Source organism: Schistocerca piceifrons, chromosome 4, assembly GCF_021461385.2.
Source record: "Schistocerca piceifrons isolate TAMUIC-IGC-003096 chromosome 4, iqSchPice1.1, whole genome shotgun sequence".
Classification (NCBI taxonomy): domain Eukaryota; kingdom Metazoa; phylum Arthropoda; class Insecta; order Orthoptera; family Acrididae; genus Schistocerca; species Schistocerca piceifrons.
The window spans coordinates 771788852-771933030 of record NC_060141.1 but is presented as its reverse complement, the minus strand read 5'-3'; the positions used below and the strand labels follow the sequence as shown (position 1 = coordinate 771933030).

General features: G+C 41.9%; 1 pseudogene; it reads right to left on the bottom strand.

Moving 5' to 3' along the window:
- Positions 1 to 48775: 48775 nt before the first annotated feature.
- On the bottom strand, positions 48776 to 48893 carry LOC124796990 (annotated as a pseudogene).
- Positions 48894 to 144179: the final 95286 nt, after the last annotated feature.

Below are 144179 nucleotides of genomic sequence, written 5' to 3'. Positions count from 1 at the left end.
ATTCTGAAGTACGAGTATGATGCATTAAATTTAATTATTCTCTCGAAACATTTAGGCCATTCTATACTTATCTGGCAGTCGTACATATACAGTTGAATCTGTGTGAATACTGCAATACTCGACAAAAAATGTTCCACCTGTATCTTGAAAGCCAAGTGGAAAGTGCCCTATGTTTGCTTGATTTGAACGCAGTATATATTTTAATTGCAATTCCTGTTACTAAGTATTGCGTGCCTAAGTCATCGATCGAATATTTATGTATGTCATAGGAGCATATTGCGTCTGGCGGTATATTGATCACTACAAGTAGCAAATAACACTTTCGATCAAATTAATGCTTGCAAATAGTACAGAGAAATAAGTCAGTTGTCTCTCAGCTTTTTCTGTTAATATTGATAAATACACTGTTCTCTGCACGCACATTTTCGTGTGTGAAAGGAAGTTTTGTCCTCGGCTACTGTAGACAGAATTACTGCAACAGATTTTCTACAAAATCTCTTGCATGTGCCGCAAAATAGCTTGCTTGGAGCAATGTATGGATGTGTGCAGCATTCTGTAGCACTTCACACCGATTCAGATCTTTCGAATAATTTGGAGCGGTATTTCGAAGAATTATCTAATTCCGTATCTAAGTCGGGAGGGAGTTGTAGCTTGGAGGAGATTTCAGACATTCACCTCTCGTCAGCACAGTTTAATCCATCTTCATATTCCATTTTGAAATTGTAGTATTTACTTTGTGTGAGCTACGTTCTTTTTTTTTAAGTAGGAAAACTTCCCAGGAAAGGGAAGGTTTCTCCAAATGTGAAAAAATGTTCCAAGGCAGAAAATGGTCATGTATCTGGGAACAAATACTCTATTCAGATTTGAATTTGTTGCAATCTAGAAAATATTGTCGGTGCTGTATGTATTAGTCTATGTATTACACTATTATTCTACCACACACTAATAATCTATAAGTGAGATCCAACTAAGTGGAAACGTTATCAAAAACCAGTTAGAAGATAAAAATATTTAGTAATAAAAGATGGTAGTAACTAACAATAATTTCCATTTGCAAGACGAGAAATTGTTAAGATATTAAAGCTAATTAGTTCATTTTCAAGTATCACATTTGCAATATGCTAAAGCCCTTCTTCTGTTTCAAGATACGTGATGGTCCACAACCAACGAAGTATGACTTAACTTTCTGTATGTTATATCAATAATTCTAATGACATATGATATATTATGCACCATAAAATTTTATATGTAAGGACTGAACAATATATTATGCTCGTGTAATTTTTAAACGGTCTTCGAAGTAATTTTCGTATTGTTTGTCTTTCAGTTACACAGGGTACCTAGCCATTCGTCAGTTGCACACTTTATTGCAAATGTCAGCTGTTCCAGGTAAAATAACATTTAAAAATTGTTTATTCGGGCATGGAAGTGTTTATAACAGGTCTACTTACATTATTAGTCAGATATCAGATACAGCAGCCACTTTACAACTATCCTCTTGGCACTGTTCTTCTAGAGATACGAATGTGGGACTAAGCAAGAATCTTTTGCCAATGGGGAGGTCCTGGCACTTTATAATTTCGAGGCTTCATTTCTTGAGGATTCTCATTAGCTACGTTAATACAGTGATTTACACTGCGTATGGTATCCTGATGCTTTTGATTGTTACTGATTCTTCCTACTTTTGTGGACAGTTTCCAAGCCCAAAGGCAGCCACGTACCTCCAAGTCCTGTCGAATCCTCTGCCCGTTTTGCACGACGCGGCTGAGTCCTCACAACATACGATGTTCCTCGATGCGTTACGTGTATTCACATCACGACGTATTAAGGTATGTAACGCACCCGAATCCGCCTATGGAGACCTGTTGAAAGGACAGGATATTAGACGAATGGACTGGCATGCCCATTCCCCCAAAATATATGCCATCCACCACATGTGCGATGCGTTGAGGAAACGTATTGGTCCACGTTCACGTGCACCAATGGTCATCTAATAGTTGACGACCGTACTAGTGGAGGAATTGTGTGTCCTGTAACAATATCTCCTTACCAAACCGATGACCAGAATGGGAGCATGTTGCAGATCATACATTGTCATCAGTGGTGATCACACTCCTTATTGAGAACCATTTTACACCTTTAGTAATGTCCATGGTAATTGTGGTGACCTCAGTGGAATTATCGTGTTTGAATAAAAGTGTCATTTTCGTTCGACTCATTGCCTGTACTATACAGTACCTCTTTCTATGTAGTGCCCATGTTTGATCAAGATACTCTATGTTAATTGGTATTTACTTGATATTTGGCCCAGCAGTGTACCCTCAAAATTTAGTTTTCTCTCTTGCTGACGTGAAAGTAAGTGGTGTGTCTTACAGTAAGTATGTAATTGGAGCTACATCAATCTTTCTGGATCCTAAAGCCGGGAAGAAATCACAGCAGGCAACATGTGGAAGAATTACTGTCAGCATTTTGCCTTTGCTAATAAGGAGGAGCAGTAAGGCAGTCATTTTGAGATACTAGCTGTTACCTACAGAAGTGCTCGCAAATAAGTAGCTATGTTTTGATTAATGATGGTGAATAAGTACGCTAGTGTATGTGCAAAAACATCAGCTGCCTCACGTGTCTACTTATTCGGATAAGCATACCTTGTGACGAGAATGAAGTCTTTCGCGACGGCACTTACATGTAAAATATTCTCGGTTTTCTTGCCACATCAATTCGGGTTAAAATAACAAGCTTTCGACGATAGCCTCCATCGTCATCGTCAGGAGCACCTGACTGCCATCACAGCTGCTGTGGTAGCCTTCTATAGCTCGTGGACGGCTTCTGACATGTAGGCTTGTGATTGGTCGGCAATTACGTACTGCTGTCGCAGACGGTGTCAATGTGTGCGCTGGTGGCGCCACCGCTTCCGTTTTAACGTAAACGTTTTTGTTTTTCATTGGGCAGCCATCCCTGTGCCAGTTGAGGGTGAAGAGGGAGATTTCAGAGAACAAGGCTGCAGGTATGACAAGGGCAGCCAGCCGGCGCTTTGACATGGCAGTGGCTGTCACAGAGGATGGAGCCTGAGACACAGAGAGTCAATGGACACAATGAAGTGGAGAGCCAGCACCGAGGGCTCGGCTGTATTGTTCCTGTGATCAAAGGAGAAATGCACAACTTCATCACAAGAGGTGCATAGGGATGGAAGGGAGGTAATTGTTCCTGGGTGAGGGGAGGCACTGTCCATGTTTCAGCAGATGACTTCAATTGTCTCCTGTTCCCGTTAATATTGAAATTTGCTTGTTGATGAAAACAGTTCTCGGAAACACTGCTGGTGGCCAGAGACTGGTTGGCTGAGAAGGCTGTGGTGTTTCTCACGGGTCATGTAGTCAGTCTGGTCAGTGTGGTTTCCAGTGTACTGATTGGAGAGCACACAATGATGTAAGAAATCATTGCTGTGGATGCCTAACGTTGAACTTGGGTTGGAGTAACACTTTTTTCCGGTTTATGAACGAGGCTGTGCAGAATGCAAAGAGTTTCACAACTGGTGGATGAATGTTTTCTGAGCTTCCGGTTGGTGGTTTCAGTTTGTTGGCGAGAACTCGACGTGGAGTTTCCTACATACTCGTTTGGTACCTGCGATGAGCGCAGACAAGATTTGGTCTTTCTCGAACACAGAGTGTGGATGATAGGTCCATCGCCCGACGCTACACCGAGGTGCACTACACATCACACATCAACTTTTCGACTTTTATGGAGAGCAATGCGCAGCAGCACCAGTAGGAATCTTGAACACAAATTCCAGTAGTTTACTGCTCATCTATGGTAGCACCAGTTCGATCCAAGGACGTTATAGAAACTAGCTTCTGAGTTCAGTACACAATCATTGTCAGTCATATTGATCATAGGTGGTGTTATCCCTTTCAAGTCACAATTAAAGGTTATTCACAATCCTTCGTTCAACATTGCCAACCGCCGATCAATTCATTCTACTTTATGAATATTAGATAATGAATAACCAAGATGTAACGCTGACTCACATTCCATATTTTAATCTGTCTTATGAATAAATCTGTATGACATTTAATTCCTACTTTTATTCTGGTTTACAAAGTCCCTTGATCACCTTTAATAATTTTATTTAGTTGTGTTTGTGTTTATAGGAGTGGTCTCGTGGTCAAAAATACAACAATTCGTCTTCAGTGAAATCACATGGGGTCACCTTTTATAGTCACTTGGCTTCATATGCCTTAAGCACAGCTTTCATACTAGTGTCACTGAAGTGGTGGCTGTGTCTTAGAGCTACTGAGAGGTAGAGTCGGCTCTAATTCACATTTCATTATTCGGCGTGAATTAATTTATTCAGATTTTAAATGACTTCATGTTACAGGTTTTACATAAAATATGGGACAGATAGGCAGAAACGGTCGAGTGACAGCCGTAAACCCTGTATATGTAAAAATTCTGTTGGAACGAGCAGACGATCCATCAGCACTGCCACTATGGTCTATAAACAATGTTGCATGTTGGAACATGTCCCGAAATGACCATGGTGTGTCACGCACTGTGTGAAATCCCCAACACAGCAAGCCGGTCGGTGTGGCTGTGCGGTTCTAGGCGCTTCAGTTTGGAACTGTGTGACCGCTACGGCTGCCTCGGGCATGGATGTGTGTGATGTCCTTAGGTTAGTTAGGTTTAAGTAGTTCTAAGTTCTAGGGGACTGATGACCACAGATGTTAAGTCCCATAGTGCCCAGAGCCTTTTGAACCAACCCAACACAGCAAAATTTCGCGACACACCTTCTCGCTGTGGAGAGCAGTGTTGTCCAAAGCTCAGTATAACTATTCACAAATTGAGAAAGAGGCATTAAATATTCTGTATGGCGCCACCAAATTCCACCACTATTTGTATGGCACAAAATTCTGCTTAGTAACGGACCACAAGCCTTTGCAGTCCTTGTTTTAGCCGACAAAATAGGTTCCAGTACGAACTGCCCAAAAGTGTGCAAAGATGGGCTTTGTTGTTGTCTCAATACCAGTACAGGATTGTGTATCGTCCGACAGCACAACATGGTAATGTGTACGTGCTTTCACGTCTTCCGATTGGCCCTGATACAGACTTTGACGCATCTGATGCATCTTGTTGTCACATCGATACTCAGGTTTCTGAATTACTTCACTCTTTCCGCTGAACTATTAGAAAATTGCACAGGCCACGGAAGCTGATTCAGATTTGAACATTTTTGCTCACATACATTCACACATCATGGTCTCATTCCTTGAATAGCATGAAGTACTCTGTAGTGCGCCGATACTTTGCACGTCGGCATAGCCTCGCTGTACAGAAAGGTGTGATTCTTGTTGAAAATGACAGTGGACAGTCACGTGAGTTGATCCCCAAAGCTTTGCAAAAAGAAGTGTTACAGTTACTTAACAAAGGACACTGGGGGATTGTTCGTACGAAAACGTTAGTGCGTCGACACTGTACTTGGCTGGGGTGGAGCCCAAATAGAATAGACGACGTCACAGTGTCACGATGTGCGGAAAATCTGTCCGCTCCACCACAAAAATCCTCCGCTTGGCCTAAGTCGCAATCACCATTGCGCCATGTGCACACAGATTTTGCGGGACGTTTTTGAAATTCTCGCTGGTTGACTGTGGTTGACTCGTACAGGAAGTTTCCCTTTGCTATGCCGATGAACCCGACAACGTCACGTAGCTATTTTTTGCCTCGAAGTTTACCTAAGGTAACGGTGTTAGGCAAAGGACCTCAGTTCACGTCAGATGAATGTGAAACATTCTGTGAACGAAGTGGCTAACTAGTACACCTTTCCATCCACAGTGAAACGGCGAAGCAGAATGTTTTGTAGGGACCTTCAAGCAGCAGATGGCTAAACGTCGCTCCGCACACACCATGGATGAAGCATTGCAACAGTTTCTCGTTTCATATTGTTTGCACCCATCAGATAGATCATCGCCGGCGGAACTGTTTCACGTCGGCCGCCATCCGACCATCAGACACTACTCCACCTGCTCCACCCTCCTGCCTCGCCCGCCGTGGTCACACTCACTACACGACGACGGTCCGTCGTCTTGGGTAGGGGGGAGGGGGGGGGAATGTTCTGGTCTAACGACAAGTGCTGGCACGAAAATGAAGAACGGAATAGCAGAGAAGGCTGTGAGACGACGTCAGTCTACTCGTATAGCTCGTTGACTGGGACCGCACCACGACGGGAGCGGCCTCTACAAGAAGTGCAGCTTCTGCCAGTCTCGGCAGACCAGGTAGAATAACAGCACCAACAGACCAGGACAGCTAGAAGACGGACACTAGGAGAGCACTACGCCAGCAGTAATTTGTGATCGATATCCATTGCTTGCATGAACATTGTACACAGTGAAGGACACTGACTGAGTTGCATGTCGCAAGTTAAGTATCGTCAGTTTTCTTTATAGTAATAAAAACTATTAATGTGATTTGCTTCAACTGTTGTACAGCATTCCGAGAACGCAGTATCCCTTAGTCGTCCTATACGAGACGAGTTGGCAGGACCCCACACATTTAATCCAAAACTGAAATCAACTGAACACAGCATATACTTCATTAGGTTGGCAACATGTACTTAAACAAACCAAACAGGATGAGACAAAGTGAACACAGGCGTTACCACATTAAATCACAGTTTCCGGTAAAATATCTACATCTAAGAACAGAAGACTAACAGAGCTCAACAGCAATTACAACAAAAAATATGAAAACTGTGAAGAAAGAAATTCATAACATGGCAACGTGCGACTTCCAAAATGTGACCAGATGTGAGGAAACGCAGATGCCAACCAACAACGCGAAGAACTATATAAACCACTTATTTACGTAAAAAAACAAGTCATGAACTGTTTTATAATCTACAAATATAGCATGTGAAGGTAAAAGTGTATCATTCTAGATTCCACTGACCGTACTTTAAGTAAAAGGAAAACAGCGTCTGGAATAAACGAAATACATTGCAACACGTTAAGGCGGTTTTTGTTTACAAAACGACCATTTCTGTGCTTGCTGCTGATGATGGCCACTCGCAGAAACTTGTAATCTATTTTAATTTAGTATCAATAGTAGTGATCCTATAAGGATTCCTTAACAGAAAATTAAAGTCACATCTGTTGATTTCATGCTCATTAACAACAACCTATAGAAGTTTCACTATCTGGGGAGTACTGCCTCCAATCACAGATCTGATACATAGCTTGTAATTTTTGTTCACTGAAATCTGTCAACACGAAACTCAACAGACTCTTATCTCAATAAATGATTAATGGGATTTTCGGCAAGACAATGGACAATATTATGAAACACCACGACTCTACAGTTTTAGAATGATTTTCATACGCTTTGCTCGGGAACGACGACAACTTTCAAGGTCAAACGTCTCTCTGGTAGCACATTAATAAAGTGGAAATAATGTGGAACTTAAGTTGTTCTTCTTCGTTTTCAAAAACCCAAATTTGCAGAATTAGAGCTCAGGTATGTATCATGTTCTTTGGCTTCCTGAAAGCCTTTGGACTTCATACGAGTAAAGGAAAGACAGTGCTAAATATTCGTGAGGTAGCAACTGAAAAATACAATTTGCTGTAGAAGAGGAAAGTCTTCCCCAATGTAAAGTTTACGTAAAATTTAAAACAGCGCTAGATATATACACTACTGGCCATTAAAATAGCTACACCACGAGGATGATGTGCTACAGACGCGAAATTTAACCGACAGGAAGAAGATCCTGTGATATGCAAATGATTATCTTTTCAGAGCATTAACACAAGGTTGGCGCCGATGGCGACAACTACAACGTGCTGACATGAGGAAAGTTTCCAACCGATTTCTCATACACAAACAGCAGTTGACCGGCGTTTCCAGGTGAAACGTTGTTGTGATGCCTCGAGTAAGGAGGAGAAATATGTACCATCACGTTTCTGACTTTGATAAATTTCGGATTGTAGCCTATCGCGATTGCGGTTTATCGTATCGCGACATTGCTGTTCGCGTTGGTCGAGATCCAATGACTGTTAGCAGAATATGAAATGGTGGGTTTAGGAGGGTAACACGGAACGCTGTGCTGGATCCCAACGGCCTCGTATCACTAGCAGTCGAGATGACAGTCATCTTATCCACATGGCTGTAACGGATCGTGCAGCCACGTCTCGATCCCTGAGTCAACAGATGGGTACGTTTGCAAGACAACAACTTTCTTCACGAACAGTTCGACGACGTTTGCAGCAGTATGGATTATCAGCTCGGAGACCATGGCTGCGGTTACCCTTTATGCTGCATCACAGACAGGATCGCCTGCGATGGTGTACTCTACAACGAACCTCGGTGCACGAATGGCAAAACGTCATTTTTTCAGATGAATCCAGGTTATGTTAGCAGCATCATGATAGTCACATCCGTGTTTGGCGACATCGCAGTGATCGGTCACCTCTTCTTCGCACTGATGTCACTTTGAACTGTGGACGTTACATTTCAAATGTGTTACGACCCGTGGCTCTACCCTTCATTCGATCCCTGCAAAACCCTACATTTCAGCAGGATAATGCACGATCGCCTTTCTGGATACAGAAAATGTTCGATTGCTGCCCTGGCCGGCACATTCTTCAGATGTCTCACCAACTGAAAACGTCTGGTCAATGGTGGCCGAGCAACTGGCTCGTCACAGTATGCCAGTCACTACTCTTGATGAACTGTGGTATCGTGTTGAAGCTGCGTGGGCAGCTTACCTATCCACGCCATCCAAGCTCTGTTTGACTCAATGCCCAGGCGTATGAAGGCTGTTATTACGGCCAGAGGTGGTTGGTTCAAAAATGGTTCCAATGGCTCTCAGCACTATGGGACTCAACATCTTAGGTCATAAGTCCCCTAGAACTTAGAACTAATTAAACCTAACTAACCTAAGGACATCACACACACCCATGCCCGAGGCAGGATTCGAACCTGCGTCCGTAGCAGTCCCGCGGTTCCGGACTGCAGCGCCAGAACCGCACGGCCACCGCGGCCGGCCAGAGGTGGTTGTTCTGGATACTGATTTCTCAGGATCTATGTACCCAAATTGGGTGAAAATGTAATCACATGTTAGTTCTAGTATAATATATTTGTCCAATGAATATCCGTTTATCATCTGCATTTCTTCTTGGTGTAGCGATTTTAATGGCCAGTAGTGTATATTTTGAAACTTGGCAGGTCAGTTTATATTCTGCAATACTGCAGACACCTACAGGCAATGACTGTACAGTGAGTTATTTGCTCCTGGGAAAAGTTTTTGCAGTCAAAAGCCTTCAAGGTGTTGCAGCAACCATTTGTGAAATATTTTCCGTTCCGAAGTGGGACGGTAAATAAGGTCAATAGCATTTTAAGGCTGTTTGGAGATGATACGGCTTGCTAGGAGTTCATATTTTTATTAATTTGAGGTCTCCCAGCCGACGAAGCCATATGACTTTACTCTTGCTGAATACAAGTAGATGACTGTCACTGATCACTAGTTTTGTAAAATGCAAACAAGTTTTCTGTTGCTAGATGCGAAATCTGCAGTCAGTCACATTTATATTAAGACAGAATACAGTGGTGCAAATTATAAGTACTGTTTATTTGTGTTTAATACAATTAGATGGTGTTCCACTGGATCGAAAACACCACCAATTCCGAAGTCATAAATAGTAAATTCCAGAGCGTTATTAATAGGTTTTTTTGCCCAAGAACTAAATATGAAACAAGGGTTGCCTTGCTTTCAGCTAACCAGTTTCAACTGCTTGTCAAGGTCCTCCAAATATGAACTTTCAACTAATTTCTGAATCGTCACCCAAAAGTCACACTTAGATTGTTGTACACAGTAGAGTTTTTGTGGTCATGAATAAGAAAGCAAATATTCTTGTGCAAAATATTCATTAGTTTTTGCACATGTATTATACACTGATGACAGTTCTTTCTTCATGCTTGTTTCGTGTAATTTTAATAGTATTCAGCTTAGTTATTAACTCAGAATTTAAATCTACATCTGAATCATCTAATGCGTTCTCCACCAGTAATTCAATATACTAGGAAGAGGAAGGCATATTCCAAAATACTTGCACATACCTAATTTTCTTCCTGTAATCTATCTCTTGAATGGCTTCAGTAGTTAGCTCTGCACTTTCTTTCATTTCTTCAAACTGTATTTCCTTATTGTTCTTGGATGCACATCACCAACTCTCCTACTCATCATTATTGCAGAATTTCCATACAGTACTTTAAGTTTACAGCTCTTGCAAATGTATTTACTCTGCCAGTTTAAAACTACCCCAGCGGATATCCAGATGCTAGGTCCACAATTTCCAGACCGCCAAATTTAGATACTCATCCTTTCTAAGCAGATCAAAATGAGACTGGAGCATTATATACAGATTATTCATGTATCTTTTAACATAGTAAATACCCTCAAATATATGATTTGATACAAGTACACCAATGTAGTTCTAGTTTTCATTTTCGCACACATAACAGATTAACTGTTCCTAAATTCGTAATTTCTTTAATAGGGAATGGTTTAAGTCTGTGTGATACATTTATTCTTTTCCTTAAGACCTGGATAGTTGTGTTACTCATTTTAACTGATCTTAATTAGCCAATATCTACATTTGTTGGTGTTGTGTAGAATGGTGACACAGAGTGAGTAAGAAATAGTTCTACAGTTTTAATATAACACCTCTGCATATTACTGACATTGCTTTTGTCTTTGTTAAAAGTTCTCATATTTGCAGTAAATAAATAAATCCATAGAGACACCGAACATATTTATGTTTTCTTGATGATTGTCTCCAAGGTTTACCCTTACAGCAGTCAACTTTCAGGTATTCTTACTGACTAGCAGACAAATTGCAGAACCCTATTAAACACAACGGCAATTTTCGAGGCAGTTGACTCCTCAGAACATCCATTGCACAGATTATCTCTTGGTAGTGGTCGGTGCATATCAGCACCGGTACATTCTCATTGTATGCTCCAAGAATCAAACGTTTCGAGAACGCCGAGAGCGAATGTGAATGCAGTGGATCGGAAGAATCTCTGATCACAGAGAGATAATCCTGTATGTATAATTAGAAAAACGATGAATCAGGGCTATAGTGGAGATTGTGATTATGTTTTTTTTTCATATAGGGAAACGAGAACATCTGTCAGTAAGTGTACAATTTTCAGAACCAAATCCACATTGTATTTTTCCTTTCGTTCTCTCACCTCTTAAGCCTAAGTCTCCTAACCATTCCTATTTATTGCGATGGCTTCTGCAAACGTTCATGCATCAGTAATCAAGAAGAAGCCTACATATTACTCTCATAAGGTCATTTTGCATTGGCTGTGGGACAGCATGCTTGAAGTCAATGAAAGATAATTCTATGGAACGATGTAAAGAGCAAAATATACGTACTGAAAATACAGCTAGATAAAAAACCAAATTTTCTAAACTGCAGAAGTAACACGTTTGTTAAGTCTAAGAGACGTACATGATACAGGATACCCATCCATTTTTCATCAACTTTTGTCTGAACAATAAGGCATTAGCACCCGTTCCCATCAGAGCAAAATTCTTTCTCTTCAGTTTCGTTATACCGTCACTTTTTCGAGGTCCTTCACGGTAGCTGGAACCCGACACTGGAATAACGTATTGCTGCACATTAGAGACTTAAACAACATCTCCACATCAGCAGACAGTTAGTTAGCTACCTGTTTCAGTAACAATTTGGATTACTATTGTCCTTGTGCGCACTTATTACCCTTGTACATCATTCGTTCTAACTAGATCTTCTGCATTTCTTAGTTTCTCAACTGATGGAGTCTCTTTAAATTTCCTTTTCCCAGAACTCGCTATATGTCAGAACATCTGTCTAGTACACCTATACATTCTTTTAATATCTGCCATTATTATTATCTTTATTATTGTCATTCTTATTGATATTATTACAATTATCATTATTGAAAGTATCAGTACTAGTGGCAGCAATCCCAGTACAATAAAACTCTCAGCATTAACTTCATTGGTTTATAGTCGATATGATTTACTCACATTGCCACTTCAGACCACAAAATAATTTTAATAATACTTATAATACTGAAATTGTTATTTCTTAGGTGACTATGATGTAGAAAGTTACTGTATCTACATCTACATCCATACTCCGCAAAACACTTGATGGTGTGTGGCGGAGGGTACTTTGAGTACCTCTATGAGTTCTCTCTTCTATTCCAGTCTCGTATTGTAAGTGGAAAGAAAGATTGTCGGTACGCCTCTGAGTGGGCTCTGATTTCTCTTACTTTATCCTCAAGGTCTCTTCGCGAGATATACATAAGACGGAGCAATATACTGCTTGACTTGTCGGTGAAGGTATGTTCTCGAAACTTCAACAAAAGCCCGTACCGAGCTACTGAGCGTCTCTCTTTCAGAGTCTTCCACTGGAGTTTATCTATCATCACCGTAACCCTTTCGCCATCACTAATTGATCCTGTAACGAAGCGCGCTGCTCTCCATTGGATCTTCTCTATCTCTTCTCCCAACCCTATCTGGTACGGATCCGACACTGGTGAGCAGTATTCAAGCAGTGGGTGAACAAGTGTACTGTAACCTACTTCCTTTGTTTTCGGATTGCATTTCCTTAGGATTCTTCCAATGAACCTCAGTCTGGAATCTGCTTTATCGACGATCAACTTTATATGATCATTCCATTTTAAATCGCTCCTAATGCTTACTCCCACATAATTTGTGGAATTAACTGCTTCCAGTTGCTGATCTGCTATGTTGTAGCTAAATGATAAAGGATATTTCTTTCTATGTATTCGCAGCACATTACACTTGTGTGCATTGAGATTCATTGCCATTCCCTGCACCATGCGTCAATTCGTTCGAGATCCTCCTGCATTTCAGTACAATTTTCCATTGTTACAACCTCTCGATATACTACAGCCTCATCCTCAAAAAGCCTCAGTGAACTTCCGACGTTATCGACAAGGTCATTTATGTATATTGTGAATAGCAACGGTCCTATGACACTCCCCTGCGGCACACCTGAAATCACTCTTACTTCGGAAGACTTCTCTTCAGTGAGAATGACATGCTGCGTACTGTTATCTAGGAACTTTTCAATCCAATCACACAAGTGGTCTGATAGTCCATATGCTCTTACTTTGCTCATTAAACGACTGTGGGGAACTGTATCAAACGCCTGTATTTGTGAAACCCTCGACAGATATAGGAAATAGCCTGAAATACATAACCAGAATAGATTAAATAAATAAATAAAAAGTGATTAGTAAATATAAGTAAGATATCACTGAATCTCTCTTGAGTTTGTGTAGCTATAAGTATACTACTATCCACTACAAGTAAACCACCAGTGAGACAGACGTAACATACAAAGTTCAGTTCATGATTCTGGAATACTACCAATTTTTGAAGAAATGCCATTAGAAGTGCAGAATTTTATTAGACTGCGTGATCTTCCCACTTTTAATAAAACTGTAATGGGATGTATTCTTTTACTCTTTTTATCCAGCTCACTGTCTTGTTCAGAGGACACACAATCCATGCATACAAAATTCCACTTGTGGATAAATAGCTATCGAGTTTTCCCCAGATCTTTATAGTGCCAGAAACATATATTACTGCACACTATACAATAAAACACCAGAATATCAGATCCAGTAATTTCAAACCACCCTCAAGTCATGGGAAATAAAATAAAACCTATTTCCATTCTTTGCGATAACTTTTACCGTACAAAATAGAAACCGTTCTTTAAAATTAGGGAGAGCGTAATAAATCGGACATTTTTGTCGTTTTTCGTCCGATCGTTTCGTTGCTTTATATTCACCTGATTCGTCAAAAATCACCCATAAGAATTTTTCTGTATACCCCCTTAATTTTCAACAACTATTTTTAAAGTTGCGGTTGAATGTCCATAGCTGCGAATGGGAGATATGAGCTTCTGCATCTAGTTACCCATGATCCAGCTGAAGCAGAGAAAAATATAGACAGACCGAAGTATACAGAAATGTGTTACGTGTTGCGCTACAGTTGTAGTTAGTATGTTATACCTGTAATACAGGTTCCTTAAAGGCGGAGCACACCTGTCAGATTTATTAGCACGTCTCTTTGAAAAATTTGAACTAATTCATAGTTTCTCACTCAGGATCTTTGTCTGAGAATGTAGTCGTGAAAGTGCCTATAGTGGTTTTCATTCTGCGTATTTCATCAAAGAGTAGTTGTGAAAATAAAGCTGCTCCTGTGCGCGACAGACGCCGAATAAATTCGGCGTCATTTCCAGGAAGTTAAATAAAATCATACGGAGGAAGAAAGACGATTTTTGTTAAAAAAAAGAAAGGCGGAATTTCACTTACGTTAATTGGCTTCCTTACACGGACTGACGTTGTTGTTAATCAAAGCCGACATTCGCTCAAAGAGAAACACATATAAGCAACTAACTTTCCACACAAGCAATGAATAAAACTCTGTTGCTCAGTTCTCTGCACTATAACAACACACGTAGCAGCGAGTCAGTCGATTAACACGTCCTCCATTATCTAATTACTCGGATATCGACCGCTGGATGACAATGCAGAACTCTCTCTTATTTTATTGCCACAAAGTGAATGTCGTGACATCATTTTTACCACAACACTCGTATCTACAGAAAAAATTATTTCTCTTGCAGGCCATCAGCCTTTATTTTTAAAACTATTCCCCTAAAATCAGTAACAAATCTAAAGCAGACAATCTCACGAAACATTAGGCCTTGAATGTTGTGAAATAGTTACGCCATAGTTCAGAATAAAATGATAATTTCTCGGATATATAAAAGGACTTATTGGCCTTAAATGTGTTCAGGGATACTTACAAGTGATAAAGTGATCTTAAATTTATTACACATCACTATCTCGGAGAGTTCTTTTTTCAAAGAGATTAAAATAGTTCGTTATTAAGCTTCTGTAGAAGTGTGAGGCAAATGGTGTTTACTTGTTGTTGTCTCCTATGTATCATGTTCATCAAATAATGTGTTGTTTGATTAAGAGGAATGGTCAACAGATATCAGTAACATACTAACAGACCAGATACGAGATCTTAATCAGCCGTATTTGTCTATCTGATGCACGTAATTGTCGCCATATAAACCTATGGTTATATTATTGTTTTGAGTGTTTCTCATAGAAGAAAGTAAACTCTTATTAACGCAATGTGTTTGGAAACATCTTCTGCTGAGATCGTGGACATTTAATGTTGCATATATAACATCATATCATTTCCTCCCGCATATCATATTTAGCTGAAGCCACTCACTCATAATCAGATCCCCCAGAACTACCATACACAGAGCAATTCAAAGAGAATGCTGAGTGTTTCCAAAATTTGTACAAAAAGGATTTCGCAATGAACAGGGAAAGTGACGAGCAAAGCAGACAAACACCAGAAAGGTAATCCGAGAAAATAATAATTCCAAAGCCTAGAATAGCTTTAACGGAGAGTAGAGTTACCACAGTTACTGCTCCTGATGAACCTAAGCACAGCCAGTGGTTTGTGAATCAAATCTACGTACACATCCTGCCTTTGATCGTTCCACCCTTCAGACAGTTTAGTACATTTTCCTAAAGCATTAATGAGCAACATAACAAGAATGACACGAAGAATGCTGGCCACTCTAAAACTTTAAATAAAAAGCCTGACAAAGTGTTCGAAAATCTAAGCAAGGAAAACAGGGTACAGTTTCTGAAGATCAGTGACACAATTGAGACGTAGAATAAAGAACATGACAAACAGTTTTTGAATCTGGGTCTTCAACTCCAAAGCAACTCGATGGAGAAAATTAAGAAAACAGGGAACACGTCTGTTTACCACAATATTAAATGAAGTCAAAGAAATGAGAAAAGACCTAAAGACAAGGGCGCAGACGCCAGAACGAATGTCGAAACTATTAGTACACAACAAGGTGACGTGGCAGTACAAGCTAAAACGGACTACAAATGTCAAGCTAGCTTGAATAAACAAATGCTCGTCGAGAGGTCACTTTATAAGAAGGCGCTACAATTCCATAGAATAATATTTCGAAACTAGGTGAGTAAGTCTGAGTATTTAGAGCGAAAACAGAAGGAGTATTGTGATTCTATGTCTAAATGAGCAATAACAGTTAATATCTGGGAACATGATGTAGTAAAATAATCGCGAGAAGCCAGGAAATCTCAAGAGGACCTTAACCAAGGCTACCAAGAAGCACTGGTGTAGCTAGACAGAGGTCAGAAGTATATAAGTAACGTTAATGAAGAGCTACGATCGTTCCCCAATCTATATCAGTCTAGGGGAACTTGGTCCTTCCCGCACATCAAACGATATCCACCCAAAGACCAGAAACAGTCAATTTCGAGGTTTGCTACCCCCATCATGGTCAGATACACCAAAAATTCATTTTATGTACAGATGTTAGCATGGAGAATCCATGGATCACATGTATTTCATTGTGGGGCAGTGTAAAAGATGTAATGAGTTCAGAGAGGGTTTTCTGGAAGACAATTTGCTAACGACGAAAAAGGTGCAAGTGGAATTAAGTATGCCAAATACGTAACCCCCAGTACTACATTCCAGTGCTTTCCTTTTGCGGTGACGGTCCATCTAACTTGATTCTTAAACGTGTCATACATGCCACTAGAACCGATACAAGCTCGATGCTGCGAATTACTGCATTCTGCATTATGTGCAGCGAGAAATTTCTATGGCTGGAAGTGGGATGCATGCTGTGAAGACGTCTCGGGAGTTGTTGCTAAATTAGGAGTACGATCGAGTTATGGAGGAGTAAGAACCCAGCCGTATTAAGAAACAGGAAATTTCGTCAAAAATGCTGACTGATTTTAACGTAAATTAACTTCAAGGTGACGAGAAGAGAAAATATACAAATGCAACTACTGAGGAAGGTGAAAGTTAATACAGAAGTTTATAAAACGAAGATGTACAGGCATGTAAAAATATGGAAAAGTAGGGAGCACCTACAGGAAAATCTAAGAGCCGTTTGAAGACGAGAGAAGCAGGTATATGAATATCAAGAGCTCAGGTGATAAGCCAGCACTAAACAAAAAAGGGAAAGCTGGAAATTGAAGGAACATGTAGGAAAGAGGTGAACTCTAAGGTGAGTAGTTAGGGGAGGGAAGCGAGTGGTGTAACTTGGACAGGCTGCGGGAAAATGTCGATATCCTTAGGATTTAGGAAGAGAAACAGAGATAAGTGACATTGTCCTACAATGGGCGCTCATGGGGAAGGTGAACATTTCACCAGCTGTATGGGGGATATATGACGGATTGATTGAAGTCGATCAACTACCAGAATAATAGGAGCATGAAGGAAGAGATCATATTGTCTGGCAGTGGTTGGGAGTTGGGAATAGGCAGTCCTTTCTACTCAAACCTTGACTGAGCACACCTTCCGCTGCTCACTGGTGCCCCACTTGAGAATCTTCCCACAGTTCGCATAGGCCACTTAGGTACCACTTGCAAAGTATGCAGTGCCAGGAGTTCTGGCCTAAAACTCAGGCCGATCCTCGTACACAAGCCATGGGAACCCTTCCATGAGAACTGACAGTTACAAATGTGACATAAAAATATTTTAACGTCCCATGAATCCGTAATAAATTACTCCCATAATTCTCCCTTCCATAGAAGTGCTAACTACAAAGCTTACAAGTATGTTACACACTCCCTTGGGAAGACGAGTTGCCCTTATAAAGAACTTAAAAACTATACTTAAATGAACATCAATGGATCTTTAAAATAAATATAGAGGTGCAAGAGACACAATGTGGTCCGAATTGACAGTTGGTATAGTGGGTTTCACGGGGCATAAAACAGCCAATTTGTCTTGCCCACACAGACCAGGCTTGAATTCCAGTGTGTTGGTGGAATGGTGGGTGAGTCAAAATGGTGAAGTCACTAAGATAAAGATGGAGGGTGGTCGCAGCCGCAATGGCTCATTATTTCATGCCTTAGGAATCAGTAGCAGGGTTCTACAACACTTAGTATTGTGGGCGTTAGATGGTCCCATGAAGATACGTCACACAATGAAAAGGGGTCATAATTTAAATGGTGCTTTCCTTCCATTAGTGACTAATATCTTAATCTCAAAAAAGATACATCGGTCTAGATATTTTTAGTGAATAAAGCTGTTTAGAAAGAGAGCAATACCAATATTCATGTTACAGAGTAATTGGGTTCCTAGTCATGTTTCATATCGTTGAAATGAACTAATTTTGAAAAGTGAAGTTATGTTGCTTATTTTCAAGACATCTGCTAAATTAGTGTTCTACACTACAAAATGTGAGAGCAGTAATTTTATAGACTTTATAGGTGCGCAATATTAACCAAGAGAAACATTAAAATGGGCCTCTATAATTTCTCATAGATCCTCTCATAAATAATTCAAATAACCAATGTACAAAAGATGGAGTTACTGATCACAACGCACAAGTACTAAAGTGACTGTAATAGTAGGGGTCAAAAGAATGTGCTGAGGATTAGACATGAGCCAACTTGCAGGGATATAAAACCTGCCTTCCTGTGCAACTACATCGCTTAATGAAGTACAGCAAAATTCTAAATTCACTGTAAAGATTCTTAACATATTGCTGCAGGCAGTCTAATTCAAACTGTACTCCACGACAGTGCCTGTAGGAATTGTGCTTCAAACAAAATAGCTGTCAATGAGACATTTTTGATTAAAAAGGGGCAGTCGTTAGCAGACCAAAATAAAACTACTAATACCAGTTCAGAAGTGACTGAATATCTCCAGCAGTTCAGCAATACAGTTCACAATTACATTTCGGTATTTTGCAAGAAAACGCATCCCACATGTTAATGAAAACATATAAATTATATGATATCAGTTAAATAGAATTTGCAAACAGCACCTTATTATGGATTGCGGCGATGTCCTTGACAGTTTGACCCTTTTCCAACGTCGTGCTCCGTCCAGGTTTGCATTTCATTGAACGAATTTTTATTTCTACCATAGGCAGCTTTTTGTCCCTAACAAATGTAAACGAAGAAGCAGAACTGATCTTCACTAGTGCTGTATGTAATTATGTATTGCATACACAGAATACAATCACAGAAATCTTCCTCCATTATATTCACAACGTTAAATGATGTTACACCCTTTCATTCTCTTATGATATCAGGTATTTAATCAGTTGTCATCTGTTACGAAACTATCTTTCTTTTCTCTATCATTCCTAAATCTCAGTCACAAGGTATGAATGACCCGACACTAGAAATTTCAAAATGATGTTTTCAGCAACATTTTTCACCACCACGTATATTAAAGCCATTAAAAACATCCCATTTTTATTTTGGAGGTGTAGTCACCACACCACAAAGTCAGAGTCAGTGACAAATATTTGTCTTCTGCTCAAAGCAGGATCGTCGATATTTCGTAGACTTCTTTTTTTTTGTCTGCTCTATGATGAATGGACCAAAAGGAAAATTACCCTAACTTATCGAATGTCGATTCCAAATACTGCATGCAGCTACTAAACTTCAATCTCTTCAAAACTATGAGAGTTATTTTTGCATTTACAAGCATCTTTCACAAAAGTAGTATACAAACCGATTAGGTCGTAATCACTATTATACACTCCTGGAAATGGAAAAAAGAACACATTGACACCGGTGTGTCAGACCCACCATACTTGCTCCGGACACTGCGAGAGGGCTGTACAAGCAATGATCACACGCACGGCACAGTGGACACACCAGGAACCGCGGTGTTGGCCGTCGAATGGCGCTAGCTGCGCAGCATTTGTGCACCGCCGCCATCAGTGTCAGCCAGTTTGCCGTGGCATACGGAGCTCCATCGCAGTCTTTAACACTGGTAGCATGCCGCGACAGCGTGGACGTGAACCGTATGTGCAGTTGACGGACTTTGAGCGAGGGCGTATAGTGGGCATGCGGGAGGCCGGGTGGACGTACCGCCGAATTGCTCAACACGTGGGGCGTGAGGTCTCCACAGTACATCGATGTTATCGCCAGTGGTCGGCGGAAGGTGCACGTGCCCGTCGACCTGGGACCGGACCGCAGCGACGCACGGATGCACGCCAAGACCGTAGGATCCTACGCAGTGCCGTAGGGGACCGCACCGCCACTTCCCAGCAAAATAGGGACACTGTTGCTCCTGGGGTATCGGCGAGGACCATTCGCAACCGTCTCCATGTAGCTGGGCTACGGTCCCTCACACCGTTAGGCCGTCTTCCGCTCACGCCCCAACATCGTGCAGTCCGCCTCGAGTGGTGTCGCGACAGGCGTGAATGGAGGGACGAATGGAGACGTGTCGTCTTCAGCGATGAGAGTCGCTTCTGCCTTGGTGCCAATGATGGTCGTATGCGTGTTTGGCGCCGTGCAGGTGAGCGCCACAATCGGGACTGCATACGACCGAGGCACACAGGGCCAACACCCGGCATCATGGTGTGGGAAGCGATCTCCTACACTGGCCGTACACCACTGGTGATCGTCGAGGGGACACTGAATAGTGCACGGTACATCCAAACCGTTATCGAACCCATCGTTCTACCATTCCTAGACCGGCAAGGGAACTTGCTGTTCCAACAGGATAATGCACGTCCGCATGTATCCCGTGCCACCCAACGTGCTCTAGAAGGTGTAAGTCAACTACCCTGGCCAGCAAGATCTCCGGATCTGTCCCCCATTGACCATGTTTGGGACTGGATGAAGCGTCGTCTCACGCGGTCTGCACGTCCAGCACGAACGCTGGTCCAACTGAGGCGCCAGGTGGAAATGGCATGGCAAGCCGTTCCACAGGACTACATCCAGCATCTCTACGATCGTCTCCATGGGAGAATAGCAGCCTGCATTGCTGCGAAAGGTGGATATACACTGTACTAGTGCCGACATTGTGCATGCTCTGTTGCCTGTGTCCATGTGCCTGTGGTTCTGTCAGTGTGATCATGTGATGTATCTGACCCCAGGAATGTGTCAATAAAGTTTCCCCTTCCTGGGACAATGAATTCACGGTGTTCTTATTTCAATTTCCAGGAGTGTATTATAAAAGTAAGAGTATAATGCGCGTGTCACTAAATCTCAGAAACGAGTATTGCTCCGTTGAAGGGAGGTTATATGGTGTGAGCCTTCTTTCGCCGATCCAAGAAGAATGTTCCCATTGGCACCTGAACGGTGCACCTTTGCAGGTATAAGGGCTGGAAAGTTTAGCTCTCTAAAAATTTGTAGAAGATTTGAGAGTATACGAGAACATTCCGAATATTCGAGATTATTCGAGATCATTCCACAACATTCCAGAAAGATCCTAAATGTTCCACAATGATCCGGCATGTCCTGGAATGTTCGAGAATAGTCTGGAACATTCTGGAAGAGTCCAGAATGTTTGGGAAGAGCCCGGAGCGTGCAAGATCATTGTGGAATATTCTTGTACACTGTCGAATATTGTGGAATGTAATGGAACATTATGGACCATTCGATTGTCAAAAGTGAGAAAAGAGTACTTGGTGTATATTTTAGCAAGAAGTTGTCTTGCTGTTTTTTTAGAAAATACCCGAACATGAAGAAGGAGGAGATGTTGCCAGTCCTGAAGCAAAACGGCGATAACAAAGAGAACAGCGGAAAAACGAAACGGACGAACAACGCGATGCATGTTTAAGTTCCCAACGAACCAAACTGAGCACCATGAGAAGCAGAGAAACAGAAATAAAACGAAATGAACGCATTGAAGAATCAAGAATTGTGACAGTCTTACAACGAAAGACTGTGAACTGATGCTAGCCGTGAAAATATTGCCCTACGAGAATCTCTGAGGAAAACAAGTAAACAGCACAGCCTAACAAATCAAGTATTCCGCTCTGACCCGAAGAAAGAATATAACGAACACAAATATGTCATAATGATGTCATTGCATTTCTTGTCTGCTGTTTGGTGGATCCTATTCTGTGTACCACTGGTATTTCCCACTCTTCCTGTTCCAGCAGCGAATGTTCAGTGAGAGGAAACCTTGTTGATAAGCCTCAATGTGCGCAATCTCTATACTTTTTCTCTTCATGAACTTTTTCTAAGATATGTATAGCAGGGAGCAAATAGTCATTGAGTCATGTGATAAGAAACTGAAATAAACCTGAAATATACATCTCTATGTTGCAGTTACATAAAAATGTTTGAAATCGAATGAAAAATTTCGCACTAACGAGACTGAAAAGCAAATAATACCTATTTAAGAAATGAATTTTATTACCAAGTTTTTAATCAACCTAAAAAGTATAAAATAATTTTTCCTACCACCATACAGATTCCTAGCCCCTTACAGATAGTCCTGAAAACATGTCACTGACAATTTTTAATACCCACTATTATTGAAAAAGAAGAATGTGGAGGTGGATGCACTGCATAACTGATGCATTAATAGTTCAAGTCTCTAGTATTGTGTATTGAATGTGCCCATATTTTTCTTATTTACTCATAGAAGTACTTTCATAGCTGTTAAAACTTCATAGTCGCTATTTTTCAGGGCTACCTGGGTAGATGAACGGTACATAGCCAAAGTATTAGAAGAAGAAGCGGAATTTATACATCTGCACACCCAAAATTTAATGGAGCAGCCAATGCAAGGCGAAAACATGAAGATTCATATCACTATGTAGACAGGAATCTGCAACACGGTAAGAGTAATTATTTTATACTTTTTAATCCAGTTTGGAAACGTGGTATATTAAAAATTCATTTTTATTTAAATAATCATCTTTATTCACTTCGAAAACGCGTTGAAACTTCCTTTCGGAGCATTGCTTTCAACAATAAGACTCCCGCTGCCAGAGGGAGCATGCTATTTGCTAAGGGCAGCGGGCAGCCAGGTGACTAAACGCTAACAAACACTCGCTCTGCCTTCCTGATTTTATCCACTGGGGTGCTCTTCAGTTAAATAACAAGCCGCAGTGCAAGCAGAGAAGTCATTACGCGTTCGCATCTACATCTACAGTCTGAAAAGCATGTGGCAGAAGATACTTTTTATTGTAACGTCTCTAATCCAAATGTGACATTATTCACAAACTACTTTTACACAGTCCTGTTGGAGTAGCTAGATACGCTGCATGGCGTATGCACTCGTGACAAGGACAACATGTTGTCACACTGCATCAATTGAAGCACATCTTGACTGGTGTGGCCCAGTAATTGTATCAAAAGTCACAGCGAACACGTTATCAAGTCTTTCAACAGAAATAACACGGAGGTAAAAAAGAAGGGAATTGTCACTAGGTCAAAAACTTGAAGTTAACGTCCGCCATCTGACACAGCCTGAACCTGAACCATGGCCTGCAGATATCACTCAATGTGAGCTGTTTTAAGGTAAACAATGTGTCCCAGTGTAATATCGGCCTTTCTTCTGACAATGACATTCACGAATGGTAAAGTACCAACTTTTTTCAATTTCGTTGTAACCTGAATATTTGGATCGAGGAAGTGATGTCACTCTGTAATGCCATTGACCATTTTCGGCCGTTGGGGATATCTATCGACTTTTGTGGTCGTATCCTAAATAACGTCTGGTGCTTTGATTGTGTGGAGGCGTAGTTGTTTCATCAAAAATACTGGCGGTGCATCTTTCACGGGTGTACTAATCGATCCAATCGTAATCTAAAGCTTAAAGGAATCACACATCATAAGTACACTTCACGGGTTTGCCGCCGGATCGTATTGTGTAAACCCCACAATATTTCATCGACGCAACTGCTCGACATCTTCAGGTGGCGGTAGCTGCTGTTGTCACTGCTGTAAGGCACGACTGATGATAATCGCGTGGGGGCATCGAGGTTTATCGGGCCAGGAGCAGGCAATACGCGTGCGCGGGAAGACTCTCGCGGGGCTACTAGTGTACCATGATTGATTGATTGATTGATTGATTTTAACAGGAGAGCTAAAACAGCTTAGGTCTAACCCGCCACTGCCCGCATTATTGTGCGGTATCGCTCCCTGTATATCTAGTAAAGCCAACCAGTGCCCTTAAATAGTGCAAGGAGTCCCTCTACCAGTTTTTTGTTACACACAATTTCTTCAGGTCTAGTTGTCCCGAAGATTCTGTATCTTTTGCTCTCCAATGCCGTGCATTCAAAGATTACGTGTGATGCAGTTTCTTCACCCTCATCACAGATCCTCCATTTAGGGTCCTCTTCCATTATATCCATAGTGTGTAGGTGTTTTTTGAAGTTCCCATGGCCGGTCATCAGTCCAGTCATGAGTTTGATCTCTTTCCTGTTCAATCCCAGGATTACAGAGCTTCTTTAAAACATGGCTTGGGATCATTACCTTACCATGTTTTTGTTTATGGACCTTGGTCCAATATCCTACGTGCTGTTTCCTAAGCCAGCTCCGTAGTTCTAGTTTGACCATAGCCTTGGTGATTGTCAAGACAGGTTCCGTTCCAATAAATGGAGTTGTTGGCCCAATCCTAGCCAATCTATCGGCTTGTGCATTGCCACAGATCCCTCCTGAGTGGCCAGGGACCCACACCAGGTTTACCCTATTGCTTCCCCTTAGCTCCACCAGAGCCCTGTGGCATTTTGCAACCAGCTTAGATCTTGTTGCAGGAGCTACCAATGATTTCAGGGCTGCCTGGCTGTCTGAATAGATGTAGATGCTACGGTCATTGTACCACCTACTCATATTCTCCTCCGCACATGCCCTGATTGCAGTAATTTCGGCTTGGAATACAGAGGCCAGTTTCCCTAGAAAGATGCTGCTCTCCACTCTTGGCTGAACCCCGTACAACCCCGCCCCAACGCCTTGATCTGTTTTCGACCCATCGGTGAACCAAACGATGTCCCGCGTACGGTAGTGTGACTTACCGGAAGCCGCACAAAAATCTTCTGCTCGTGCGCTGTGGGCAATGGCTGTGCTGCCGGACGCTCCTGTGTTTAAAAGTCGAATTAAACAGCAGTGTGTAGCATCAAATCTTGTTTTCCCTGTAATGGCAGCCTGTGCTGGATTCAAGGCGGCGCTTAATTGAAAACCTGCATCCTCGTTCATAAGACTGTCCGTCGTACGGATATGTGCAACCTTTTTAACAACGCAGTTCCAGAAATATGACGCTTGCACAGTTCTGCACGTTTCCTAAGCCAAAGTCGCCTTTCACCGAGCGCAATAATTTCCTCAATTTTGCTGGTAGCTGGATTATTTCTGTTCTTGAAGACATGCTGTCAAAACAGGGCAAGAGTGCTGTTGCAGTTGGTATCTCTGCATCTTGCATTGATATCACTGCTTTGAATTTGGTTAGAACGGTTTGCATAGCGTATATGGCTATCGGAGTAGACATTCTGTTGGAATACGGTTCCTAGGTGATGTAGCTCACAGTGTACACCGTCGGTATCTATGGACCAAAGAGCGTAAGACGGTAACGCGTTGTACAGTGTGATGATAACTTGTGGCCTGCAAATATAGGTCCGTGCGAGTTGTTTTAAGATAAATACTATGTCTAAGTTTAATATCGGCTTTTCTTATGTCCAGGAATGGTAAAATTCCATCTCTTTCTACATCCATTGTGAACTAAATGTTCGGATGGAGGGAGCTGAGATGCCGGTGAAACACAGGTAATGTCCCTATTCTGTGAGGAAACAACACAAATGCATCGTCTGTATACCACCAAAAGCAGGAAGGTATCAGATTTGCCAACTCCAGTGCTTTTTCCCCAAGGTCTACCATAAAATAGTTGCCCACCATGGGAGACATAGGACTTCCTATAGGAACACCTCCCAATTGTTCAAAATACTCTGAGTCCATCGGAGGAAACCGTCATCCACTTCTATGATCCATGTTGCACCGGATTGGAAGCAGAAACGTATGAGCCAAATGTGGCAGATATAGGCACGGAACTCTGCCCGTATTTAAATCTCAGTTTATAAGCGTTTATAAAAAAAATTTTTGTGTATGGTCCCCATAAAATACTCCGAACGCCAATTTGAGCTTCCAGCTGTCACCGGCGTGGACTAGACAGCACCTTCACAAGGGTCTTGAAGTAACATGCTGGTCCTTCAGTGATGTTGCAGGAAACCGGAGGGGGAGAAGATTAGAGATACACCACAGGCTCGGATTACGGAAGGCTGGAGAAGGAAAGCGACAATTCCCTTTCGTAGCAACCACCCCATAATTTGCCTTAAGCGTTCTGAAGAAATCACGGAAAACATAAATCAGGATGGTCGGACGCGGGTTTGAACGATCGCCCTTCCGAATGCGATTCCAGAATGCTAACCACTGTGTTAATCCACTTGGTGAAGACGAAGAAGGAAGAAGAAAATGTGTCCTTACTTGCTGGTAACATGCCTGTTTTAATAGCGAGTTCTCCAAGCTGGGAAAGAGTGAATTCAGCTCCATCACTGTTAACACATCTTGAGAAGGTCCGCTTCCAGCATCTAAAGTTTATTTAAAAAACAGAACAAAACGTCTGTTTCAGCCAAAATATCAGCTATTGCAGCAGATACTGCACGATGTTGAGGTGGTGACGTATCAGACATTCAACGAAAGAAGTCGATTTCCACCACTTAAAAAAGCAAACCCAAATTTAATATTCAAACTTAACATATAATAGGATAAAATCAGAAAATATTTCTGCTTTGGTAACCGTATACAAGTAGATGTATTTTATTTTATCCAGACATACTGAACAATCCCGAAGCAGTTGATCTGAGATAATGAAAACATTGTTACAGCTTTCGAACAGGACAGACTGAATTTAAAGCACATTAACCAAGCTCGCGTAGAAAATGGCATGTCATTCAACGAATTCGTAGTCATATGCGGAGATTTCTGGAATCACTCGCAGTATAGTCTGGTTATTGATAAAATGAAGGAACTGAATGAGGGTCGATATAGACGAAACTTCAGTGAGATTTTGTATAAAAGGCAGTGCGCCAAAACGTAATCGTGTCAGAACGTTGCAGGCTATGGACAAATTCTAAAGCATGTAGTGAGCTCATATCGAGGGAAACAGCATAAGTCGAACATTTATTTACACGTTGACAGAAAAATTTAGACCAACACAAAAGTAACAAAATAGTGGCATCAAGGCAGCAGCTGCAAAAGTTGTATCTCAGATGAAAGATACACTCCTGGAAATTGAAATAAGAACACCGTGAATTCATTGTCCCAGGAAGGGGAAACTTTATTGACACATTCCTGGGGTCAGATACATCACATGATCACACTGACAGAACCACAGGCACATAGACACAGGCAACAGAGCATGCACAATGTCGGCACTAGTACAGTGTATATCCACCTTTCGCAGCAATGCAGGCTGCTATTCTCCCATGGAGACGATCGTAGAGATGCTGGATGTAGTCCTGTGGAACGGCTTGCCATGCCATTTCCACCTGGCGCCTCAGTTGGACCAGCGTTCGTGCTGGACGTGCAGACCGCGTGAGACGACGCTTCATCCAGTCCCAAACATGCTCAATGGGGGACAGATCCGGAGATCTTGCTGGCCAGGGTAGTTGACTTACACCTTCTAGAGCACGTTGGGTGGCACGGCATACATGCGGACGTGCATTGTCCTGTTCGAACAGCAAGTTCCCTTGCCGATCTAGGAATGGTAGAACGATGGGTTCGATGACGGTTTGGATGTACCGTGCACTATTCAGTGTCCCCTCGACGATCACCAGTGGTGTACGGCCAGTGTAGGAGATCGCTCCCCACACCATGATGCCGGGTGTTGGCCCTGTGTGCCTCGGTCGTATGCAGTCCTGATTGTGGCGCTCACCTGCACGGCGCCAAACACGCATACGACCATCATTGGCACCAAGGCAGAAGCGACTCTCATCGCTGAAGACGACACGTCTCCATTCGTCCCTCCATTCACGCCTGTCGCGACACCACTGGAGGCGGGCTGCACGATGTTGGGGCGTGAGCGGAAGACGGCCTAACGGTGTGCGGGACCGTAGCCCAGCTTCATGGAGACGGTTGCGAATGGTCCTCGCCGATACCCCAGGAGCAACAGTGTCCCTAATTTGCTGGGAAGTGGCGGTGCGGTCCCCTACGGCACTGCGTAGGATCCTACGGTCTTGGCGTGCATCCGTGCGTCGCTGCGGTCCGGTCCCAGGTCGACGGGCACGTGCACCTTCCGCCGACCACTGGCGACAACATCGATGTACTGTGGAGACCTCACGCCCCACGTGTTGAGCAATTCGGCGGTACGTCCACCCGGCCTCCCGCATGCCCACTATATGCCATCACTCAAAGTCCGTCAACTGCACATACGGTTCACGTCCACGCTGTCGCGGCATGCTACCAGTGTTAAAGACTGCGATGGAGCTCCGTATGCCACGGCAAACTGGCTGACACTGACGGCGGCGGTGCACAAATGCTGTGCAGCTAGCGCCATTCGACGGCCAACACCGCGGTTCCTGGTGTGTCCGCTGTGCCGTGCGTGTGATCATTGCTTGTACAGCCCTCTCGCAGTGTCCGGAGCAAGTATGGTGGGTCTGACACACCGGTGTCAATGTGATCTTTTTTCCATTTCCAGGAGTGTAGAATCCAGCGAAGTGAACAAGCAAACAACGCAAGTGTGGCGGAATTGGAAAGTATTATCAAGGCAGCAGCTACGAAATGTTTATCTCAGCTCAACGACAGAATCCGGCCAAGTGTGCAAGCAGTCTTCTGATTCTCAACACATACACACACCTGCGTGCTTGCATTACTAACATTATGTGTTCTTGTCTGCTTTTAAGTACGCTCAATAACGATTCACAGGTGGAAACACATATTAACTCCTCTCCGGACGACAGTCTGGACCTCTCCTTAAGCCAAATGACAGCTGCCCAAGAAGGGCGGATATCTGTGGAACAAATCCTACAGCACGTAGAGCAGTGTTGGAATAGGAGACATCAACTAATAGTGACTTTAAGTGTAGCAGTTCCTAGCAACACATTGATTCCGATTGCTAGTTTTGTTACATTTGGGGCCACGTAACGTCAGAAAACCTGATCCAGGGTAGATTTGATTCCCAGGGAAAGAGATGACAGATGGATCGACTCATTTGATATAGTACTTACATAATAGTCACCAATTAACAAGCAGGGGTAACTGTATAGATAGGAAGTGGTAAACTGCACCACGCAGAAAATGACGTTGTAGTAAGCGGGTCGTTGCCACAACACTCAAGGAAGTCTCCATGTTATGCATGACGTGACCAGATACAAGGTTTTAGAGGAACAAATGGGGCGTAACGGAGTACAAAAGAGGTTTGAATTTGAGGACAGAACGTCATTCGATCCGCGACTTGGTCATTGACGAGCAACCACACGAAGTCGCTGGAACATCGCCAGACAGCGAGACGACTGGACAGTACCAGCAGCCTCCAGTGCTACGTCTGCCGCCGCACTGGGTTCTTCTCAGGATTTGGTGCCACAGCCTCGCTAACCTACCTGCTCTCTGTTGCCGCTGCCACTGTCGCTGAGGCCCAGGGTGGGACTCGGCTCCACAGTGCCAGCCCCTGTCTGCCGATTGTCCGAGCAGCGGAGGTCGAGGTCCTCTCAAAGCCGCCACTGCCACCGCGAAGGCCATAGTAGTACGGCAGCTGCCTGGCGTTTCGCTTCGCCAGGAACCGCCACTGTCACAGCTGGCCATGGCCTCGCCTCCACTGCCGAGCCGGAGTCCCGACGCAGCATCGCTGGGTGCCGTCCTAGGAGCCGACGCCAGTCGCACCGTCCGAACCTGAAGAGGGGAGTGTACTTGCCTCATGTAGAATTGAAGACATAATAAAGTTATATTGCTAAATTGTCTATAGTGTTTCCACTTACTGCCCACCACCTACAAAATCACCACACAAGCTCTACCACCTAGACAGATGCCGCAACAGAGTGATCCATACAACGTATTGTAACATACTGCATATGCCATTTGTAGTGTACAGAGATGCCACTCAAGAAGAGTGTGTGGCATTTGGTACCAGAAGTACCGTCCGCAACATTGCTGCACGCAGACCAATCACGCTTCCTGCAAGGATCATGTCCCCTTGGGCGGCAGGGCCACCAGGAAGAGAGACAGGCACTTAAGTCACCGTGCATGAGAAGTAGTAATCTGCAAGTCCGAGTCCTGTTAGAGAGTTCCTGCAGAACGTTAGTTGTGTCTTCAAGTCGTCGCTGAGACAGAAACAATGGAACTGATACAAATAAGGTCTTTGGAAAAGTTATTGATTGGTTTTCTGTGAATGGGCTTGCTCTGAACTTTGAAAAAACACAGTGCATCCAATTTTCTGCTGCAAAAAGTATAATTCCTTCAGTAAACATGTAAGTAGGCTGTTTATGTTTTCTCTATGTAAGTAGGCTGTTTATGTTTTCTTATTGGCAACGTTACGTAGCGCTCAATATGAAAATCACTGGCTGTGCTGTGTGCAGTCTGTGGTTAGTTTGCATTGTTGTCTGCCATTGTAGTGTTGGGCAGCGGCAGCTGGATGTGAACAGCGCGTAGCCTTGCGCAGTTGGAGGTGAGCCGCCAGCAGTGGTGGATGTGGGGAGAGAGATGGCGGAGTTTTGTAATTTGTCATGAACTGCTATATATATTATGACTATTAAGGTAAATACATTGTTTGTTCTCTATTAAAATCTTTCATTTGCTAACTATGCCTATCAGTAGTTAGTGCCTTCAGTAGTTTGAATCTTTTATTTAGCTGGCAGTAGTGGCGCTCGCTGTATTGCAGTAGCTTGAGTAGCGAAGATTTTTGAGGTAAGTGATTTGTGAAAGGTATAGTTTAATGTTAGTCAGGGCCATTCTTTTGTAGGGATTATTGAAAGTCAGATTGCGTTGCGCTAACAAAATATTGTGTGTCAGTTTAAGGACAGTCGTGTATAAATTGTTCAAAGGGGACATTTCATATGCCGACCCTGCCAGGATACCTCACTGGAATCTTCTGATTTTTTCTTGTAGTTTGTGTAATTAGTGTAGATTGTGTTTATTGCTAGCACGTAATTGTAGAGATAATCTCCATTGTAGTTGCAGTCTTTCATTGTTGTACAGTAAAACAGGTGTGGCATGCATGTAGATTTGCACCAAGTATTTCGCAGCTGTGCTTGCAATTAACTAGATATTATTTTCAATGCTATGTTAATGTGTTTTGTTATTTTGCTCTTCAAATTGTGCTTCTCTGTGTTGTCGTGTGAAATATTGTGACAATAATGGCGTGTGAAAAACGTAATACTAGGCTCCAAAGTAAACTGAGAAATGACAGTGAAGACGAAAGCAGTGTGTTAGCGCCACCGAGTAATGAATTAACTGATGTTCAAAGTAGTGATTTGGTAATTGTGCATAGGGAAATGGAGCGGGGTGCAAACAATGGTGTAGACAGTGAAACAGGTAGTGAACAGGGAAGCATTATCGATCGATCGGTCGGCAACAGCTCGCCTCAGGAATCCGAAATGACAGGACACAATTTCGCAAATACTGTAGATTCAGGTTTTGGGTCATCACCGTTTTCTGAAATAAGTCAAGACACATTTTCTGCTTGTCAAAATGTGAATGTTTCCGGTGCAAATGCAGTGCCGAAAAGCATAGAGAAACAGATTCCAGACACTAATACATTATTATTGCAATTAATGCAACAAATGGAACAAAATCAGAGACAAATGGGACAAAATCTTAAAAAGTTAGACAGAGTGGAACAAAATCTTAAAAAGTTAGATACAATGGAACAAAATCTTCAAAAGTTAGACACAGTGGAACAACACCAGAGACAAACACAGCAACCGTTAGACGCAATGGAACAAAATCTTCACACCACGCTTGAACAAACACGTGAAGATTTAACTACTGAGTTACATAACATTGAATCGAAATGTCAAAAAGTCTGTAATGACGTAAAAACATAAATTTGTGAGCATTTTCAACCTATTTTTTCGCGGCATGAAAATGCATTACAGAATCACGAAGCAGCCATAAAAGAACTACAAACTATTGTTCATGAAAATCATGAGACCTTGCAAGCTAAATTTGACTCAGTTGCATCTACCGATTCGGTTATGCAACTTGCAAAAACTCAGGAAAACTTAAAGGACACAGTAGATACTCTGAAACTTGGTTCAGAAAAACACACTGAGGAAATAAGAACGCTATCGGAGAAAGTAGCCGAACTTTCGGATCAGTTCACTAATTTATCTACGAAGGTAGATGATAATCCGAATGACACAAAACCGGTAGTCTTTAATGACACAGAAGAGTGCAAACAAATTAGGAAATTCAATCAAAATCAAATAAATATACAGTACAAAAGAGAAATTCGGGAAGTACAAGATCAGTTGGCACAAGTAATACAAAAATTACAAATTTCAGAGGACACTCGCGCTCCAACACGGGAAGAGGGACTTAGAAATACGGAAAAGCCGCAAAATAATAACACAGGGCATTTCGGAAGTTATGAAAGAAATTGGCAATGTGCACCGAATTTTGAGATGGAACGGCCGACACGACCTAACAATGACCGATGTGCGACTCGCCGACATGATGATTTTGACTATAAGCTGTTCATTACTACACGTAAATTCAAAACATTTAAGAATTCTGGCAACGACATTCATCCACAAGCATGGCTCCATCAATTCTCTCATTGTTTTCCTCCCAACTGGTCGTTAGAACACAGATTAGAATTTATGTGTGGCTACTTGGAGAATGAACCAGCTGTAAGAATGCGATCGGTCATTCACGATTGTCACAGTGAAGGAGAATTTTATCATGCCTTCCTCTCAGCGTATTGGTCTCAAGCTACACAAGACCGAGTAAAACATAGCATCATAATGATGAAACGTTTCGAACAATCTGAATTTTCCAGTCTTATGATATATTTTGAAGACATGTTGCATAAGAATCAGTATCTTTCAAATCCATACAGCCCCTCAGAACTCATCCGCATTTGCTTAATCAAATTACCTGAACATTTACGTGATATTATTTTAGCAGGACGTTGCAAAGACGACATTGAAGCTTTTCAGGGACTGTTATAAGAACTAGAAATTGACACTGATAATCGCGGAATGCGAAAACAAGAACACAACAATTACAGGTCACATCCGTCAAAATTCCGCGACGACAGAAACAATAACTGGACACGACAAGTCTATTCTTACAACGCAAATCGTGACCAAAACAGACACCACCCTTTTGACAACCGCTGGCAGAATAATAGTTACAGAGAAAGATCGCATTTCCGTAGTAATGAATATGACAGAGACAATCACAGAAACAGACAATATGGCAACCAGAACTATTATTATCAAGGGAGACAGAATAACTTTAGACGCAACGGCCCAGTGCGCAGTTACGATTCAGGGAGAAATTCTCCACCACGTGACCGACAAGAAAGAAACTATGGAATCTACCGACATGACGACAGACGATATGATCGTAACGACAGACCTGAATTGCATCAGAACTGGCGGGATTCAAACAGGGCAGGGCCTTCTCGTCAGAGTGAATTTGTAGAAGTTAGGTCTCCTAATCCCAATAACGACGCGCGCCAACAAAGGAACAGACAATGACTCGCACCGCAGGCAGCCGCGTGCGCCGGCTGGCTCAGAGAAAAATAACATTGACGCTAACCTTGAGAAAAATTTTAGCACTCCTCACCGACGTATACCGCATGATAATTCCGTTCAAGTTGAAACTCTGAGTACTAGGAAGAGTAAAGGACTGCACCACGTTTCTCATGTAAAACCGTTTATTGAAAGATAATCTGATTTTTAACTTAGACTTTGCTATAAAGTTTTTCACTTTACATTACTAGTATGCATTATCAGACTTAGAAACTGTTACCATGCAACAATGTTTGAAGTTAAATATCCAGTCAAGAACCAAGAGAATTTATTTAAACAGAAATTACAAATGCATTGTTATTGCGAACAGACGACACAGTGCTATTGTGTGTGTACATTCTTGCTTGTTAGTTGCATGATTACGGAACGACTATAAGGCTTACATACTTAGAACATTTACCAGTACTGCTAATGAGATTTTAATGCAACATTTTGGTTTACTTGAAAATACATTATGGATTCAAGGTGCTTTCTGAGAGATACCAGATGACACAGTGGTTAGTTTATTTGACAGCTACACGACTATATCACGACGCTACTAATGTGTGACACAATTTACCTTGTTGCTTTTGCGGTGTATCTGTTTTATATCTGCACAGTTTTTCTGAATTCTTCTGGAAAGTAAAACATATTTTAGTAGTAACTTTAGTGGTATAGCTACAAGGAGACAGCCTTTTCTGTAGCACAACAATACGTTACAGCACAGTACTTTCTTCATCACGGCAATAAGCGTAATAACTAAGATATGGGGACTGATGACCATAGATGTTAAGTCCCATAGTGCTCAGAGCCAGCCAACTAAGATATCTATACTCAAAGCATTTCACTTTTGTTTATCATGAGGTAAGTACATTGACTTCTGCAGAACTTAGCTTTTGGAGGACGATAATTACGACACTTCCACAGAATTATCTTACAGCAAGACGCACATTTAGCGCTACAGGACACACATTTGAGTGATTAATTTTGTACTTAAAACATTTATTTTTAAAGGTTTTTGAATTACAAAGAAAGTTTTCCATGATACATTTTATCCCATTGCAATAATCTGTAACAGCTGAGGGTATAATTACATTAATCCTCAGGGGGGTATACGCCTACTTTGTGTACCATGTGTTTGGCAAGCACAAGGAGCCCTAGCTAATATGGTATTTGCTTATACAACTTTACACATTGGTACCATATTTCTCTACCACACAAATTACACAGCTATCTTATCATGTAACTGAGAGATAAACTTTTTTTTATTACATCACTGACAGATGTTTACGCAATTACACAGTTGGATAACTTCACACTTATAAAATTGTATTTTGTCTGTACTTTGTGAAATGCTCATATTTTTTCGGAACCATTGTGATACTATGAGAGCTTTGAATGATATATTTGGTAAGGGAGCATGATTTTAAACTACGTTTGAGGTAGATGACACTACTGAAATGAGCAGAGAATTTTTTTTAGGTTTTGAAATTATTGGAGGAAGCTATGACGATTTTGAGAATTGACTGAGATGTTATGATATTATTACGACGACGATGTGTACTATGCTGTTGAGATATGTTTATGATCAATAAGATAATGCTACCGTATATGAGGAATAAGAAGTATGTTGGAAACCAAGAAGCGTACTTTAAGAGTTATGAAATGTGCGTAAATGCGTGACTGTATCACAATGCTGACGAATATTTTATTTGGACACTTATATTTATAGGGTTTTGTTTCTACACATTTGCAACGCAAATTCTCGACCCGTGAAATTTTGTATATGAGACTGTCACAGTAGCGGAAACTGCTGTCATAAATATTTCCGTAAGAAAGTTAAGTGACCACCTGCACGTAATGCGTCGTGGGCACGCAGCTGTGTCAGATGCCGGGAGAACAAGTCATTAGTGAGTGCCTCATCAGAAGCACAGTTAGAATAAAAGAAAGGGGAGGCCATTGTCCTCCCTATTGACATTTCCTTGTTGAAAGCATACTGTGGAGCTCGTAATTTATGATATTTACTAAAATGCCTAATGAAATGATTAGAAACATTTTACATCTATTGTCTTTGTAGTTAAGAGATTGCTCATTTTGTTTAATATCTGGTTTCCAGCTGTGTTGCAGCATTGGTTTTATAAAATAAACTTAAATGCATCTGCTAATGTGAACACTTTCTGTCAACAGATTTATTAAATAAGTATTTTCTGATCCACATTCTTCGAAAAAGGAGCTCTTGGAATGGAGAGAACAATATGAAGGGACTAATAACAGTAACTGTATCTATAATTTTCTTTTCAAGTACTTGGTAATTTCTTTTGTAGAATAATTTGTGGTGCACCACTTTAATTACATAGACATTAAGATGTGAATATACATTTCCCTTATCTGCATTGTTGTTTTTACTGTAATATTTTTTCTGCTTGAGCTATGTCATGTTTAGGTATACGGGTAAGTTACTGCTGTTTGCCAGGCATAGTGTTACTGAATTTGACTTTGTGTTACTCTGCTAAGCCAGTTTACTACTGATTTATTTTTCTTGTTGCTGCACATTGGCTCATATTAGTTGTAATGTTGCGTTGCTTGGTAATTTAGATTTACTGTAGCTTGCTTTGCAATTTTCCATTTTTCTGGTCATTGCTGTTTGTGTTACTTATTTTGTGCTGCTGCATTGCCTCGTCCCTTAGTTTAGCATCTGAGCTCAGTAGATTTAAGTTAGCTTAAGAGGGGGTAGCCTCTAAGAGAATGAGTTGCGATGAATTGGAAGAAATGCATTGAGAAGTTATACGAAAAAAGTACAGAAAACAGGTTTAGGTAGGATTTTCTTGGAAATAAATGTTGAGGTAAGAAATGTGTGAACATATAAATACAGAAAGCATGCTTAGATATAATTTTTTTTGGTGGAAACAAAGGATGAAATAAGAGGAAAGATATATGAAGTTTTGGGTTGGACTGCAGTACCACATGTTACACTGAAAACGAACCCTGTCCTTTCCTATTGGTGTTATCCCACTATGTGTTTGTGTACCCTTGTGTATTTGTTTTCGTCCTGTCTCTGTGTAGTTTCATAGAATTTTTTTTCTTTTAATATTAAGCTATATTCACTATGATGAGGAATACTGTTATCCTCGAATATAATTGGCATTAATAATATGTTATTTACTTTGTAAAGATGTTAGACATTATTAATTCTGTTCTGTTTAATGCTCATGTGTGAAGTTGATGTTTCGAAAGTTATTCTGATCTTTATGTATGTACTTATGTCACTATTTTTGTAACACTGATGTCTATGTTTATTTCTATTCTTTTGTAAGGCCCCTATTACTACAAATGTTATCTGTATTATTATGTTTTAATGATGTTTTCTGTATCTTTGTAATTGTATTCTCATGTTATAATATTGTAATTGACACCAGTTCATCAAATTAAGTAACTTGTAAGCATTCATTTCACTGCACACATTTCTGTTGGTCATAGTATATGGACAATATGTGAGAAGTTGGGACTGTTAGTGTTTGCACGTGTGTTACTAATTCAGCAAGGGACTGGATAACAGCATTGCTGGTTCCAAGGACAATTCCAAAAACTTTGTGAGTGCTCAAGTGGTGGTTTATGGACTTGCTATATTCTCCGCAAGACTCTTCGATGGTGAATGTGCACCAGCACAATCGCAACAGATGGCTGCTGGCCATCTCTACAAGGACTACAGTGGGTCTGCACCTCTGGTGGCCCACCAATACCATTATCTCTACAAGGACTACAGTGGGTCTGCACCTCTGGTGGCCCACCAATACCATTATCTCTACAAGGACTACAGTGGGTCTGCATCTATGATGACCCACCAACGCCATTATTTCTACAAGGACTACAGTGGGTCTGCATTTTTGATGACCCACCAATACCACAATCTCTACCAGGACTCCAGTGGGTCTGCTCTGTGATGACCTACCTACCAATATTCTTCAAAACTTCGAATGATTCTGCTGTGGGTTTGCTCCATTGTGGCCCATTACCTGTCAGCATGTCAAGAGTCAGCACTGTCTTTCCGTTGGAAGGACAACACTACTTCTTCAAGACTGCATGGAAATCCACTACTTCTGTGTGCAATTTCTTTTACTAATGAGACTTTGTGAAAAAAAACTGTAATTACTATTATGATGAATGATCAGGACTATCTTTATGGACTGTGAGAAAATTTTAGCTTTTGACCAACATTGTATCAATAAGTGTGTGCATTTGATTTCTTTGTTATTGTAATTATGAAAAATTTTATCAAATCATTATTGGCCACTGCCCAAAAAAAATTTGTAAAATTTTTTGTGGGGAGCATGGGGGCTATGTAAGTAGGCTGTTTATGTTTTCTCTATGTAAGTAGGCTGTTTATGTTTTCTTATTGGCAACGTTACGTAGCGCTCAATATGAAAATCACTGGCTGTGCTGTGTGCAGTCTGTGGCTAGTTTGCATTGTTGTCTGCCATTGAAGTGTTGGGCAGCGGCAGCTGGATGTGAACAGCGCGTAGCGTTGCGCAGTTGGAGGTGAGCAAGTAGGCTGTTTATGTTTTCTCTATGTAAGTAGGCTGTTTATGTTTTCTTATTGGCAACGTTACGTAGCGCTCAATATGAAAATCACTGGCTGTGCTGTGTGCAGTCTGTGGCTAGTTTGCATTGTTGTCTGCCATTGTAGTGTTGGGCAGCGGCAGCTGGATGTGAACAGCGCGTAGCGTTGTGCAGTTGGAGGTGAGCCGCCAGCAGTGGTGGATGTGGGGAGAGAGATGGCGGAGTTTTGTAATTTGTCGTGAACTGCTATATATATTATGACTATTAAGGTAAATACATTGTTTGTTCTCTATTAAAATCTTTCATTTGCTAACTATGCCTACTAGTAGTTAGTGCTTTCAGTAGTTTGAATCTTTTATTTAGCTGGCAGTAGTGGCGCTCGCTGTATTGCAGTAGCTTGAGTAGCGAAGATTTTTGAGGTAAGTGATTTGTGAAAGGTATAGTTTAATGTTAGTCAGGGCCATTCTTTTGTAGGGATTATTGAAAGTCAGATTGCGTTGCGCTAACAAAATATTGTGTGTCAGTTTAAGGACAGTCGCGTATAAATTGTTCAAAGGGGACGTTTCAAACATAACACATCAAAGAAGTCAGCGGCCAGGGTAGAGCATACTAAGTTTTTGGGTGTACATATAGATGAGAATCTTAAATGGAAAATTCAGATTTTGGATTCCTAAAGCGACTAGGTTCAGCAACTTTTGCAATCAGAATAATTGCGAATTTTGAGGATGTAGAAATTAGTAAGCTAACATACTTTGCATACTTCCACTCTCTGATGTCATACGGGATAATATTCTGGGGCAACTCAACACTTAGGCAAAAGGTATTCGTTCCTCAAAAGAAAGTAGTTAGAATAGTGTGTGGGGTTCATAGTCGCACATATTGTAGGCATCTGTTTAAAAGGTTAGGAATTCTTACAATTGCTTCACACTACATTTACTCAGTAATGAAATTTTTTTCTCAACAACATGGACCAGTTTAAAATCAACAGTGACATTCATGATTACAATACCATAAAAAAGAAAGACCCACACTATCCTTTACCTAACCCATCTTTGCCACAGAAAGGGGTAACATATGCTGCTATGAAATTTTTTGATAAATTATAAGATGAAATAAAATGTCTGACAGACAGCAGTAATACTTTCAAAAACAAATTGAAATCATACCTTCTCGACAACTCCTTCTATACCATAGATGAATTCTTGAATATGAATAAACAAATCTGGAGTTATAATATATGCATTTTGTGCCATTTAAGGGAATGGGATAGATAATAGAAATATTTAGGTATAACACTATAATGTAAACGAAAATAAACTTGTTTCCTGTGCGAATTTCTTGTGCATTTGACACGTTCCACTTCATAACGGTTTTTCCGTGCTATGATCAATGTAATACTTAACTAATTAACTAAATAACTAACAGTGACCAACAGATAGACAGTGGGTAGCCTTCAATAGAAAATGGACAGTGGATAGTAGTATCAAGCATGGAGAGATACCAACCAGATTTGGGGCCATCTGATCTTACGATGCCTTATTAAAACCCATAAACGACTAATATCTGTGGTAGAACGACAACATGGTTCACGCAGAACACTTGGACATAATTATTAGGGGAAATACGTTTGAGACATGTTGTGCATTAATTATATCCCACTTCTGTTAATATAACCCAGTAAGGATTTCAGGCTGATGAGTCATTACCATAAACTGCCGTTTTTACGCAAACCAACATCAAAACCGCAACTAAATATGCGAATCATATCCATAAACGTGTTATGGAAGTGATAAATAATTCTAAATTTTATCGATCACGACGAGCAGTTATAGATATGTTTACGATGGCATATTGATAAAGAGTGGTGGAAATGTACTACGTTTCCACATATGCTGTTACATGTTTGAAGGATTAGACCAGTAGACTAGAAGTGTCTATAATGTTGTTGTGGTTTTCAGTCCTGAGACTGTTTTGATGCAGCTCTCCATGCTACTCTATCCTGTGCAAGCTTCTTCATCTCCCAGTACCTACTGCAACCTACATTCTTCTGAATCTCCTTAGTGTATTCATCTCTTGGTCTCCCTCTACGATTTTTACCCTCCACGCTGCCTTCCAGTGCTAAATTTGTGATCCCTTGATGCCTCAGAACACGTCCTACCAACCGCTCCCTTCTTCTAGTCAAGTTGTGCCACAAGCTTCTCTTCTCCCCAATCCTATTCAATACCTCCTCATTAGTTGCGTGATCTACCCACCTAATCTTTAACATTCTTCTGTAACACCACATTTCGAAAGCTTCTATTCTCTTCTTGTCCAAACTATTTATCGTCCATGTTTCACTTCCATACATGGCTACACTCCGTACAAATACTTTCAGAAATGACGTCCTGACACTTAAATCTATATTCCATGTTAACAAATTTCTCTTCTTCTGAAACGCTTTCCTTGCCATTGCCAGTCTACATTTTATATCCTCTCTACTTCGACCATCATCAGTTATTTTGCTCCCCAAACAGCAAAAGTCCTTTACTATTTTAAGCGTCTCATTTCCTAATCTAATTCCCTCAGTATCTATCTTACCCCTAGTGAGCGTCTATAACACACAACGAAAATATCTCATCATGAGATTTTTATCAGTAGTGTCAACAGAGGTCCGAACACATCATCAAATGGGCTCCGTTTTACAGTAGGCAGCCACACATCCTAGCTCAATGAATGACAGGTTGATGACAAGGTTAATTACTAGTGGTGCCTTCCAACATTGGACTGAACTGCTGAGTTATAGCTACTACCGTAGTCTCGTGATTATTTTAAAACATTCAAATCTATTAGTTGTACGTGAGTGACAATGACATTATACATTACGCGACGTGGCTTGTCTGGTGGTAGTTTATAGTGTTAAATCTATTACTAGATGTGTGTGGCTGATACTGAAGGATGTGATAATACATTACACTGTAATACAGAACTGTATTTGGATTATTGAGGTGTACATTGTTTATAGCATTTAACGTGTTAGTCAATATGTATGCGAGGTACTAACGGAAACTGTACAGCAGTGTAACATGCGTTAGGAATAAGAGTGGACACACCTGAATTAATGCACACCGATAGGTGCCTTTGACCGTACTGTGTATGTGTCATAACGTGATATTAATTATCAGCTACCAAATCTTATAACTGTATTGTACTGCCAGAAGCTGACATTGTGTAACCATTTAATCTTTGAAAGCTGTTGACTACACAATGAAGCATCAAATAAGATGTTTGCTGTAGTGTTTCCTCTTACCTACAAAGTGTTTGAGGGGCACTCCTTCTTCCAAATGCTTATACAGAAAGAAACTTCCGTTTACATAATTCTCTCAAAGCTAACACCTAGAAATGCTCGAGGGTACGGAGAGTAAAGGGAGTGGGTTGAGGGTTCATTGGAACAATCCACTCACTACCATTAAAATCTGCTGGCAAGGGAATGATATGGACTGCCTTCTGCCTCCCTGCACCTAAGTGGACAGGGACACTTTGCTGGCATGCGCCATCGAGGCGTGTTAACAACTGTCATTACTGAAAATATTCTTGGGGTTTAGGGAGATGAGTAATATGAGAGTTCCTAGTTTGCCTGCATACTGTTTCCTCTGCTGACTGCCCTGACAAGATGAAATCTGCTATCGTTAGTCAGCTCAGAACATCTAAGTTGTGTGTGTGTGTGTGTGTGTGTGTGTGTGTGTGTGTGTGTGAGCACTTCTTTCATCTATGTTATGGTCGCAGGTTCTGACAGGCAGACTTTTCTAGTGCGATGTCTACACGTCCAGGAACAGGTATCTGCTTGACTTGTTGGTGTTACACACTTCGCAACAACAAGCCATTGTGTCAGTGTCTTCTCAGCTGGCTACGAGGGCAATCTTATAGACACCACCGAAACTCTTGCAGTTTGCTATTTGTTTAACATTGGTAGGCATGTATTTGTGACCACCTTTTTGCAGATTATACCACGACATCATTGATTTACTGCCTTTAACCACTCACTGTAGTGTCAATGTGTGTTGCTTCATGACACAGGATAATATTTACCGCCGTTTTTCCAGCATTTCACCTCCATACACAGTGAGGATACTAAAGACTGCAAAGGGATAGTTGCAAGTAGTAGCATAGGTTGTGACGATGAGACCACTTCTGGTTATGAGCCTTAAAATTAGAGTATATAATGACACTACCGAAGAAAGTCGGGTTATGTGATGGAGTATATTAAGCTGTCACTCACATGATTCACCAGATGGCTGACATTTTCCAACATTCTGAGGAATATACTACGACTTCGTATTCACTTACGTATCTAAAAATGGAAATGCAAGTGCTTGGGTGAAAAGCAGTCTGAAAGTGTAAATAGCTATGCGCAGTGGAGTGCTTATGCCACAGCTTTTAACACGGTCGCATCATCATTGAAGACACCGAGGTGAAGGTTCTGTTTGCGTATAAGGATTGTGCTCTATAGCTGTTGATGGTCAGAGGGTAATATTGCATACCTGAATTAAAGCACAGCACGTACTGCTGCTGGTCCTACACTGCAGCTGGTCCTAGGCTAGTACATGAGAAAAAATGGTGTTAAGTAACTTTTTCGGTGTTTCCTCCATTCTAACATGACCAGGGTGATGGACATAGATAGACTGGTAGACACAATGTGAAACAACCATGAAGAATTCTAGGAATATGTTTGACTGTAGCAATAGTTGACTTGCTGCACAATCTCATATTGATCATCTATGGTATGTCGAGTGTTTACAAAGGAATGTCCAACACTTTGCTGGTAATTACGTTATCACGATGTGGCATTTGAAGGTCACTATTCTGAAGCTTTAATTGGCATATAAATGGCTACCAAGAAAGGATTACACCCAGTCACACCCAATCCGCCTCTAGCAGCGGATGGACTAATATCATCCCCAATTTTGAAGAATTTGATATGCAAAATATGTAATAACTCACAATACGAAAATTTTTGTAACATACAGCTTCTTTATTACGAGAATGAGTGGTCATTGTTATTTCAGCAACTAAGGGGGATAATGCTACTCTACTTCATGCGTGTATGTGCCTGTGTTTATTAATCATCGGACTTTCTTTACCTTGCAGATGTATTTTTACAAACATTTCATAATGCTGTGACACTTGACAAACATCACAGATGTGGAAAATAGTCAGCTGCTGTTAGATATAGAAACTGCATTAGCGTACATACATTACTGGCCATTAAAATTGCTACACCACGAACATGACGTGTTACAGACGCGAAATATAACCGACAGGAATAACATGCTGTGATATGCAAATGATTAGTTTTTAAGAGCATTCACACAAGGTTGGCGCCGGTGGCAACACCTACAACGTGCTGACATGAGGAAAGTTTCCAGCCGATTTCTCATATACAAACAGGAGCTGACCGGCTTTGCCTTGTGAAACGTCGTTGTGATGTCTCGTGTAAGGAGGAGAAATGCGTACCATCACTTTTCCGACTTTGATAAAGGTCGGATTGTAGCATATCGCGTTTGCGGTTTATCGCATCGCGACATTGCTGCTCGCATTGGTCGAAATCCAATGACTGTTAGCAGAATATGGAATCGGTGGTTACAGTAGGGTAATATGGAACGCCGTGCTGGATCCCAACGGCCTCGTATCACTAGCAGTCGATATGGCAGGCATCGTATCCGCATGGCTGTAACGGACCGTGCAGCCACGTCTCGATCCGTGAGTCAACAGATTGGGACGTTTGCAAGACAACAACCAGCTGCACGAACAGTTCGACGACGTTTGCAGCAGCATGAACTATCAGCTCGGAGACCATGGCTGCAGTTAGCCTTGACGCTGCATCACAGACAGGAGCGCCTGCGGTGGTCTACTCAACGACGAACCTGGGTACACGAACGGCAAAACGTATTTTTTCAGATGAATCCTGGTTCTGTTTACAGCATTATGATAGTCGCATCCGTGTTTGTCGACATCGGGGTGAACGCACATTGGAAGCGTGTATTCGTCATCGCCATACTGGCGTATCACCCGGCGTGATGGTATAGGAGGCAATTGGTTACACGTCTCGGTCACCTCTTGTTCGCATTGACGGCACTTTGAACAGTGGACGTTACATTTCAGATGTGTTACGACCCGTGGCTCGACCCTTCATTCGAACCCTGCGAAACCCTACATTTCAGCAAGATAATGGACGGTCGCATGTTGCAGGTCCTGTACGGGCCCTTCTGGATACAGAAAATGTTCAACTGCTGCCCTTGCCAGCACATTCTCCAGATCTCTCACCAATTGAAAACGTCTGGTCAATGGTGGCAGAGCAACTGGCTCGTCACAATACGCCAGTCACTACTCTTGATGAACTGTGGTATCGTGTTGAAGCTGCATGGGCAGCTGTACCTGTAACGCTAGCTAAGCTCTGTTTGACTCAATGGCCAGGCGTATCAAGGCCGTTATTACGGCCAGAGGTGTTTTGTTCTGTATACTGATTCCTCAGGATCTATTCACCCAAATTGCGTGAATATGTAATCACATGTCAGTTGTAGCATAATATATTTGTCCAGCGAATATCCGTTTATCAGCTGGTTTTCTTCTTGGTGTAGCAATTTTAATGGCCAGTAGTGTACTTTAGGGGTTTAAACACTAGTTTGATGAGTACGTGCATATGTCACGATGACTGACTTAAACATTCCTCATTTTATACTTAGTAAGAATATTGTGACATTTGACAAACATTATAGACAAAGAAAATAATTAATTTAAGGTTTTGTGTTACCTCCCCATAGGAAGGTCGAATAATGAAGTTTTTTGTAAGTGCAACCACAACCATCCTTTGGTGACACTAAGCGACTTCTGGCACAAAGAACGAACAACTAATGTTTTCAAAAATGCAGACATTCGTTGGCGACACCAACTGGGACATAAGGCAGAAGTTGATTTTATTTTCCTATTTTCAGGATAGGCGGAATAGTTCTTAAAATAAATTCATTTTCAACAAGTGTATTGCACTAATTCGTTAATTAATTACCTGTTACAAGCAACTGTCTGTTTTTATCATTTCTAAAGAGTATATTATATACTCGTTCCAATATTCACAATGATTGGTATATAACTTTAAATTAAATTTACCAGTGTGAGTGGTGCGCAAATCCATAAACAACTTTTTGGAAGTCACCAATCCAAAAAGAGCTCGTCATTTTTTATGCAATTCAGATACTGCTAATTACACCTTTTACAATTTTTATTCTGGTCAGACAGATAACTGCTGATGGCAGTTTTGAATGAAAGGTTTCGGACCATTCGATATTTATAATAATAAAAGGGAATTTGATTCCTTTTGGCCGGGAGCATTTGGACCCAACAGCTGTTGAGCAAGGTTATGATGATGCTGGTTTGCCATTGCCTGAGAGGAAGTGCAGAGAGTTATGGGATGGGAGGGGGAAAGGTGGAAATGGGGATGTAGGGCGGTGGCCCTTGAAGATGACTTGTGCAATTACGTCGGTTATAATCTGTCTTTAGTTACCTTGAAAATTACAACCACAATTGCCTCAACTGTAACATAACACTGGATGTGCTGACATTATGGTTTGATCTAGCAAAATGCTGTAATCTGTGTTATGAGTCTCATACCATTTTTATTTCGGAGACAGGTTACTATTAGTAAGCAAACTGTATTTACAAATTTGTGCCGTACTTTTAATGCAGAATTCAGTAATGGCTGCAGGTAGTATGACACTCTATTTACAAAAGAGGACAGATGGGCACATTCTCAACTATTTCTTGGTGATAATATTTCTTCTGAATATGATCCCATTGCTGGCTGGAGTACTGGCTATTTGTCTTGAGAAAATCGCATTTCAAAACCAGTATAGTGTGTATATGCTCTAGTTTTAATGGAACACTTAGTAATGGTGGGAGGCAGTACCACAAACACAGCAATATCCTACTCAAAAAAGAGCACTAACTGGGATATTGTAAACTATCTTTCGTTAGTAATCTTAGTTGTGAATCTGATTCTATTGCTATGCTGAAGTATTGGCTATTCGTCGTAAGCAAACAGTATTTCATAACAAGTGTAGTGTGTATATGTGGTAGTGTCAATTAAACATATACTGATGGTGGTATGCTGTATCATACATTAATACTCTGCTTAAAAATGAGGGGTATGATAAACATATTGTGGACGAGTTTAGTTAACATAGACTCCAAGACAGATGATATAGATTTAATGTTAAAACTTTGGGAACACTTTTTTCTCACTCACGGACCTTTTTAAAGCGATGTACCTCCCATAAAAGTCAATAGTGAGACGAATAATATATAAATGAACCTATGTGTCAGGCAGACTTATACCACACCCTGTTAAATAATTCCAGTGTAAGTTGCATAAGTGTCATATTGTCATTCTGCAATTTTTTCTACAGGGGGAATTCTCACTCTACCGATGGTTTTTTTTTTTTTTACATATATCTATAAACTAAGAAGAGGAGACTGTTACCAAAGACACCATAGATATACATGAGCGGCAGTCAAATGAAAATCGAATGTCCCACAACAATGAGACCATGGAATAGTTCAATTCGAAAGCAAATATCACATGCTCTTAGATATTTATTCCATTGGGAGACCGGATGATCAATTCCTGGTTCAATGAAGGTGGCTAGCTGCTGACAGATCCACAAGTGCACCCACTCTTGCACTTCCCCGACCAACTTAGACCGACGTTCACGTAGTTTTTTCTTCAGGTTGCCGAAGATGTGCAAATTACGTGATGAAATTAAAATAAATGATCGTGTGGCACTGATGGGTGGGGGGCCCCATCCAGGCAAGTTCGGCCGCCGGGTGCAAGTCTTATTTCAAATTTCAAGTGATGTCACATTGGGTGACTTGCTCGTCGGTATAATGAGGAAAACACAACACACAGTCCACAGGCAAAGGAAATCTCCAACCCATCCCAGAATCAAACCTGGGCCCGCTGCACGATAGGCAAGCACGTCACCGCTCAGCTAACCAGGCGGACACGTGCTGAAACATCCAGGCTATATGGAGCATGCTGCAGTGTTTCCCAGCCAAATCTGTGAATCGTGCAAGAGATTGTTTCCATCTGTGACGTCGGTGCCATTTGTTACGTTATATACAAAAAATGTTACATATATATTTTATATATTTTTATTTTTAATTTATCAGCATGAATTTTTCTTTTGTTAGAGCATGATTCTTTCTCTCAGGGATATTGTCTTCTCTTATCACTTTTACTTACGTACATAAGTAAATGTGAAACGGGTTCTTAAAGGGCCTCAGTTATTCATGTACCAACTTTAGATTTTGAACGTGGTGACTAAAATATACTTTCCGTTAACTGAATTGAATGTAATTTTGTTAATTTCTATTTACTGATTGCAAAGCAAGGCTCGAGAGAATTTCGATTGTTGCCGTGGAGCGGCCAAGATAAAATTTACTGAACTCATGGAATACGTATAATTTTAAAAATGGACTTCAACGTAAATGAATTATCTGTTGCAATTTAAAAAGTTCTTACAACGAAATATCTCGCATTTACGGTTACTGTTAACAATGAAAAATAAATTAATACTTCGGCGCGTAATGGCCGACCACAGGCTGCATCGGAAGATGAGCTTCCCGCAGCGCAAATTATTGAAAAAATGCTTATCAAAAATAATTAGCCACTGCCAGCATTTGAGGCGACAACTATTACAAGGAAATTCATTTTTTGATAGCAGTAATTATTTTATTTTAGCATAATACAGAGTAACTTACATAAAATATGTGTAGCCGCTCAATGACTGCCTTCTGTATCACGAAACAAAACAGTGTGTGTACCATAAAGTACGTCCTTCCTCCTCGGCCGTACAATCGCGTCTCTTTTTGATCCTTTTTTATTTTCATAGACATTAAATAAAGACGCTACTCTTAAATTGTCGCTGCATATGAGTTGGTTCAAGAACATTAACTGTATCTTTTACACTAATTATATTCATAAAATACTTTAACTACGGTTTACAACCGATAAAAATGTCAATATTTATGTGACGTACCGTCACACATCTGACAGCATTCTGACAGCCCGAAGGCAAATGTCAAAGCCAGCATTGGAAACATTCCACATCTCCTCTGCGAAAGAAATCCAAAGGTGTTGACACAACCAGTAGGGTCACGATGACCTTCTTCTTCAACTCCAGGGCCCCTTTGTTCTCTGACTTCCTGAAGCATGGAACCATAGCCAACGCACAGCCACTCTTTGCAAAAACTGCAACACGTCTTAAACTCGAAACATCCAGGAATGCTGTTAGACGGAAACATCCTATTGAGCGATAACGGTGGAAGTACATATGTCAGAAGAAAAGTGAAAATAAGAACTTAAACTGTTGTCCTCTACGTCAGACAGTCTTTGTCATGTGTGGAAGCACTCCGTCTTCAGGCCACGAGTGGCCTACCGGGACCATCCGAACGCCGTGTCATCCTCGGTGGAGGAGGCGGATAGGAGGGTCGTGGGGTCACCACACCGCTCTCCCGGTACTTACGGTGGTTTTCTTTGACCGGAGCCGCTACTATTCGGTCGAGTAGCTCCTCAATTGGCATCACGAGGCTGAGTGCACCCCGAAAAATGGCGACAGCGCATGGCGGCCTGGATGGTCACCCATCCAAGTGCCGACCACGCCCGACAGCGCTTAACTTCGGTGACCTTACGGGAACCGGTGTATCCACTGCGGCAAGGCCGTTGCCTCATGTGTGGAAGAGTAAATATAATGTTTAGTCTCAATGTGCTTGTGGATGTATTCACATGATTTGTTAATCAAGCAGTAGAGAGAAGCATCGTTTCGCCTCCAGTTAAAAGCGAGAGACCCTAATCAGATCTTCCAGGGTAGCACGACAGGGCTGGAGGAAAGGTGCGAAAGTCACATCGTGTATTGAAAGGTATTTCCTTAAACTTATTGCGTCATTGTAGAACGCTTCAAAGTACATGAAACCAAGGTGTTTCGCGAATATACAAGCTGTCAGTTAGTATCATGGGGTTGTCTGTGTGCCACCAATAAAGCTGCTCACGCCATGTGCGAACTCCTCTAGGCTGATCATGTTTGGAAAGCTGTGCATGCATGTACGGAACTCACCTATGGACTGATTTATTTACCTGCCAAACCAACTGACGCACTCGTGAAGTGAATCAACTTACCTACACCTGAGTGCACCAATCACTCATCGCCCTGTCTCTATGTTAGTAGCTCCATGGTCTATGCACTGTCATGACTCGGACGTACGCTGCCAGAAGGCCACTATGTTGAATAACGCTGTTCGTGCAGCCACAGGACGTCGTGTAACGACTCAGACTGTGCGCAATAGGTTACATGACGCTCAACGTCACTCCCGTCGTCCATGGCGAGGCCCATCTTCGCAACCAAGACACCATGCAGCGCGCTACAGATGGGCCCAGAAAAATTCCGAATGGACCACGCAGGATTGGCATCACGTTCTCTTCACCGATTAGTGCCGCATATGCTTTCAGCCAGACAATTGTCGGAGACATCTTCGGAGGCAACTTGGTCAGGCTGAACGCGTTAGACACACTTCCCAGTGAGTGCAGCAAGATGGAGGTTTCCTTTTGTTTTGGGGTGGCAGTACGTAGGGCCGACGTAACCTGCTGGTGGTCATGGAAGGCGCCGTAATGGCTGTACGATATGTGAATGCCGTCCACCCACCGATAGTGCACCCATATTGGCAGCATATTAGTGAGGCATTCGTCTTCATGGACGACAGTTTGCGCCGCCATCGTTCACATATTGTGAATGACTTCCTTCAAGATAACAACATCGCTCGACTACAGTGGCCAGTATGTTCTCCAGGTATGAACCCTGTCGAATATGCTTGGAATAGATTGGAAAGGGCTGTTTATGGACGACGTACCCACAAACCACTTTGAGTTATCTACGCCGAATCGCCGTTGAGAAGTGGGACAATCTGGACCAACAGTGCCTCGATGAACTTGTGGATAGTATGCCACGACGAATACAGGCATGCATCAATGCAAGAGGACGTGCTACTGTGTATTAGAGGTACCGGTATGTACAGCAATCTGGACCACCACCTCTGAAGGTCTCGCTGTATGGTGGTACAACATGCAATGTGTGGTTTTCATGAGCAATAAAAAGTGCGGAAATGATGTTTATGCTGATCTATGTTCCAATTTTTTGAACAGGTTCCGAAACTCTCGGAACCGAAGTGATGAAAAACTTTTTTGATGTGTGTATTTCCTGTATCTCGCAACTGTCACCAAATTTTTGAATCTTTGTGCCACTTTATTGGTGTTCGTATTGATTAAAACTTGAGTTGGAATTAATCTGTTACAAATATCTTCATCGTCTAGGCTCTGCTTCTTTTTAGTTAAGAATACTAACAGATTTTGGTGATGAAAGTGTCAAGAAAGTTAATTTTCTTTCCTATTTTCATTCACGTAAGACGTACGGCATCAGTGGTGTTATGGTAACTCACTATTGAGAAAAAAATACTGTTCTTTGCGTAGAAGCGTGTAACAAGGATAATATGAGGCATGTTCAAGAAGTAAGTTTACTGTGACCATAATAGGCTGTCGGTCTTTGTTTTTGGAGTGTTGGCAACACTAAGTTTCAGAGGGGGGGGGGGGGGGGAGGCGAGAGACGAAGGATCCCCTGACCAGAGCGAGCAAAGCAGCTACGTGAAATCCCCAAAGTACGAGCCACGTGCTGTGATCCAGTTCCTACTGAAAGTTTTTCATGAATAAAAACTGCTTATAGTGAAGGTGTTATTGAGAGAACGAGTGTGTTTAAGTGCTGTGGGTTAGTTAGTGAATGCAGAACAAATGCTCATGACGAACAGAGGAGTGTGAGGCTTTTCATTTCAACTGATGAATTGGTGCAAAATGTTGTGGAAACTGTTCTTAAGGGTCGCTAACTGACAGCGGATGACATTTCTACAATATTTCCACAACTCTCCATAACTCTTTTATACGATAAACTTACAGAAACTCTGAGATACAGTAAACTGTGCGCTATATGGGTCTCAAAAGACCTGACAGAGAAAGAAAAGTAAGCTGTGTTTCTTGGGCAACTTGAATTGGGAGATGAGGATATTTTGTGCTGGATTCTGAACGGAGATGAAATGTGGGCAGCTCATTACATTCCTGAGACAAAAAAAATTTGTCACAGTGATGTCAGACGAATGCTCCATCTTCCCAAAAATTCAAAACCGCAATTTCAGACAAAAATATCATAGCTTCAGTGTTTTCAAACCGTAAAGACATCGTTTTGGTTGAATTTCAGCTTTGTGGGGAGACCATCAATCTACAATTATACTGTGAGACCCTAAAAGGCTGAAAAGGATTATTCACGGCAAAAAGAGGCCAATGCTGACGAGATGAGTGTGTTTGTTGCATGACAGCGCCCGTTCTCAGACAGTCTTGATTCACATCTTGGGTTGTCGGGTGTTCTGCCGGATATCAGCGTCCTACTTGCACGATATTTCGGTCACGTAGCTCGTAACCTTCATCAGGTGCGACCTGAGACTGCTCCTCGAGTGGACCTGGTCCAGTATTTATGCCTATGGCCTTCCCCCTCCACCAACGACTGCAGGCGCTTCCACTTTGGTCCGCGCCCATTCTCTGCCACCTGCGCCCACCAGTCCCACTTCTGGGTGTTCCATCTTCGGTCTGGTGCGCCTGGCAGTCCGTCAGGGGCTTGTTTTACATCTCCATGTCCCTGACGGACTGCCAGGCGCACCAGACCGAAGTTGGAACACCCAGAAGTTGGACTGGTGGGCGCGGACCGCAGAGGGAACATCCAGAGCCGCAGCGGACAAAAACGGAGCGGCAACGCTCCAACAGGTCGTGGTGACATGGCGCGGACCGCAGGGGGAACGCTTGGTACCCCAGGCCGTAGATGAAACCCCCAGGAGCGGGTTTGGTGGGCGCAGACCGCAGAGGGAACACCTAGAACCGCAGCGGACGGAAAACGGAGCAGCAACGCTCCAGCAGGTCGCAGGGAATGGACGCGGACCACAGAGGAAGCGCCTGCAGCCGTTGGTGGAGGGGGAAGGCCATAGGCATAAATACTGGACCAGGTCCACTCGAGAAGCAGTCTCAGGTCGCACCTGAGGAAGGTTACGAGCTACGTGACCGAAATGTCGTGCAAGTACGACGCTTATATCCGGCAGAACACCCGACAACCCAAGATGTCATTAGATCGCCGGGAAAGCCTGAAGAGTTACAGTCTTGATTCATCTGGTTGGAATGTTTTCAACACCCCTCCTCTAGTCCCCTGACTTGGTCCCTGGGGATTACTATCTTTTCACCTGCAGAAGGCACAGATGAGTGAAATACATTTTCAACGGACGAGTAGGTGCAGAAGGGATTCTGAAATGAGGGAAGGAGTTGGTGGTAGAGTTCCTTGAGGAGAGCATAAAGAAGCTTGTGCCACGGCTCACCTCATTTCAACGAACGGAATGATGATTATGCGGATAAATAGTCAACGACTGTATAACAGTATCCTGTAATTTTTTTCAAATGCACTTTTTCTAAAAGAAATAAAATCAGGCTCTATTGCAATTTCTTTCTGAATATGCGTCGTATGTGGGACTCCGTCTGCTCCATCCACATACCGCTTGGGAGAACTACTACAACTATTTGGTTAGTCGTTGGGTGTGGCTCCAGGAGACTTCCTACCTGACGCCTCACAACATTATGATCAAATTAGCCAAAATAGTTGTTTGTTCACGACACAGGAGGTTATTGTTTTAGTGCTGTCAAAATTATCCTACAGCGCGGTGCAGTGTGTAATCACTAGCGGTGTCCAGGCAGTTGTTGTAGCACCTAGTGTTCTGTGCAGCCAATCGGTACACAAAGGAATTCTTTCGTGTAATGCGAAGTAATTACGAAAATCTGTTATTCTGTTACTTCAGAGTACTTCCCTATATCTTCCTCCAAAGAGCAGAGTAGATCACCACGTCATATACGTTATGGAATGTCAGTTAATATCAATTGTAACCACACTAGCAGTAAAAACAGGTCGTCACTGATGGTGGTAGAACTACTTGGCAATAATAGCCTGGTCCGGATCTGGGGAAGTGGAGGGAGCATTCCTGGGTAACTGCCCAGGGCGGCAATTTATGGTGGGCCAAATTCATATTCTTGAAAAGAAAACTTGTTCCACAAAGCACCTAGCATCCAGCGCACGTTGATCTATCGATTATTCGTATCCCAGCTGCGTTTAGAACATTTTGAAGTTGATTTCTAAATTAAAAGTCGATTTTTGAATGCGTGCTTAGTTTACGTGATGTGTCTGCCAAACGAATCCCCCTCGCATCTAGATATAAAAAACTTATCACAAGAAAAAGGGGATGGAGGGGATGGGGCTATATGAGCTGAGCCAAAACGCCCCAATAGCTGTTTCTTTATGCTGTTGACTGGGTGTGTGAATTATCAACGTTGCTATAATTACTATCGAAATCCATAGATCCAGATTACCAGTGTGGAAATAAAATACTAACAGGTAAGAAAGATTGCATATTACCATCTCGGTGTTTCCAAGTAAATTAAAATTTTAGAGAAAGTTTTGCTCCAGATCGTTACCCCACCAGTCATACAGTTTCCAGTTAGCAGCTGCTTTAAGTCGTGTTCTCGGAATAGCACGGTAAATGCGTTGTACGAACACGCAATAACACCTAACTGGTAAATAAACATGGGACAACTGTACCTGTGATTCTGGAAATGTTAGTGAAGTTAACTGGATGATAAGTTTTGACAATGGCCGGAATAGTAACAAAATTAGTGATGACAGGATTGTTTGTTAGAACGAAGACGGAGAAGAAACGGGAATATAACACAAATTATATGGGAGAATATGACGATTCCAAATTTATGTAAAAATTTCGTAACTACTACCGATTTTCGATCTCAAGCTTGAGAAACTGGACCATATGAATTGTATGTGAAACTGTTTCCTAACAAAACGTTTTGCTTGTAGTAGTCTAATAGACATTTGGTATTAGTACTTCGTGAGTTGTGTTCTGTCGTGTTATTTATGTAAATGAGCTCCATGAAAATGACCATTTGTGCCAAAACAGTTTCGCTTATTTGGCGTGTGCTACAATTGCTTCAATATTAGAAAGGGGTATTTCGTTGTATCTAGCTGACAGTGACAAAGCAGATGTAATTAAATCGAGAAACCACACTCCTCTTAGATACTATTTGTATTAACACCTTTTTCAGTCTTCGACAACTACATTTTGATTTTTCACGTAGCAAAACGTTTGACGGACTTTGATGAGGTAACGGATTCTTTCGCAGCAAGGAAAGTAAGCCGTGTAAGGCTGTGGCAAAATTAGAGAGAAAAAATGCTGGAATCTAAGGATTGAAGAAATATCTCTTCTCTTTACTGGTTTTATGTTTCACATACTGGGTGATCAAAAAGTCAGTATAAATTTGAAAACTGAATAAACCACGGAATAATGTAGATAGAGAGGTAAAAACTGACACACATGCTTGGAAAGACATGGCGTTTTATTAGAACCAATAAAAAAACAAAGTTCACAGAATGTCCGACAGATGGCGCTGGACAGCAAAACGTTAGTGACTGCACATGACAATCGTGTATAAAAGGAGCTATAATGAGAGTGAGAATCAGTTGCGCCAGCAGTCGCAGCATGTTTACGTTAGCTGAAAAGGCGCTTTTATTGAAGCTGTATTATCAGAATGGGGAATGTGCTAGTTCAACGTTACGATCCTATCGCCATAGGAATGGGATTCGAACGCGAAAAGGTCCGTTGACAAATGCAGCTGTGGTGAGAATGATTTTGAAGTTCGAAACCACCGGTTGTTTAGACGATAGACACCATAGTAGCCGACGGGCACAAGGCGTAATGCTGCTGAGACAGTTCAGGAAGAAATGGAGACTGCAGCGCGTTCGTCTATGTGCAGGGAAGTCCGCGCCCGTGCGTACCCTGCGATGCTATCCGTACAAAATCCATCGGCATCATGACCTGTTACCTGGCGATTTAGTGAAACGGAGGGGATTTGCGATGTGGGCGTTTCAAAAGATGGCGGAAGATGACGATTGGTTGAGTAACGTGTTGGGGACCGACGAAGCTCATTTCACGCTCCAAGGGTCTGTCAACGCCCACAACTGCTGAGTTTGGGCTACCGAAAATCTTAGAACTGTCGTGGAAACTCCATTGCACGATGAGAAAGTCACGGTATGGGTTGGATTTACCACATCTACCGTTACCGGGCCTTTTTTCTTCGAGGAAATGCTTGATTCTGGTTTTGTAACTGCTACCGTGACGCGTGAGGGGTACGCCGATATGTTATAGAATCGCATCATCGCCAGCCTGGCTGATAAAAACCTGCTGGAACGTACGATGTTTATGCAGGATGGCGCTCCACCCCATATTGCTAGACGCGTGAAAGATCTCTTGCGCGCGTCGTTTGGTGATGATCGTGTGCTCAGCCGCCACTTTCGTCATGCTTGGCCTCCCAGGTCCCCAGACCCCAGTCCGTTCGATTATTGGCTTTGGGGCTACCTGAAGTCGCAATGTATCGTGATCAACCGACATCTCTAGGGATGCTGAAAAACAACATCCGATGCCAATGCCTCACCATAATTCCGGACATGCTTTACAGTGCTGTTCACAACATTATTCCTCGACTACAGCTGTTGTTGAGGAATGATGGTGGACATATTGAGCATTTCCTCTAAAGAAATTATCTTTGCTTTGTCTTACTTTGTTATGCTAATTATTGCTATTCTGATCAGATGAAGCGCAATCTGTCGCACATTTTTTGAACTTTTGTATTTTTTTGGTTCTAATAAAACCCCATGTCATTGCAAGCATGTGTGTCAACTTTTACCTCTCTATCCACATTATTCCGTGATTTATTCAGTTTTCAAATTTATACTGACTTTTTGATCACCCAGTATTTAATTTTATGTCACACAATAGAGAAAGATACTAGCTAATATGCAATGAAGAGTGAAAATTTCCTTAAGAGTTATTATTCTCTAGATCACAAATAATTTCCCCCCCCCCCCACCTGTATTAATTGAGAGCTTCTTTTTTTAGGGGGAAGTATGTCAAAAAAACGGAGGTTCAAATGGCTCGGAGCACTATGGATCTTAACTGCTGAGGTCATCAGTCCCCTAGAACTTAGAACTACTTAAACCTAACTAACCTAAGGACATCACACACATCCTTGCCCGAGGCAGAATTCAAACCTGCGACCGTAGCGGTCTCGCGGTTCCAGACTGTAGCGCCTAGAACCGCTCGGCCACTCCGGCCGGCGAAGTATGTCAAACCGGCCGACTTGGAGCAGGAGAGCTCCACAGGACATTTTAATTTACACTATCATGAGTATAGGTTTAATGGCTTCCATTACAAAATAAACACACTTGAATTCCACAGAGCGAAATGCAGTGATGTGTGATAGAAGAATGCTGTGTGAAGGCACTGCACTTTTGGGCACTTAACACCGAATAAAGTGGCTGACATTTCCTCGAACATAATAGTTTTATGTAGTCGCACTCTTCAGAAAGACGTGCACTATAAAATGAATGCAGTTGTGAAAAATCTTTTTTTTTTTTAATTTTTGAAGTCCTATCTGAAACGCTAGATGGGCAGGGGTGGGGGGCTAGTTTTTGCCCCGGCTCGGAAATATCGTAGATCAGGGGCTGATAGCAGCCCGTAAGTTGCTGGAGCATTTGAACATGAATGTTTTCTTCCCGTACATAAATAACGACCAATTAATCAATGCTGAACATGCAAGTGGAACAACTCGTGACACGGCAGCGATATTTCCCTAATTAGCTAATGGTGTGCGTTCTTATTGCGAAAGCAATCAAGAAGAAGCGTCAAGAATATAATAGGTAGCCTCCACATAACTCTATTATCCTTGGCGAGGCCACTGTATGCCTGCAGTTGCAACCTATAGATTGACATACAGCTGAGGTAAGTGGAAACTATATTCCTGGTAATGTAATGCAAGCAAAACATGACCATCAAATCTAATGGGTACATTTACATAATTTTCAAGTAGTAATTGTGGACTTCAACTGAAATAGGCTTTTTCGGTTTCTGATATGCTCCCTTAAAAGATTAAAATTAACTTTAGTTACGATTGTCAGTTAAATAGGAAATCGGGATCCAGAAGATCTTTCACTCTCCAGCAGAATGTGTAATCTTTTCAGACTACCTAACAGACTAAAACTCTAACCTATAATGTCACCCTTCAGAAGGAACTCCTTTATCGTCTGAACTGTCCAATCATGAATATTACACATCCTCACAGTGTGCACCTGTCTCCTGTTTTGCTAATTTTACGCAATCTCTGTTGCATATTTTATGAGACTAGAGACTAGAACACCACATACAAAACAAAGGATCGAGAGATTAATTCTCTTAACAAACAGTAGGCAGTCAAGACATCATTTCTCAACGATATGCTTTCTTCCATATAGAACACGCTGAAATGTAATTTCGGTAGTATCGACATACATTGCACATGGCTACACTCTGTTCTCTTGTTCCGAGAGTGGGCACTTAGACAATAATGTAGTGTTTCAAGTGGAAATTACTATCGACCATGAACGAGCTAGGTGACGCGTTTGCAAGAGCAAAGCGAAACATTTCAGGGAATGTTTTAACATTCTGCCCAATTATTCTGTTTTGGTTTGTCGCTAATTTACTACAGTAACGCAGTCTGTAGACAGAATGGTTCCTTCAGCAAGCTACAACATACTTCTTCTGCCTCCCTCCGGTTACTCACATACACGTCTAATGACGTCGATGGTGGTGGGACGCTAAGCTCTAATTTTCCTTCCTTCCCCTAAGGTGAGAGCAGTTATCTAATCCACGATACAGTCATTATCAGGTTTTCAATGTGTGTGATCCAAAGTTACCGTAAACTGCTGAAGACACAAGCTGGACTGCAGTCGATTTCCTTCCCCAATCCCTGTCCAGTGTACACACGTACTTCAACTACAATGCCCTCGTAGTCGACAAATATTAATATCAATTACACTCTTGGAAAGACATTGAAAATAACTTACCAGTATGTATTAAACCCTTATAATTATGATTAGTTCATGTAGCGAGTTGGAGACATTATATGCGTCATGCTACTGCTTGCTGAAGTGGGAACTGGAGAGGTACTGGACATAACTGCGAGAACAGAAGTCTGTGACCTGATATTTTAGTAAGAGCTTTCTGAAAACAGTGAAATTGGTTCTGGGAGTGAGCACTGATGAGAAGAAGATGCAGTTGAAGGTTTTGTGGAACTGACAGAGATTCTGCATTAAACATTATCACCTGACAAGTACTGAATTCTGTAATTTCATGTTTCCAGAATGAGATTTTCGCTCTGCTGCGGAGTGTGCGCTGATATGAAACTTCCTGGCGGATTAAAACTGTGTGCCGGACCGAGACTCGGACTCGGGACCTTTGCCTTTCGGGCAAGTGCTCTACCAACTGAGCTACCCAAGCACGACTCACGCCCCTTCCTCACAGCTTTACTTCTGCCAGCACCTCATCTCCTACCTTCAAAATTTTACAGAAGCTCTCCTGCGAACCTTGCAGAACTACCACTCCTGAAAGAAAGGATATTGCGGAGACATGGCTTAGCCACAGCCTGGGGGATGTTTCCAGAATGAGATTTTCAGTCTGCAGCGGGGTGTGCGCTGATATGAAACATCATGGCAGATTAAAACTGTGTGCCGGACCGAGACTCTCCGCAATATCCTTTCTTTCAGGACTGCTAGTTCTGCAAGGTTCGCCGGAGAGCTTCTGTAAAGTTTGGAAGGTAGGAGACGAGGTACTGGCAGAAGTAAAGCTGTGAGGATAGTGCGTCAGTCGTGCTTGGGTAGCTCAGTTGGTAGAGCACTTGCCCGCGAAAGGCGATGGTCCCGAGTTCGAGTCTCGGTCCGGCACACAGTTTTAATCTGCCAGGAAGTTTTAATTTCATGTTATTTGCTTTAGTTCTGTGCCAAAGTTGTGTCAATGTACTTATGCGTTCATCATTCGGTGACTGCTAATTTTTGGCGTATTGTACATATAATAAAATCTTTAGTGTTGCGCAGCAATGGACCAGACCCTTTTAGCATTTTACAGTTTCAGAGTAACTAAATTAACATTTACTCGACATAGAACAACAAGTACCATCGTCATTATCATCATCATTATCACCCAGTTCCAACCCATTGCTGGATGTAGGCCTCTTCCAGACGTACTCGTATATTATGATGCTAGCCTTTTCCCAATCAAGTTTGTCTTGCCTATACCTTTACCTTACCAACATAGCTTCCACTAGGTCGTTCTTCTGTTCTTTTCCCACAACAATGAAATTGACAATGACTCTGCCTAGTCTATCTGAACGTTTCGCCCCCCTTTGAATCCAAACCATCTCGATTTCCCTATCACACCCTCAACTTCTGCCTTTTCTCTTATGCATTTTTTTTCTGTCCAAACATCATATTTACAAAATCCATCTCATCATTGGTTGTTGGAAAACCATTCATTCTGGAACTCGTTGAGCATTTAACTTCCACGTTTCAGTTCCGCTAGTGAGAAGCGACAGTGTACACTGGTCGTACAATTTTCGTTTTAGTAATGATCGGAATTTGATTTTGATTACATATTCACTTACCAAATGAATTCCAAATCAAATCATCTTTACCCCCTGTCTATGTCCCTAAGTGCTCGCATGTTTGTTGCTTTCTGTTGTCCTAAGCAGACAAATTTTCCAGCTGATCGTATAACTTGGGTACTAATTATGACTGTTCTCCTGATGGCACGCTGGTAGTTCATTATTTTCATCTTAGTGTAATTAATCACTGGGGCTGTGGTACTACTCTCTCTGGTCACCCCTGGATGCAAAGCAAAATAGCTGCTTCCAACGAAAATTGTGTATGTTCCTCCCTCATTGTGGTTTAATAATTTTAAGATATGTACCAAAGCTGTCGAAAACAGTTTCAGTGGTGAAATGGAGTCTATAATATACGTAACGTCAATCATTTATGGGATACAGAATAGTATAGTGACCGGTCTCAATTTATAAATTACATAATTTTCCTTTTTTGAGCTGCAAGATACATTGTGAAATAGTATGTTTGTATTACAGATGCAGATCATTAAGGAAAGCAGAACTTCACAGCCGTCGGCTACAGTGTCTTTGCTGCTGGATGTTAAGCCATTTCTATTTATGTGTAAGATGTTTGGTTTGCTGCCCTACTCAGTTGATGCGAGAACTGCCACTCTCAGGAGGACAAGAAAGGATTATGTCATATTAACATTTTTCGCTAGTTTACAAATCGTTACGTGTTGCACCAGTTTTTCTTTATTTATACATGTTGTAGAAAGAAACTCCACAATAAACAATTTAATTCTTGTAGCTGCTTTTAACTGTAATATTTTGGCTATACTGTCCATTGCATGTGATGCTATTGGTAGTAGGGCAAGATATCAAAGGATTCTGCAGCTAACATCATTCTGCGACCAAATATTTAGCATCTGTGCTGCGCCAAAAAATACGTCAGTAGCTAAGTTTGTGAAGTTGCAGGTAATCTTCCTTGTGATACAGTACTTTGCACAAAGCTTTTATAAATTCACTCAGTTTTCAGATATGGAAGGTAAAATACTTTCATTTTGCTTCTTAAGAAGTGCGGCAGTTATTGCCATAACACTTTTAAAATTTTCCAACTTACAGGTGATTTTGAAACACAGAATTAAAACAATCAATTCCTGTCTGTTCAAGTGGTACACTGAGGCACAGACGGGCAACAACAGAAAAGCAAACCATTGCAGAGAATTTCTGCTCCATGAAACATGTGTGCGTAGTTATACTACTTCCTGTACATCATCTAAAGTGCGTTCGCTCAGACGAGGCTACGAGGCCCTGTGTGAACTGTCCGCAGTAATCACCAGTATTCATGAGATATTTCTTGTGATACACCTCACTACTTTGTTCCTTGCGATAACTCAAACAGTGTACGTCTTTGTTATGAGGGAAAAAATTTTTGGACCGGAGGTAGACATGACCTCCGACTTGTGTCTAGAATTGATTTCGCATATGCTTCAGATGTTTCTGGTGCTGGTACCAGTCCACTGCGTGACGTCAGAAGCACGCCGTACGGCCCAGCTGACTACTCAGCTGTTGCTGAAGTACAAACCGAACAGCGGTGGTGTGCACCACGAGCTGATGATGCTGGCTCGCAGCTCGGTTTCCAGGACCCCCACGGCCTGCCTGCTGGGCGCCTTCGTGCTGCAACTGAGCCTCATCACGGTCTACCTCTCGGTAGTCACCACGTGCTTCACTCTGCTCCTGGCACTCAGGTAGAACAGTAGGGCTGTCTACTGTGAGCTCATTATTATGGTGCACAATACGTTCTCCATGACCGAGGGCCACACTGTCAGGCATCCTAAACAGCATCTGACCCTTACCGCCGGCTACCTCTTAGTGATCACCACCAACTCCACTCAGTTACTGACAACCAGAATAGCAAGGCGGGACTACAATGAACTGAGGATGCTAGCACTCCATGTGGTTTCCAGGATGCCATGGCGACTCTACTGTCCTTCTTCACTTCGTGGCTTTACCTTTCCACCATCTACTTCGCAGCAGTCACCATATATTCCACTCATGTGCTTACACTCACGTAGAACAGAAGGGTTTTCATTACACACCACTTGTTCCATTATGCACTCAACTATTTACAGAATGTAATTGTAATATTTCTTTCATTGGTCATTGTAGCATTGTTTGATCCCTCAAGGCTTAATGAGGTTGCTATGTGGTGTAATCGTAGTATAATATACTGAAATTTAAAAAAAGTGTAAGTGTTACATACTGCCATAGATCTTTGAAAAACAAACTATTCAGTTTCATTAATGTGTCAATGCTCCTTTCAGAAATGCATTATTATATGCCCAAAACTGAATAAAAGTAAATTATTTTCAAACTGAACCATCGCCACTTTTGCATATGACGAAGAAATGTCTGACTTCCTAAGCTCAGCAGGATTATTATGTCACTAATTTTGTCAGCATTTCGAGGACGAAGATTTGTCGCAACATAAAGGCAGTTGCTTGCTCCATCACAGATTAAGTAAAGAGGTCTACACAAAAGTAAAATGAATGAATTGCTGCTGTGGTCTTCAGTTCTGAGACTGGTTTGATGCAGCTCTCCATGCTACTCTATCCTGTGCAAGCTTTTTCATCTCCCAGTACCTACTGCAACCTACATCCTTCTGAATCTGCTTAGTGTATTCATCTCTTGGTCTCCCTCTACGATTTTTACCCTCCACGCTGCCCTCCAATACTAAATTGGTGATCCCTTGATGCCTCAGAACATGTCCTACCAACCGATCCCTTCTTCTGGTCAAGTTGTGCCACAAACTTCTCTTCTCCCCAATCCTATTCAATACTTCCTCATTAGTTATGTGATCTACCCATCTAATCTTCAGCATTCTTCTGTAGCACCACATTTCGAAAGCTTCTATTCTCTTCTTGTCCAAACTATTTATCGTCCATGTTTCACTTCCATACATGGCTACACTCCATACGAATACTTTCAGAAATGACTTCCTGACACTTAAATCTATACTGGATGTTAACAAATTTCTCTTCTTCAGAAACGCTTTCCTTGCCATTGCCAGCCTACATTTTATATCCTCTCTACTTCGACCATCATCAGTTATTTTGCTCCCCAAATAGCAAAACTCCTTTACTACTTTAAGTGCCTCATTTCCTAATCTAATTCCCTCAGCATCACCCGACTTAATTAGACTACATTCCATTATCCTTGTTTTGCTTTTGTTGATGTTCATCTTATATCCTCCTTTCAAGACACTGTCCATTCCATTCAACTGCTCTTCCAAGTCCTTTGCTGTCTCTGACAGAATTACAATGTCATCGGCGAACCTCAAAGTTTTTATTTCTTCTCCATGAATTTTAATACCTACTCCGAATTTTTCTTTTGTTTCCTTTACTGCTTGCTCATTATACAGATTGAACAACATCGGGGAGAGGCTACAACCCTGTCTTACTCCCTTCCCAACCACTGCTTCCCTTTCATGTCCCTCGACTCTTATAACTGCCATCTGGTTTCTGTACAAATTGTAAATAGCCTTTCGCTCCCTGTATTTTACCCCTGACACCTTTAGAATTTGAAAGAGAGTATTCCAGTCAACATTGTCAAAAGCTTTCTCTAAGTCTACAAATGCTAGAAACGTAGGTTTGCCTTTCCTTAATCTTTCTTCTAAGATAAGTCGTAAGGTCAGTATTGCCTCACGTGTTCCAGTGTTTCTACGGAATCCAAACTGATCTTCCCCGAGGTTGGCTTCTACTAGTTTTTCCATTCGTCTGTAAAGAATTCGTGTTAGTATTTTGCAGCTGTGACTTATTAAGCTGATAGTTCGGTAATTTTCACATCTGTCAACACCTGCTTTCTTTGGGATTGGAATTATTATATTCCTCTTGAAGTCTGAGGGTATTTCGCCTGTTTCATACATCTTGCTCACCAGATGGTAGAGTTTTGTCAGGACTGGCTCTCCCACGGCCGTCAGTAGTTCCAATGGAATATTGTCTACTCCGGGAGCGTTGTTTCGACTCAGGTCTTTCAGTGCTCTGTCAAACTCTTCACGCAGTATCATATCTCCCATTTCATCTTCATCTACATCCTCTTCCATTTCCATAATATTTTCCTCAAGTACATCGCCCTTGTATAGACCCTCTATATACTCCTTCCACCTTTCTGCTTTCCCTTCTTTGCTTAGAACTGGGTTTCCATCTGAGCTCTTGATATTCATACAAGTCGTTCTCTTATCTCCAAAGGTCTCTTTAATTTTCCTGTAGGCGGTATCTATCTTACCCCTAGTGAGATAGGCCTCTACATCCTTACATTTGTCCTCTAGCCATCCCTGCTTAGCCATTTTGCACTTCCTGTCGATCTCATTTTTGAGACGTTTGTATTCCTTTTTGCCTGTTTCACTTACTGCATTTTTATATTTTCTCCTTTCATCAATTAAATTCAATATTTCTTCTGTTACCCAAGGATTTCTACTAGCCCTCGTCTTTTTACCTACTTGATCCTCTGCTGCCTTCACTACTTCATCCCTCAAAGCTACCCATTCTTCATCTACTGTATTTATTTCCCCCATTCCTGTCAGTTGCTCCCTTATGCTCTCCCTGAATCTCTGTACAACCTCTGGTTCTTTTAGTTTATCCAGGTCCCATCTCCTTAAATTCCCACCTTTTTGCAGTTTCTTCACTTTTAATCTACAGGTCATAACCAATAGATTGTGGTCAGAGTCCACATCTGCCCCTGGAAATGTCTTACAATTTAAAACCTGGTTCCTAAATCTCTGTCTTACCATTATATAATCTATCTGATACCTTTTAGTATCGCCAGGGTTCTTCCATGTATACAACCTTCTTTCATGATTCTTAAACCAAGTGTTAGTTATGATTATGTTGTGCTCTGTGCAAAATTCGACCAGGCGGCTTCCTCTTTCATTTCTGTCCCCCAATCCATATTCACCTACTATGTTTCCTTCTCTCCCTTTTCCTACACTCGAATTCCAGTCACCCATGACTATTAAATTTTCGTCTCCCTTCACAATCTGAATAATTTCTTTTATTTCATCATACATTTCTTCAATTTCTTCGTCATCTGCAGAGCTAGTTGGCATATAAACTTGTACTACTGTAGTAGGCGTGGGCTTCGTATCTATCTTGGCCACAATAATGCGTTCACTATGCTGTTTGTAGTAGCTTACCCGCATTCCTATTTTCCTATTCATTATTAAACCTACTCCTGCATTACCCCTATTTGATTTTGTGTTTATAACCCTGTAGTCACCTGACCAGAAGTCTTGTTCCTCCTGCCACCGAACTTCACTAATTCCCACTATGTCTAACTTCAACCTATCCATTTCCCTTTTTAAATTTTCTAACCTACCTGCCCGATTAAGGGATCTGACATTCCACGCTCCGATCCGTAGAACGCCAGTTTTCTTTCTCCTGATAACGACATCCTCTTGAGTAGTCCCCGCCCGGAGATCCGAATGGGGGACTATTTTACCTCCGGAATATTTTACCCAAGAGGACGCCATCATCATGTAATCATACAGTAAAGCTGCATGAATGAATTAAAGGATTTTAAATAATGTTATCAAGATAACACACAATACTGGCCATTAAAATTGCTACACCAAGAAGAAATGCAGATGATAAACAGGTATTCATTGGACAAATATATTATACTAGAACTGACATGCGATTACATTTTCACGCAATTTGGGTGCATAGGTCTTGAGAAATCAGTACCCAGAACAACCACCTCTGGCCTTGATACGCCTGGGCATTGAGTCAAGCAGAGCTTGGATGGCGTGTACAGGTAGAGTTCCCCATGCAGCTTCAACACGATACCACAGTTCATCAAGAGTAGTGACTGGCGTATTGTGACGAGCCACTTGCTCTGCCACCATTGACCAGACGTTTCCAATTGGCGAGAGATCTGGAGAATGTGCTTCTGTATCCAGGAAGGCCCGTACAGGACATGAAACATGCGGTCGTGCATTATCCTGCTGAAATGTAGGGTTTCACAGGGATCGAATGAAGGGTGGAGCCACGGGTCGTAATACATCTGAAATGTAGTGTCCACTGTTCGAAGTGCCGTCAATGCGAGCAAGAGGTGACCGAGAAGTGTAACCAATGGCACGCCATACCATCACGCCGGGTGATACGCCAGTATGGCGATGACGAATACACGCTTCCAATGTGCGTTCACCCCGATGTCGCCAAACACGGATGCGACCATCATGATGCTGTAAACAGAACCAGGATTCATCCGAAAAAATGACGTTTTGCCATTCGCGCACCCAGGTTCGTCGTTGAGTACACCATCGCTGGCGCGCCTGTCCGTGATGCAGCGTCAAGGGTATCCGCAGCCATGGTCTCTGAGCTGATAGTCCATGCTGCTGAAAACTTCGTTGAACTGTCCGTGCAGATGGTTGTTGTCTTGCAAACGTCCCCATCTGTTGACTCAGGGATCGAGACGTGGCTCCACGATCCGTTACAGCCATGCGGATAAGATGCCTGTCATTTCGACTGCTAGTGATACGAGGCCGTTGGGATCCAGCACGGTGTCCCGTATTATCCTGCTGAACCCATCGATTCCATATTCTGGTAACAGTCATTGGATCTCGACCAACGTGAGCAGCAATGTCGCGATTCAATAAACCGCAATCGCGATAGGCTACAATCCGACCTTTATCAAAGTCGTAAACGTGATGGTACGCATTTCTCCTCCTTACACGAGGCATCACAACAACGTTTCACCAGGCAACGCCCGTCAACTGCTGTTTGTGTATGAGAGAGCGGTTGGAAACTTTCCTCATGTCTGCACATTGTAGGTGTCGCCACCGGCTCCAACCTTGTGTGATTGCTCTGAAAAGCTAATCATTTACATATCACAGCATCTTCCTCCTGTCGGTTAAATTTCGCGTCAGTAGCACGTCATATTCGTGGTGTAGTAGTTTTAATGGCCAGTAGTATACATTTAAGAAATCTGAATAGCTATTGTTTCGTCCAATTAAGAGGAAAATTTGCCCTAGGTTTGCGCTTCCGGATAAGGTAAGTCAAAACTGGGTTCAATATACCTCGTTTACAAATGTGAATAGTTACGGAAGAAAGCAAAGAAACACTGGAAATACCGGTACTTCACGTAAAGAGTTATTACAATTCCAACATTATACTATTCTACCTATGTCCCAATCTTCGCTCTTGCCAAAATGACACATAATGCCTTACACTAAAGAGCGAAATGAACCATACTCCCCCGCCCCACACCAAGGGAATAGTGATTAATTTCGAAAAAATTCTTATGCATATTTCTTTTCCGCTGTCACAAATCTTAGTGGTTTCAACAATAAAAAGGTCAATCAGATAAATCTTAATAGATTTTTAAAATTATGTGGAAAGCAAAAGATTCTTTCACAGTTTTAAATTGTGTGCTACTTGACTTTTAACGCTTTGTTTGCCAGAATTCAATGCCAATTTCCCATAAAATCACAGTACAGGTAAAGAATAAACTTTCTTTTGTTAGAACAGTCTTATCAACTACTTCTTTCCATTCATTAGAGGACGCTAAAAGAGACGTGGTGCTATCTACCTAAACAAGACAAAAATGTTAACTACGCATGGGCTCGAACTGCATACCTTTAGAGCTGTGAGCCGTTGTTCATCTTCGCTGCTGTAAAACTCATCTATCTACTTCAGGCACTTTGCTTTCCATATTTATGGTAGTGGTAGTAAAGACAGCAACAGGATACACTTCTGCATGAAGAGGGAAAACAACTCTGCCGCCTCTCGTGCATGACACATAGTGTAACAAGAAAAAAGATGTTATGGATGAATACGGACTGTCACTTAACATTGAACGAGCACTCAAAGATACTGACGAAAAGAATGTTATCAGTATGTTACGCAATCAGGTTTCTGTCATAAGTTTGTAACAGCTTTGTCCTGCCCACACTTAGTTCTCGTCTATGGTACTCATTTCTGAGGACCGAACACACAAAACCTGAACATTGTTTTCAAAAGTGCAGCAAACCGCAACGAGAAAGATAACTAAAAACGATTATCGACCTTATTGTAACGACCTGTCTAAAGAAACTGATTATCCCTACCTCACCATTATCTGTACCACATCACGTGAGTGCATTTGCCAGTCTGTTTTGCATACAGAGAAAACATAACTAAGTATTTCACTGTTTGTTCTACACGCAACCATGGAATAACAGTCAGCTCGAACTTACGTTTGGCAAGGGAAAAGTTGAGAAACTCAAAGCAGCATTTTCTGTCAGGGAATGAAACTGCGTAACAGATTTCCCAAAGAAATAAAATAGATTGCTAAGATCTATCCGTTTAAGAAAAGCAGTTCAACTATATTTCATAAGTAATGAACGCTTAACAATTAAAGATTAATTAGTAGATTGAGAGTAGTGGTTAATAACGAAGGGGAATGACAGAAACACCCCATCACATTACAATACTTGACAACATTGTATTGCTTTCATAAGATAATCATATACCATGATCTGGATCTCATGGTAGTAATGTCGTGTCATTCTCCTGAGATCAATACTTCACTCATCTTGGGTGGATCCTGACTCTGTTTTTCAGTGGAACTGAAGGGGGGATATGGAGAATTAGTAGCCTGGAGTCAGTTTCTCCAACAGGCTGGTGTGAGTACAATGGGCATAGCAACGTTTTAATGGTATAGGAGTCAACATCGGATCTCCTTCGCGTGTGAGGCGAAGTAGTGCGTAACTATGTGTTATATTATAAGTTATTTTGGTACAAATTGTGTACGACAGAAACAAAATTGTACAACTGGAAGCTATCGAAAGAGTCAGTGCAGTTGTTAAGACACTGACCTGATGTTCTGGGGGATGAGATTTACTTTGTCCAGTCATCTTGATCTTGGCTTTCCGGGTTTTCCGCAGTCATTCCAGGCAAACTGTTCCTTCAGCAAGGACACGCCTGGCTACCTGTCCTTTTCTCAAAAAACGTAATTATATGTCCAGTGTGTGTTTATACTAGAGCTAGCTGTTTTCATTGTATTATGATGACATATATTATATCATGAAATAATCCCTGGATGAATATACGAAATAAGTAAATAACTTCAAAAAATGCTAGAACTATAACTCATCAGACTGACATTTGCCAAGAGTGATAATCTTCTTTTTGTACGCAGAAGCTCTTCCTTCACGAAGTTATGTTTCCCAAAGCATTATAAAGATATAAGTTCCCTTATGTCAATAAATCCTATTGTTGGGCTGCTTATTACTCGATGAAATCCACTTTGGTCTTGTAACGGTTTCTGATAACATTTGTCATGGGAAATTACACTCTCCCACCTTCAGATAAGATATCGTAGCGCCATGCATAGGGGAAACCGTGTTAATTCGATGAGTTTAGACGCTCTAACCGTTTTTAATTCAGTACCACATTAATGTCATCTAACCAGGTTTGTGTCTGGATCCAAAATTTCCTTGCGACCTAGACTCAGGCCTATGTCCTGCATGGAGAGTCATCGACAAACAAAACACTAACAAATAGTATACCTCAAGACTGTACAACAGAGCCATTGCTGTTCATTTTATACATTAATGATCTTGTAATGTAATACAACTTGCAACCGCACATTTTGAGCAGTAGAGACAGCTATCTGTGAGAAAATTTATTCAGGTATAAATCGCTGTAATTTCGAGGTAAACAATCAACAAAACATAATAGTAGTCCACCTGATAAAAGTACACTAGTGTATCATGAAACGTAACAGCGCGACATTCTCTGCAAACAGTATTAATGTTCCATAACTAAGGGACAGGTATGTCACACAAATATTTCGAAATAACAGTACACAGAGATACGACATGGAATGATCATATCTGCCCAGCCATTGAAAAGGCAGATTACGATTCATTGATAAAATCTTGGGGAACAGCAGCTCTTGTAAAAAGTACTTCGAGTACTCTATAGATGTATGGAACCCAAATTAAATTAGACCAGTATGTGATGTCGAGCGTGTTGACGCCAGTAATGACTGGTAGCAGGCATGTTTCATGGGCGAGAGACATGAATTAAAACTTAGATAGAACGATAACCACCCACACCCCTCACGTCTAAAACATACACTACTGGCCATTAAAATTGCTACACCAAGAAGAAATGCAGATGATAAACGGGTATTCATTGGACAAATATGTTATACTAGAACTGACATCTGATTACATTTTCACGCAAATGGGGTGCATAGATCCTGAGAAATCAGTACCAAGAAAAACCACCTCTGGCCGTAATAACGGCCTTGATACGCCTGGGCATTGAGTCAAACGGAGCTTGGATGGCGTGTACAGGTACAGATGCCCATGCAGCTTCAACACAATACCACAGTTCATCAAAGGTGAGAGATCTGGAGAATGTGCTGGCCAGGGTAGCAGTCAAACATTTTCTGTATCCAGAAAGGCCCTTACAGGACCTGTAACATGCGGTCGTGCAATATCCTGCTGAAATATAGGGTTTCGCAGGGATCGAATGAAGGGTAGAGCCACGGGTCGTAACACGTCTGAAATGTAACGTTCACTGTTCAAAGTGCCATCAATGCGAACAAGAGGTGACCGACACGTGTAACTAATGGCACTCCATACCATCACGCCGAGTGATACGTCAGTATGGGGATGAGGAATACACGCTTCCAATGTGCGTTCACCGCGATGTCGCCAAACACGGATGCGACCATCATGATGCTGTAAACAGAACCTGGATTCATGCGAAGAAATTACGTTTTGCCAGTCGTGTACCCAGGTTCGTCGTTGAGTACACCATCGCTGGCGCTCCTGCCTCTGATGGAGCGTCAAGGGTAACCGCAGCCATGGTCTCCCAGCTGATAGACCGTGCTGCTGCAAACGTCGTCGAACTGTTCTTGCAGATGGTTGTTGTCTTCCAAACGTCCCCATCTGTTGACTCACGGATCGAGACGTGGCTGCACGATCCGTTACAGTCATGCGGATAAGATGCCTGTCATCTCGACAGCTAGTGATACGAGGCTGTTGGGATCCAGCACGGCGTTCCTTATTACCTTCTTGAACCCACCGATTCCGTACTCTGCTAACAGTCATTGGATCTCGACCAACGCGAGTAGCAATGTCACGAGACGATAAAACGCAATCGCAATAGGCTACAATCCGACCTTTATCAAAGTAGGAAACGTGATGGTACGCATTTCTCCTCCTTAGCGAGGCATCACAACAACGTTTCACCAGGCGACGCCGGTCAACTAGGTGTTTGTGTATGAGAAATCGGTTGGAAACTTTCCTCATGTTTGCACGTTGTAGGTGTCGCCACCGGCGCCAACCTTGTGTCAATTTTCTGAAAAGCTATTCATTTGCATATCACAGCATCTTCTTCCTGTCGGTTGAATTTCGCGTCTGGAGCATGTCATCTTCGTGGTGTAGCAATTTTAATGGCCAGTAGTGTATGACTAAAACAACCGATGAGACGTTGTCAGCTAAAACTGATGGTAATGAGTCTGGTATCTGAAAATTCCGTTGTAGGACAGCTAATGCAGGACAGTGCAACAGAATGTGGGCCACTGTCAAGCGTCTGCCGCAACGACACTGGGGTGGGTCTCCATGGCAGAGGAGGTAGCTGTGAGTCAGCCAAGCGTGGCCAATATGAGGCCATCAGAGGACCATAGAGTCCCAACGAGAGGCCCACATGAAGGACTTCCACATATTCACAGTCTCCTTTATGGCACACATACTCATTATGACTTTCTGTATTCCAAATCCCAAAGGCCTTGCAACATAATACCGAGCCCAGGTTAGAGATTCCAATCTCCAGAAGCGATTTTCAAGGAGCCTGTTTGGCCAACCTGCCAACAAGCTCATTTCCTGGGATTCCGACGTGTCCTGGAGTCCAGACAAACATCACTGAATGACTAGACTTTTTCAGGGCATAGGCCGACTCCTAGATGGTCGCTACCAGAGGATGGCGAGGATAGCACTGGTCAGTAGCTTGTAAGCTGCTGAAGGAGTCACTACAGACAAGGAAGGGCTCACCGGACTAGGAACAGATATGCTCAACAGCACGTGATATGACCACCCAGCCTTGCAGTGGTAACACTGCAGCCATGTGGCAGGAAACGCTGTTGAGTATGACGTGTGTGAGCACAGGCGTAGCCAACGTGACCATCAACCATTGAGCCATTGGCGTAGGCTACTTCAGAGACCTCGGGATGCATCAAGAATCGAGAGAAAGTGACAGCGGAGAACCTCGGGAGGAACGGAGTCTTTAGCGCCATGCGAAAGGTCCAGCCAAGGCTGCGCCAGAGGTATGCACCATGAATGAAAATGTGAATGGATCCGGAGGAATGGTCATAAAGCAAAGGACTAGTTTAGACAGAAGGGATCAGATGCGAACAGCAATCATAATCCCTGACGTGGTCCATAGATACAGTAGATTAACCAGGAAAAGGATATTGTAATTTTGATGCTCAAGAGAGCTAAGGACGTGTGCGACACAATTGGCGAGCAGTTGTTGGCACCTGATCTGCAATGGAGGGACTTCAGCCCCCGGCATTAGGTTGATAATTAGACTCATCCTAAAAGCTCCCGTCCCTAGGCAGACCCCACAGTTGTGAACTGCGTCTAGTAACTGCAATGCTGAGGGTGCCATCAAACCATAAACGAGACTCCCATAGTCAAAGTGGGCTGAAAAATGGCATTTTAGAGCTCCAGCAGTGTTGAGCAATCTGCACCCCAGTTGGTGTTCTTCAGGCAGTGGAGAGCGTTAAGGTGCGGCTAGCACATCTGCGTAAGCTGACAAGGACGAGCAGCCCAAGTCAACTGGGTGTCAAAAACCAGTCCTAAGAATCTACAAGTCCCTCTACAGTGATTGGATCGTTATCAAGGTAAATTTCTGCATGAACGGTACAGTGGCAACAGAAGATCATGATGCACGACTTCATGGCAGAAAACTGGAAACCGTGGGTTAGAGCCCATGACTGCGCCTTGTGGATGGCTCTCTGTAGGCGCGGCTCAGCTACAGCAGTTCTCGAGGAGCAGTAGGAAATGTAAACGTCGTCTGGATACAGAGAGCGTGAGATGGACAGCCCTACAGCTGCTGCTACACCGTAAATGGCCAGTAAAATGAAGAGACACTCAATACTGAGCCCTGTGGGAACCTGTTCTCCTGGACATGGGGGGAACGATGGGAGGCACCAACTTTTGTATGGGAAGTACGGAGCGACAGGAATTTTTGGACAAAATACTGGAGTGGGCTCTGGAGACCCCACTCATGTAATGTGGCAAGGACATGGTTTCGCTAGGTCGTATAATAGGTTTTTATTAAACCAAAAAGGACGACTGCCAGATGTTGGCGTCTGGAAAAGGCTATTCGAATAGCAGACTCGAAGAAAACTAGATTATCTGCGGTAGAGCGACTACGGCGGAAACTGCCTGGTATGGAGCCAATAGGCCCCGTGACTCCAGGAACCAACATAACAGCTGAAACAACAAATGTTCTAGCAGTTTACAAAGAACATTGGTGAGGCTGATGGGCCGATATCAATCCACATCAAGCGGCTTTTACCAGTTTTGGGCACTGGAACGAAGGCGCTCTCCTGCCAATGTGACGGGAATTCGCATTCGGTCCAGATGATTAGGATGTATTGCTGGTAGTCCGACAAGAGATGTTTAATCATCTGAGTGTGAAAGTGATTTTTCCCAGGAGCTATGTCGGGACAATGTGCATCGCCGTGGATGAGCTCCCACTAAGTAAATGGAGCGTTATATGGTTCACTGTGGCATGTAGGAAATGAGAGGAGTTTCCTTTCCATCCGCCATTTGAGAGTACAAAAGGTGGGGACGGGGGAGAGTAATTCCCCAATGCAGAGGGCTGAGCATAGTGCTCAGAAAAGTGCTCGGAAATTGCGTTTGCATCGGTAGATAACTATTCATTGATGGAAAAGCCAGGGACATCTGTTGGGGTCTGGTGCCCAAAGACTCATCTGATCTTCGTCCAAACTTGCGAAGGCAACGTATGGGACCCAATGTTTGAGATGTGCCTATCCCAATACTCCTGTTACCGTCTTTTCATGATCTGGCGAACACGGGCACAGAGTCATTTAAAAGTCATTAGGCGCTGCAGTGATGGATGCTACTCATGTTTCTGTGGAGTCCACAATGGCCTCAGAGATATCCGGCGACCACCGAGGTACTGTCTCTCACTGGGGGCACCCTGAGGAACGAGGCATTGCGTTTCCCGCAGCAGAAACGATCGTTTCGATTACTCTCTCGACCACCACATCGATGTTACCGTGTGGCAGTGATGGCAGTAGTGAAAGTTTCCCTGACTGCCTTGTCTAAAGCCCATCTGGGTAGACGTCGGGGGGAATGATGTTAGGAGAGTGACAGGGAGAAGGGGAAGTGATCCCACTACCACACAAGTCGTTGTGGGCTCTCCAGTGGATGGATGGGAGAAGTCCTGTGCTCAGAAGTGATAAATCAATGACCGAGTAAGTATCATGACCCACACTTAAATGTGTACGGGCCGCAATATTTACGACGCAGAAGTCGAGTCGAGACAGTAAATTCCCGACATCTCTATCTAAGCTAGTAATCATGGTGCCACCCCACAAGGGGTTATGGACGTTAAAATCTGCCAAAATTAGGAAAGGTTTGGGGAGTTAATTAAGCAGAGCAGTCGGGATGTTCAGGGGTACTAGATCATCTGGAGGAAGATATACATTGCAGTTGGTTATTTCCTGCATTGGAGTTATCCTGACAGCCACAACTTCAAAGGAATTTGAAGGGGCACAGGTTCGCTACATACCAAGTTCAGGACATACTCATCCTGACTCTCTATTAAATTCACTACGCTTTTTGTAATAACCCCTACAGCCATGAAGGACAAGGGTACGCATTGCTTGGAACCAGTTTTCCTGGAGGCAATGTCCCAGGGAATACGTTACGCCGAGCTATGGGAGGCTTCCAACGCCGCCTAGATGAATGTGTTGTGTAGAGGGGCAACATTTGACAGGAGTCATATTCAAAAAATAATCCACGCAATGGATTATGACTTACACATTAGTAAATGGCGTACATTTAACTATTAATTGACATAAGAGGTAATAAGTAAATTATAGTTACTGCCTGATGGTGTGTTTTTAATATCCTACTATGAACGCTGCCACACCTTGTACATCTTACCATCTGATCCACTCTGCTCCCAATTATTACCTAATGTAATTATGAGGTTTCTTTCATTTGCTGTACTTGATCTCTGATGCATCACTGAACAGTGTTCTATGTTGTATAATCTCAGTCTAAGGCATCAAAATTTCGTAAGAAATTTAATCTACGTTTAAATTTTATAATTGGGTCAATGTTGCCATCAGAAAAGTAGTTGTAAGCATTTTCCATCCCTGAACTCAAATTGTAATTCTCTCTCACAAGTTTTGTAAGTACAAATGTCCTGAAAATGAGCCTCCTACTATGTTGCATTATATTTTCCGTTTAACATGTCTTTCGCATCGATAAATAAATGTCTGATTATCAAAAGTTAACTGATTTTTCTTATTACTAATTTCGTCGATGTCTTTTGACTGACGATTTCTCACACCTTAATGGCAGCTGTTTGCTCTAATAGAAATGAAATAACAGAATATCCAAAAAATAACACAAAGGCAGGCAAATGGGTTACTTAACAGTGCAAATGTTACTAACATGATATACAATAAACAAAGCTGAACATTCAGTGCTTCCTTGAACACAGTGAAAGATTTTGCCAGAGTTGTTTGTTTATCGGTAATGTAAAGCAAAACTGCGTTCGCACATATCATTTTACGTTTGTAATTACAGAGCATAACACGCAACCTCCGACATAAACTGTTTCTCCACTTATGATAATATTACAATTCAAACCATTCGTTATGTTTACGACGCTGTCTTCGCTCTTGCTATAGCCACACAAAATGATTTTACTAACGAGCGGAACAACTGCACCTTATCTGAGCCAAACTCAAAACTTCTATTATCAATAATTCACTTCTGGCAGACTGTAAACAACTAGCATTCTTCTTCAGACATTAAAATTGTGAGCTGAACTTAAAATCGATCGAACTAGGCTTTCTACATCTACGTTTACAACTACATGATTCCTCTGCACTTCACAATTAAGTGCGTGGTAGGGGGTTCATCAAACCATCTTTAAGGTACTTTTCTACCGCTCCGCTCTCGAACAGACCGCGGGAAAAAACAAACACTTAAATTTTTCCGTGCGAGCTGTGATATCTCTTGTTTTATTATGACGATCATTTCTCCCCATGTAGATGGGTGCCAACAAAATATTTTCGCACTCTGAGGAAAAATTTGGTGATTTAAATTTCATGAGAAAGTCTTTCCGCAGCGAAAAACGACCTTGTTTTAATGGCTGCCGTCCCAATCCGTGTATCACATCCGTGGAATTCTCTCCTCTATTTCGAGATAACACAAAATGAGTTGCCCTTCTTTGGACTTTTTCAATGCCCTCCGTCAATTCTGTCTGATGTGGATCTCACGCCGCACAGCAATAGTGCAGAAGAGGGCCGACAATCGTAGTGTAAGCAGTCTCTTTAAGGAATCTGTTAAATTTTCTCAGCGTTCTGGCAATAAATTGCATTCTTTTCTTGCTTTCCCCACAACATTATCTATGTGGTTGTTAAAATTTAAATTCTTCGTAATTGTATTTCGTAAGTATTTAATTAAGTTTACAGCTTTTAGATTTGTATGATGTATCGTGTATCCGAAATTTAGTGAATTCTTTTTACTGCAAATGTGGATGACTTCACATTTTTCATGATTTTGAATCAATTGCCACGTTTTGCATCATACAGATATCTTGCCGAAACTGCAAATAATCTAAGAGAACTTCTCTATTTGTCCCCTAAATCGCTTTCGTAGATTAGAAACAGAGGGCCTATAAAATTTTATTTAGGAGCGCCAAATAATAGTTCTGTTTTACTCCATTACTTTCTACAGTTATTACAAACTGACCTTTCTCACAGCATATCAGTAATCCAGTCACACAACTGAGACGATACTCCATATGCACACAATTTAATTTTAAGTGTCAAAAGTCTTGTGTAAATGCAAAAATATGGAATCACTTGGCGTCCCCTTTCGGTAGCACTCGTTACTTCGCGAGAATAAAGAGCGATATTTTCTGAATCAGTATAGACTATTTGACAATAAATCGTTTTCTTCGAGGTCATTCGTAATGTTCGAGCATAGTGTACGTTTCAAAATTCTACTGAAAATCGACGTTAGTGATATGAGTCTCTAATTGATCGGATTGCTTCTATTTCCTCTGTTGGGTATTGGAGTGACTTGTGCAACTTTCCAGGCTGTGCGTACGGATCTCTGTATGAGCTAGCGGTTGTATATGATTGCTAAGTGTGGAACAACGGTATCGTCATACTCTGAAAGATACCTCAACGGTATACAATATGGAGCGTAATCCTCGGCTTTCTTTAGTGTTTTAAGCTGCTTCTGTACATATAGGATATGAACTTGTAATTTACTCATGTTGGCAGTTGTTCTTGATCCGAATTCTGGAATATTTTCGTCGTCTCCTTTGTGAAGGAATTTCGGTAAACACTGTTTAGTAACTCTGCTTTAATGGACTGTTATCTGTAACATCATTTTTATCACGCAATGAAGGTATTTATTACGCAATGAAAGTATTTATTACGTCTTGCCTTGGTGTATTTTATACACGACCAGAATATCCTTGGATATTCTGCCGGATTTCTAGACAGAATTTCTTTGTGGAAACTTTTAAAATCATCTTCCACTGAAGCTCCCGCTAAATTTCGAGCTTCTGTAACACTTCGCCAAGCTTGGGGATTTTGCGTTCTTTGAAAATTTGGTGAGTTTTTGTCGTTGTTTCTGCAATAGTGTTCCGGCCTTCGTTGTGTTCCATGGGGGATCTGTAGCAGTTCTACTATTAATTTATTTGGTATATGTCTCTCAATTGCCGTCGTTGAATTTAAACCACATCCGGCCTATGCTTACGTTGTCAGACTGGAACTAATGAAGACGGTCTCTTAGGAAGGTATGGACCAATCCATATCTCAAAACTTCAATCTGCTGATGCCCCTCTCCTTCAGTACATATGCTCTAGAGAGAAGGTGTGATATCGCCCGCATCTCGTGGTCGTGCGGTAGCGTTCTCGCTTCCCACGCCCGGGTTCCCGGGTTCGATTCCCGGCGGGGTCAGGGATTTTCTCTCCCTCGTGATGGCTGGGTGTTGTGTGCTGTCTTTAGGTTAGTTAGGTTTAAGTAGTTCTCAGTTCTAGGGGACTTATGACCACAGCAGTTGAGTCCCATAGTGCTCAGAGCCATTTGAACCATTTTTTTAGAAGGTGTGATAAAAAGTCGCTCGCCCGTAGCCTAAATGTTGTTTCCACAATGGATGACCTGTGCCGGTAGCTGAGGCTGCTAATGCATTTTGGTACCGAAGGAAACGTGGGGTTAGAAATATGCTGGTGAACGAGAGTAGCCGGCCGCAGTGGCCGAGCGGTTCTACGCGCTACAGTCTGGAAACCGCGCGACAGCTACGGTCTCAGGTTCGAATGCTGTTTCGGGCATGGATGTGTGTGATGTCATTAGGTTAGTTAGGTTTAAGTAGTTCTAAGTTCTAGGGGACTGATGGCCTCAGAAGTTAAGTCCCATAGTGCTCAGAGCCATTGGTAGCACTTGGCTAGCAATATGAGGAGAGCTGGTGGTATAAAATTCCTCATCACTAGATTATTTTATGGTCCTGCAACACACTTTCTGCATGCCGGTAGGAACGAATTGTTGAAGACGACATTGCTAGATTCACGTTCTGAGCGAGAGTTTCTGAGTGAAATGAGACACATTTATTGTTATTCCGCAAGGTCTCAGGAAGAGTTTCGGACCTCTCGTCGGATGGTGTCGTCCCTTTATCTGCAACGTGGGAATGATGAAGAGGACATTCCACAAATGCGAGGATGGTGTGCTACACCCAAAAAATACTTTTCTGTAATTTCGAGGCAAGCCCTTCGCCCTGCCACTGTTCTTGCAGTTTATCGTGGCATCACAAAAATTTTCTGCCGAACATAGTTTACGAAGAGATACCCAAGCAGCAGTGCTGAATGCTGGTTTGCTGTGAGCCGAGTGGCCGGAAGGAGGATGGCTGTGGATACCATTATATAGCTGCATGCAGAGAACTTCGTGAAGCTAAACATATGAACTGAATAAATGTAAACTCTTTTATTTAATTACTTAACTAGGACCCACAGGTTTAAAGAGTTATAAATGATTTGAAAATGACCTTTGTGTTCGTATCTAATCACCAATAACTTTGAGTCTAGGAAGCAGCAATGACAGAAAACAATAACAGTGAAGTCAATATCAGTAGGGATCCTTTCACAAATATCACACTGGTGTTCCACATACTATTTCACTAGTTTAGTAGTGCAGAGCGTTGGTACGCTTCTGATAGTACCCTCGTCGAAAGGGGTTCAGTCACTGGCTACCCAAAAACCCGGTGCTTGTGAACCACATCACGACTTCCCATCGCGACTTAGCAAAGTTACGAAGCGGAGATGGGATTTGTTAAATGTTGTGGACTGTGAAGATTGTAACCGCAGCAGAGAATACCGCAACTAGCAACAGGAAACGTTAGTTGTCGAATGCACAGAGATGAAAACATTGCAAGATGAACGTCACTGTCACAAACGGTTCCTCTTCGCGTGGCTCAATGACGTAGGTGTACGGTTGCGTCTTTGTACTTGCTGCTGGTCTTTGCTGTTGCGAGATGATGGAATTCGTGCATGACTTAATTGGTCTACGGAGGTAAATATACCACAAAAGATCAGTGTGATCTTAAAGTTTTTTACCCTTTACTTTTGGGAGATAGTCAAGTAAAAGAGGGACTGAGGAAGAAGGGTAAATGAAAGATACTAGGAGAGAGCCGACGAGAAGAAAATCAGTCAGGGGCTGAAATTATAGAGATATGATTCGAGAGTGATATCTGGGGAATTGAGAAAATTTAATATGAAGCAGATGGACATAGGAATAAATTTAGAATTCCCGTAAAAAGAAAATAACAGGCGAATCAGGTAGGGAGGACAAAGGAAAGAGAAAGATACAATTGATCAGAAGAAAAGGAAAAAAAAATTGTATGACAAAGAATACAAGGCAAAATTTCTATATTCCCGGACAGTATACACAATACACTTTTAAAAAAACTAGCAAGCGAATAGTAAGTAAATTAGAAGCTATTTCACGTATGCACAGTCATCTAAAATAATGTAAGAAATAGAGTGTCTAATACAGACAGGAAATTGTCCGTAAGATTACAGAAATGCAAAATAAACACTTGTGAAGAGAATATAATTGCCAAGCATTACTTACAAAAGACGGGTACCATAACACTGTTGGGGAGGGTAATCTGACGCTGAGGTTAGAATAGAATAAATGTTTCAGAACCCGAGATTGAATCTGAATTCGTTCACTTATCCCTAGGGTATTGGCACTGGCAGAACTTGCTCATCTTCGCTTGCCTGACTTACAGAAAGTGAAATCAAAGTCAGAGCTACAAAAGAGAATTATTGTGTCTATGATACAAAAGCTTATCGTCTCCTGTAATGAGCAATATAACGTTATCCTCTGCATACGCCCACATTCATATTCTGCAAATCACTGTGAAGTGCATTGCAGAGGCTGTGCTCCCTAAACCCATGTATAAGAGTGTCTCTCCATTCAATTGCCATATGCAGAGTGGAAGAAAGACAGTTTGATAGACACTGTGTGCTCCGTAATTAGTGTAATCGTGTATTTTCTGTCCCTTTGGGAGCGGTAATTAGGATGCTGTAGTACATAGAGATGACAAAATTCAGCTGTATCAAAGATTTTCGTAGTTTCCGAAGTATAATCATTCCCGTCCGGCTAGAAGTCCAGCCGGGCGCGACTCTATTGTGCCCCAGCGCTCAGATGTCATGACGTCCGCCTAGCTACTTTCTGTGTGTAAGCAGGACCAACTTCTGTGCGGGTATTCCACCCAGAGCTTGAGTTCTGCCAGCCGTTTCATCTCCATTGGCGTTCCAACCTCTACTAGTATACGCAATCATTCATTACGCCGTTCTGATAATAAAGACACCCCGTCACTTTCCATGCAATAAGCGTTAACAATTCATTCCATGTAGGCTTTCACGGCCGGCGTCTTCATCAGTAAACACTTCCGGGCTAAGTTGCCGTGGTCGATCTGTAGAACTTGTTCTCCCTGACGTTTCGTTCTCAATATCACGGATCGCATTGGGAAAGTACTAGCCAAGTTTCAGGTAGAGACCATTTTAGACCTACTAAGAAAATTAGTGAATGCCTAATATCAACAAAAGATGCTCGTCACCCCCTAGCCACCCCAGGGGTATATAAAATTCCGTGTAGTTGTGGCAGGGTTTACATAGGAACTACAAAAAGAAGCATCAATACACGGTTGACGGAGCACAAAAGAAATTGTCGCTTGGCACATATCGACAAATCGGCAGTAGCGGAACATGTTTTTAAGGATGGAGATTACGAAATAAAATTTGGTGAAACAAGCGTGCTAGCGAGGACGTCGCACTATTGTACACGTATGTATAGAGAGGCAATTGAAATCCACAAAAATCAATACAATTTCAATCGTAAAGAAGAAGGATTAAAATTGGATAAGATATGGCGGTCGACGTTGCATCAATCACGTGACAATCGATTGCCTGCAATCGAGAGAACAGACGATAGCCAGAGATAGCTGCACATCGACGCCACGTGACGTGTGGTGGCGCCCCATACGATATCCATATAAGCGGCGGCCCCAGCTCCCAGCAGCCAGTCGTTGACTCACGTCGGAAGATGTTCTCCATAGTTGAGAACGAAACGTCAGGGAGAAGAAGTTCTACAGATCGCCCACGGCAACTTAGCCCGGAAGTGTTTACTGATGAAGCGTTAACAGTTATTTACAAGGCGTACGTGACAATGTCAGTCTCCTTTATATATTCATACATACGATGTACAACCTATCACATGATACCTAATTGTGTTTTAGATCACGGCAAAGTATGAGGATGGGTGCTTGTAAGGTGCGAATTTACAGCCACCTTACAGAAGTCGTGGCATTCTTCCTAATATCGTGTCGGACCTTTTGCCCGGCGTAGTGCAGAAACGTGATGTTAGATGGACTCAACAAGTCGCGATAGAAATACTGAGCCATGTTGCCCTATCGCCGTCCATAACTGCGAAAATATTGCCGGTGCAGGATTTTGTGTATGATCTTTCGAATATGTCTCATATAAGTTCAGCGCGATTCCTATCTAGCAGTCTGGATGGGCAAACGATTCGCTCAAATTTTTCAGAATTTCTTCAAAGTGATCGTGAACAAGCGTCGCCCGATGAGATGGCGCGTTGTCACCCATTAAAAATCCACCGTTGATTGAGAACATGGATTCCATAATGGCTGCTAATGGCCTCTAGTTGGTCGAACATAGCTGTATCCAGCCTATAATCGATTCAGCTGGACCAGAGGATCCAGTCTACCTCATGTAAACATAGCCCATACAATAATGGAGCCATCACCAGCTCGCATAGTACCTTGTTGAAAACTTGGGTACATGGCTTCGTGGGGTCTGCACCACACTCGAACCCTACCACCAACTTACCAACTGAAATCGGCACTCATCTGACCAGGGCACAGTTTCCCAGTCGGATAGGGTCCAACCGATATGGTCACGAGTCCGCGAGAGGAGTTGCAGGTTATGTCGTGCCTTGTTACTCGCGTCGGTCGTGTGCTGTCGTAACCCGCTAAATCCGAATTTACCAAACTGTCCTAAGAGATATGTTCGTCGTACGTCACACAATGATTTTTGTGGTTATTTCATGCAGTATTGCTTGTCTGTTAGCACTGTAAACTGTACGGAAACGCCGATGCTCTCGGTCGTTAAGTGAAGGCCGTCGATCGCTGCATTTTCTGCGGTGAGCGGCAATGCCTGAACTTGATATTCTTAGCATATTCCTGACACTTTGGATCTCGGAATATTGAATTCCCTAAGGATTTTCGAAATAAAATATCCAATGCGTCTAACTCCAGCTACCAATCCGCATTCTAAGTCTGTTAATTCGCGTTGTGCGGCCGTAATCACTTAGGAAGCTTTTTCACATGAATCACCTCAGTACAAATGATAGCTCCACAAATGTACTGCTTATAACTTGCGTATACGATACTACCGCCATCTGTGTACGTGCATATCGCTATACCATGGCTTTTGACATCCCTGCGTATTTTCCTAGTCTCCTCACTCAATAGCGGTTCCTGAAACTTTCTTGTGATATTGAACTTACTTCAGCCTGTGGAATTTCAGGATTTTCAGCAATACCATGATGTATCCCAGTGGAGCTGTGTTTTTGTTTACACTTTCAATATTTCCTATAACTGGTAATCACGTACGCATAAGCAATATAGCTAGGTTGGTCCTACGAGTATTTTGTACATATTTCTTTTGCAAACCAAATTTTCCCAGTATCCTACCACTGAACAGAACTCTTCCACCTTCTTTACGCACGACTGAGCCTTTGGGATCATTTCCTTTCATATCCCCAGGTACTGTTACCACTAAATATTTCTTGGAGCTAACTGCTTCCAATTATGTTTACTGACGTTGTAGCCATAGGACACCACAATTCCGCGATTTTTAAAAGGCACGATTTTTCATTCCTAAATATCCAAAACAAGTTGCTTATCTTAGTACCACTTTGAACTCTCATCTTGTACAGCTTTTTCAGACAGTAATTCACTATGGACAGCTGCATCATCAGCGAAGCATTTGAGTTGACTATTAATAGTATCTGGCAGGTAATCGGTATACAACACAAACTACATGGGTCCCAATACAGTTCATTGAGCATGCTTGCAGTTACTTCTGCATGTGTAGATTGGTTCCAACGAATAATGTTGTTCCGCTGGTCGTAAGCAAAAGTCCTTTAACTGCAGTTAACGCGTTATGTGGAGAAGAAAAGGAAGTGAAAGAGGTAGCAACTTTAAAAAAATAAAAATAAAATGTAGTTGGAAATAGAAAAAGCTACTGTCTGTGCTGGAAGCTAAGCTTCCAAATTACTTCAAACAAAGCACATGGAAAAAGCTGGATATGACTTGGAAATGCAAGATACCAACCTTTAATGTAAATACGAATGGTAAGTGGCAGCACATTTGACTACAAGAGGAGAACAATCGATCCAAGGATGTTTACTACAGTATAGCACGTACGAAAAATCAGTTTATAAGCCTGATATGCTTGAAAAGGATGTTTACATTTCATGTGCTGACGTGGAAGTTACGTATCTGGCAACAGAAATGGCTTTTGCAGAGATTTGAACTAATTGAATAATAACATTTAACGAAAATTTTTTCACTGAAATGGTAAACTTAAATTTCCACACACAAACTCTAGAATATGAAGCAAAGCTATCATTATGGACCCAAGAAGATGTGAAATGTCTCAGCAATATTATCGTCCAGGAATTATGAGATGAAACTAAAATTCCCAGATGTTTCCAGCTGGAAGGTGTTGTACAGAGTGTACGAATGTGCAGTGTGCACCATTGTGTTGGCTCCAGTACTGTCAAAGCAGACTCTGACCGCCACATACGCCACACTCCCATCATCGGACTGTTGCAGGTGGTGTATCAGTTTTAGCGGAACTAAGATGTGTTTTTGAGAAATAATACAGACAATTTAGAAGTGGAAGTAACACTTTGACTCACAATCTAAGGTTCCACTGTGCCTTGCAGCAAGTGATGTACAAAGAACAAAGTCGGGTTTTGGCGAAGGACAAATCTTTGTCTGTACTGATGAATAATGCAGTCTTTCGCTTATTTCAAGTGCCATTCTCCTTCAGTATAAGATAACTTTATGGAATCTGTAAGTTAGATCAATAGTGCCAGTAAGTGAACCGCCTGTGTTTTGGATTGTTAGGGGACAAATCTCTACATATTTTGACAAGTAATACAAACAACTTTTGCTTAACGTAACTTACTATGTAACAAAGATTGAACCGCAACCGTTTTTTGATGTCATGTGGATTACAGATAGTAAGATGGCCGCTGTGGGATAGATACTGATTGCTGTGTTCAAGAGCAGTTTAATATTAGTTTGTGATTGGTAGAGCAAAATGTATGTGTTGGCTTAGGACCTCTCTAACTGGTCTGTTTTCAGGAAATTGGCATTGCTTATTAGAAGGGAGTGGTGGGAAGGGGAAATGGAGAGGCATGTAGGGGAAGGGAAATGGATTAGGAGAGAGGTGGTGCAAAATTATCTCGCTCATTTGCACCTACGAGGTGCATTCAAGTTCTAAGGCCTCCGATTTTTTTTCTCCAGACTGGAAAGAGATAGAAATATGCGCATTGTTTTAAAATGAGGCCGCGTTCATTGTCAATAGCTCCCAGAGATGGCAGCACGGTACGGCAGATGGAATTTTACCGCCAGTGGCGAGAATGAGAACTGTTTTAAATACTTAAAATGGCGACGTTTTCCTTACTTGAACAGCGTGCAATCATTCGTTTTCTGAATTTGCGAGGTGTGAAACCAATTGAAATTCATCGACAGTTGAAGGAGACATGTGGTGATGGAGTTATGGATGTGTCGAAAGTGCGTTCGTGGGTGCGACAGTTTAATGAAGGCAGAACATTGTGTGACAACAAACCGAAACAACCTTGGGCTTGCACAAGCCGGTCTGACGACATGATCGAGAAAGTGGAGACAATTGCTTTGGGGTATCGCCGAATGACTGTTGAACAGATCGCCTCCAGAGTTGGCATTTCTGTGGGTTCTGTGCACATAATCCTGCATGACGACCTGAAAATGCGAAAAGTGTCATCCAGGTGGGTGCCACGAATGCTGACAGACGACCACACGGCTGCCCGTGTCGCATGTTGCCAAGCAATGTTGACGCGCAACGACAGCCTGAATGGGACTTTCTTTTCGTCAGTTGTGACAATGGATGAGACGTGGATGCCAGTTTTCAATCCAGAAACAAAGCGCCAGTCAGCTCAATGGAAGCACACAGATTCACCGCCACCAAAAAAATTTCGGGTAACCGCCAGTGCGGAAAAAATTATGGTGTCCATGTTCTGGGACAGCGAGGGCGTAATCCTTACCCATTGCGTTCCAAGGGTCACTACGGTAGCAGGTGCATCCTACGAAAATGTTTTGAAGAACAAATTCCTTCCTGCACTGCAACAAAAACGTCCGGGAAGGGTTGCGCGTGTGCTGTTTCACCAAGACAACGCACCTGCACATCGAGCTAACGTTACGCAACAGTTTCTTCATGATAACAACTTTGAAGTGATTCCTCATGTTCCCTACTCAACTGACCTGGCTCCTAGTGACTTTTGGCTTTTTCCAACAATGAAAGACACTCTCTGTGGCCGCACATTCACCAGCCATGCTGCTATTGCCTCGGCGATTTTCCGATGGTCAAAACAGACTCCTAAAGAAGCCTTCGCCGCTGCCATGGAATCATGGCGTCAGCGTTGTGAAAAATGTGTACGTCTGCAGGGCGATTACGTCCAGAAGTAACGCCAGTTTCATCGATTTCGGGTGAGTAGTTAATTAGAAAAAACATCGGAGGCCTTAGAACTTGAATGCACCTCGTACATCTGTACGGGTAACACAAAGCTCAAAGGCGTCCAAATAGTCGGGTATTCTCCAACTGATTTGCGTGTTGACTGAAGTTTTTGTAACTGCAGTAGACAGTGGCGCTTGACTCAGGATGAAAATCGGAATAGTTTGATGAAAGCATTGTTTCCTCACATGTTTATCAAGTGTGTATTACATTTGCCAAAAGTCAATAATAGTGGCTGAAACCAATGGGAGTGACCAAGAATGTGTAAGGATGTACAGGGCAAAGGAAGTCGTATTAAAATTGACGAGTTGGTATTACTCTAATTCCATAGCGTGGCTGAGCAGCCAACCATTTGCCCGGTCGCCAGCAACAGCAGCACTTCGCAAATTTGTAAGATGACAGGATCGTAAAGGGGAGTGGGTTGCAATTGAAATTCGATGGAACGGTGAAATAAATTTCCATCGTAGTCAGACCAGCCCGACACACATTCCACAAGCCAGCTACTGCGCCCTCCCAACTCCTTCAGCGATCCCACTGAGTGACCAAATTGCAGACGCTCTCAGTGGGATGAGAAAAAGATTTCAGTTACTAAAGGAAGCAGTGATCACGTTGGTGAAATACAAACAAAGGCACCTGAACGTTCTTTCCATGGCAGAGCGTGTTATTCCGAGCAGGTTTTTGGTTGATAATACGACGATCAGGAACAATTTTCCTTGAGTGGCGACGCTGCTATCTCTTATGCGTGTGCTGAGAGTGATTGTACCCACAGTTACGAATCGTATTTCCCCAAACAAGGTGGTGTAATCACAGTTATTCTTGCCTATGAGAAAGTGTAACTGCACAGTAGATTATTGTCCGAACGTTACATATTATTTGCGTATGCTATATGTAGCGATAGTGGTGTATTGTAAAATTTTATGCGCCACAGATTTCTTATTTGTTTTGTTTTATTTCGAGACAGTAAGTCATTGTCTTAGATTTACTTCGTCCACATATTTTTCTGATTTCCTTAATGTATTACTAATATCTTGGTATCTGAGCAAAAACTGCTTCATAATTTAATGTTGCTATAAGGTTATATTTTTTACAGAGCTTGGTGAGTTTTGTGGGCTTGTGGAAATTAAAGTAATTTTCTAACATGCCCTGAAATTACTTATTACTGATATGTTGTATGTTTTTAACAACGCAGGGAATGTAAAATGTAGTGCATACTTAATAAAACTGGGAGACCCCTCTACAAAATCGACGAGGTGAAGAATAAGTGGAAAATACTAACAAGAAGAAGGAACAGGTCGATAGGATACGTTTAAAGCCAACAGGGATTAGCTCAAATTGTACTAGAAAGTGCTACAGAGGGCAGACATTCTATTGGAATACAGAGGTTGGAATACATCCAACAAATAACTCAGGCATTTGGCTAAGTGCTACTCTGAGGTGAAGATATTGGCTGCCGTAAGCTGTCACCAAGACACCAGTCGATAAAGATGAAGCGCGATGATCGATTAGTAGAGATTAGTATCAAGCGCACTTTCCACGAGAGAGGCCAGAGACACACCCACCAGCTACACACCGCAATGCCCTATGACAATCAACCAATATCACGTTCGGTTACTGATTACGAAATAATAAATGGTGTGGCTGACAACTGTGGACATCCGACAACCTTTAGTTTGGAACATTATCGAAGCAGTTAAGAGTGCAGTATGAATGCCGATACTCACCAGATTAAATAATTACTGTTGCGTTCATTGTCCTGTCATTCGTGTTTCGAATTTCCTGTAATGGAAGCATGAGAACAATTTCGAATGAGACAAGCGGAGCAGAAGAAACCAGTGCGGGAGAGAGTGACACCTTGAGGATAGTGCCCCTAGGAACTTATGGTGTTTCTTGGTCGGTGTAAAAATCCAGTCACTGACTGTAGAATCACTTCAGGGAATGTTCACTACAGACCGCCATATACAATCACCGGCGTTTTTCAATGTTTATGTTGTTGTGAGACACAGGGCTGTGTTTTCTGTGGCAGTTGTGCATATTCTGAGCACTTCCCATGTAAGTGCTGTGTATAACATTAAAGCTCTCTGGATGGTACTGGTAATTTTGTGGTGAATAAAATCTATATACTTTTGAAACGAGATGTACAATACATAGATGGTTACGCAGTACTTCCTCAGATGTTCACCATTGTTGTTGTTGTTGTTGTTGTTGTTGTGGTCTTCAGTCCTGAGACTGGTTTCATGCAGCTCTCCTTGCTACTCTATCCTGTGCAAGCTTCTTCATCTCCCAGTACCTACTGCAACCTACATCCTTCTGAATCTGCTTAGTGTATTCATCTCTTGGTCTCCCTCTACGATTTCTACCCTCCACGGTGCCCTCCAATGCTAAATTTGTGATCCCTCGATGCCTCAAAACATGTCCTACCAACCGATCCCTTCTTCTAGTCAAGTTGTGCCACAAACTCCACTTCTCCCCAATTCTACTCAATACCTCCTCGTTAGTTACGTGATCTACCCACCTTATCTTCAGCATTCTTCTGTAGCACCACATTTCGAAAGCTTCTATTCTCTTCTTGTCCAAACTAGTTATCGTCCATGTTTCACTTCCATACATGGCTACACTCCATACAAATACTTTCAGAAACGACTTCCTGACACTTAAATCTATACTCGATGTTAACAAGTTTCTCTTCTTGAGAAACGCATTCCTTGCCATTGCCAGTCTACATTTTATATCCTCACTGCTTCGACCATCATCGGTTATTTTACTCCCTAAATAGCAAAATTCCTTTACTACTTTAATTGTCTCATTTCCTAATCTAATTCCCTCAGCATTACCCGACTTAATTTGACTACATTAAAATTATCCTCGTTTTGCTTTTGTTGATGTTCATCTTATATCCCCCTTTCAAGACACTGTCCATTCGGTTCAACTGCTCTTCCAAGTCCTTTGCTGTCTCTGACAGAATTACAATGCCATCGGCGAACCTCAAAGTTTTTACTTCTTCTCCATGAATTTTAATACCTACTCCGAATTTTTCTTTTGTTTCCTTTACTGCTTGCTCAATATACAGATTGAATAAGATCGGGGAAAGGCTACAACCCTGTCTCACTCCTTTCCCAACCACTGCCGCCCTTTCATGCCCCTCGACTCTTATAACTGCCATCTGGTTTCTGTACAAATTGTAAATAGCCTTTTGCTCCCTGTATTTTACCCCTGCCACCTTCAGAATTTGAAAGAGAGTATTCCAGTTAACATTGTCAAAAGCTTTCTCCAAGTCTACAAATGCTAGAAACGTAGGTTTGCCTTTTCTTAATCTTTCTTCTAAGATAAGTCGTAAGGTCAGTATTGCCTCATGTGTTCCAACATTTCTACGGAATCCAAACTGATCTTCCCCGAGGTCGGCTTCTACCAGTTTTTCCATTCGTCTGTAAAGAATTCACGTTAGTATTTTGCAGCTGTGACTTATTAAACTGATAGTTCGATAATTTTCACATCTGTCAACACCTGCTTTCTTTGGGATTGGAATTATTATATTCTTCTTGAAGTCTGAGGGTATTTCGCCTGTCTCATACATCGTGCTCACCAGATGGTAGAGTTTTGTCATGACTGGCTCTCCCGAGGCCATCAGTAGTTCTAATGGAATGTTGTCTACTCCCGGGGCCTTGTTTCGACTCAGGACTTTCAGTGCTCTGTCAAACTCTTCACGCAGTATCTTATCTCCCATTTCGTCTTCATCTACATCCTCTTCCATTTCCATAATATTGTCCTCAAGTACATCGCCCTTGTATAAACCCTCTATATACTCCTTCCACCTTTCTGCCTTCCCTTCTTTGCTTAGAACTGTGTTGCCATCTGAGCTCTTGATATTCATACAAGTGGTTCTCTTCTCTGCAAAGGTCTCTTTAATTTTCCTGGAGGCAGTATCTATCTTACCCCTAGTGAGACAAGCCTCTACATCCTTACATTTGTCCTCTAGCCATCCCTGCTTAGCCATTTTGCACTTCCTGTCGATATCATTTTTGAGACGTTTGTATTCCTTTTTGCCTGCTTCATTTACTGCATTTTTATATTTTCTCCTTTCAGCAATTAAATTCAATATTTCTTCTGTTACCCAAGGATTTCTACTAGCCCTCATCTTTTTACCTACTTGATCCTCTGCTGCCTTCACTACTTCATCCCTCAGAGCTACCCATTCTTCTTCTACTGTATTTCTTTCCCCCATTCCTGTCAATTGTTCCCTTATGCTCTCCCTGAAACTCTCTACAACCTCTGGTTCTTTCAGATCATCCAGGTCCCATCTCCTTAAATTCCCACCTTTTTGCAGTTTCTTCAGTTTCAATCTGTTTGATTTCATTATTTCACCATTGTATAGCTTCGAATGTGCGCCATAGTGTAACTTGAACAGAAGGTCTTCCACCATGAAATGTATGATTATGCAGATTAACTGAGAATTTCGAACAACTTCTGTTTAAAAATATATTTCACTTGTGAATGATTTTTGGTTATACTTGTTCTTAATTTGATGTGACTTATTCATTTTTATTAGGTAGTAGAGCAATAATGTTACAGATAGAGTACTAAATACAGTATTGATCAGATATCCTCGATTGCAAGACTTTTACATTCAAGTGACAGAAATCATGTGGCAGCTCCTAAATTCGTGTTGGATTTCATTTTCCCCCAATACAGTGTAGCATCTCGATGGGAATGGACTCAACAAGTCACTGGAAGTCGCCTGCAGAAATATTCAGCAATGCTGATGTGTTGCCATGGTAGGATTTTGTGCACGGCAAGACCTCTCGTTTAAGTCCAATAAATATTCGATTAGATTATGTCGGACGATCTGAGTTGCCAAATCATTTGCCTAAATCTGCCAGAACGTTCTTCGAACCTTTCACGAGCAATTTTGCCCCACTGATATGGCACATTGTCATCAATAAAAATTTCATCCTTATTTGAGAACATGAACTCCATGCATGGCGGCAAATGGCCTCCAAGTAGCTGGACATAATCATTTCCAGTCAATGATCGGTCCAATTGAAACAGAGGATCCATTCCATTCCATGTAAACACATCAAACAATATTGTGGAGGCAACACCACCTTGCACAGTGCTTTGTTGAAAACTTGGGTGCAAGGCTTCGTGTGGTCTGTGTCACACTCGAACCCTAACATCAGCTCTTACCAACTGAAATGCGGACTCTTTTGACAAGGCCACGGTTTTCCCGTCGTTTGGGATCCAACAGATATGGTCACGAGCCCAAGAGAAGCGCTGGAAGTGTGAAGTCGTTCTGTCAGATCTTGCATTAGCGTTTGTCATCTGCTGCTATAGCACATTAAAGCCGAATTTTCCCGCACTGTCCTAAGGAATACATTCGTCGTAGTCTCGCAATGATTTCTGCAGTTATTTCAAACATTGTTGCTTAGCTGTTAGCACTTACAACTCCACAATAACGCTGCTGTCGTTAAGTGAAGACCGTTGGGCACTGCATTGTCTGTGGTGAGAGGTAATGCCTGAAACTTGGTATTCTCAGAATACGCTTTACATTGATGATCTCGGAATATTGAACCCCCTAAAGATTTGCGAAACAGAATGTCCCATGTATCTACCTCCAACTACCATTCCGTGTTCAAAACCAGTTCATTCCCGTCCTGCAGCCAGACACCCATTAGAATGCTTTCCACATTGAGTACAAATGACAGCTCCACCAATGCTGTCCTTTTATACCTTATGTACACAATCCCACCACCATCTGTACATTTGCATATCGATATCCCATGACTTTTGTCACCTCAGTGCAAATTTCAGTGCAATACTTTTTCCTAGGAACATCCTTTTCAAATGGCTCTCAGCACTATGGGACTTAACTTCTAAGGTCATCAGTCCCCTAGAACTTAGAACTACTTAAACCTAACTAACCTAAGGACATCACACACATCCATGCCCGAGGCAGGATTCGAACCTGCGACCGTAGCGGTCTCGCGGCTCCAGACTGTAGCGCCTTTAATCGCTTGGCCACCCCGGCCGACGAACATCTTGTTGCTCACAGGACTATGTCTGTCGAGTTTGGAAAAATTTACTTTTCAGCAACAATTTTTCTAATTTCGGAAAAATCCTGCTCCACGTCAAACTTAAATGCTACCACCTAATAATGGAATAAGAAAATATATTGAACTTCTATTACGGGACCCCCAAGAGGGAAACGCCTGAAAAATGCCCTAGGGTACATCACACTCACTTGATAGTGCCAATATGACTGTCATTCTGGTTGACTTTGATCTAGATAACGTGGGAGACTGGATCTGATTTAAATGTTAAGACATAGCACAGATGGTTGCGACGGTACGTCACATAAATATTGACATTTTTGTCGGTTGTAGACCGTAGTTAACGTATTTTATGAATATAATTCGCATAAAAGATACAGTTAAAGCCCGGTCCACACGCAACGATCTGTCTGCGCAGACATCGGCGCAGATGTCTGTACATGCAAAAGATCGCTGCAAATGTGGTGTGTTCACACGACACAAACCCCAATTTACTACTCGCCTGCCATCTGTCGGTGGAGAAAAGAAATATCAGTGGCTAGCGACTACGCTCCCCGTAAACGTCAAAAATTTAATTCAGTTCTTTTGATATATAGAAATGGAGGAAGTTCTGTTGTGGTCTGTGTTCGCAAATTGCGTTGCAAAAAACATTCAGACCAACCGCAGCAAACAGAGAAAGCGGTCAAAACGGTGTAGACAGTGGCTGGTAAAGCTAAAGCAGTTTTCTCACGTAAATTTACTGCGAGATTTGCAGGGCGAACCTTAAGAACGCCAAGCTGATCAAAATACCATAACGTTGGCTGGTATACTTGATCTACTCCTACACCAGATCTTCTAGGTTTCTGAACTTTGGATAACTCTTTTCGGTAAACAGTTCGCAACAAATTTTTTTTAATTTTTTATTACTATTTCTGTCTTTGCCGAGGGGTCAACTACCCGCAATTTTTCAATTAGAGCATTGTATGGTGCTGTCATTTTGTATCGGTCACTATATTCTTTACTTTTAATCTTCCACAAACATAGGTGGTTTCTATATGTTTCAATGAATTCACTTACAAACTCTCGAGAACACTGACGAGTATCAGCCATTTTAATGCCCTCTGCGCACAAATACAAACACTAGACTGAGCAAACAGCTGTTTCGCGCCAGATTTGCGGCGATCTCCTGTCCACACGCTCCAACTTGTCTGCGCAGATGTGGTTTGAACCCACAGATTTGAGAGGTTTCGCTCAAACCTCCAACTCCAACTTCCAGGTTTGCACACACCTCAGGTTGGTGCAAATCTTCTGTCCACACGCAACGATCTGTTTGCGCAGATGTGATGTGCGCAGACATTTGCGCAGACAGATCGTTGCGTGTGGACGTGCCATAATGTTCTTGAAACAACTGATATGCAGCGATAATTTAAGAGAAGGCAGCCATTGAGCGGCTACACATATTTTATGTAAGTTATTCTGTATTATGCTAAAATAAACTAATTATTGTTATCATAAAAATGAATTCCCTTGTAATAGTTGTCACCTCAAATGCTCGGAGTGGCTAATTATTTTTAATAAGCATTTTTTCAGTAATTTGCGCTGCGGGAAGTTCATCTTCTGATGCAGCCTCTGGTCGGCCATTACGCGCCGAAGTATTAATTTTTTTTATTTTTTTTTTTTTAGTCGTAACAGTAACTGTAAATGCGAGAGATTTCGTTGTAAGAACCTTTCTAAATTGCAACAGATAATTAATTTACGTTAAAGCCCATTTTTTTTTTAATTATACAGATTCCATGAGTTCAGTAAGTTTTATCTTGCCCGCTCCACGGCAACAATCGAAATTCTCTCGAGCCTTGCTTTGCAATCAATAAATAGTAATTAATAAAATTACGTTCAATTCAGTTAACGGAAAGTATATTTTAGTCACCGCGTTCAAAATCTAAAGTTGGTACATCAATAACAGCGGCCCTTCAAGAAACCGTCTCATATTTACTTATGCACGTAAGTAAAACTGATAAGAAAAGACAATATCCCTGAGAAAAAGAATCATGCACTAACAAAAGAAAAATTCATACTGATAAATTAAAAATAAATATATGTATGTATATATATGATTTTTTTTTTGTATATAAGGTAACATGGTTCAGACATTTTTAGATGGCACTTTTTTTTATAAATAAAGGTCTGTCCTTCGCTTGTCAATAAAAGAAGGAGATTTTATACAGTAAAAGTTATTGGTACCTTTAGACTGAGTTGCGGACTGTTTGAGAATTCATTCCTAAATATGGATCAGGCTGAAACATTTCAGCCATTTTTTTCTGTATGCAACATGATTGCCTTGATGACATTCTACGTTGATATTATGAAAGGCTGTCTCGTTTGGATGAAGATAGATTTTTCTGTTTGTGTCTTTGTCGCTGTTTCACAAATCATGTCAAGTAGTCCAGTCTTCCTTTCTATAATCGATATTCCACCAACACATTTTGCAAACACGAACGTTTCTGTTTGTGTGTTCATTAGCTGCCAACGTATTGTCACTTGTCTCCACTGTACACAATATCCTAAATAGGAGAGGTGAATTTGAAAGCGTTATCCACTTAATATCAGTCTGTCACAGAAACCTCATAGTAAGTGGTGTAACTGTTTCTACCACTTACAGAAACTTTGTGAAGCTCGTATTGTTCGCATGTCTATTACGCCCCTTTGTAGATATAACTCTTGTGGGTATCATAACAAAAAGCTCATGGCCTCTTTTATTTCTCTTTGATGTGTTAACACCCTTGGAATTCTTTACATAACATTTCTAAGACTTGTTACTCATCAGTTACCCATGAACCGGGATTCAGAGGGTACGAGTTGCTACCTCTGAACTTGAAACACTGATACACAAAGAATGGGAAAATAGGAAATTTGTGGTAAGGTCCTATGGGACCAAACTGCTAAGGTCATAGGTCAGTAAATTTACGCACTACTTAATCTAACTTAAGCTATCTTACGCTAAGGACAACACACACACCCATGCCCGAGGGAGGACTCGAACCTCCGACGGGGAGGAGCCATGGCAAGGCGCCCAAGACCGCATGGCTACCCAATGCAGCACAAACAATGGACCATAAAAGCATAGTGTGTTGTCAAGGAAATCCTCACTGAGACACATCTTCTGTAGGAAACCAGGCGAATACAATTCCTTCTTCCGAAGTGCAATCCCTGAGGCGAGCGTGTTGCTGTTGTGGTCTTCAGACCTGAGACTGGTTTGATGCAGATCTCCATGCAACTCTATCCTGTGCAAACTTCTTCATCTCCCAGTAACTACTGCAATCTATATCCTTCTGAATCTGCTTAGTGTATTCATCTCTTGGTCTCCCTCTACAATTTTTACCCTCCACGCTGCCCTCCAATACTAAATTGGTGATCCCTTGATGTCTCAGAACATGTCCTACCAACCAATCCCTTCTTCTAGTCAAGTTGTGCCACAATTTTCTCTTCTCCCCAATCCTATTAAATACCTCCTCATTAGTTATGTGATCTACCTATCTAATCTTCAGCATTGTTCTGTAGCACCACATTTCAAAAGCTTCTATTCTCTTCTTGTCCAAACTATTTATCGTCCATGTTTCACTTCCATACATGGCAATATTCCATACAAATACTTTTAGAAATGAATTCCTAACACTTAAATCTATACTCGATAATAACAAATTTCTTTTCTTCCAGAAACGCTTTCCTTGCTATTGCCAGTCTACATTTTATATCCTCTCTACTTCGACCATCATCAGTTATTTTGCTCCCCAAATAGCAAAAATCCTTTACTACTTTAAGTGTCTCATTTCCTAATCTAATTCCCTCAGTATCATCCGACTTAATTCGTCTACATTCCATTATCCTCGTTTTGCTTTTGTTGATGTTCATCTTATGTCCTCCTTTCAAGACACTATCCATTCCGTTCAACTGCTCTTCCAAGTCCTTTGCTGTCTCTGACAGAATTCCAATGTCATCGGCAAACCTCAAAGTTTTTATTTCTTCTCCATGGATTTCAATACCTACTCTGAATTTTTCTTTTGTTTCCTTCACTGATTGCTCAATATACAGATTTTATAACATTGGGGAGAGGCTACAAACTTGTCTCACTCCCGTCCCAACCACTGCTTCCATTTCGTGTCCCTCGACTCTTATAACTGCCATCTGGTTTCTGTATAAATTGTAAATAGCCATTCGCTCCCTGTATTTTACTCCTGCCACCTTCAGAATTTGAAAGAGAGTATTCCAGTCAACATTGTCAGAAGCTTTCTCTAAGTCTACAAATGCTAGAAACGTAGGTTGGCCTTTCCTTAATCTAGCTTCTAAGATAAGTCGTAGGGTCAGTATTGCATCATGTGTTCCAATATTTCTACGGAATCCAAACTGATGTTCCCCAAGGTCGGCTTCTACTAGTTTTTCCATTCGTCTGTAAAGAATTCGCGTTAGTATTTTGCAGCCGTTACTTATTAAACTGATAGTTCGGTAATTTTCACATCTGTCAACACCTCCTTTCTTTGGGATTGGAATTATTATATTCTTCTTGAAGTCTGTGGGTATTTCGCCCGTCTCGTACATCTTGCTCACCAAATGGTAGAGTTTTGTCAGGACTGGCTCTCCCGAGGCTGTCAGTAGTTCTAATGGAATGTTGTGTACTCCTGGGGCCTTGTTTCGACTCAGGTATTTCAGTGCTCTGTCAAAATCTTCACGCAGTATTGTATCTCCCATTTCATCTTCATCTACATCCTCCTCCATTTCCATAATATTGTCCTCAAGTATATCGCCCTTGTATAGACCCTCTATATACTCCTTCCACCTTTCTGCTTTCCCTTCTTTGCTTAGAACTGGGTTTCCATCTGAGCTCTTGATATTCATACAAGTAGTTCTGTTTTCTCCAAAGGTCTCTTTAATTTTCCTGTAGGCAGTATCTATCTTACCCCTGATGAGACAACCGTATGAGACAGCAATTTTTCCACGGTAATAACCAGTACTCACAAGAAGTTTCTGGTACTGTTTCTGAAAAAGTGTATCAATTGACAGATCTGCTTTAATCCCACAAAGGAAAACGTCATTCAGTTGAAAGTAGACAGTGTATCAGCAATGTACTTCAACCTGTTTCCTTGTCAAAGGTGCTGGTGCCAGACCTCTGACTGACGTCAGACGCGCCGTAATGCCTGCCTGCCCCCTCTGCTACCGCTGAGGTACGGTCCTGGCAGCAGGGGTGTCCACTGCAAGCTCTGGCTGGTGGTATACTACACTGCCCGCTGGGGGCCCACTGCCATTCTGCCGGCAGCTACACTGTTTGCCAGTGCGAGTTTTCTGTGTACCTCTCTGTCATCATCACGTGCTCCACTGCACTGCTGTCTTTTAAGTAGAGCTGCTGCTGCTGTATGCGTTGAAGGAAAACTCAAGCTGTATTTCTGAAAGCTTGATTAACATTTTTTTACTAAGTCAGATGTTTAGAGTTCTTTAAACTGCTACATCTACGTAAATGACATTCATGATGAAACCAGCTTGTATAGAAAACAAAATATTCCTTGGCTAACAAAATATAATTTGTACTTAATTTCTGTAAAAATACATGCCAGAAACATTAATTTCTATATACTGGAAGGTATCTGCTTCTGCCTGTCGTCTGTGGCCAGCACAAGTCATGGATTCAGTGTGAACAGGCCAAATTATTTAAAAGTGAAAAGGCATGTCTAACATCCACTAAATAACGAGAGTGTATACTGTATAGTAAAGCATTTAGCAGATAACAATATACACAGGTATGGTAAACTAATAAATGTAAGGGATGGATATAATATGGTTTGTGGGACGGTTGTAGATAAAAAGAGAAATGCGGTGTAGGGAAAATATATAAATTGTGAAAATGATTGATAAAAGCAATGTGCAATATGAAAATATACGATGAATAAAAGCACTAGCAGGATCTTCAGTTGGATCATATTGCTGACATAAGTTATTAAAATAAGCAGAAGGGACAAGTATCATGTGTGTAAAAGAATAAGCCAGAGTATTTACCTATGGACGTTGTACGCTAGTAACGATGCCTAACCTTTCCCACCAAGGTAGATAGCACAGCGCTTAGCACACTGGACTCGCATCCGGGAGGAAAAATTCGAATCTCCATCCAGCCATCCTGATTTAAGTTTTCAATAATTTCACTAAATAGCTTAAGGAAATGCCGGGACAGTTCCTTTGAAAGGGCATGGACGATTTCCTTGCACATCCCTAAGCTTATGTTGTGTTCCATATTCAATGATGAGAATGATCCAGTGACGAAACGACACCGTTTTGTGAACACATGTAGCGGGTTAAAAGCAGTCTTCAAAGAGTCAGCAAGACATTTAGATTTTTTTTTTACTTCATATCCATGGAATTCGTTTCTGCCATCTTTTCACAGATCAATAGTTATTGTGTATTTATTACTGAAAAAACGACAGTACCCAGGAGATTCGTGTTCTGGAAGCATACAGAGCCAGCAGAATTTTATTTGCTTCGAAGCATGTTCTCTGCTTACGCGTAGAAGTAAAAATCTGGAAGTGGATGACTATTGGTTGACAGATTCTTTGTTTCAGACACCAATATTTCCTAACACAATGTCCTGGGACCGGTAGAGGTTGGTCCTGCGTTTATTGCACTTCAGTGACAATTCCACCGCATCTCAAGATATTCTTGTAAAAATATGTCTCATTGTAGCTCACACAAAAAATAAGTTCCGTGAGGCAGTAGTACCCTTTGAAGACCTAGTGTTCGACGAGTGTCTGCTGCCATTCAAAGGAAGGCTCCAATTAAAGCTGTATATGCCAAATAAATGAAGCCGTTTTGGCATTAAAATTTTCGTCCTCTGTGATGTACAAACCAATTATACTTTGGATTATATCGTCTATACTGGTGCTGCCACGAAAATAGAATCTGTATCTGCTGATTGGGGAAAATCAGCCGAGGTTGTTATTGCCATACCTCAGCGAAGGTGGTGGTGATGAGTTCCTATGTAACCAAACTGCAGAGTTCATCGGTCCTTAGGCTTACACGCTACTTAATCTAACTTAAACTTTCTTAAGGACAACATACACATCCATGCCCGAGGGAGGACTCGAACCTCCGACGGTGGAAGCCGCGCAAACCGTGACAAGGCACCTAAGACCACGCGGCTACCCTGCACGGTCCTAGACGAAGGTCAGACCACTAAGTTAGACAGTTGGCATTCGAGCCACGAATTATTCCTGTGGCTACATGATAAATGTACAAACGCCGTCGGAACAATACGCAAAAATAGGAAACATCTACCACCGTTGCCAGACAAACTGAAAAGTGCGGAAATACAGTTCAAGTCCTGTGGAACATTAATGGCACTAAAACGGATACACAAGAAAGAAGTCTGTATGCTTTCCACCGTAAATGGAGCTGAATTTGTGGAGACAGAGGAAAAAGAACATAGAGCGACCCATAACAAATTGAAACCTACCTGCGTCGTCAACTGTAATAAGTCAACGGGTGCAGTTGATAAGACAGATATACTGTTATCTGCTTATGTGTGCTTAAGCAAAAATTAATTTTTAAATAAAAAAGCAACAGAAGACACCACTAGCGAAATATCACTTGTAAATAATCCGTCAGTTTCTTGATAAATTTCATAGTCAAATGTGTAAAAGTGCGATCCTACAGACAACCAAAGAAGAAAGCCCTTTCCGACTGCAGAATAAAGAGGGACATCATCCAGTGTTCCTCGTAGCAACGGAAAAAAGGAGATTCCCCAGAGACGCTGTGTAGTGTGTACTGCTCATTCACAACGAATGAGATCTGGGCGTTTTCGCTACGCACTACTAACTTTAAAACTATATATCTTGAAAGATATTCGTTCGATGTTAATGAAATTTTAATATGTTGTAAACATATACATCGCCGGCGTAAGTCTCAGTTATGGGAAGTACTATTAAAAAATTTCCCATCATTTTTCTCAACTAACTGTTTTTCAGCCCACAATAAACATATAACTGAAAGTGTAGGTTAGTTTCGAAACTCTCTTTCGTGGTTATCAGAAAGTATAATCACTGTGAACATACTGCTTTTAGGAAGACCATTATTGACCAGTGGTTCTTTGCGCGCCGGAACCTGTGGGAAGCCTGCAGTGGCAACAGCCTACAGCGACCACAGGTCTGAGTCCGAGTCGTCGCTCCGGCAGTGATCAGTGATGTCATGAGTACGCCCGGAGTTTCGAGGTTCGCTCAGCAGAGCTATGGGTGTGGATGATGGTTTTTGGGTGGTTTTCCATCTGCCTCGGCGAACGCCAGCTGGTTCCCCTCATTCCGCCTCAGTTACACTATGTCGGCGATTGGTGCGCAAACAAGTGCTCCATGTACGCGTACACCACCATTACTCTACCACACAAACATAGGGGTTACACTCCTCTGGTGTGAGATGTTCCCTGGGGGGGGGGGGGGGGGGGTCCACCGGGGGCCGAACCGCACAATAAGCCTGGGTTCGGTGTGGGGAGGCGGAGGGGTGAAGTGGACTGCGGTAGTCGTTGTAGGGTTGAGGACCACTGCGGCTGCGGCGAGAACGGAGCCTCTCCGTTTCCACGAAATTGGAAGGTTGCCAACAGTTACTTAATCCTAACATCTAGTCTGCAAGTAGTATTGTCACCCATTTCCTCATGCTTGCAAACCTCACCAAATTCTGCAAGTCGGGGGGCAGAAGACTGCGTGTCCAATAATCTGCTGCTGATACATGCATATGGAGAGGAATTGCTTCTGCTTTGTCCGCCAGAAAAGAGGAAGTCGTAATTCGTTGTCCAGTATCAGAGAAGTCTCTACCCGCTGTATATTGCTGACGAAGAAGAGATTCCAGCTTGCTCTTCAGACTAAGCTTTGCCTGCTGAAGCTTCTGTGTACCAATTAGATGGTTTTTCGATGTTCTGACTAAAGTTGCACTAAATAAATAAACGGACGATATCCGAGTTAGCAACTCTTTTGCAGAGTTACTTACAAAAGGACATAGTTCTAAACAGTAGTGTCTGCTTTCCACTCCCAGCGGTTGAGGTAGCTCACTAACCAAGGGGCTAGGTTCGAAGTTTGATTTTTGTGGTAACTTGCCCTCAGCTCCTCGCCTTTGCTAAATGATTAGTGTTAACCAGTAAAGTGTTACGTTGTAAACTTTCAACAAGTGACCAGGCTGCCCCCAAAGGAGGAGCAGCTGTATGACGGATGCAACCGCCAGGTAATTGCGTAGGCCCAACCAGTTTAGCGGTCGTCCATCCGGGGACGAACCATCTCCTAGTTCCTAAATGTGAGAGAGTTCATCCCCACAGCCCTTGCAGGATTTTGGCTATGTTTTTCGCAGACACAGTTCTAATCTGGGGTTCATTTACTCCAAGAAAATTATCTAATGTATTACCTGCAAATTCCATCAGCATACAGAGAGAAGATTATATTACATGATGTCCCTATCTCTGCATTCACTTAGGTTCCTTTCCATAAACGTGACCATTGATTGACTGACATTGATTCAACTTAGACTAAATAAACTTAAATAAAATATGAAAATGAGACATCAGACATGTGAGTCCAGAAATCACTACCATGTATCATCACATCTAGGCCCGTGGGGAATATTTTCATAGATGTTGTTGTGGTGAGACTGTCATAGTGTGACAACATCGCACAGATTTTCTTATTTTGATCTGCCAACCTCGATGCCAAGGTACTAAAGCCGCTGCATCCAGTCATTCCAAGCGGTGGTGTAGACATCATATCGTTATTTGAGGGCACAAGCAGTGTAAGGGGGCAAACCACTTACAAACCTACACTGTTTCTCATTACTCAAAAACATTAACATTTTCAAATTTTAAGAAAAATTTTAATTCATTAAGCAAAATTTTATAAATTCCACCTGTTACTAACTCTGATTTCCACACTCATATCAGTGATGCCTTGTCATTTAATTACAGTCATTCCATTACTTTAACAATTAAAATGAAACTATATTCAGTCATTACTAAGATAGTTCAGTGTGTTTAGCCACTTTCACAAAGATCCATATAATACAAAACACAACTGTTCTTAAAAGTTACATAACGTATCTCACATGAATAATAAATAATATCGAAAAGACATAACTCGAAATGCTGATAATATAAAAATTTCGTCAAATTTAGATCAAGAGTAAGAATTGCTTTACAAGTTTCAGGCACTTTATCATGCGTTTGTTGTACGCAGACAGTAGTAGTACAAAGCTGTAAATTCACAAGAAATACATCAAATAATTACACGTGAGTATGAAACTAAATTAATGAAAACATTTATAAACCGATTGTATCCTCTGCACACAGAAATTAATTTTGTATACACACAATAACAAAATTACAAAACTGTACAGGCATTTTGCAAGTTACACTGGACTGAAACGGATTTAATTGTATTTGCACCACCGACAGCGTTACTAAAAGTGTACTACTTGTCAATCTCGATTGTTATTGTTTTTAAATGACAAGATATACACATTATTGTTGAAAGTACCAAACAATCACATTAATTAAAGCTGAAAAATAAGGTATTAAAATACATTGTAAATGCCTACTAGACGTCATCCAGTTTTCACTCATCAAACAATTTGTTGCAATTCAGCTAGTTTGTATGAGAACACTAGGCATTGTTACGATTCATACGGGGGGAGGGGGAGGGGGGAGGAACGGGTTTCACAAATAATACATAGTGGTGTACAATATGGAGGAGAATCGGGAAGAAGGAATCTTGAGCTCGAATATGTCGCATCTACATCTTTCGGAATCCGCCGATGCAATGCGTGGAATGCAGCAACTGGCCAGGGGGATTTAACCAGCCGTAGATGAACGGTGTAGCTCAGACTGGGGCTGCTCCTCTGATGTCCCTGGGGTAATTTTTTGTAGTACAGCTTGGGCCAACTCACTGGATTTCCAGGAAGCATGGATCAGGATGTTTATTTCGTGTTTCTGTTCATCTTCGTCATGACCGCAGAAATTAGATGCTTTCAGACACGCTGTTATACTGAGAGTGTTCTACCTTCGTTTACAAATGTTAGAAAAGCTTACTACAATCTCGGGTTTCGGTGTGGACAACTTGGTACGTCAGACAGTCAAATCCCTTCCTTACACATGCCATAAAATAACAAGGGCAGCCGATTATGAATTAAAATGCTTTCATATTTGATCCACTAGTTATTAACATCTGTTGAGCAATTATTCTGAATATGAGACAACATTATTTCCTGAAAGCGCTATACAGGAGACAACCGCAAAGAAATATGTAAGTAGTTACTCTCGTAGAACTTGTGACATTCTTTTACAGACGTTTCAGAACAAACCACTCTAGTTTCTTTGAAAACGAAATCTCTGTAAGATGATATGTAATGAATTTAAGATCAGGTAATCAACCTGTAAGAATTCCTGAACATTTAAAGGCAAATAAGTGTTCGTATAAATCAAAAAAATTATCATTTTATTCTGGACCATGATGTAACTTTTTCACAGTTTTAAGTGGCGTAATATTTCGCCACTGTTTCTGCGTTAAATGTGTTACTAATTTTAAGTGAGTTGTTTCAAAATAACGGCTCATGCACTGGGAAAAACCAAGTTTCTTGTGGATGATGCTAGTGTTGTTGCGGTGAATGACGCGACATTGATTCTACGACGGTAAAATGAGAGCTAGTGTTGCGTTAACTTCCAGCGTTCGATGTCCGAGTAATTAGGTAATGGAAGAGATGTCTATCGACTTACTTTCCATTACGTGGGTTGTCACAATACAGAGAGCGGACGCTACAGAACTTTATTCATTCTTTCTGTGGAAATTTACTTGGTGAAATGCGTTCCTCTTTCGGCGGATTCCGAGGTTCATCAACAACTACGTCAATCGGTGTACGGAAGCCAATTACTGCAGGTGAGATTCCGCTTTCTTTTAAAAATACTTTTTGTGTCTTTCCTTTATTCTGTTGGATAAGACTCAGAATTTTATCGATGCCTCGAGTAGAGGGGAAGGTTTATTTTCACCATTACTCTCTGATGAGATATTCAGAATGATAAACAATATAGGCATTTTTACCAGCACATCCTACGACAAATATCGTGAATTGGAAACTATAGACTTGTTAAAATTTTTTAAAGGAACGTGTTAATAAATCTGATAGGTAAACTCGGTCTTTAAGGAACCTATATTACAGTGACAACTGACGGATTACACTTGCTGCGCAACACGTTACACGTAACTTTCGATGAGTATACGTTTTACGCTGCCTCAGAGGTATTCTTTAAACTGTATCATGGGAAACTAGATGAAAAAGCTGACATGCCCCGTTCGCAGCTACGGACACTCCACCGATATAATAAAAATAGTAGTTGTAAATTTATGTATCATAGAGTACAAATTTTACGGGTGATATTTGACGAATCAGGTGAACATAAAACAACGAAACGTTCTCACCAAATCTGGCAAGCTCCTGCCGTCCTCTCTTACCTGCGTCCACTCCTATCACACCCCCCCAGTTTGAGTGCCAGAGGCCTGAATATGGTAAAGAAGGTAAACCAATGGAAAAGCGAAGTGCAAAGGCCCAGTCTACATATAGTGGGATAAGCAAAATGAAATGGAAGGAAGATTAACATTTGTGACCAGACGAATATCGTGTAATATCAACTGAATACTGTGATATGTGAGTAGGATTCCTCACGAACAGAAAGTCAGACCAGAGAGTGGGTTACCGAGAACAGTTCAGTATTTGGATTATTTACGTACGACCTGACTGCAATTCAACGCAAAAAACACACGTATGTCACAAGCAGAATGAAGTTTGTGTAAGTATATGAGGATAATGAACATGTAATTCTGCATGTAAAGAGAGGTCAAAACCTAATACTCATTGGTTACTGGAACGCAATACTAGGGAAAAGACAGAAGGAAGATTTAAGAGAGATAACGGCATTGGCATTAGAAATGAGAGAGGAGAAAGACTGAATTGTGTAATGAATTTCAGCGAATGCATTGTTCAAGTATCACAACAGAAAGAGGGGTTCCTGGAAAAAGCCTGGAGAAATGGGAAGATTCCAGATGGATTACAACTTCGTCATTCAGATACTGGATTTCAAGGTGTACAAAAGAGCGGATATAGACTTGGACTACATTTTGGTAATGATAAAGAGTAAGAGCTGTAATGAATCATCCGGAAGAATCAGTGAGCAAAAGTGAACGTTACTGAAGTACTGAGGAGTAGTGGGTTACGCTTGAATGACTGATTCAGTATATATAAAAGCCAGCCCAAAATTCAGTGAAATTAAAATCAAGACTGCTACAACAATTCCATTTTTGAACGCAGAGAACAGAGCATGTAAGAGTGAAAAATGTGCATTGATGGCATCAAGGATGGGGAGCAACTACCTATTGACGTTTTAGAAGAAGAAATGGGAGTCTGCATGGAAGACATAGGGAATGAAGTATTAGAGACGGAGATTATGAGAACTTTGGAAAATTTATGGTCAAATAAGGCAGAAGGCAGGATAATATTGTTCCGCAATTACTAAAATATTTCATTTGCAGTAAGAACGCAATTACTCCCCATTGCCCTGCATCAAGAAAGAAGCTTGTGTGGTAGGTATCTAATCGCTGCTTGTGACGCCATACGTCTGCTATTATAGCTTCTCTCGACTCAGGTGAAAACTATCAATAAGTCAACGTCTCCAATATCCAAAGATGTTACAAAGTGAATCATGGTCTGTGCGATACCAGTAAAGAAGACAACTGGAGCATTTAAGATATGGAGTTATAGACGGATGTTTAAAATAAGACGAATGATAGGATGAGAAATGAGGGGTTTCTTCGCAGCATCGGTAAGAAGAGGAACTAGTAGAAATAACAGGATGATATGACCTGTGTTACGACGTCAAGAAAAAATTTCATGGTACTTGAGAGAGCTATAGAAGGTAAAAACTGTATGTAAACCGGAGATCAGAATATTTCTTGTAAATTTAAAATGAACATAAACAGTCTCGATAACAAGAAGCCTTAATTTTTATGGTTACCGATTTTTGTCAGTTCCTGACAACCCTCTTCAGACCTCTTACCATGTTGGTAGCCGGTGTCGGCGAACGGAGCGTGCGTTGCGAACTCCTTCAAGGTCAGCCGCTTAGTCGACGTTCATGGCATTCGTAACGCCTGCTCCCTTCACCGACACCGGCTTCCAACGTCGTATGAGATCCAAAGGTGGTCAGTAACTGACCTAAACCGGTAACCACAAAAATGAATGTTTCTTGTCTTCGAGACTGTTTATGTTCATTTTAAAGTACTAAGGAAAAACCGCTGTTCTCCACGAAAAATCTCAAAAGTTACTTTCTAATAAATAATTGAGGATGTTGGATGATAAGGTTACTCTGAAACGAAGAGGTGGCAGCAGGAGTGGATACTGCGGTGGATGGCATCAAACTAGTAAAAAGACTAATGGCCTCCTTCCCCCCTCCCATCATAAAAGTTCCCTTTATCCCTCTACGAAGATTGCTGCTTATTGACTTCCCACCGTCGAACCCACAACCACCGTTGCATCTTATAAAGACGTATTTGTTCGACACTGGCTTCAAACCATCGGCTACATCAAATCTTAACTCCCCCCTGTGGATTAGAAACAAGTTATACTCCCTTTTCTCTCAAAATAAGTTGACAAACGCATCAACAGAGCAATGATATGAGATTACCACATAAGACAAATGGCAATCAACGACCAAACATGAAAAAACCACTTTGGTCACATTATTAGAAATCAGTTACAAAACTAGGCAACATAAACCATATACTCAAGCATTGTATTTGTATGTTTACTGCTGTCTACAGATATTCTTGTAACTATAACTTTCTGTTAAGCCATATGGCAGTTGTCGACTAACTTCTGGTTGAGGCTGATTTTTGTACCTAGTTTCCAGATGAGTCGGCACGGGGGTCCAGTGCCGGACTCCACTGTGCAACTGCTGGTGGCGTGCAGACCCCTCCACCTGGTGTGTAAGCTGTTCGGCCTGACACCTTTCACAGTGGACGCGGAGAACGCCTGTCTGCAGCAGACTGCGGCTGACATCGGCCTCTTCCTCCTCGCCAGTGCACTCCAGCTGACTTCTGCGTGTGGTCTTCTGTATTTACTAGCAACCTTTCCACTGAAAATGTCAGTACTCTTTTTTAATGAAGCTACAATCATTGTCCAGCTTATATTTTTCTCGATGTTTGCCATAGCTGTTGACTTCTTTTGCAACACCAAAAATTACAAAAAGATGATTCAGTTAATTACCAGATGTGATACGATTTTAATGACTCATATTGGGCCTGCGAATACATCATCCAAGGTTGTGAAGATTCAGCTCTTTTTAGCAGCTCACTTCTATTTTATACTTGTTGCCTACACATATAGTCTTCTCAATGATGGATACGAAAGGCTGTTCTTTTTACTCAAAATGTACTGCGGTATACCATGTATAATGTCACTGCTGAAATTCGTGGATCTGCAGTTACTTACAATGCAGAGAGTCAGGGTTGTAAATGAGTGCCTTGAATATATGCAACGTGAAATGCTAGCAGGGAGATGCGAACGAACAATGGCAACTCAAAATCCCACTGTGTCAATTACAACTAATCACATCCTTACAGAGATACGTGTGAGATCTCCATCTGTGCGATGTCTGAGGAGAGCATACATTACCCTTTGTGAACTATCAGCTGCAGTCACAGCTGTTCACGAAACTTTTGTGACACTTTACTTGATAGCAGCATCGACACAGGCTGTTGAGATCATTTATCTGATGGTTACAGTTTCCTCTGATCAGACAGTCACCTACACAATGGGATACCTATGGTTTGCACTGATGCTTAATGTTTGGCTACTAGCTGTCATTCTCACACCTGCCCACTTGCTGGCGACTGAGGCAGACAGGACCACTAGGCTGACGTCACAGCTGCTGTCACAGAGCCGGCCCCACACTGCCTGCCACGAGTTGCAGCTGCTGCGCCTGCAGGTGAGCTGCACGACGCCAGCACCAACCCTGCTGGGTGTCCTGCCACTGCGGCTGAGCCTCGTAACCACATATGTGTCCGTTGTGACCACCTACACCACGCTGTCACTCACTTTCGGTGCCCCAGATAAACTCTGAAGTGTCCTTTGTGCAAGATGTTCATTCTACTAATCGGCAACATGAAAAATTCGCTCAAATACACCATCCATTGACAATTCAGGTTGACATACAATATGTTTGCCAAAACAACAATACAAGTACAGTTAAGAAACTACCACAGCAACATTTGTAGTTTTCATGTTACCACATGGCCATATGGTGTGTGGTGAAAACTGCAAGGAGTACTACAATCAATTCTCAGAACTTCTGTACAACAGAACAAGAAGCTAGTTAATTATTATTGCATGGGTACATGTATCATTTGCTGTGGCCTCTACACCTGGTTGTGACTCACACTGAATTAAGATTGTGTGACATGGGCTGAATCAATGATAGTACCACATATTCCCTGAGTATGTGAATCCGGTACAATCTCATTAATCTTTAACGGTATGTGTCTTACAGCGTGTGTTAACATTTGAACAAAGTACCAAATGTCACATCGTGTGTCAGAAAGCCATAGTGAAAGCGATAATAATAACATGCATAGCCAACAGAGATAGGCAGAGTGTACGGCATAAACTGCAAGTCACTGGGAACTCTGATACAAATAGTTTAGTAAAAAGCAGGGCAATAGTTAATCTCGAGCATTCATGTAGGACTGGACATCAGATGGTCTGCATGTGGAAACATTGGATTTCGTAGCAACTATGCTAGCACAATAACAATGTGAGGGAGAATAAAATGAGCAGCTTATACCTTGGAACTTTGACGACAGCTGTTTGATACTTGGCGCAGACAGTAAGTTTTCTGTGCTTTTTCTGTGTCTTCTTCTACAATATGCACACTCGTTTTTAGGGAACTTTAATTGGAAATAGATACCTATAGTGTTCCTCCTATACTGTTGCTAACTCCTGTCAATATTTCTCCAGGTGTATGACTTGTTTCGTAATGCATTTGCAATGTGACTGAAATATGAAACGTGCAAATGTATATTGGCAACAGCTGTAAATCACGAAACCTTACATTGCTTTAATACTATTAGAATTTGTGCCTAACGTATAAGAATAAAATTTCGTTAGTTTCGAGTGTTCTGACGAATTCATCTGGCCCTGGAGGATCCTCGATTCTGGTATCTCAACACCGTTTTTCGAAAACAGATGTAAGGACCTAACTTTTGATGGGTGTTATTTTCGAGCAAATTCCACGTACTCTGTCGAATCTGCAGAAATCTTTGGTTTGCAGACTATACTTCCTCTTCGTCAATTACATGAAGCAGAAGCTCCACATTCATCAAATGGCAGAATAAATGAGGATATATCTATATCATTATTATATGAAACTGAAGCAACAATAAAAGTAAAAAATATTGAACTGTGTGTAGACCACTGGATCGATTTTACCCAACTTGGTATACATATGCCTTATGGTCTGGCAAGAACCACCTACCTCTTAAAGGGAGGTGGTGGCTGTGAAACTGCAGTGTAGACCCCAAGGCGGGAATACCCTTACATCAGCTATCCAGTACCTGAGAATGAGAACACTTACTGACTTGCAACAAACTTTACACAAAATTTCCTACCTTTAAGGAACTTTTTCGCGCAGACAACCCTCACAAAATGGTGGACGAGAAAAGGTTTATCGCTTGCTATATCTTCACTGTTCATACAGCGGAACTGCCACATGAAGCATGACGTTTTAATTTAGTACTTCTTTACAACTAACTGCATTCACAACTTATTTTCCAGACAGTATTTACCAATACCACTGAATGTACCAGCAATATTATATCATGCATGACACATACGGATACAACATAAAATTCTGAGACGCATGAAATCTGCACCATTATGTATGACATTTAAATTTATTTCTTATTTACTATTAATAATATCCTCAAAACATTTCATGTACGGTACCCAAATACACGGTTGGACGCACCTACAAAACTGTCTAATTATAAGACACAAAGTCCAGAAGATACTCTGGCGTAAAAACTGATTTCGTGAAAATGGTCTGCAGGATGAAATTCGTTAGAGATGCAGATATGTCTACAAACACGTGTGAAATATGTTAAATATGTGTTAAATTTATCTTTCATATGTGTACCCCGGCAAAGCCATGGGTAAAAAACACATCCTTAACCCCTGGTACGAACTTAGCTAAATTTGGTACACATAGTAGTCACAATCTGGAAAGAAATTCTTTGGTGATAAGAACCAAAAGCCTCTTATTGACGTAAAGTTGATAAAGTGGAGAGAGAAGGGTGGAGGAAGAGATGGACAGACAGAAGGGAAGGAGCTGATGGCCTTGGACTGGGTGGGGTAGAGGAGACTGACAAAAGAGTAGCAGTAGGCGTTGTACAGCGAGAGAGGGAATAGGAGACGGGATTATAAGGGGGTGGAGGGGATGGACAGATGTGGAAGGACCAGATGGACAGAGGGAGAAGGGAGGAGCAAATGGTGACAGAGAGGTGTATGAGCAGATGAGGAGAGTGAAGGCAGGAGGAGGTAGACAGAGAGAGGGGCAGGAGGAGAAGGAAAGAGAATGGAGGAAGAGATGGACAGAGAGAGGGCGTGCAGCGGATGGACAGAGATGGAATGAAGAAGAAGATGGACAGAGAGAGGGGGAAGGAAGAGATGTACTAATAGAAGATTAGAATATATGCATACCTTGGCAAAGCCGCGTGCTCAGGAACATAATAAAAGGACTAGACACAGACACTATGTCAATTAAAGAAGTGATTAAAGTACTTTTCAACCAAGAATGGTAGACTTCCAGGAACACAGCGAGAAAAGGAAAGCGTGTTTACAGTTTCCTAACGAACGTGAGACAGAGGCTTAATAATACATGGAGTTCTCCAGGCGAACAGCTAAACATTAAACCTGTTACCGACGATACCCATCTATCTCACAAAAAGAAAGCAGGGACCATACAGTACATGTGGGTCTGTCTGTGAACGACCACCGGATTATACGGGTTGGGAGTGTAACGCAGGACCAGGAGACAGAGAGAATGACATGACCTTCTTCCAGCATTAAGCAGAGCGTAGTAGTTTTGAGAGAAAAGCTACAAGTATGTAAAATACTGCAGAAAAGCTTATGATTTCCTCGAGGGCTTTATAAATCTATCAGGAGGAATGAGGATTTGGAGCAACGATCAGAAAACCAAGTAGCCTCCTCATAGATGTAGGACGCAACAGCGCGAACCAGTGGGCGTGAAGGTGATATGGAAGACGAAACATCTATGGGACAGACCGAGGATAAGATCATCATCCTTAAGAAGAGGACGCTGCTTGAGGACACACTAGGTCATCGCTCGGGCATTCACAACAGTGTCCCAATTATCAAAAAGCCAGGCTTAACGTTAGGTGAAAACATTTACGCGTTAAAATATACTTTTTGTGTGTGAACTTGTTTGCTTCGACCTAAGATCTGTATGCCTTCAGAACATGATTGATTATGAAATGAAATTTATCTCATTTACTCAAAATAATTACGGCTTTTTACTTCTAAATAAAATAATTGTAGGATTGTCGGGCCCGAAAGTTTCGCAGACTGGGCAGAAAGGGTTAGGAGGGAGGCATGCCGAAATGTTAGAGTTGGTGGCGTGGCGAGTTGTCACATCCTAGCAGACGACACTTAGAGCTTCAGTCATTGGCAAACTGTACCATACACAAAGTGAATACGTCTATGAGAAAAGCGGCAGGTTGAGTAAAACATTACTTGGAGTGAATTTTCTCAAGCAAGTAAACGTTCGAAGACTTAGCGTGGCGTAAGGGCCATAAAGTGGTTTACCAGAATTAGGTGTGGCTTATTTCATGGCTACAGCAGTAACAAAAAGAGAATGGGTAAAGTTACAAAACAGGAAGTAGGAATAAGGACAATAAACGCTCTTTCGTATTTTTGTTTCAAACCGAACAATAACCATTTCTGGACTGGGTTGAGCGGTCTTTGAATTGGGAACTGTGAGTGATGGGAAGGACTTGTGATTATTCTGCGGTGCAAGATCAGTGGTCGAAACTTAAAATTGTTGTAGCAAATAGTGCATCGTGAACCCGCAGACCAAATGTTTATAACGAGGAATATCGATCAGTATTTTATTCACGTCTGCCTTACTACTCGCACGGAGTAAAAGTAAGGACCTTACATTGCACTACAGACGTTAACACTGAGTACTCACATATGTCGTTTGTTGACTACACTAGTTTCGACATCCATGGAACTCTCCTTAGTTCTATGAAACAAGAAAAAATGTACAGCGTCAACATTACGTTGAATAAACATTTAAGTACGATACGTATGTGAAAAGGGATACCATACTGCACGTTCCATATTGGCTGGGCGGCGTCGTGTTAAGCGACTGTAGCGTCAGGGATGACTGCAGGAAGGGCATCGAGTAGTTGTGCACGAGTCTGGCGTCGGTTGCCACGCGACCACCGTTGCTATGGTCTGCAGAGCGTTGCTGGGCAACGGCCGTATGGACCGTGTTGAAGAGGCGGGGAGATAATTCGTAGTACGTCGAAAAATCATCGATACATACAATAGTGGTGCACTATAAAGGGGATTCATGACAGCAATAATAATAATGATGATAATGGTAAAACATAAAAACAGCCACGCGTTTGTAAATACAAACATTAGTCACTGGTATGTAAAAACATGTAGTAGTTGGATAGCAGTTTCAAAGGAGGTCGTTGAAAATGGAGACCATCTTCCTCACAAAGTAAACTGTCAGCCTCTTACGTAAAAGTGCTCTAAATTTCAAGTACCTTAAAATCATTCAATAACTTGACCTTCCCAACACGATGGAGAGTATACAAATTGTAATTAATGCCATCAACACGATGTTTTAGTGCTACGAGGTCAGATGTAGGCAAATAGTGACCCGCGAGCAACGTGCGGTCCGCTAATGTTTTGCCAAGGTCAGCCTTGAACCGATATTTCGATTCCCTGCTCTTTTTAAGATTTCCACTAAGACAGCAAATACGCTCGCACAGTATAGATACAATATGTGCAAACTAAATTGACACTCGGCGCGGTGGCTGATATGAGCAACCTTAGAGGCATTTCCCATTTACAGTTTCTCACATTAGATACCACACTGTGTCAACTTAGTTTGCGCGTGTAATACTATTCGCACAAACTGAGTTCCTCCCGTCAGCCACAGCGCCGTGTGTCAACTTATTTTGCGCAGTGTTTTTCCAGTTAATCTGGTCCATTTCCATTTTATCTGTGCAACATTAAATCTGTGAGTTTCCAAATTTAGCGGTCACAAACCCTTAAAAGAAACACAAAATCAGTAGTGAATGTGGCTTCTTTAATGAATACTGTACAAACAGATACTTCTTTGCCCACAGGGAGTAAATCTGTGTTCTTGTTGTGTCATTAAACCATAGTCGCTTTTATGAAGTACAGCGTGAAAGGATGTTAGGAAATTAAACAAACCGAATTTGGCTGCGAGCGTTGCAAGCAAGAATGCAAAATAAAAGCTACATATTTTGAGAAAAGGCTGAAGAAGCAACAAACATTATTTACAAAGCACCAGCACTCCAAAGCAGAGCTACAGAAGCAAATTCCAGGATGGCCTACAATCTGCTAAATGCAACAAATCTCTTTCGTATCGCGAGTCTATTAAACAGAGTATGGTAGGGTGTGCAACTACATTATGTCCTGACGTTAAAACCAAATTGAAAAGCATTTCATTGTCAAGAAGTCTACAGTAAAGAGCATTGATGTAATTACTGACGAATACACAGAACAGCTAAAAACTGCGCGCAAAAATTTTATTTTGTTTTACTTGGGAATGGATGAGAGCAAAGATAACGAAGTCACTGCACAGTTATTCACGTTTATTTGTTTCGTCTTCACAGAGGAATTACTTGGCCTAGAATTACTTAAAAATTGAATCACTGGTAAGGAATTGCTTCAGTCTGCTGTGAATTGCGTGGAGAAGAGCGGCTCGCCCTGCAAAAAAGTAGTAAGCATTACAACAGATGGGGCCAGAGCTTTCAGTGGGGAAAAACGTAGGTATGGTAAAGCTCTCAACAAAATATTACAAGCATAAGCTGTTAACAAATAAATTACAAGCACAACACAAAGACAATGATATCTTGTCTTTTCCTCCATTTTGCATCAGGATATCCTTCGTAAATCTGCCCTGGATTTAAAGCAAGTGACAGGTCCTATTGTTGGTGATGCGAACACACAGCAAGGGCACGTCACCATCAACAAGTAAATTATCTTCATGAGAATGTTTGGAGAGAGTATGACGAGGCAGTGTACCACAACAGTGTGAGATGGCTGAGCATGGTGAAAGTGTTAAAAAGAGTCTAAGCATTGCAGAATCATATCTTCTTATTTATGGACACGAAAGAGGTACCCCACGATTTTGTGACAGAGATAAGAAGTGAGGAGTGCGCTTATGAGATAATGTTTATTGAGAAGTTTAGAAGTTGAACTAAATGAATGTCGCATTGAGGGAAAGTGCTTGTTTATACATGAAATGTTTACACATCTAAAATCATTGGAAGCAAAACTAGGTCTATTTACAAGGCAAGCACAAAAATGGTTCTGAGCACTGTGGGACTTAAGATCTGAGGTCATAAGTCCCCTAGAACTTAGAACTACTCAAACCTAACTAACCTAAGGACATCACACACATCCATTCCCGAGGTAGGATTCGAACCTGCTACCGTAGCGGTCGCGCGGTTCCAGACTGAAGCGCCTAGAACCGCTCGGCCACACCAGCCGGCAAGGCAAGCACATCAAGACAATTTTTGTCATTCCCCGTTATTATTGTAGTGTTGGCAGAAGAGCCAACACCGTGTTGCTAGAGGAGGCCGAAATGCACGCGTTTAATTACACGCTGACTGGCGCGAGGTCTGGAACAGTTAAGGGAATTAATAGTAGCAGAACAGGAGGTACTGGTAGAATACTTAACTTTAATCCACAATTGGTGTACATCGCTCTTGACGGTACATGTTATAATCTCAATATCAAATGCTATGGCGCCTTGCTAGGTCGTAGCAAATGACGTAGCTGAAGGCTATGCTAACTATCGTCTCGGCAAATGAGAACGTAGTTGTCAGTGATCCATCTCTGGCTAAGTCGACTGTACAACTGGGGCGAGTGCCAGGACGTCTCTCTAGACCTGCCGTGTGGTGGCGCTCGGTCTACTATCACTGACAGTGGCGACACGCGGGTCCGATTTAAAGGCTACCATCTAGCAAGTCTGGTGTCTGACGGTGACACCACAATTATAAAAACAGAAACGCCTGAAAGTGTTTCTGCTGAGACTAGAGCTTATTTGCAGAACGTGAGAGACGAGTTGGCAGGATGATTTCAGGATTTTAAGAAAACTGAGTTTCAGTACAGTCTTCTGCCTCATCTCATCGGTGCTGATACTGACTCAGCACCTGAAGAGCTGCAGCTTGAAGTTATTGACATGCAGTCAGATCATGTTGGGAAAGAAATGTTTAATACTCTGTCATTATTTGAGTTACATAGATATTTATCAGCTGAAAAGTTTCCATGCAGAAGAAATGTGTTTTGAAAAGCTTTTCCATATTTGCGTCTAAATACATTTTTGAGCAGTCTGTCTTGCTTGACGGTCAACAAAAGTAAAAATAAATGCTCTTTGGCAGACATTAATTTGCAGTCTATTATGAGAATCTCAACAAGCGATCTCACTCCTTATGTCAAAAGAATTGTACAAGAGTGTGACAGCATACGTTTGTCTCATTAAACTGGCTTAAATATTAAATGTTCTTCCAGATGCAGATTATATGAAATTAGCTAAATCAATAAATTTAATAAAACTATTTCCATTTTACTTATATTTAATTATTATTTAGGTACAGTTTATACATTTTCTTACATGTAAAATTAAACAGTGAATGTATTCTTTTTAATAGGTGCAGTTCACCACTAACTAGTTCCATATAGTGCTCCCTGAGCCACCCATGTACTTGGTGATTTTCGAAAGTATAGTTTTTGGCCGTAAAGCAGGTTGCCAATCGTATTTTGAAATATCATCAACACCTCATTTGATGTATGTGTAACATTTTTTTTTTTCATATATTAGTTCATTAGGGATCATTGCCCCACCTGTAAAAAGTCTCCAGTTACAATTAATGTTGTGTGATCGATTATTAATATAGAGTATGAAGAAAAAGGCGAAACACAATCCCGAGGCAAGCCTCAGCTTAAGTCCCTTTACAAGTTTCAACAATTATGATTTGGAGAATTACGTGTTGAAGACGGAATGCTACCTGCAGTGTTTGAACTAACCAGACTCTTGACAGGAAGCAGTGCTGCATAGATTCAGTTTTCTATAATTACCTTACGACATAACTACGACATTGACTTGAACAGTAATTTATTTCCCGTTTTAGCTGGGTCATAATTGTGAGGCCCGTAGGATACGCTCCATGTGCTGTATGGATAAAACCCTTCCAGGGACTGACCTAGTAATAGGAAGATCTATCTGCGTGGTCCTCTAGTTCTATTGCTACTCGTGAGACGGACTCAGATCCTTCAGACTGCTAGCCGGCTAGGTGTACTACTTGAGGGTATCAACACCAATCACAGCAAGAGGTCTCGCGCAGGCAGACCACCAGGAAAAAGATGTTCTGAATGAAATGATCTGCACTGGCTGTAGAATACTTTTTATTAGAACTCAGTAGACCGGTTTCGCGTCAACTGGAGACGCATCCTCAGGTAATCAGTACCAATATTAAGGTAAAATTCTTTTACAGAAAAACCTTAACAATGGTCTAAAGAATAAAGACGTACTGAAAAGTGGTATTACAGAGCTGAGTTTGAAGACTACTAACAAAGATTGCTTTCAAAAGTCATCGCCGGAAGATGCCTACGTTAGACCCATTCCCCATCATTCATGCCAAACTGCCGGCCGTAGTGGCCGAGCGGTTCTAGGCGCTACAGTCTGGAACCGAGCGACCACTGCGGTCGCAGGTTCTAATCTTGCCTCAGGCATGGGTGTTTGTGATATCCTTAGGTTAGTTAGGTTTAAGTAGTTCTGAGTTCTAGGGGACTGATGACCACAGCAGTTAAGTCCCATAGTGCTCGGTAAGTCCCTGATGAAAACCATCTGCCTTTGTCCAGGCTCACAGCAAGTATTCCACAAGAATTTCTTCTTTGCGTGCAGGTTGTAATAAAAATTGAGGAAAGGGTGTGTGCTGTAGTTTGGAGGTGAAGAGCTGAAATTTTGCATCATCGAGATATGAGGCACTTTTAATATACATATCATCTGTACACATCATACCAGCAAGTTTCTGAAGAAACATGTGCATGAAGCGAAGTGAATCCAGAAAGCGGAGCGTTATTCTTGGCATGATTCACTTTCAGTATGAGATGTACCTTTCCACGGTGTCAGGAATGACACTGAACTTATCATAGTCCATCTTAAAATCATCCAAGTGTTGTGGTAGGAAGTGTGCTGGTACCCAATCACACTTATACTGCGGAAAAAGACAGATATGTGCCATGGCAGTTGGTGCTTGAAGATGTATGCATGCATGCATGCATTGTGAGATGTGACGTATAACTTCCTTGTTACATGACAGTTGTCCCTAGAAGTAATTTCCTTGGCAGGCCACAAATATGAAGTCAACTGCATTGTCGTACAATGCGTCATTCACCTCCAAGTCAGTCATTGGGACATTGTCGTGATAAACGTGATCAACTTCCCGTACAAGTTTTCCAGCTGATCAAGCAACCATCCCGCAGTGTTATCCCCAATGTAACATTCGAATTTGTTCCGACTGTAGTCATACATGCACACAACGTGATACACAACCGCATATGGTACATGTCGTTCTGCGAAGGTTGGCCGGGGAGTGGCATAGACGTTTCTACACTAGCGTGCCACAGGAACTAGGAGGCACTCGAAATTGGCGTAAACGAAGTTGCGTCATCGCTCCTGGTGGTGGGTATTCTTAAACTTCAAGAACTTTTTATCATCGGTAGGCATTTACTAGATCAAGCAGTCAATGAGGTGCCTTTCAAGATACTCACTCTTAGTAAACTAGGTGAAGCATCAACAGCAAAAATACCTTGCCCCTTGAATTTTTGACATTTGGGAGGAGAGTACGTAGGATAAGCTTTGGCTCCACACGTCGTGTTGCTCATTGCCATAGGAGATTAGCAACAGGAAATATACCAGCTAATTTGGAAAAGTGGAGGGATCCTTTATGTTTGACCCCTTCCTTCTGCACAATGTGCTCGTGGTTGTCATCATTTCGCGATTCATCAACTCCCAGGGTGTAAACGTGAATCGAGTAGTTGGAGGTTTTGGAATAGCGTAGAGTTTTACGGGCAATTAAGGCCTTGGAAATTATAATGACCGTGGACAGGTGATATTTTGCATGTATATATATTCGACGCTTCTCTAGGATAATTTCTGTCGCTATCCAGAAGCGACAATACAGAACAACATTTATCCTCGAGATTGTGGACATTAATTCAAGCACTATCTTCACGAAGACGAATGAAACCGGACCACTAAATAAGTCAATCAGAAACAGTAGCCCTCACAAATTTGGATGATGCTCCTGTCTTCTGCATCACAGTCCTCTTTCGCGGTTGCGTCAGTTCACGGCACAGAACTGCCTTGCCATTAATGTGGGATAATGTGGGACACTGACGTATCCAGCAAGGAGCTCCCTTTGTAAAACTGCTAAGTTTGAATGCTACAAAAGAATGACGAAACAACACTAGGAGCTGTAACTCACTAGTTCAGTGCAATGCTCGAAGACAACACGCACCAAGTATACTTCAAGTGTGTATTTGTTTACTATAAAACTGAGCACAATTAGTGAAGATCTGGTAGCCATGTTGATACTATGGATGAAAATCGCATTACTTGGTAGGTCGATTAGTGATGTTTTCGATGTACACGGTGTCCATAAGTCCCTTTACAACTTCCAAATTTTATTACAACGGCTGTTGTTGAAATATTTTAACAACATTTCTTCTATTGTAATCACTGTTTACTAAAGTTTTTGTATGTATTAATAGGCAATACTAATACTAGGCAGCGTAGAGAGTCCAGGTTGCTCAAGATTAGAGAGAAGAGGTAACTTGGTAGATCACTTCGGGTCTAACAGTTTTGTGCATATTGGTTTGTTGTAGTGTAATGTTTATGATGGATAATGGACATGGAAGCAAAATCAGAACCACAATGTATAACCAGCGAAGAATTGGTGCAGTCAATAGTGGATCACGTGGGCGAGTGGAGAGTGGATAATGTCGTTATGTTTAATGAAGTAGCAGGGAAGAACCGCGAGACAGAAGTGTTGAAGTAACAAACTCTAGGACTGGATCCGACTATGGCGAATCTTGATTCCCCTTTCACTGATACGGCATCTGAAGATGTGTTGAGATTTATAGAGGATCTTAAGTCTTCGGCTGACATGGGTGTTGATCAGATACCCAATTGTTGCAGATCGCAAGGTTACATTTGTCAGGAGAAGCAAAATTATTCGAAAGGTGCACAGAAGCATTACCAAATCCAGAAACTTTCCACCAGTTGTGACAGGGACTAGAACAACGATACAGGAATCATAATCATGCATGGTTTATCACGAACAGTTGCGGTTGCTATACAGGAGACACAATAGGGCAGTACAAGACATTGTAAATAGAATTAAGAAATGGAACGTAAACACATACTAGCACTCATTAAAGGCAGAGGTAAGTAAAATGATGCTGTAACAGGTCTAACGAAGTCCGTTCGATGCTTTTTAAAGAGATTTGTCACCGGAAATTTCTAGGATGGTCCAAATGGCTCTGAGCACTATGGGACTCAACTGCTGTGGTCATAAGTCCCCTAGAACTTAGAACTACTTAAACCTAACTAACCTAAGGACATCACACACATCCATGCCCGAGGCAGGATTCGAACCTGCGTCCGTAGCGGTCGTGCGGTTCCAGACTGTAGCGCCTTTAACCGATCGGCCACTCCGGCCGGCAATTTCTAGGAGAGTGCGCAGAACGGCATGTAAGGATCTTCATGGAAGGGTAGGTTAGCTCTGGAATCCGAAGAAATCGATAGGCAGATTGGAGTAAAGGGCAGAAACAGGTATTCACTTCGAATATTCAGTGTCTTGATTGCGGTCGAATGGACATGTAAAAAGACAATGTTACCAGCAGAACTGGAGTAACAGGTGTCGCCACTAGTTTTATGGAAATGGCAGTAGAGGAGGTATTGGTCAACAGCAAGGTTATAGGTATAGTGGTAGAGGTAGTCCTGAAATTGGAATGATCCGTTTAACGTAGAAGGGAGCCCCAGGGCTGCTGACTGGAATTCCCATTAGGAATAAGAACAAACACAGAGGTGAAATGTGCCATAACGAGTGGTGAGAATGGAAGAGTGTATAAAGTGTTGTGGTACACAGGACCATACAATAGCCTCCAGAGAATTAGTAGGTATGAGGCAGTGGAACCCACCAAGGTATGATATATGTGGGGTAGGAGATAATGGTATATGACTCTTGAGGTCAGTGGTGGTGAATTTTTCGGTTGGCACAACCAAGTTCAGGGAGCGTGTGGAAGTGATATCTCATGTAAGCGAGGGGTACAGCATGATCCTAGGGTCAGATTTTCTGCATCAACATCATGCCATTGTAGAAGCTCGAATGATAAGAGCGATTAAGTTAATTAAAGTTAGGAGTTTTATAGTAATAAAATTAGTGCAGGTGTGAAGGAATATTTTGAGCCAGAAGTCGTATGTGCACTACGTTCTGTTGCGCAGACTAGTGGTATGGTACCCTGACGCAGTCGGGTCAGTGGAGCCTCAAGTTAAGAAACACAACGGAGAACACTGCGTCACCGACAAGCGAATGACATGAGAAGGAGCAGTAGCACGGTGTCAGCATCGAGGGCGGTAATCGGGTCACTTACCTCAGTCAAACCACACCAGAATATTCTACCGACCTGCTGTGGATGAAGAACCGCAAACATCAGCGACAGAAAGCCTTATTTAAGGGCCGGCACCCAGCTCATCATCACCGACCAACGTGAAGCGTCGGAGTGACGCAGAATCTGTGCCACTCAGCCCCTCCACCAGCTTCGAGTCGCAGTCATTATAACAGTCACCGACATACTCTGTTTAATAAACTCGCGATACGAAAGAGATTTCTTGAGTTTATCAGGTTATAGGCAATCCTTGAATTTCCTTCTGTAGCTCTGCTTTGAAGTGCTGATGCTTTGTAAATAATGTATGTTGCTTCTTCAGCCTTTTCTCATAATATGTAGCTTTAATTTTACATTCTTGCTTGCAACGCTTGCAGCCAAATTCAGTTTGTTTTATTTCCTAACATCCTTTCACGCTGTACTTCATAAAAGCGACTATGGTTTAATGACACAACATGAACACAGCTTTACTCCCTGTCGCCAAAGAAGTATGTGTTTTTCCATTATCCATTAAAGAACCCACGTTTCCAGTGATTTTACGTTTCTTTTAAGGGTTTGTGACCACTAAATTTGGAAACTTACAGATTTAATGTTGCACAGATAAAATGGAAATAAAACCAGATTAACGGGAAAAACACTGTGCGCGAAATAAGTTGACACAGAGTTCTGTGGCTGACGGGCGGAACTCGGTTTGTGCGAATAGGATTACACGCGCAAACTAATTTCACATAGTGTGGTACCGCATGTCAGCAACAGTAAAGGGGAAATGCCTCTACGGTTGCTCCTATCAGCCACCGCGCCGAATGTCAGCTTAGCTTGCACGTACTGTATCTGTACCGTGCGAGCGTATTCGCTGTCTTAGTGGAAATCTTACGGATCGCAGGGAATGGAAATATCGGTTCAAGGCTGAGCTTGGCAAACCATTAGCGCACCGCATTATTTGTCTACATCTGACCTAGTAGCACTAAGATATCGTGTTGATAGCATTAATTATAATTTGTATACTCTCCATCGTGTTGGGAAGGTCAAGTTATTGAATGATTTTAAGGTACTTGAAATTTACAGCACCTTTACAGAAGAGGCTGACAGTTTACCTTATGAGGCAAAAAAGCACTCCGTCATCAGGCCACGAGTGGCCTACCGGGACCATCCGACCGCCGTGTCATCCTCAGAGGAGGATGCGGATAGGAGGGGCGTAGGGTCAGCACACCTCTCTCCCGTTATGTGTTATTCCGGACCGACGCCGCTCCTCAATTGGCATCACGAGGCTGAGTGCACCCCGAAAACTGGCAACAACGCATGGCGGCCTGGATGGTCACCCATCCAAGTGCCGGCCACGCCCAGCAGTGCTTAACGTCGGTGATCTCACTGGAACCAGTGTATCCACTGTGGCAAGGCCGTTACCACTTTGTGAAGAAGATGGTCTTTATTTTCAACGAATTCGTTTGAAACTGATATCCAACTACTACATGTTTTTACATACCGTTGACTAATCTTTGTATTTACAAACCCATGGCTGTTTTTATGTTTTACCATTATCATTATTATTGTTGTCATGAATACCCTACATAGCGCACCACTATTGTATGCATCGATGATTTTTCAACGTTACTACGTATTATCTCCCCGCCTCTTCAACACAGTACATACGGCCGTTGCCCAGCAACACTCTGCAGACCATGGCAACGGTGGTCGCGTGGCAACCGACGCCAGACTCGTGCACGACTACTCGTTCCCCTTCCTGCAGTCGTCCCTGACGCTACAGTCCCTTAGCAACACGACGCCGCCGAGCCAACATGCAAGGTGCAGCATGGTATCCATTTTCACATACGTATCGTACTGAAGTGTTTATTTAACGTAATGTTGACGCTGTACATTTTTTCTTGTTTCATAGTACTATTGAGAGTTCCATGGATGTCGAAACCGGTGTAGTCAACAAACGACATGTGTGAGTGCTCAGTGTTAACGTCTGTAGTGCAATGTAAGGTCCTTGCTATTGCTCCGTGCGAGCAGTAAGGCAGACGTGAATACAATACTGATCGAAATTCCTCGTTATAAACATTTGGTGTGTGGGTTCACGATGCACTATTTGCTACAACAATTTCAAGTTTCGACCACTGATCTCACACCACAGACTAATCACAAGTCCTTCCCATCACTCACAGTTCCCAGTTCAAAGACGGCTCAACCCAGTCCAGAAATTGTTATTATTCGGTTTAAAACAGAAAAGCCAGCCGGTGTGGCCGTGCGGTTCTAGGCGCAGGCACGAATCCTGCCTTGCCATGGATGTGTGTAATGTCCTTAGGTTAGTTAGGTTTACGTAGTTCTAAGTTATAGGGGACTGATGACCCAAGATGTTAAGTCCTATAGTGCTCAGAGGCATCTGAATCAAAACAAAAATACGAAAGCGCGTTTATTGTCCTGATTCCTACTTTCCGTTTTGTAACTTTACCCATTCTCTGTTTGTTACTACTGTAGCCACGAAATAAGCCACACCTAGTTCTGGTTCACCACTTTATGGCCCTTATGCCACGCTAAGCCTTCGAACGTCTACTTGCTTGAGAAAATTCACTCCAAGTAATGTTAGTGAACCTGCTGCCTTTCTCATAGACGTATTCACTTTGTGGATGGAACAGTCTGTCAATGACAGTAGCTATAAGTGTCGTCTGCTACGATGTGACAGCTCGCCACGCCACCAGCTCGAACATTTCGGCACGTCTCTTTCCTAATTCTTTATACACCGAGACATTTCGTGATGACTGCCTCGTTACCTTGTCTTGGAAAATACATTTATCTCGACTGCGGCAGTTGCTTAAGTCCTCGTGAACACAGGTTCCAAATGTAGCGGCGTTGCAGATAAGGACATCTCGTGTCAGCCTACAGACTTGGCCGACTTATGTTCAAGGTCACCCCCTTTCTCTCTCTCTCTCTCTCTCTCTCTCCCCTGGGTAACAACTACAAACTGATCAAAGTCACCCAGGGGATAACTCCTCCACAGAGATGACTGTGACATGTGTACAAAACTGGTGCTAACCTCTCTCAGCCAAAAGGGGCAGAACAAAATAGCGGTAAAACCAATGGGCCAACAGGAATTGAGCTCTCTCCTCCCCTCCCTTTATGACAGTATTAATGCAGCAGCCTGTTCCCTACCATCATTTGAGGTCTGAACTTCATAGTGAGAAAGTGATGAAGCGCCAGCAGTAACATCAGGTATTAGCCAGTGCCACCACGCACATAAGGATTGAGATTGGAAGTAGTATCTAACGTAATTATTATTATATTTGTTATTGGTCCAGCACCACAACGTGCCACCAGACCTGTGACAACAGAACTGTTTGACGAGAACATCCTCATACTATTGGCCACATTGCTGCAGCAGCAGTAGCCCACAGATGGTCTTCCCGAGCTGTCGGATCTGGCGTCTTTCAACTATACTGTACCACCACCTTTGCTCAATATACTGTGCTGCAGCAGCAGTCGTCACTTTCGTTGGAGTCGCCGCAGCTTGCAAAAGCGTAGGTAAGTCCCCTGACAAGAGTACCACTGTTTCATAGCAGTTATAGTGTTACTGCGCATAAACCTAAACAAGTAAATGTGGGTCTGGTTCAGGATAACGAATTTTCTGTGCTTACTGAAACTGAGAAAGCAGAACGGTTTGGTTCTAAATTTCAATGTCCATGATAAGAGTGGGAATATATGAGAAGTAAGATTGGTAACATTGTAACTGGGGAACCTCTTCTGATGCTAGTCAATTGTCAGGATGAGCATTACTGCAAAGGGCATTGGATTCTAAAGCATTATGTCAGGCTGAAAAACACTAAATAAATTACTTTTTCTCTCTTAACAACATGTGGGCTGGGTAGGTTCTTCCTTGGCTTGGGTATGAGGTAGAATGAAACAACATTTTTACATAAGATAACTTTTATTGAAAGATTTGTGCAATGGTTCCCTTACTGGATTGTTCTGGCTGGGAGAGCGGCAGCTGTGTTGTTTGCGAAGCCTTCTGCTGCGTGAGCGGCAGCGTCTGATTACGCCTGGCGGTGTGTATCTCGTGTCGCCGTCTCGCCCAGTTAACTGGAGACGTGCATCGTGAGGTGGCCCGTGTAATTATTGAGAACTAACTCGTCAATAGGATGGTGATACCTTGTTGGATGTGGCGTCCCAGTGTTTCTCTTCTCTATGCGGCCGCGTGTGTCAGTGTTGTGCGTCGGCCAGCACAGCGGTGCGGCGGGGGAAGGTCAGTGTCTCGGATTCGAACAACGGACTCCAGCTTGCCAGTCTCCGGCTGTCAGATCTTCATCACCAGCTCACAAGTGACTGCTGATGTGAGGCCGTCTCCTTCCCGTCCTCACGAGTCACCCAGGTACGTAAAAATCAGTCTTCAAATACCTTCTAACTTCTGTCTTCTGGCGGCGAGGCTGCTGCTTGCTATTGCATTACAGCGACAGACTTGGTGCTTCTGTGTACGATGTAGTCTCTTCCTGCATGACCGTCTTCAGCACCGACTGAACTGTACTGGAACTGAACTCGAACCAAAACTGGACTGAAAACTACTGTCGGGCCCATTGCGTCTCGCCTATTTATTTACTTCAGTTCACTGGAGATGAACGACTTCACGGTCATTTCCTCTTCTGTCACGTTTAAAAGCTTCTTGAAAAATCTTCTTAACGTCAGTCATTGGTTTTTGGAATGTAGGCGAGGGCCTTTGATCACATGTGGCAACTGAGAAACACGTGAGCCGGTCGGGCGATTCCCTGACGGCTGAATCGACAGCTTCCGCTTATGTGGGGAGGGCGATGGCTTCTCCTGAATGTGCTGACTTGCAAGCGCCGGCCATTGTCACAGCTGCTCTGCCCGCTGTTTGCCAGTGTGTAACTCTTCTAAACTAAACTACGGTTTTCATTTATTTTCTAATTTCTACTTCACTTCAGATTGATTTCACTAATTTATTTACCTATCTTAAGTACCACTCAACAATATAAACAATAAGATGAAAGACATGTACGAGCTGCCCATAGCCCGACTGACATTCAGATGCTAGGCAGTACAGTCACTACTGTTGACACGGACAGCGGCGACATACTTAAAATTTTCCAGTGTTGTGAAATTAGGTGATATGGAGTGTACGATAACGTAAGTTATAGAAAAATTGTGTCGTTGACAACTCTGGGTAATAGTTGATTATCATGAGTTTATAGACTGCATGAGCAAAAGCAGTGTTAAATGTACCAGGTGGAGCAGTCTATAAAAATCCTATATATCACCACCACCCCCTGCCAAGGTGTGTATCTGTAGGAACTGTGAATACTGTGGAGGGAGGGCTCACGGATAGAATTCTTATGTAGGTCAACGTCGGCTAATGATTTGAATGCCATAAAAGCAAAGTTTAAGGGCCACAGATAACAGTTATTTTCGAAATTCTGTGCTGCCATTAAGCAGTATACCTAATAGTGGATAAAACTTTATGTGAGTGGAAAAAGGTTTTGTTGTTTCAATCCCTCACCCGCCCATATCCTATGCGACAACTTGATGCACAGCTTCCTCATAGCGGAAGTCAACACGCTGCCATCTGGCAGCCGCCCATTTTACAGTGAACACGGTTCAGTTGAATGAGTTGATCTGGCATCAAGCATTTACATCGTAATACTTATACCAGGGCTCATAGAGAGATAGAAGTACGTATTTGAAACACTTGAGATACTAACTGAAATCTGTCTTAAATGTCACATAGTAGGTGTATAAGCTGTGTAACAGTCCACCCCATGTGAACTGGTAAGTCTTGCAGTAACTTTGCTGGAAGTGTCCCAAAACGCTTTACAAATATTTTCCGATTTCGCCCACTAGAACAAGAAATGACCAAAGAGGTCGTCGGTCGCTTGTCCTGGAACAATTTAAATATTAAACAGCAGAGGGTGTATACATCTCCAAGGTCACCCGTTTAAGAATCTAATGAACACAGGTCATACTGTAAAGTATGCCGCATCCTGACGACTAACGTGGCAGTCACGTGTCCACCGATTCTACGTGACATTGTGGAGTAAGCTTTTCGATTCTTTCCGAACTATGAGTTCATCGGAACAAACCGCCGCTCACTTTTACGATTCATGTTGTACCGGAAGGTTGGTGGAAATGAATGAGCCAAACGTGACAAATATAGTCAGGGAACTGCACTCGTGTTAAAATCTCATCACATACCCTGCAATCTGTAAGCGTTTAAAAAAAATTGTACTGTATGGTCCCTAAAAAAATGCTCCGAATGCCGATTTGGGCTTCTAGTTGTAATGGTGGAGTGGAAGAAACAGCACTTTCACAAGGGTCTTGTGGTATCCTACTTGTCCTTCAATGATCTTACTGGAAACCGGAAAAAGAGGGTGAGATTTAGTGTGTAACGCCTCATTGGACACGCAGCACAAGGTCGGATTAGGGAAGGATGGAGGAGAAAGACAACTGCGCGCTTTAGAGGCAACCATCCCAGCATTTGCATTAAGCGATTTAGGAAAATTACGGAAAACCTAAATGAAGATGGTAGGAGTCAAGTTTGAACCGTCATCGTCCCTAACACGAGTCCAGTGTGCTAACCATTGCGGCACTCCTGTCGGTAAAACCGGAGGAAGAAAAAATGACTCATTACTTACTGGTAACATTCGCACTTTAATAGGGGGTTCTTCAGGCTGGGGGAAAAATAATTTAGTTCTAACTTTGGTAAGACATCCTGAGGGGATTCGCATTGTGTATGTACATATTTTCTCAAAAAGAAAAAAGAAACTTGTTTCAGCCAAAATAACAGCTATTGCCAGAGATATTGCACGACACTGAGGGGTGACGTAAGAGGCGTTCAGGGTAAGCACCTGAAAAAGTGATGCCACACTTCATTTTCATATTTGTGGACGTCGTAGTCGAAAACGAGGATCAAATGACAAAATATTTCTGGTTTGGTCGTCATATGCAACTCGATGTATTTTGAGTCAGACATACTCAAGTATTCCTAAGCAGTTGATCTGAAATAGTGCAAACCTTATTATAGCTTTCGAGCATGACAGATTGAATTTAAAGCATGTTTGCCAAGCTGTTAGGAACCTAAGTGTCATTCAACGGATTCGTAGCCATAAGCGGGGATTGCTTTAATAAATTGCAGTATGGTTTTCTCGTTATCAATAAAACGAAGAAACTGAATAAGGGGCAATACGGACGAAACATTGACGATATTTTGTATAAAAGGTAGTATACCCAAAAGAAAATCTTCCAGGACACTGTAGGCTAAGGTCAAAAAACACACACACACACAACTGCATGCTTCCATTACTAACTTTATGTGCTCCTGTCTACTTGTAGGTACACTCAATAGCGAGTCACAGTGGGTTGTGTGACCCTTTCTGCAGTATTAGTCAACGTGGCATAAGGCCAGATAGCGAGCAGTGAGTATGGAGTAGTTGTCTGCATTCTCCTTCTCCTTCTCCTTCTTCTTCTTCATCTTCTAACACATTTGCTTGCATGGATTACTAACATGTTCTCTTGTTCGTTTCCAAATGCACTCTATGTGCAACATGAGCTCTACTTGCTTTTGCTGGAGATAAGGGCCATTGACTCATTCAGAGGACGTTAATATTCATTGTTAGTAGATATGCCTACACATTTCTTTATTTTTTTTAAATCGTGAATGATACTTAATATTGTTCCTTCTTTTGTCTGTATAGGTGACATAGAGGAGATGCTGGGTGGTCCTCTAGCATCTGTAGCAGCCCCATTGATGGTGGTGCAGCTGGGTTTGCAGCAGCCCTGCAAGCCATCTGTGCACTAGCAGCCCACTCAGCAGTCCATGATGTTCCACTTGCCTGGTCTGTTGGCTGACATTGAACGTAGGTGGGGAAACAATGGACCCTGAGAATACCTTTATGATGTTAAACAATTACGCATGACAGTTAACATTGTCCCTCCTTCTGTACATGCAGGTAATGTGGATGAGATTCTGGACGGCCGACTTGCGCCTCCAGCAGCAGCAGCAGCTGCTCCACCCATGACGGTAATGCATCTCCCAATGATGCATTCACCGCTGGCTGAGAAACAGCAGCAGTAGTCGGCCCTGACGACGTATTTGACAATGTACTAGTAGCTGACTGCAAAACACTACAGGCCAATTCCGTTGACATCTCTGGTACAATCCCAACCATCTATTTCCCGTGCCTGCCCTTGGCAAGGCATCAATACTCCAGTCTCTTTGCCATGGACTGGGCGGCACTCTTCACACCACGGCCCACCTCGAGACCGTCACAACGACCTGAGATCGCCGTGACGCACTGTCGCTTGTAGTAGCAGCGGCACCCCTTTGCCCACACCCCCCCCCCCCTCCCCACTGTTGACGATCTCACAAGGTATGTCCTATTGCCGCGTTCTACTTCTCAGTGACCCAGTGACCACTGGTGCATATTGGAGCAGGATCACACTTACTAGAGTCGATAATTCTAATGCTGGCTATCGAGATTCCGCTTTTGAAGCAGATTTTGGAGAGGAAGCTCCCTGGACACATCAGTGCCCCACGATATCCTGCCATTAAGTAAAAGGCAGTTCTGTAGTGTGAACTGATGCAGCCCTGAAAGGGGACTGTGGTGCTGAGGAGAGGACCACCATCCAGATCTGTGGGGTTACTGGTATGATATCGCGATGCGTCGATCACTGAGTGGTTCGGAACTTTTGCCAAGAGCGTCATACTGGGCCACTTTTCCGAGTTCCAGGAAGGGGGGGTCCAATAAGGTGCTCAGCCTTGTACTCCACCTTGATGTTTACTCACATATTTCTGATATACTTAATCAGGGGTCCAGTTTCATTCATCTTCCCGAAGGTAATACATGCATTACTGTCCAGAATCTTGAGGATAAATACATTGTCACTTCTGGCTCGTGCCATAAATTATATAAACTATCCTGGAAATTCATCCTATATATATATATATATATATATATATATATATATATATATATATGTGTGTGTGTGTGTGTGTGTGTGTGTGTGTGTGTGTGCGTGTGTGTGTGTGTGTGTGTGTGGTGTGCGTATTGTAAGACCTTTGGTACACACACCATCAGATTATTTGACTTGTCGCTATAACGAAGTAGGTGAGTGTCAGTAATACGAGCTACATTCAAGTTCTAAGGCCTCCGATTTTTTTTCTCTGGACTGGAAAGAGACAGAAACATGCGCATTGTTTTAAAATGAGGCCGCGTACATTGTCAATACGTCCCAGAGATGGCAGCACCGTACGGCAGATGGAATTTTACCGCCAGCGGCGAGAATGAGAACTGTTTTAAATACTTAAAATGGCGACGTTTTCCTTACTTGAACAGCGTGCAATCATTCATTTTCTGAATTTGCGTGGTGTGAAACCAATTGAAATTCATCGACAGTTGAAGGAGACATGTGGTGATGGAGTTATGGATGTGTCGAAAGTGCGTTCGTGGGTGTGACAGTTTAATGAAGGCAGAACATTGTGTGACAACAAACCGAAACAACCTCGGGCTCGCACAAGCCAGTCTGACGACATGATCGGGAAAGAGGAGTGAATTGTTTTGGGGGATCGCCAAATGACTGTTGAACAGATCGCCTCCAGAGTTGGCATTTCTGTGGGTTCTGTGCGCACAATCCTGCATGACGACCTGAAAATGCGAAAAGTGTCATCCAGGTGGGTGCCACGAATGCTGACGGACGACCACATGGCTGCCCGTGTGGCATATTGCCAAGCAATGTTGACGCGGAACGACAGCATGAATGGGACTTTCTGTTCGTCGGCTGTGACAATGGATGAGACGTGGATGCCATTTTTCAATCCAGAAACAAAGCGCTAGTCAGCTCAATGGAAGCACACAGATTCACTGCCACCAATAAAATTTCGGGTAACCGCCAGTGCTGAAAAAATTATGGTGTCCATGTTCTGGGACAGCGAGGGCGTAAACCTTACCCATTGCGTTCCAAAGGGCATTACGGTAACAGGTGCATCCTACGAAAATGTTTTGAAGAACAAATTCCTTCCTGCACTGCAACAAAAACGTCCGGGAAGGGCTGTGCGTGTGCTGTTTCACCAAGACAACGCACCCGCACATCGAGCTAACGTTACGCAACAGTTTCTTCGTGATAACAGCTTTGAAGTGATTCCTCATGCTCCCTACTCACCTGACCCGGCTCCTAGTGACTTTTGGCTTTTTCCAACAATGAAAGACACTCTCTGTGGCAGCACATTCACCGGCCGTGCTGCTATTGCCTCAGCGATTTTCCAGTGGTCAAAACAGACTCCTAAAGAAGCCTTCGCCGCTGCCATGGAATCATGGCGTCAGCGTTGTGAAAAATGTGTACGTCTGCAGGGCGATTACGTCGAGAAGTAACGCCAATTTCATCGATTTTGGGTGAGTAGTTAGTTAGAAAAAAAATCGGAGGCCTTAGAACTTGAATGCAACTCGTATATCTCGTTGTCTTATCATGGCGTGTTTATCTTCTGCCGTTAGGTCAGACGATAGAAATGCCACTTGCACGCTTAGAGTAGCAAGTTGACGGTGACCAAATTTAAACAGAACTTGATTAATTTTCACACACATTTATTAAAATAATAACAAGCATAAAAATAACTTAATTGGTTCTGGATGCTGTTTACAATTGACAATCTGAAGTTCCTTTGGTCTTGGTACTTTAGTCTTATTCTCACATATCTCTGATACTTGACAAAAGTGCCTATACGTTTATCTTCATGGCTATGTACAGGAATATGATAATCTTATTAGGTGCAGACTGAAACTTGACTATAGACTGGTGCAGACTAATGCAGACTAATGCAGACTGACTAATCGGAGATCTGTACACTCATTATATTACCTCGCGCATTCAGGTATCATTGCTCGAGTGTGATCTGCACGGAGAAAAGGTTCTACGTTAGCAGCAATCTCATTTTCTGCATTACGTATTAATACGTGGATTGGTGGAAGCCGAATTTGGTCTGTCTCTAAGACAGCGCCATCTTGTAGTGTGGAGGCGGACGAGCGCTGCACCTGCGCTGTTGTGCGTAGCGGGGCGCGCTCTAGTAGGAAAGTTTTGTACGCACTGACTACGTGGAATTATGTACAACACAATATATATATATATATATATATCACAGGAATTATAGTATCTAAGGTATCGAAATCTTGGTAAGATTCCAGGGTATTTCAAAATCACTGATCATTCGAGTCAAGTTTTGAACCAGGAAGCTGATGAGACATAAAATTATGACAATCATGAGAAGACTGTGCAAAATGAAGGAGTTAAGTATGAAGTAATTTGACCCCTCTACTTCTCCAAATTATCCAGTAAATGCCCTAAACGTGTAAATTTATTGCTTATTCAATCGGAATGAAAAACATGACATTTTTAACAAAAACGTATCTCATGTACTTTCCATGCAAACTTCAAAAATTAAAGGTGAAAAGTGTTTTGCTGTAGATACCTCAACCCGTTTACCAAGAGTGAGTATTTTTAGAGGCATTTCATTGACTAATGTGCCGGGATATACCTACTGATGATAAGAAGTTCTTGAAGTTTAAGAATACCCGCTACCAGGAGCGACGCCCCATCATCGTTTACTCGGATTTCGAGAGCCTTCTATCTCCTGTTCCGTGTTGTGAAGATTACCCCTCTGGCTCCCACACGACCTTCACAGAATTGGACGTATTATATGTAGCTGTGCATCAACTTGTGTGTGTCTATGACTCCATTCGAAACAGATTCGAACGTTAGACTTGGAATAATCCTGCGAGATTGTTGCTTACTGAGCTCGAAAAACTAGTGGGTAGTTTATCGCTTTTATGGCGACAACGTACCAACGACTGACTTGGAGGACAATGATGGGTTGTACTACAAGAAGTTTGAAGTCATACTTATGGGCTGCATTGGATAGAGATGCGGAAAATCCTTGTAGAGGCCATTGTCATCTGATAGGGAAGTTCCGAACTGCAGCTCACAATGCATGCAACGTGGAGTAGCAACTACCATGGCACATATCTCTCTTTTTCTGCAGTTTGACTGGGTATGATGCATATTGGCTAGTGCTTATTTATTTATTTACCCATCAAGTTCTGTAGGAGCAAATTGAGGAGCAGGTCTCCAAGGTCATGGAACGTGTCAGTACATGAAATTACAACATAAAATTAATAACAGATAAAAATAAAATGTTTTTGAACCCGAAAAATGCCAAGCCATAAGTTTAAGTAAACGCAGTCAACAGTACAACAAGAATCAGCTTAACTTTTCAAGGAAATCTTCAACAGAATAGAAGGAGTTACCAATGAGGAAAATCTTCAGTATCGATTTGAAAGCGCATGGATTACTACTAAGGTTTTATAATTCTAGTGGTAGCATACTGAAAATGGGTGCAACGGTATACTGCACACTTTTCTGCACAAGAGTTAAGGAAGTGCGATCCAGACGCATGTTTGATTTCTGCCGAGTATTAACTGAGTGAAAGGTACTTGCTCTTCGGAATAAGCTAATATTGTTAACAAGAAATGACAGTAAACGATATATATATATATATATATATATATATATATATATATATATTGAGAGTCCAGTGTCAAAATACCAAGACTCGTGAACAGGGGCGACAAGAGGTTCATGAACTTATGCCACTTATTGCCCGAACTGCCCATTACTGAAGCCAAAGATACCCTTTTAGAATGGGAAGAGCTACCCCAAAATATAATACCATATGACATTAGCGAATGAAAATAAGGAAAGTAGACTAATTTTCGTGTCAAACGATCACTCATTTCAGATACCCTTCGAATAGTAAAAATGGCAGCATTAGGTCTTTGAACAATATCCTGAATGTGGACTTTCCACAACAGTTTACTATCCATCTGAACACCTAAAAATTAGAGCTGTTCAGTTTCATTAATCATATGCCCATTCTGTGAAATAAAAAAGTCAGGTTTTGTTGAATTGTATGTTAGAAAATCTAAAAACTGAGTCTTACTGTGATTTAGCGTTAGTTTATTTTCTACAAGCCATGAACATAAATCCTTTACTAACAAGTTAATGTCAAACAGAAGTAGTTTAGAATTACCCACAATACTAGAGGGCATATCATCTATATAAATAAGGAACAGGAGTAGCCCCAACACTGATCCCTGGGGCACCCCTCACTTGACCATACGCCGTTCAGACCCCACATCACAGCCAGTCTTAACACTTTGAAGAATGACCTTTTGCTGTCTGTTGCTAAAGTAAGAGGTGAACCAATTGTGAGCTACTCCCTGTATTCCATAATCGAACAATATTTTGTTTAACCCAACCAATATCTTACAGAGAAACGAGAATATAGCGTTCTCAATTGTTAAATGGCTTCTAAGGCCGAACTGTACATTTGGTAGCAAATCATGTGATATAAAATGATCAATTATCCTTAAATACGCAACCTTTTCAATAACTTTAGCGAATACTAATGGCAGAAATAAGTCTAAAATTGTCTGCATTATCCCTTTATCCTTTTTTTATAAAGCTGCTTCACTACTGAGTACTTTAATCTTTCAGGAAACTGACCATTCCTAAAGGAAAAATTACAAATATGGCTGAATACAGGGCTAACACACGCAGCACAGTACTTTAATATTCTGCTAGACACTCCATCATAACCATGAGAGTCCTTAGTCTTCAGAAACTTATTAACTCAATCTTCCCCTTGTCTGTAACACAGAGGAGTATTTCAGACATTAATCTCGGAAAGGCATTTGCCATGAGAGTTGTATGATTCCCTGTAGGAACTAAATTTTTATTTAATTCACCAGCAATGCTCAGAAAATGATTGTGAAATACTGTACATATATATGATTTATCAGTAACTGAAATATTTTTACTTCCAACGGACTTTATGTCGTCAACTTTGTGCTGCTGACGAGACACTTCCTTCACAACTGACCATATGGATTAATTTAATCCTGTGAATTAGCTGTTCTATTTGTGTACCACAACTCTTTGCTTTCCTAATAACATTTTAAGCACCTTGCAGTGCTGCTTGATTGTGACTACTTCTAACGTTTTGATGTAATTCCCACTTTGTTCTACATGATATCCTTATTCCACTAGTCAGCCACAAGGGCTGCCTTTAACTGCTAGCACCCCGTTTAGAACGTTCTAATCGAAAGCAACTCAAAGAAGTGTTAAGGAAAGGATTACATTTGGAATTTATGTTGTCGGCTCTATAAACATCCAGCCACTCTTGTTCCTTGACGAGGTTCACAAATCTCTCTATTGCTGTTGGAGGAACTTTCATAACTGTGTAGAACGTCTAATGGGAAGCAACTCAAAGAGCTTGATAAATGTGTTAAAGAAAGCATTATTTTTGGTACCATTGTTGTCAGCTCTATAAACATCCTGCCATTCTTGTTCCTTGACAAAGTTAAAAAAACTCTTTATTGCTGCTGTTGGATTAACTTTCCTACGTAGTTGTAATTATATGCAACATTTGTTTGGGTACGAAAGCCTTTAAGTGGTACAATTAGTAGATGGGGTTTGATTAACAGCATGCCCATCTAGTAATGAAGAATGAATAAAAATATTGTCGATGGCTCTGCTACTGTTCCCCTGCGCCCTAGTTGGAAAAAACACAATCTGCATCAGAGCATATGAATTTAGCAGATCTACCAACATCCTTTTTCTTGCACCATCATATACCAAATTTATATTGAAGTGACCATATACAACTAATTTCTGGTACTTTCTATAAATTGAAACAAGACCCCTCTCTAGCTTGAGCAGAAATGCTCTGATGTCAGAGTTAGGGGACTTATAAAAAACAACATTAGAAGTTCAGTTTTACTAAATGAAACTGATCCTGCGCAACATTCAAATATCTGTTCAGTGCAGTGCCGTGATACGTCTATGGACTCTAATGGAATACTGTACATGGCCCCTCCCCCACACCGCAAGGAACTTCTTGAAAAACAGCCAGCTAATCTGAATACCGGTAAAGGAAGCCTCTGACCTGTCAAATTATGTAAGTGGTGTTCTGATAGACCAATAATTTCAGAGTCAACATCTATGACCAATTAACTGACTTTATCTCTAACATATCTTATATTTTGATCAAATGTGCTAATGTCTTCTCTGCTTCGAAACATGACGTCCTTAGACGTCTAGTTCGAAACTTTGCTGATTTTGAGTTGAAGGATGATAAGGCATGTGTCATTCCTGACATTTGAGTTGGGAAGTGCATCTAGTTCTTAAAGCGAATCACAGAAAGAATAATGCTCCGCTCCGCTTCATGCACATGGGTCTTCCAAAACTTGCTGGGATGGTAAGCCCAAAGGATATACATATAACTAGAACAGTATATCTCGATGATGCGAAGTTTCAGCTTGTGACGAAGAAGAGGGTCTTTCCATGCGAATACTTGGATTCAATGGAGAGACTCAGTCGCATTCTCCAGACACTGCAATAACGGATGTGAAAAATGAGCACACTGTGAATGTTGGGCAGGAGTTCTGTTTTCCCGATGTAGGTGATTATGCAAAATTATATAGGACATCCACCTGATCGTCGGCATCTTCCAGAAATTTCTGAGGCTATGCATGGGGGCATACTTTCTGGATCTTGCTTTACATTTCACCTCAAGTGGCCTTTCATAGGATTCAGTGTTAAGGAAGACGTGTGTCAAAATCAAACGTTTGAGCAATGTTGACATGCTGCTGTTCTTCAGACGAGGGATTCGTGGAGGAAATTTATTAGTATCACCTGCGAAATGAAATTTTGATTTAAATACCAAACAGAGACCTGTCGTACTGCGTGGTTTTGAGAAAGATTTTTTATAAATTAATGAATAATTTAATTTTCAGAAAAATCTGGAGAATACCGGAGAATAACATGAAGATCATTTAGTTTGGCGGTGGGATGGGCATTATATCGCAAGAGAGTACTCGTCAGACCAAATTTCAATTCGCTCACTATCTTCAATGAAGAACTAGTCTCTGTGGAAATTCCAAGTTTTCTGTGTAGTTCATGAAACTTGTCTATATCAGTATGTGTGATTTGCACCTTGTCAAACTTTACATAAACCACTTTCACTATCACTTTGCTAAGCATAAGCTCGCCGATCACAAGTCACTTTACATGGGTACCGACAGTTTCACCTACTGGGTGAAATGCTGCAAACCATGAGGAGTAATTAGGTATAATCACGAAGTCTTCGATAAGTTTCGATATGCGGCCGATAATCTTTTTCGAATAAAACCTCAAAATAAAAACGTTATCGGTCCAATGAAAGACGAGACAAATGGTTCGCAGGTTGTGGAGTTTATAGTGCTCACATTCGAGATGCACAAGTACCATATAGATCCAGGTGCCTCCCAGACGCGGACTAAGGATGTGCATCACGTGGCCTCAAACGCTCTCTTGATTTAAGATTACGATATGTCCCTTTTCGAGGGCGTTGGCGCGTCACCACACATGGTGCGCCAGATAATCTTTGTATGGAGAGTCCATGAGGCATGTACTGTACTGCAACTGAAAGTACGGCTGTACCATCATAACGAGAAACATTTCATCCATGGGGACAGGGACTGGATTATAACCCTCCTGTACTCATATTATTCACTCGAGTGCTTGATGGTGTGTCTGTGTACTTATTTGTAAATTTGTAGTGTTTTTGTTTGGAATACTCTGAAGGGCCATTTTTCATAGGTTTGGGTATATGAGGGAATAAATGTCGCTTGTTAAGAATATATATATATATATATATATATATATATATATATATATATATATATATACGTATGTCTGTGTGTGTGTGTGTGTGTGTGTGTGTGTGTGTGTGTGTGTGTTTCCTTTCTTCACCTGCTTTTGCGGTTCCCCATTTCCCATGTCTATCACTTGACTGCTCTTACTTTCCATTTACCTGATGATTCGCTAGTTGCTAATGATTCGCCGTATCTAACATGATGATGTGGCGTGTAGGCTACAAAACCATAATTCAATAAATTGTTTATGACAGCAGCCAAGCAGTAATTGCTGAAGATGTCTACTTATGCATGTGGAACCAGATAGTGTGTGCCATGTATACGCAGTAAATAGAACAGAAATCATTTGTCAAATACTGGATACTTTGAAACTCTGTCTCAGCAGGCCTTGTAAGAACCAACGGTACCTACTGGCGACCAATTCAGCCTCTGCCCATACGTGTCACTGGATGCAGATATGGCGGGGCCTGTGGCCAACACACTGCCCTCCCTGTCAGTGACATTTTTCATGACGAGAGCCGCTATTTCTGAATCAAGTAGCTCCTCAACTGGCCTCACAAGGGCTGAGTGCATCCCCTTGTCACCAATGCTTGAAAGACATAGACACTGACCTAACCAAGTCCTAGCCTAACCCAATAGCGATTAACTTGATCTAACTGGAACCAGTGTTATCACTGCTGCAAGGCCGTTGGTGGATATACTGTAAGAGCACTATATATTCTAAATACAAAGAGCTGATTAACTGAAACGTAAATATACTGAAAGAAACACTGGATATATTGAATGATTATAAGGAAAACATAGTATTTACATTCTACCTTCAATATACCTGATAGTCATAAAAATTGTTAATAAACTGGAATAACAAAATGATTGTAGATGAGAAGTACACTTAGTACATACCATAGAAACAAATAGATTTGTAAACAAAAACTAAAAACGTGTAAATAACCAACAAGGAATTGTAAAAAATGTGTTGCAAAAAAGGTTTTTTCACCATAAACTATTAATAAATTTGTTTTATCATTGTTATTATTTAAAAACCCTCTCACCACTGAGTTCAGGTGACTAGCCTCATGCAATAATTATTCTACATAGAGAGAAAGGAAATTATTGTTGATAATTTGCTCTTGTTTGTAACTAATGTGCACCCCTCCCCCATGGTGCTCAGACCTCAAATGAAGAGGCCTACACACAGTTGACCTGAAAAGGGAGAGAAGATGGAGGTGCTTGATCCTCATTGACCTATTGGCTAAGAGGGATTACTGACGGTTTTGTATCAGATGATCGGTAACAAGTCCACTTGTGTGAGGTGTGCAGTTAGGACCACATCACTAGTGTCAAGTTACATTATGACCTTAAATATAACTCTTACAGTTGCCTAAGTGATTCCCCTGCGTGACGTTGATCAAACCCTGTTGGTTGGCCAGCATTAGGGTTGGGGGTGACCTTGAATATAAATCGGCTATGTGCCTGGATGTCATCTTCTCACCAATGCTCACTATATTTTTTAAACCCACAGTGATACGCTACTTCTGTGAACACTTCAAGTTAACGTCATAATAGCCACATACTGTGAATGGAGTAGCTGCTTTTCTTGTGTCAGCAGACGGACAATTTTTCGAAGGGTCATGTTAGTGATTTCATAGTCTGCTGCTGGCGGGAGAGGAGCACATGATCTGAGCATGCCTCTGCTGATAATTTATGTTGATACTACAGGCACTGGTCGACAACATAGTGTGTGCTCACATTAACAGTCATTACTTAACTTTTTCGAAAGAAAACATTGTGTACCGTAGGCTGCGCTACAGGCCATCATTCCAGCGCATGTCAGTAAGTGGGTTGACGAGGATTGTCTAATTGTTTACTGCCTCAGTGTTATGACTGTTTAGGTCGTGTTTTGGAGAATGAGCGTTATTTATTACCAGCAGATCCAGAACTATCCTGGCGTTATTGTCATAAGTCCCACTTGGCAGAGAGTATAAATCATATGCCACACAGTAAATAAGTGTTGTGGCAATTTACAATTACAAATTACTGTACCAATGACTGTTTCTTTTGTGGTGGCGACACAATGATGATCAGAAGTAGCTAAACTAGCGTGACCTACTTGAATTATTAATCAGACACTTATAACTTTGCATAATTTCTGTAACCATTGTATACATACTAAATTTGAGGACTCTGGGCTTCAACAGTATATTACCATTTTAGCAGGTTTGTTTGCTCTCCAATTGCTGGTTGGTGCACCAACTTCACCCAGAGTGCTGTTGCGTTAATTCGTCATCGGAGCTCATATGGTTGAGTGCAGTATCTTAACAACTGCACCGTAGGTAAATGCATGTGAGGAGAAAGGTCAAGTACGTGAGGGTGGACTTCGATGAGGTTTTGATTCTGGTAATGTAGTATGGACACAGAATTTTAAGAAGTAGGCCTTCTATATGCACAGCACACCGTGGAAGACACTCCAACCATCTGCTGTGAACGGTGGCTACCCATGATGGCACCCATCGGCGAGCTCAAAATCAGCTTCAGCAAAGTTACGCTACCACAGATCCTGTACCAACAGATTTACACATTAGTACCTCAGAACCAAAGGTATCTGCACAGAGAGCAACTCTCGCCAGCAGTGTGGCTGATAGTCGGCGCCGAGCCACAAGGCAGCCGGTACAGCACAGGGTTGGCCCGCACGGCTAGCCGCGCTGCTTTCCGAGTGGGAAGGCGTGTTGATTCTAGGCACGAATCCGCCGGGCGGATTAGTGTCGAGGTTCAATGTGCCGGCCAGCCTGTGGATGGTTTTTAAGGCGGTTTTCCATCTGCCTCGGCGAATGCGAGCTGGTTCCCCTTATTCCGCCTCAGTTACACTACATCGTCGATCGGTATGCAAACAGCCTCTACATACGCGTACACTATAATTACCATGCAAACATCTGGGGTTACACTCACCTGTTATAAGACTTTTCCAGGAGAAGGAGGAGGGGGGGTCCACTGTGGGAGCCACAGTAACTTTGGTTTCGGTGTCGAGGGGGTGGTGGGGTGGGTGGACTGCTGTGGCCTGTTGTGAGGCTGTGAACCACTGAGGGCTACGGGGGGACGAGGCCTCTCCGTCGTGTCTAGGTCCCCGCTTCAATACACAAGACACATTACACACACAGCAGATGGTCGACCTTGCTCAGCCACTATTCACGTTGCACTCGACCGGCCACCCTACTTATGTGGAGCTCGACGAGTCACCTAACTAACTCTTTGCTTCCTCTGGAGTCTAAAAATCACCGACTGGGGAGCAGCTTCGACAACATCCACCTCCAAACACCTGCTCACGTCCTTTCCTCCTTTCCTGCTACAACAGGCACACGAAGAAGGAGTTGTGACAGAATACCTTCAGTGAGCCTGGATAAATGTTCATGGTTTTCATCAGTTACCTGTGGGTCAGCACCGATCACTGCAGCTTTCTCCTTCCTGATTCCAGTTCCTGTAGGCCTTCTTTGGCTTTACATTTGAGGATAATGTAATTTATAATGTTTGCATATGTTCAACTTACACTTGTCGATTAAAAACTGCCATACTGTCTTCCTAAAATGAATTCTGTCTTCTTGATATTCGATTTTAATATCTCAAATATTTGATTATTATGCAAACTGTGGATCACTCTTTTCGTTATTTACTTCTAACCTGAACGTTTCACCAAGTACCAAGCTCATTAGACCTCATTTTATCATCCTATCATTCATACACTGCCACAAGTACTTGTTATTCTCACGCTTTTACTCCAACATAGGCTTATTAATTTACTTCCCTGATCTCACAAACGGAAAATAAACAACAAAACAGATAACAGTTCCTACTTACATGTGATGGTCATTGATCCTTGAATTGCGAGTTCTCTGTGCTGATTTTCATACGAGGTCCAAAACTCTCATGCTGCTGCTGTAGACCGATGTCCTGGTACACAGTTTGTAACTGCCCAATCAGTAAATCTACATGCTCTTAGGTGACCAGCACTCTTCTACGTACTTCATATACAATGAGGTCAATTAGTTACCAGGAACTATAATTTTTTTCCAGTTTACACCGATAATTTACGGCACACAACTGTGTCACTGTTGAACGAAATCTTCTCTTAGGTAATCCATTAACGTGATGAAGCGAAAGACATTCTAATATCCAGGATTTTGATGGAATGACGTTCAAGAGAAAACTTGTAGCGATGAATTATGTTACTGCTATTAATGGTTATGTGCAGAACGTACGCCCTTCAAGTCTCTTGAGAGTAGCAAATGAGGGTACTAGTTTAGCCTGAAATATCTTTATTAATAGTGAGGTGAAAGAAGCATTTCCATTCCTATGATTACCATTCCACAATATACCTAACATCAGCTTATACCTCAGCAGGTGCATATTGTTTAATAATAATAACAATAACAATAGTAAAAATAATAATTCTTGTGGTTCAGTAGTTTGGTGCAAAATTTTTTAAATCTGACCTCTCTTTGTCTCGGTGAATTTCCCTAACTTACCCCAATTATTGTACCATGGACAGGGGGCCTTCTGTATTATTCGAAACACGTGTCGTTCTGGTGAATCTTCTAATCACTGACAGGCAGAAGTAAAGCTGTGAGGAGGAGACGTGAGTCGTGCTTGGGTAGCTCAGTTGGTAGAGCGCGAAAGGCAAAGGTCCCGAGTTCGAGTCTCGGTCCTGCACTCAGTTTTAATCTGCCAGGAAGTTTGAAAGGAAAGGTTTTTGGATGAATGAAATATTCCATGACCAGACTTGGATTCGGTCCCACGCTCTTTTTGTTTCCAGGCACGTGCTTCACCATTAGACTTCCAGGCTCGATTTGATAATAACGATTATCTCAGAGCAGAACGTGGAAGACCTTATCTTCCATGTTACAATCTAATTTGTAGAATTAAGTTCATATGTACAAAGATATGAACCCACGAGTGTCACACTCTGACATAAACACACCCAACACACGATGAATGTTTGTCCTGTGTCACCCACGAACGAATTTACTTGAAATAGAGGCAGATCTCAGACAAGAGGAGACGCAGATACTAAAACAGATACATTCCGTTGGCTGATCAAGAGCTATGATAAGCTATGCACACTGAGACACGCTAAAACCTCCAATCTATAAGCTTAGGACGAAGTGCAGAGAACTCACAAAATTTTGAAACGTTTCCTACAGCCACCTCTTGACAGAGTAAAACAGAGGGCAGATCCCTACTTACAAAGAAAATATCTCAGCTGAATCGCCCAAAACTGGATAAATATTATTTTAAAATAAAAAGACGGGTCTATTCTGCCGTCTGCCCTGCTCACTTGTCTGTAAAAACCCACATCGCAGTTTGGATTTCAAGGGATGTAAACCGGCGGCAACACAAGACGCTCAGGAAGCAACAGTGTGTAACAGACTGTTATGGCCAAGTCATATAAGTGCTACTATATTATTTGGCGGAATGCTAAAGATTCCTTGAAACAACACATGTTAACACACACACGCTCTTATAGTCAAATTTCCCAAAACGAAAGTTGCAAAGTTGTCGTACCTTCTTCCCTTATTCGTCAGTTTGCAAGAGTGAACTGATTAAAAAAGAGCGGAATGGAATAACGTGCACGCTTGGTAACGGCAACGAATAGACATAACGCATCCAGTGCGTGCAAATAGCAGGCGTGCAAAATCGAAAGTCACAATGAATACGTCATTCAGATCTTAGCCACGAGATGTTTCAACGTTTGTTTCGTCCATTATGTCTCAGTGTGACACATCCGCCCTGTTACTGTTCTTCTGCTACGTTTCAATGGCGTATTCCACTAGACAGTTGAATTCCTGAAGTTTTCAAAAATGTTCAAATGTGTGTGAAATCTTATGGGACATAACTGCTAAGGTCATCAGTGCCTAAGCTTACACACTACTTAACCTAAATTATCCTAAGGGCAA